General features: G+C 37.5%; 1 protein-coding gene across 1 annotated transcript; it reads left to right on the forward strand.

Annotated features, from left to right (window-relative positions):
* The first annotated feature begins 2,953 nt into the window (after positions 1-2,953).
* ITGA8 (integrin subunit alpha 8) lies at positions 2,954-115,395 on the forward strand. The gene is made up of 30 exons (XM_053950927.1): positions 2,954-3,138; positions 3,298-3,422; positions 14,021-14,121; positions 16,645-16,768; positions 18,200-18,261; positions 19,207-19,252; positions 20,211-20,336; positions 21,499-21,543; positions 22,095-22,138; positions 23,112-23,168; positions 23,351-23,403; positions 28,929-29,134; positions 31,307-31,498; positions 43,533-43,578; positions 45,542-45,649; positions 52,721-52,776; positions 53,297-53,451; positions 54,585-54,722; positions 55,194-55,261; positions 56,311-56,458; positions 63,601-63,693; positions 69,258-69,337; positions 72,351-72,431; positions 77,581-77,686; positions 79,501-79,659; positions 85,267-85,392; positions 88,096-88,209; positions 100,487-100,588; positions 109,920-110,042; positions 111,230-115,395. Exons 1-30 carry the CDS (start codon positions 2,954-2,956, stop codon positions 111,314-111,316), a joined length of 3,156 nt encoding a protein of 1,051 aa, XP_053806902.1. The 3' UTR covers positions 111,317-115,395.
* Positions 115,396-116,201: the final 806 nt, after the last annotated feature.

A 116,201-nucleotide genomic window follows, 5' to 3' on the forward strand; every position in this document is an offset into this window, starting at 1 on the left:
TAAAAGCTTATATGAGGCTTTGAAATACTTTTTCCTCTGCTAGCAGGTTCATTACTAAATAATAGCATAAATAACATTAAAGCTCTGATAATGGAGCCTCCTACAAAATATTAATATTTAAGTATTGCTGAGGCAAAACTTTCCATAGAAGATTAGACTCATCTTTTTTTAAGACTGGAAACACCATAATGACATACTAACATCACTACCTGCACATAATACCAGCTGTAGAATTTCACACCATGAATCTTAAATTTTTCTTCATAAATTACTTAATCCCACATCTGACCTTCCATTTATTCTGTAAGGTAGATAATGGTTTTTAGACTCTTGGCTAAATGTTTTTATAAAAGCTCTCTGTCCTGGCTCCAGTGTGATTCTAGAGCCTATTAAGACTTTTTAGTTAGATATTCAAAGGAGTTCATGTATCAGACCACAGGTATGCTAAAGTGCAAGCTCCAGTCTACCAACAACTGGGGGAGCTGCTTACCTCCTATGCAGTGCAGATCAGTGTGCACTTTAAACATTTCGAAAGTGCGATGAAAGCAAGATGTGAAATGAGCTTCTAGTGATCAGAACAGGTCCAGCTTGCTTAGGGAAGCACTAAAAATTCTTAGAAACATAAATAATGTTATTTTTGTTTATCTCTTTGAATTGATTTGGAATATCCTGCATGCATATGTCTCTATAGAGAGGGAAAAAAAAAGGAAAAGGGTAAGGGGGGGGGTGCTGCTATAGGTTAACACTTTGGGGGTAAAAGGATCTTGAAAGAGAGTTCCTACTTTTCATGCTGTCCTGCCTTCCTACAGGTTTTAGCACTGATAGCCATTTGAAGCACTTTTTTACTTTTTAAAATTTAGCTTAAAACAGCCAGGTCAGGTGGCATGTATTTCTAACTGAAAAGCAGGTACAAAGGGAGCACATGAGAACTGCTTGTGTTCTTGCTTATGGCTCTTCAGCTTCATTTGTGTGAACACTCACCTATCTCCAACTGTGCTAATTTTAACTGTTTTGAATGGATCAGTAAAAGTGGCTACAGCACCAGAATGTGCTGCATTCTTACTCCTGAGTGCCAGTGCTCTAGGCTGCAGTCTGAGCAGTTAACAGAGCCCCAGAAACTACATTTGTGACACTCAGCCTTAGAACTGATTGCTATGTTAAAAAGGAGCATTATTATCAGCATCATCATTATTTAGCATAAGGCAATACAAGTTCTAAATGCATTCAATTAAAACTGCATGAATTTTAAGAGTAGGTGTTAATCCTAAAGTCATTCAGAAGTACCTCACTTCTGAATTTATTACTGGTGCTTAATTTGTAAGAAATAATTTCTTAATTTCTTAATCTGTAAGAAATACTTGTACAATGTAAAATAATACAATAGTGTCAATGGTGATGTTCCACTAGCAAATAAATTTGGCATAAATAAGAGGCAAGCAGAATTAAGGGATATTACAAACCTGTGGGGACAGCTAAGGGTCACACAGTTAATGCTGGAAATAAACACACAGTTCTATTTTTGTGAAAAGGAATGTCAGTCTTATCTGAATAATCTTGCCATAAAGCACTTAAAATAAAACAAACACAAAAGTAAAGTAACCAGAACCTCACAACAAAACAAACTGCTCTCAACTGCTTTCATAGGTAGATCTAATATAGCATGTTTATAAATGGGTTCTCTATTCTTTTGATCTTTCTCTGATTCTGTTTGGACATATCTGCGTTATAAATGCTGGGAAACAATTCTTTTTCCATGTTGTTACCGAGCTGATTACATGGAAAATAAAATGTTTCTCCCTTTCTTTCTACCTTTGCGTTAGCCAGAAAAAAATATTAATAATATTGTCTCCTCAAGATGTGAATGTGATACCACACTTAGCTTCATAGGGGAAGGAAGCATTTCAGGCACCCAGGTTTTTCTATACATTTTTAACAAAACCAGTTAAAACTCTGTTGTGGAGCTTGCAGGGGCAGAACAGTTCAAGACAGGAGTTATATATCCCCGTCCTTTTTAATTACTTTTACGAAGAAATTACCAGAGGGGCTTTCTAAAACCACCGTTCCATTTATGTGCCACGTTCAATTGGTTATTTCTGTGGGAAAAGCGGCACGACACTTGCGCCGGCATGGAGCTGTGCTAAAGGCTCTCCTCTGCGCCAGTGCGAGGTGCCCCCTTCAGCTCATTAAAGCTCCGCGTAGCCACGCACTGACAGGGAACCTTTGAGAGCAACAGAGGAATCGCACCTTCTAACGTGTACTGAACTCTGTGCCCGGCTTTACATCTTTCTTTCCTGCGGTTTTATCGTGGCTGAGGTTCTTTGGTTTCTATTTAATAATGGCCATGCCGAGCAACCAAATAACAATCTGAGGGAAGTTTACATTTTTTCAATGCACTTCAGTTTCCTAAAAAAGGTTTTCAAGTATCAGGCTCTTCAGTTCAAACCCTTGTAAATTATGGAAGTCGAGAGAAATTCAACTCGAAACCACCAGCCCACGCTCCGGCATCTCCTCCCGTGAACACGACCGCCCCACGGCAGCCATCGGTAGCTGCCGGGTAGTCACGGGGTGTCCAGCTTAGCCGGCGTTTGTCGCAGATTCACCGGCGGAGCCTCCCGCCGCTCGGTTTCCGCAGGCGCGGCCCGGGGCGCAGCTCCGCCGGGCACCGCGGCGCGGGCAGCCCTGCCCCGGCGGCGGCCGCGCGCCGCCAGAGGGCGCCCGAGCGCGCCTCCCCCGGGGGGCGAGCGGGGCCGAGCCTCCCGCGCCGCCCCCCGCCCGCGCACGGCGGCTGCCGGACCGCACCTCTGCGCTCCGCTCCACACCGCTCCGCTCCGCACCTCTCCGCTCCGCACCGCACCTCTGCGCTCCGCTCCGCACCGCTCCGCTCCGCATCGCACGGCCGCCGCACAGCTGCGCTCCGCTGCGCCAGCGGGAGCCGGCCGCGGAGGCGGCGAGGATGCTGCCCCTCAGCCGCCGGCGGCCCCGCCGCTGGCAGCACCCGCTGCTCCTCCTGTCAGCGCTGCTCTGGGCGCCGGCGCTGGTGGCTTTCAACCTGGACGAAGAGAAGCTGACGGTGTACAGCGGGCCCCCGGGCAGCTACTTCGGGTACTCGGTGGACTTCTACATCCCCGACCCCAGCACGTGAGTGCCGCCGCCGGTGGTGGCGGGGCCGGGCCGCCCCCGGCCCGGGGAACGCTTTGGGAAGGCGGTGGGCGAACGGCGGCGTCGCGCCCGCGGGGTGACAGCGCCCATCGCCCGCCTGTCCCGATCGCCCCGGTGACCTCCCGGTGTGTTTCGCAGGGTCAGTGTCCTGGTGGGAGCTCCCAAAGCCAACACCACGCAGCCAGACATCGTGGAAGGAGGAGCGGTGTATTACTGCGCCTGGCCCGCAGCCCGGTGCAGGCAGATCCCCTTCGACAACACCAGTAAGTGCGCGGCTGTCCCGCGGCGCAGCGCTGTGTGTGCCGCGCTGCCGTGCCGGGTCCCTCTCGGCTCCTCCGCGATCCCTCTACTTGGGTCGCTTTGATCCGAGGATCTGCACTCGGATAGAAATCCCGCTCCTGGGAGTCTGAATGCATGTGCTCTGGCAGGGAAGGGTTTAATGGTCTCCAGAGAAATAACAGGATTGTGACCTCCACGATCAGGCGTTCATCTAAATAGATGCCTTTTTTTCTTCTTCTTCTTCTCTGCTGAAAGGTATTTGTGGCAGATGCCTGCTTTTGAAAATACTTTTGCATGTTCAGAAAGTAAAGCCCCAAAAGCCTTGTCTCACACTTCTCTGAACCATGGAAATAACCCGATTTCTAGTGTTTGCTGTTATTTTCAAGGAGGGGATTTCTGGCTGCATCTGAAGCTAGATGCAAACCGATTTAGGCACAATGTGCATAGATTATATCCACTTCCAAAATCCCAAGACAGATGTTTCTTATTTAATTAGAGGGAACACAAGCTTTAAACAATTCAAGCTGTTTATGTTTTCTGTTGTCTCTTTATAGGTTTTGAAAATAATTTAAACCTAGTGTTTGCAGAGACTTTAAAACTGATGCCTTTATTTAGGCAGACTTTGACAGTTTGACCGTTAAGCGAAAGTTATTATTCTTTAGGTTATATTTAACCTTAATATTTGTTTATTGAAATGTGAACACAATACATTTTTTTTTTCTGAAAGAAGAAGTTAAATTAGAAGAGCTCACTTAACTGTAGCAAATAAGCAGTGCAGTTCTTTACTCCTCCCAACTCCAGCCACCCACATCTTATTACTGTGTTAGTGTCTAGGAATACTGTTCAGGATGACTGTTCCATCATGCTGAGCATTCTTCAAAACAGAGTACATGGTAGTTCACGTGTGTGTGTTTGGTTACTAGGGCAGGTAAAACTATGTACAGCATCTGGTTAAATATATAAATGGAAATGTATATAGATAGTATGCATACATTATTTTGTGATATGTCCTGAGTGTACATATTTAAAATAAAACCAGGAAATAGAGGAAATATTAATGTATTTTCCATCTTATGGTTAGACAGTTCATGTAACAAAAGCGGAATGTATTATCTGTACAAAGTAATTTCAAGTTCGAATAAAAAACTTACAGACGAAATGAAAATTCCATCACATTTTTAAAGGGGAGTTTTGAAAAATTTATGAAAATTTAGTGATGAAACCTAGAAGGACATCTGACTTTCCTGTGGGAAAACTTGGAACAGCTCCATACTCTTTGCAGAGATGTCCTTTTGCAGATACTTTTGCAGGTATTTTGAATAAAGGCACAGACAAACTGGGGAGTAAGTATATCAATAAGGCTTTGGACTGCATCACACAACTATTCAGTTTGGAGTCTCCAAAGGGTGGTTCATTCAGTCTTTCTGAGCTGGTTGTGTCCTCTAGATAGAGTCCTGACTTGTAGACAGCTGAAGTTAAGCCAGAGAGCAGCTGTGGTGTAGGCGGAGGTGCACTGTCCCTGCTGGAGGGGTGGCAGCATAGGCAGGTTTAGCAGTGCTGTTCCTGGCTCTCTAGTTCCAGTCCCAAGGGCAGGAAATGTGTCATTTTGCACAATTCAGCAATGTCCTGGAAACAAGGACCCCAGGCAGGTTTGTATGGCTTGTACCACACCCTATTCTTCACTGCCAGCAACAGAAAGGCCATCTCCAATATGCTTTAGATGACTCCTTTTGCTGATTTCTGGATGTGTATTGCATGTCATTTTTTTTTCTCTTCCAAACCCATCATATACATTATTATCTTTTCCACTATTCCCCCAAGCAGACTAGTCCACATGAGCTCTGTCCTAGGTAAAACTATTTCAAACAGTCTGTCACACAAAGTTTCTTTTGAAGCCTTTAGCTATGTTATACCTACTTTGATGGACTTAGATAGTCCTTGGTAAATATGTGTTTTCAGTTCATGGTTTCTCTACCGGCATCTTGTACTCATTATGCCTTCTCCTACAATGTCACTCAGAAATGTTGCTATTTCCATTTTTAGTATTTGTTCTAATAAACAGAGAGAAGTCAGTCTGAATTGTCAAAGATCACACAAAAATTGATGATGATACTGGTAACTGACTCGGGAGCTTTTTCTTCTTTTTCCAGTGCCTTTACCACAAGATTATTCTTTCTTCCAAAACAGAAACACTCAAAAGTTGTTAGAAGTAAAGAAGTTCAGTGGTAGCAGCTTTAATATTGAAGATTAATGTTTCATGCCTTGTAGGAGATCTTTAAAAGTCTTGGAAAGCTTTGGGAATGTTTTCTGAAACAAAACAGAAGAACTACAGAGGCTGCTTCAGAGCTGGAAAATTTCATTTTGATGCATTTTTATGCAAAGCTTCAATTTTTCAATACTTTCTTATTGGCTCTAACTAAATAATATCTCTTTCAGTTAGATTAGCTAAGCAAAGCACAATAAAAAAAACTACTGAATAATTTGGAGCATTCTTAATTAAGTTCAGAAGTATCAACTTAATGGAACTGGAAAGAACTAGAAAGAAAGGCAGTGTGAACCAACAAGTGGATAAAGAATTTGCTAAATTGCCATTTTTCAGCCTCAAAAGTTCGATGGGGAGGACCTCTAAATTCTAACGAATTTGCAAAGTCAAGCAGACTCACATATACTATACCCAAAGTTCAATATGTGAAATTGCTTCAGGTCACAGAAACTATAATTTTCACTATCATGTAAAAATTCAAGAGATGAACAATGCCAAGAGGTTGAAAGACTGTGGCTTAAATTATGTATGAGCATGAGAACTCATGTCTTCTACCTCTGAGGACTGGATGCACAAATGAAGCTCAGCTATGCTGCATTCAATGCAAGTTCTGTTTTGCCCTTGAGGAGGGAACATACGGTGTGTGCACTGGCACTTTTACTGCCACAAACAAGTATCTTAAGTGGACTTCTAATTGGTAAGACTTATATGTAACTGCGCAGATTATTTCTGTTTCCACAAAAATAGTACACCTAATTTCAGGTGAGATTCCTTTGTTTGCAAATGCTTTCGTGTTATTTGTATTAATACTGTTACTGTCTCAGTCCTACTAAATGAAAACAGTGAAGACACTGACTAGTATTGTGTGGTGGCTTTAAGTCAAGTTTCTGGAAATTTTCAGATATCATGGTGTGAAGTTACTTTGTACTAATTTATAATTATGTGTTTTACAGTTACTGAGGTATTTAATGAATGGCAAGATATGCCTTGTTAACGAAAAAGGAACAAAATCCCTCTCCACCAACATTTAAGGCTTATTAAGAGGCAATGATGAACATGAACAGGCTCATGAATCAGGAAAGGGAAAGAAGAAAAAAGTAATCTGTTGAATTTCTAAACTCTTTACTGCCTTAGACAGAGGGGGCATTTGTTCAAGAAGTGATATGAGGGAACTAAGTAACTGACAGACACCTTAGTTAAGAACTTAGTCTTGCTTAGGTTAATTTTATGATGTTCAGTGGTGAGATAGGATGATTTCTGGTTCTGTAAAGGCTGTTTGGGTCAAGGGATTTGTTTGTTTGTTTATTTAGTTATGTGAGTAATATATTTTTATTTTTAAAATAACTGAAGTGTTATTAAAAAAAAATGTCATTCTATATCCTGAGCATAGGGAGCGCATGAGTGCCAGGCCTAACTGAATCTGACATCCTGACACTGGTGGGAGACAACTGCAGTGTTGTCCAGTGGATCAGGGATATGACACTGCAAGGGATGCACCCAGTCACTGGCAAGGTGCAGGTAACCTCCCTCTTACCACACAGACTGTGGCACTCAGTATTAATCTTTATTTTTTGGATCATGCAAGCTTCAAATGACAAAAGAAAAGTCTTTATGGTTTATGAAGCCCCGTTACTCTTTTTTATTTTTCCTCAGAGGCTGAGATCAGATGAGGGAGTAGACACTGTATTCCCAGTGAAAGATACAAAAAACAGTTTAAAAGATGCATGATTACTGTTAAGTGCCATGTTCAACCTGTCAAACACAGACTGGGCTCCTTACTACTAGCAGTGATACTCAACTACAAGACTACTGCTGAAATCTTCTCTGTGGCACTGTGTGTGTTAGAATGCCCAAGATGGTCTGAGTGCTATAGGCAGCTCCATAACCTGTGTTAATGTGGAAATGGATGTGGGCTAATCTACCCTGCTGAGAAGATGGCTTAATTGGAGTTAATTGAGGTGCAGGAGTATCTGCAGCCCATTTCAAAAAGCACATCACCTAACTGAAATTGCTGTAGAGGAAAGTTGTCCCAGATGGCTACTAATTTCTCAGGCCTCCTATCTCTGTTTTTCTTGGTAGCTAACCTAGAGATTTCCAAAGCAACGAGGTTATTTACTTGTAATAATTAATTCTGTTGATGAAATGGCATTCCTGACAAGCAACAGAGGGGCAAAGGAGGGAAGGAGGATGAAATTTTGTCATGTAGCATTTGAGCTGGCTCATCCATAAGCAAGTCATGTAACCGGACATTCCCATACGGGCTGGCCAGTGATATGGCCTGCAGCCAAGAAGGGGCTTTAGCAGGAACTCTCTGTGTTTCCTGCTGTTGATACAGAACTGACTCTGCAGTCCCGTGTTTGCACTTCTTTAAAGCTCCCTAAATCTGTGTGCCAGGGTCAAGGCTCTGGGAAGAAGCTCAAAGCGCTGCCCCTGAGAGCACAATGGGTGCTTTAACCTGCTCCATTGCAGCAGGGAACTGAGATAAAGTATAATGGAAGGGCTTTTAGTATCCCCTTACTCCAGGAAATATAGATTGAAGGGCAGTCACTCTTCTCCCTTGTTTCCCTACTTTGTGAAGTTGTCCGGTTGCATTGCAAGGTAACGCTGTGATACTCTGAAACTCAATGAGAGGACAAGGAAACAAGCATTGGCATCATATTAAAGGCTTGTGGTCTGTCTTTCCTCTCTTGCCTACACAAAGCTAACTTATTTTCAGTTTTTTCTGTATGAAATGGGTTTACAATGACTATTTTTGCCTTAACACTGAGGTAGTATTACCAAGTCCTTCTTTCAACTGTGTGCTCTTCCATTCAGCTGCCAGGAGAGGTAGCAGGAGAGCAATACCAAGAAAACTTTCTCCTCTCTTGATTAACTAAGCAGCTTCTGAACCATTCAAAGCATCTTGCAGCCAGAAGCAGACTTAAATACCCCCTAAAATGCACTGTTGCATTTGAAATCTGGTTAAAAGCTAATAGTTCAGATTCTGGAAACTCATTATTAAGGTCACTTTTAGTTATAATACTTTATAGGCTGCATCAAGTTCTTATATTTTAAATTAGGTCCTGAAAGCAGAATTTCAGATACCCCTTCCCTTAAATTTCCAGAACACACTGGGGTGTTTTCTTTGCTATCAGTTAACTCTACCAGTTTTACTAAAATAGGTTATATTTTTCTAAACTAGCTGGAAAAAAATCTGAACAGCCTCTGAAGAGGAGCAGGGAAGGGGGATGTAAATCAGTTCTGACTGAGCGTGCAGATGATAAAAAACATGAGCTAATCTGGCCAGCAGTTGAGTTGATTGTAACAGTACCTAGGTACTATATAAGGAGAAGATGTATTGTGGGACTTGAGAGCTATAGTTACATGAAAAAATCATTAGCTGTGGAGATAGTAAGATTCTGGGGAAAACTTAGAATCCTGTTATAAAATAGAATTTGCATCTCAAAAGAAATTGCTGAAAGAGAACTTTGTTGTACTTCTAAATGTTGACACATTTTAGTACAGTATGCCAGTAAGACCTTATCTGGAACTTCATGGTTCACTCGTTGCATTCTGATTTATAATAGACTCTCCTGAGTTTCTTTGGTAAGTCTCAGCCCTATCTAAAGAAAGGAAAAAATACTCTTAGCTATGTTAGTTCAAGCCCTGAGGTCTTAATTTGGTTTTGATCAGATTATATTTAGGGAGAAAAAATCCTACTGGGTTTGATGGTTTCTTTTTGGTTTTTTTTTGATTCATGGAATATCCAAGTAAAGCTCTCTAGATACAATCTATTAAATTAAAATGACTCATATGAATAGCAGCTAAGCTGCAGTAAAAACCAGATATAAAATAGATTGCTGCAGAACCAGATAAATCTAAATATAGAAGCAACTCTTCTCATCATGACACTGTTTTGCATATCCTTACTCTTCCTCAACACTTCGGAGTCCCTTTTTCCCCAGCATTAATTAAAAGCTATTGTTTGGCTTCATTCCCTAGATCATACCTAGTGTTCAGCTTTGCATTTGAATTCAGTCTGTCTGGTGAGGGTCTAATATCAATGACACTGTGAAAGTTATTAAGTTACCTTTGCTTTGTAATGGTCTCTCTCTCATCATTGGTCTCTTATGGTAGTGATTTGATGGTAGGATTGTCAATATTCCCTTGTTTCCCTCATTTCTAGAATATGGGAGCAAGTATGCCAGGACCCTTCCTTTTCCCTCTTCCCTTCTGTAAGCCAGAACACTAATGATGCAGCAGAGCTGCTTTCAGAGTTAACTGAGGTTGCTCAGAGCCTTTTGTAGCCAGCTTCTGAAATCACCCCAGAGGGGGAGAGCCACAGTCTCTCTGGTGTATCTCTTCCAGTGCTTAAGATTTATTAAGAAATTCCCTTGCTGCAGCTTGTGTCTTGTTGCCCCTCTTCCTTTTGCTGCATACTTCAAATGGGAGTTTGGCACTCTCTCCTCTCTACCTATTGAACAGTGGATGAAGCACAAATAGATCATCCTTTGCTTTCTCTTCTTTGCGCCAAACACCTGCAAATAGTGATGTCTCAAAAGTGTACACAACATTCCAAGTGTTATCTCCATGTCAGGGGTATTCACATTCCTTTACCTGTATAAATTTTTAGAGATATTTGTTTGTATTGAGTATTTTTAAATTATGAAAGATGCTGCATTTTTTACTTAAAGTTTTCAAGAACTGATTGAATCACACTAAGTAATTAACCAGTGTTTGCCCATACATCTCTTATGCAGGTATTAATTAGTATAAAAAATTTTGGTAAGGGAAATGTTTGATTCATGCCTATTAAGCTTTTTATGATGTGCTGACTTAGTGACTGAGAGGAGACCAATTCCCATAGAAAGCACCAAATTAATGTGTGTAAACGTTGAATTTGCACTAACACCTGCTCTAGACTCAGGCTTTAATTCCTACAAGTGAATCTGTGCTCTTGCTCTTAACATAGGTTTGCTTTTTGCTGTATGAACTCAAATTTTTTCTATTTGTCCAATTACTGTTTTGGCAAAGTAAGGGACTTTTTTTTTTCCATTTGGTAGCCCCTAGGTATCTCAACTAAAAAACTGGGTGAAGGAATGCCAGTTTTCATAATCATGTTTCTGTACCTCCAGAGCTGCTTCTGAAGCTGGATTGTAGGGCAGTACCATGTATAGGAGTCACGACTCCTGCAGTAGAAAATAAGGTGCTTTGGGTTTGCTGAAATGCAATTTAAGGATGTCTTCATATCTAAATTTATATTTATAAATCTCTCTCTGCTCTTTGCATACTCCTGGTTGTCTGGGCCTTAGTCTGCAGTACAGTCTTAGGCAGTATCATTATGAGTGACTCCAGAGCTGCGTCTCAAGCCAAATTTGCGAGTCATCCAGACTGTTGACCGTCTGGAACAGCTCCTGGGCTGGCTCTGAAGCAATCCAGCTGGTACTCAGGCACTCCTTGGACCTCTCCGTGGACTGGCTCAGGCGTTGTGTGCCCAGCCCAGCTGCTAGCTCGTACTCTTGCTGTCCTTGCACTAGTGTCATGTATCATGATACAAGATAGCCTGAACTCCTTCCTAAAAGGGGCCAGGCATTCTCCTCCAGAAAAGAAGATAATATGTGAATGCAACTTGAAGTCTCACCAAGTTTTTGCTCCTCACAAAAATACAGCTGTGGGTAAGGTACAGTATAGACTCAGCCTGTGGGCCTCAGATGGCCATAAATAGTATAAGGAGAGATATTTTCCTGTCATATAATGGTTTGTCAGGATACAGACATGCTACTTTTTGAAATGCTTAGATAATGCTGCTTTGAGGAATATACAATTTTTTTAATTTTTTTTTTTTTTTTACTGGGTGAATGAATAGTCTTTATCCAAGTCTAATCTAAGATGGTCATCCATGGCTATTTACAGTTGGTTTTATTTAAAAAAGGTACTTTAGGTACTTTTAGGACATGATTCTTCTGACCTTCTCAGAGTTTTGCTTTAGGAGGAAAAGAACTGGCTTAGGTCATGTCCTCACGTGTAAGTGGGTGACTAGCTCAGAAGTGGATAATTGCAGCAAGGCACAATAATGACAGCTTGTGTGTATTCAGACCAGTTAGTTGTGTATGTTGCTTCATTTTGCTAAAGTTACATGGAAAGCAGTAAATGTTTTATAGCATTCTGAAATACTGATTTGTTGTTACATACAAAAGACTAAACTGTATTTTAAGGCACAACCTCAGTAACTGGGAATATGACTCCACAGCTCTAACAAGGATGCTGAACAAAACTGATTAGAAAATTTCTATCAAAAGATATTTATCTAGGGAAAAAAAAACCCTATTTGTTAATTTGTGTTTTTGTGGTATTTTTCAAATTGCTTTATAATGAAAATCCCATGCCACATGATGAAGGATTCCTACTACACCATATGCCACTAAATGAAGTGAGATTGTGCATGTGTGTATGTACAGTTCTTGCAGATTTACTGGTAAATTCAGCTGTGGTTTGATAAATCCTGCAAATGGTTGTCCAAGTTTTAAAATTTAATTTCTTTTCAAATGTTCATATACTTTGCCAATAGACAGATATGTTGTTTTGATTGAAAATGTAAGCTCCTTTTAAGTTAGAATACTGACCACGATTATCCTCAGAGCCAGGCTAGCACTGGCAGCTGTGAGCTGGCCATGGCTGATTTTCAAGCTTCAAATGTTTTGTTTGTATCAAGACCCCATCCATCTGTGCACATTGATCATATTCAGATCTGCTGGAGCATTAAAAAAAGAAAAAAGAAACCTTTAAAGTCTGAAAAGGTCTGACTTCACTGGAAAAAATAATTGAAAGTAGTGCTGCCAACAACTAGGTAGGAGCTGGCAGCGCCTACCATGCGGTGTGTCAAATACACTGTCTCTCACATCCACACAAGCTTAGGCCTAACTTCAATTAAGTGCATTTTTAAAATTAATGTTTTAGAGTATTTTTAAATTATAATTCCTGAATTTTTAAGAGCTAAATATTCCTGAAATTTACCTCTCTAAGCATGAACTTCCACAGTAGCTGCTGTAATTGGCGCAGCACAGAAGCAAATACTTGCATGAAGATGTTTCCTTAGAGACTTTCAAGCTTTAAAAGATTCATTCCCATTCAACTTTCCTTCATGTTTATTAGGATAAAATACAGAGATAGAGTACCCTTGTTCTCCAAGTATGATGCATTTTTCATTCTAATTCAGTCTATAACATTTATGAGGTTACCATAAGCTGAAGTCAGTGGTGAGCTAACATCCTAAAAAACATTCAGGTATCTCCTGTATTCCTGCTGGGCAAATCCCAAGGAGTGTTGACTTTTGAAAATGGTGGCTGTATTTTTTCTCAGTTATTTAAAAAGTATGTAAATCCTTAGAATATGATCTGACACTACTTTTTTTTTAACATTCCAAGGTATACAGTATGTGGTTTTATTTTCACTTAGACTTAGAGTGACTAAAAAGGATTGATTCTTCTGAAATCCCTCCTGACAGGAACCAGAAACAAACGTAAGGGAATGCAGATACAAGGGGAGTAATGTCCTGCTTATGTATAAATTGAAAAGTTCATTAGGAATGACTGGTAAGGGAAGAGCATAGCTCATGAACATATGGGAAATCAGTATACTTCAGAGAACTGAGGGTGAAGGGAAGGGATGTCTGCTTTTTATTAAAACCTGAAATGCATTATAATTGGCCTGAGTCTTTGCCCAGATGGCTTCTCTTATGCTGACATCTGCAAGAGTGTATATAAAGCAACATTAGGAAGCTGTCTCTTGTGACAGTGTGTACACATGTAATTCTGTTAAAAACTAAGTCCTTTGCTATCTGTAGTGTTGGTCTTTGAATAAGCATGCTGAGAAATGTCATTTGTTTGACAAAATCTAATTATGGAACATGCTTTTTACATGGAAAGTTTCTACCACATCTGAGAAAACTTTTTAGGGCTTTTCACCTATTTTTGTAGATTTTTGTTAATTCTTCATCTTCTTCATTCCAAGTAAAGTTGGTTTCTTTTGTTTTTTTTTGTTTTTTTTTTTTTTTTTTTTGTTTTTTGTTTTGGTTTTTTTGTTTTTTGTTTGTTGTTTTTGTTTGTTTGTTTTCAGGGGAAACACAGCATTTCTTATTCCAGTCCTGTGTATTCTTTTCTAAAGCTTAAGTGTTATTATTCTGAATTTTCATGTGTGAATTTAAGCTGGTTTCTGCTGACCAGTGAAAAGGTTAAATGATAAAATGGGTTGGATGACAAGTGGATGCAATGTAACATATCCATTAATCTGTTCACTTGTGTTATCAATAAGCTGTCAACATAGTGCTTCTTTCTTTATCAGACAACAGGAAAATTAAAGTCAATGGCACCAGGGAACCTATTGAATTTAAGACAAATCAGTGGTTTGGGGCAACAGTCAAAGCTCATAAAGAGAAAGTTGTGGTAAGTCTTACGCATTTGATATTCATTTGGAAATAATGTTTCTTTTTCTCAAATTTATATGTTTAATAGCTTTCTATGTGTATATTATGGAAATAACTCTTTGATTATGCATGATTTATAAAACAGAGTATGTATATATTTCAAAAAAACAAAAGCAACCTATAAAACCAGGTTGAACTGATCAAGTGAAGATCAGTAGACTGATTCTGCTGCTGTGTGAAAACAGCAGAATGTCATATTGTTGTGGAAGTGAATGATATTTTTTAACGGATAATGGACATATTTCAGAGATACACAGGAACTGATAGCTGTCTGCTATAAAATGTTTGGTATTATGAAGATATCTCTGGATTGTTAAATACAGAATGTAGTGAAATTGCATGAATTTGAATTTAATGAAATGTTTTGAAAGCCAAGAACCTCTGTTGATGTTCAGTTAGGAAAACACTTATCTCTTGTGTCACATTTACATTGTTTCGAAGAGCTATGTGATAGTCATGGTGAAACAGCTGCAAAAAAAGCTGATAAAAACAGCTGATAAAAAAGCTCCAAATTAAGATGGCTATCAAAATGCAGTATGTGTTCTCCAGTTTCACTGAATGTTTTACCTATATTGATAGAGGCCCAGCAGTGGGCAGGTGTTTTTACTGCCTAGTAAAGTGCTGGTGATGCTGCTTATACACAAACCTTTTATATTTCAATTGCATTAAGGTTTACATTAAAAACAGTACTGAAGTAATTGTGATAAGAATAATTGGTTTGGTCATTAGTTTTACTAGTTTTTGCAATTACCAAACAAAAATTTACCTTGGGACTTGATTAAAACTTCCAATTACTACTTAAAAAGTAGTCCTAAGGGAGGAAGTATTGAAAGGAAATGTTTTCCATTTATATTGAATGTCTTGTAGTTAACATACAGAAAGATTTTGAAATGAAACTGGTAGCGAGTAAAACATCACCCTATTCTGTTACAGAGCTAAGTAAACATAAAAATTCTAAAAATTTCTAAAAATAGATGAACATTTTCATTTTCTGTACTCTACTAAACAATTCACAAATTGAAATAAAATACTTCTTTACCACCATTTGTGAAATCTTAATCAAGTGATTAGAAAAACTCATCTCCAACAGATGTGCTGACCAAACTTCATTTATTTGGGGTAGCTCTTCTTAGGTATAGTCAACACTTTTCAGGCAAAAAAATTGGACAGCAAAGCTTTTTCTGTTAAGCTTTGTAGGCTAAGAGAAAATGTCATCAAACTGTCAGGAACTTGTTTTTTAAGCTACAGATTTAATAGTAAACTGCATTAAGTCAATGTTTATGATTATATTGTTCTTGTTTCAATCCATTTGGCTTAATGTCAGATGTACCTAAAATCACTCCCCTGGGACACATACTCCTCTTTGCTGCACTCTGGTTTTGCTCTCTGTTTCAATATGCAAGGTTTCCTAGGCAGGGGTGTGTGAAGTGTCCCTGTTCCTTAAGCCATTGCTCCACAAGCTCTGGCTGGTGGTAAGCTGTGAGTAGCACTGTGGTTCATACAGCTGGTACTGATTGCAGAATGAAGGCCAATACAATATTATAAATAGTGGCAATACCTTGCCAGAGGTAGACAGGTTTGTAACTGAAAGAGTAGGACAAGACAGGACATGAATGAAGGATTTATTTGTGTCTTAGAGAGGCAAGGCTGCAGGGAGAGGTAGTGTCCTCATGCTCTCAGGCAATGAAAAGTTTTAGGGCACAGGGAACTGTGAGGAATGACTTGCAGACCTGAGAGCTTACTGTTCTTATTTTTCTAATTACCTGGATTACCTTCAAAAAAGATAATGCTTCTCTCTACACAAGTTGTGTGTCTTTTGTCTTTGTCATGTTTGTAACACCACTGCTGTAACATGGAAGATTAAATATCTAGCCAAAACTTCCTTAGCAAAAACCTATTCACTCAGCCTTTTGAATGGCTTGTAAGTGTATCCTGTCTATGAAGATTTGAACCAGGGGGTTATAAGGGGTTATTACCAGGCAGACACTCTGATGATTGTGATTGACCATATGACAACAACCTGGCAAATCTCCTGCTAAGTGGAGTCAGTTCTGCTGCTATGCCCATTATCTTAGGACATACCAGGACAGAACTGGGATTGCCTTCAGCCACACATATGTGATATGCATCTTAAATTATGGGATCAGCTCCTGTGCAATGAGTAGTAATAAAGCAAACATATTACTTGTGAAGCAGGCCTAGGGGGTATTTGTAACATGGCTTAAATGTGACTTGTAGTCCCTGACAGATTTCATTTGCCAAGGGCTATAAGTGAAACATCAGTGTGCTTTTCAAGTTATAATGAAATTACATGAAGCAGTGATCCTGCATTTTCTTCTGTCAATGTCTAGTTATCATTGCTATGTGAACAATACAGTACCAGAGAGAATCCTTGTACACAGCCTATTAAAAACTACATTTGCCAGTTGCAAGAGTGTATGAAAGTATGTGTGTTTTCTGTTTTGTGTTTCTGTTTTTATAGGCTTGTGCTCCTTTGTATCATTGGAGAACCCTTAAAGACAGCCCTGAGAAGGACCCTGTTGGCACCTGCTATGTAGCAATTCAGAACTTCAGTGCCTATGCTGAATATTCACCTTGTCGTAACAGTAAGTATTAATATGAACAGTCTTGTGTTGAAGGAATTGATTTTGCGCTGAATGTTTTTATTCTTTCAGTCTTCAGACCATTGAGTCTTGACTGAATGAAGGTTACTATATGATGTTATTGCATTGAATGAGGGTGTAAAGAAAAATAACATTAAACTATTGGATGCTTTATTGTATAATTAATTGAAAGAGGAGAAAATAAGTAAATTAAGTGTGTGCAGTTATAGTAATGAGCTATAATTGGTTCCATTTTTGTGGCTTTAAAACATAGCAAACAGATCTAGATAAGAACCAGACAGCATATTAAACCAATTATTCATACTTACGCTGAGTCTAAATGTCTCATCACAAGGTCATGATTTGAAGATCAGACGCTGCATAGAAACACACAAGCCTGTATCATCGCTCAGGCCAATATCATCCACAAGAGCTCAATTGTGAAGAACTTTCAGCATGGAAGAAAGCCATGCACATTAACACTGCTGTTCCACACTCTTTTCTGTGCTGTTCTGAGGATGTGGTAGCCATCTCTGGGCCTTGCTTCTTGGGGAATAGGGGAATATACCATATGTATATTTTGAACCAGGTTCAGCTACCTAGAAGTCTGCAGAAAATACTACATATTAGGTTATTATTAGTCATTCATCTTGTTCAGCATTCTATGCCTATTGTATAGGGCTTTAAGCAGAGTTCTGTTGTGTCTTCCTTTTAAATCCTTGTCTCTGCATGGACAGGCACAGAAAGAAGCTGAATCTGTCAGAAATGGTGACCTTAAGATCTGGTTTATGTCCTTACTGATATCTCACTCGGGCTTTGGCAAAGGCTTATGTCATTTGAAGAGAGAGTTCAAGTGGCCATTCCTACTCTCAGTGTCGCAATCCTGCAGTTTTCTGGCACTCTGGCACACATAGTATTGCCATAAGATGCAGGCCAACACACTTTACACAATTATATAAGGATCTGGAGAATAGAAATAGAAGTAGTAGAAGCAGGAAAGTTATTTTTCCATGTACCCATCCTGACCCTTACACTGTGTCAAGGTTTTTTGAGAACACCGTGGTAAACACTTATTTTTGCATTTATGTCAGATCAGACTGTGATGAGTATTCTACAATCTTGTTGAGATTTTTACTTTTTATCTCCAGCTAAATTAAAACTGAATCCTTGATAGTTGTTTCAGGAATCCTTTCTTGGCAGTGGGAGGAGAAAGTCCCAGGTAGCAGGTCGTATTTTTCAAAATGTTCACAAGGGACTGCATGATCAGGGTCTTGTAGAAGGTCTTGATTTGCTCTGCCTCTTCTAAAAAAGAATACATATTTTCACTTATATTGGCAGTATTACACTTCATAGCATTACAGCTCTAGAAGTATCTATGTTATCTTCCACATGCACTGTAAAATCAATAAAATGCTTTTACCTTCGTAATTGCAGGCAATGCAGATCCTGAAGGACAAGGCTTTTGTCAAGCAGGTTTCAGCTTAGATTTTTACAAGGTGAGATTCTGCTTCTGAAGTATTCTGACCAAGTGTCATTATGATATATCTGCAGTGTTGAAGTACTGTCTCAGTGATCATGAGTTTATCTCCATGCTGCTGGATATGGAAAGTTTTGTGAAGTTGTTGCAAGTTCTTTCCTCCTTTTCAAGCTTCAGACTTTGTTGTTTCATTAATAAAAAGAAATACTCAATCAGGACCTGCTTATCTCTTTGCAGCATTCCACTTTGTCTCAGTCTATCTTAACAGATAATTAGGCAAAAACTTCTATGTGCTTCTATCTCAGTCTGTCCCACTTAAAATGCTTTACTTGACTTTGAGGAAGCAGTGCAGCAGGCACCAACTAGTTTTAAAAAGTTAAAATAGCCTATATAAGGATGCTTTTGGTGGCAGACTAGTCATTGAGTAAAACCATTCTCATGTGGGGATGAAAGTACTTAAGGGAGAGAACTAGATTTTCTTAAATGCCAAGGGGGTCCAGTAACAATGTTGTGGGAGAAAGGATAAACCTTGCATGATTGTTTTTATCTGGGGCATTATTTACAGCACCAAGGCTTCAGGTAACTTTGACCATTGCCACTCTTTTGAGCGTTCTGCAACTGCATTGTATAATTCTCTCTAAAACATTACTGTTGTTTCATTGAATTTGAGCACCCTCTTTTCTGTTAGCTTTGTTTTGTTACGAATAAGCAGCAATTTTTGAAATGTTAGTGGTAAAATAAATGGCTTTCATTCAAGTGCGGATGCATAGGGTGATTTTAATTTTTTTTAACTGTGGATTTTCCTGCACATCCATGAACCTACATCCTTTCCTTGAACATGGCTATTCTCCTTTATCATGATTCTGATGTTATTTTGGTCATTTTAATTGCTTTTTTTCCCATGCATGCTTAATTTTGCTGTCTTCTTTTGTTGTGTAATTTAATTTAATTCTGCTTTTTGTAGAATGGAGACCTGATAGTAGGCGGGCCCGGTAGTTTTTATTGGCAAGGTATGTTCATCTGGCTGGTTAACTGGACCTAAGAAGCGAAACAGAAAGTATCGTTGTTCTAGATTTCCACTGTTCTGTTGGTTTAAGATAACCAGTCTCTGATTTTATTTTCAGCAAATGTAAATCTAAAGAATTGCTTAACAAGCAACTGAGCACAAAAATAAGCCATGAAAATCCAGGTTGTGGATTGTATAGGAAGTTAAACAAATGCAAATAACTGTTTTTATGTTGGTATTTTAATATATTTGTAATTTAATTAATAAGTTGGATTTTCCCCTAGAAATACTGCAGGTTTAAAAATTGCTAATATTTTTAGAGCAAATGTACTATTTAAAAAATGTTTGTTACTGTTCATTTTTGAACACAACCTTTTATAGATAAATACACAGATTTTAATTTCATTTGTGGCATCACTGTAGGTTCCAAGATGTAGTTTCTTGTGTAGATGAACCCTGAAGTTTTTTCTGTAAAGGATGAAGAGGTTATTTTTGTTTTAACCTGTTTTTACATGTATGATGTAGCTGATTCCCAGCCTCTACCTACCAGCTTGCCCACTGTCAGCCTCTTTGATGTGTGTTTTTGCATTTTTTTAAAGAAGATTTAATTTATTGTGATTATAGGAAATTCATAGCTTTGAATTCTCCATTGAGAAGTTGCTTTCATTGGTCTACTACATTTGTACAGTGCAGTGACTTTAGTTTGAATTAGTGGATTGAAATGGGTCTGAAGGTGTTTTTGTAATGGTTCAATAGGGATTCAGTGCCTTGATTTAATGATATATGTTTACTCTTGAGACTTCCAGGGTAATAATGGAGAAAGCTTGAGAGAAGTTATCTACTCTTTGCATCTGTGCAGTACTAGCGTCCTTTCTGCTCTGTTCTGGTGTTCTGCTAGCCCTGTTTTATAGAATCTGGCCCTCTCTTAGGTCCCTTTAATTTATGAAGCTGTTTGAATCCAGGTCAGGTAATCACTGCAAGTATTGCGGACATCATTGCAAATTATTCCTTCAAGGACATTCTGAGAAAACTGGCACGAGAGAAGCAAACAGGAGTGGCACCACCCTCATATGATGACAATTACATGGGTAAGCTGAGTTCTATATGAGTTAGCAATACATTCTAAAAGGCTGAGTCTTACATAAATATGAAAACAAGCCCTGCATTACTATTGTCCCTGTTGTGAGAGGATTTGAACATGCTTTGCCTTAAGCACAACAGCAAATCAGTAGTTTGCTGGTTACTTCAGCAAGATTACTAAACATTCTTAAAATTATGCACAGCAGCAAGGTTTGAAGGTTGAGATCTTAAATGGCTTGTTAGGGTTCTTATTATTTGATCTTAACTAATTAAGCAGAAATACAAAATTTTCCCATTTATGTATTTTTTCATTGCAGGATGATGGATTGAACTTAATGCAATCAAAGACAATTTCAATTTTTATTTGATAAATTCAAATTCAGTTCTGTGGTATTTTGTACAGTACTGCACTTATCCAAGTTAGTCTCACTGATATTTAAAATATACAATTGAAGTAAGCAATAATGAAAGTTAATTTGAAGATACTATATAATTAATAGAAGAAAAGGCTCCTTATGTACTTATTAGTACTGATCTCTAAGAATGTTCTTATATGTCTTTGCATGTAAGGCAGGTTTTTCTTCACACAGTTATAGAAAAGATTCAGTGGCATTTGAAGGCATGTCCTTGCACTGTTCCCCATAGATTTGAAATTAACGTCCCTGATGCGAGCCAGAAGTCTTTCTTTACTGTGACAGTAGTAACTATCTCACAGGTTTACTAAAGTTCCAGGAGGTGCATCTTTGGAAATCTGTTCTCCATATAAAGCTCAGACAGGACACTCACACATTACAGTACAATAAGACCTGAATTGTGTCAATAGCTATTAGGGCAAAACACCATAGTACTTGGGATTTTTTTTTTTTCAGATGAATTAGTAAGTAGTATTGATTTAGAAGCTCATTTTTGGAGAAGAGGAATCAATTTCTTATACATTCAAACCTACCGTTAATTTAGTCATAGTAGTGTGATAAAAAATTTTCCTTTTCTCCACACAGTTTTAGTATACTAATGTTAGAAAACTTGCATTCAGCAGATGCACTGAACATACAGATCTGATGGTCCTTGCATAATTTTTGAAAGAAATTGTTTATCAATGGTTTATCATTTGTTTATTGAATTGAAAGAATTGTTTCTTGGGTTGTTTTTTTTAAATTTATCTTTAAACAGGTTACTCAGTGGCAGCTGGGGAATTTACTGGGGATTCTGAACAAGGTAAGCACCTGTGTACGTGAATGAAAACCATATGGCCATGCACTTACTAAATTCCTTGTTTTGGGTCTCTACAGGGGAACATACCTATTATACATTTGAAACACTGGTGAGATTTAAGCTGTCTATACTCAGTGTTCTCAGAGACAATTATTTCCTCAGAGACAGTATAACAGAATTAAAGTAACACAAAACTTTGAATTCCTAATTCTTGTTCCATCAATACACAGCTGTCAGGTAGCAAGCTGAATTGTACCAAGAACTTTATTATACTGTGCTGTGCTAAGCAGCGCTAAACAGAAAGAAATCCATGGGTGGATGTACTCAAAAGTCAGAGTGTAATGATTTCTGCAAGTAAATGAACCAAATGAATGCTACAGTCTTATGAAATAATGGTTTGAAGTGATTTACAGGTCTTTCAGATACAGATCACAAATCAAAATCCTAAGGGATTTGACATATATATCAAGGATCTTTTAAGTGGTGTGGGATACATGTTGCATGCACAACTCAGATTGCAAAACCAGTTCACTGTTGATCATTTATCTTTTCAGAGCTGGTTGCTGGAGTCCCAAGGGGAGCACAGAACTTTGGCTATGTATGTACTGGACCTTCATTTTATAATTTTTATAGTGAGAAGACAATTAAGGTGTTTGTAAGGTTAAATGCTACATTATATTTTCTGTCTCTTTCATACAAAACTTTCAAATCAGGGGAAACTGCCACTGACTTTCACCCTCAGGCTTATCTGGCTGGGTTGAAATGCCTTTACTGGTTTGGGTTTTGAATGGTAAGCACTTTGTCCCTTCTGAAGTCTATTTTCACTGGGCAATCACAATTGCAATTACATGCTCTGAGTCTGACTAGTATCCCTATACCCACCGAGTGGTATCAGACCTAAGTTCACCCATAGGTTAGCATATTTTTGTGCAGTGCTGTGTCCACAGTGCAGAGGAGTCCAAGTTCAGATTATTCATACCCATTGTTTACTTTCAGTGCTGTAAGTGTATACATTGAAATCCAGATGCAAAGGTCATGATATGCAGTTAGAAGTGAAGGGAGAAAACAATACACATTTGTGAATACAGCTGTTAACTTGTGGACAAAAAGTTCCACAAGTAACCTGACTGGGAAAAGAGTTCACAGCCACAGACACATTCTCTAGTTTTGTGGACCCCAAATTCCTTATGTCTCTGGGACTTGTTTGTAGAGTTTTTAGGAAAAAGGTGTGTAGGTGTATATATATATATTCATATATCTGTGTACACTTCTCTATGTTTTAAGTTCATGTTTTCATGCCTAGTCACTGATTAGTTGATAGTCTGTGATTTGCTGGTGTTCAGTGTCCAGCAAGGAAGGAAAATACTTTTCCCTAATGTTTTTTTATGGGGAACCTGAGGGTCATGAAATCTTAGCCATTTGTTCAAGATCATATAGGATACCTGTGGTGAGACAGAAAAAGAACTGCCTTTTCTTGGACCATGTTTTAGTGTGTCAAATTCTTTTGCAGTGATGTCATGCTGTAGCATCTCCATGTGTGCTTGAAACTTTCCTTATTCTTCTGTTGCCAGGTCTCAATTATTAATTCTTCTGACTTGACCTTTATCCAGAACTTCACTGGTGAGCAGGTAATGTCAAGCAACTATGTGATGAAATATTATGTCTCTAGCACATCTGGTTTCTTTAATATAGTTTCAAGAATATATAAATTTTTTTGTAATAATGACCATGAAAACAAAGATGATTATCAGTAAAAAACTTTACATTTTATATCAAATATGAAAGCCTATCTGTTGTTTTTTATTTTCAGATGGCGTCCTATTTTGGGTACACAGTTGCAGTATCTGATGTTAACAATGATGGGTAGGTCACCAAATACATTCAGCTCCACTGAACATTAATAGAAGCAATGACTGATATTTGTTAAGGAATGTAGGTTTTCAGGTGCTTCATACCTCAAAATGCTTCTCTTGGCTTCTCTGCTTCTCTAATTTTAATTTTTCACATAGACTTTGTGCAGTCACAGTGGCATGAGTAGTTTGGGTGACTTTATCTTCCTGAATATTTATTAAAGCAGCGTGTCAGAGGATTGTCCAGAGTCCTAGGAAAGAGATCCAGGTAGAAAAACAGTGAATAAACAGCACAATCTACCACGGGGAAGAGATAGGTGAAAGTCAGAAGTTCATTCTATTCTCACATACAGGAAAATTTTCTCATCCATCGCTTCAATTCTCAATGTTAAAAGCCTTCTAATGTCATCAACTCTTCTTTCCTCATTCCAGCACCTGCTGGTTGGCCATCCATTTTTATCATCCTGAGGACCAGCAATTGTCTGTGTCCCATAGTTGTTACAGCAGGCATTGTGTGTGTCGGAGGGATGGTGATGCTCTGCTCCCAGGGTCACGATACTTCACGATACTTGGGGATCCCTAAGATACTTGGGGGTTTCAGGCTCTGTTGAACAAAACTCTTGTTAACTTTCAAGTCACGTAAAGTCTGATTAAATATTTTAGAAGAAGAGAACTTTAGTAAGAGAATATTTTAGTAGCTATCTAGCAAGGAGATAAAGATCCCTGAAACTCAGAGGCTTGGAAGTCTGCACAAAGATGAGCCAGGATGATATTTAGAGATGTAGTGTACTCTTGCTTATTGCAAAATGACTCAGATGTGTCTACATCATATTTTTTTCTTGTGATCATTTCTTATTAAGTGCTTAAGCATAGTGCATGAAATAATTTTTCTGGGCTAAGTAATTTCTTCTCATCACTGACTAGTGACCCTTTAAAGACTGAGTTTTACAAGAGAAGAGAAAAGTAACAAGGTGGTAAAGTGTTATTGCAGTTACAAAAAAAAAAAAAAGCCAGCAATAACAAAACAGAAGCTTCAGCAGTTTCCAAGGTGGCTTCATAGTACTCAAATCTTTCCAAGTTTCTGAGATAAAATTTTGTGATAGTGTCACAGCTTTTGAAAATTCTGGTTTTTATGGTATACAGAATCAGAAATAATTTAGTCCTCCTGATGTATTACAATTGTGAAAGGGTGGAGGAACATTCATCTAGGGTGCAACAGACATTCGTTAGGCTTTCAGGGGACTTATTATTTAACATCTCACTGAACCAAACTATTTCCTGTGCAGGTTATTTCCTGTTAACACTAGGATTACTTGGCAGGTCTTATATTTTCTGTGTACCTCTAAAACCTCAGTTTATGTCAATAATATAATCAAACTGCTGTTGAGGCCTGTGTGGTCTCCCAGACTATATCTTAAAAGAAATCTAAAGACTCTTCCTAAGATCCAAACATCCCACAGAAAACAAAACACAAAAAGCTCTACTTGATAAACATGTCTGATTAGATATGTAGTCTGTCTTTTCTGGTTTGCACATACAATCAATAGAAATATTTATCTGAAAGGAAGAGTAAAAGAGGGAAAAAAAGCAAAAGGGAAATTAACACTTCAAATTCACTTAAGCATTTTATTCACCTAAAGATGAGGAGTTAGTGGTGGCCTCATGAGTATGAGAAACCCAATTAAGTTATTTGCTGAAAAAAATAATACAAGATTATTAGGAATGGTGCTTTGCTGTAATAAGACTCATTATACAGCTCCAAGATTAGGCTCATCTTAGGAAAAAAAGTTCTGTAGATCTGGCCCAGCAGTTCTGTGGGTATCTCTAAGTGACTCATGCAGTTTTATCTGCACCACATCAGGACTGTAGGCAGAATAGGGAAATTAAGGATACTGTTTGAACTATCCCTTGAAATTGAAATTGCCCATTGCTAATAATGAGAAATCCACAATGAAACTTAATAAATCAAGTTTTGCCATCAACTTACAGGCTACATTCCTAGTAAAGGGAGAAAAAGAGAGTACTTTCAATTTAGGCTGAATCAGTCCAATAAAAATAGTGAAATAAACTGTTTACTGTTTTTTTTATTTGGCCTGTATCAAAGCTTTCCACAGTTATACTTTGACCTCTTGACATTTCCCATATTCCTGCTTTTTATTACTCTGCAGGATACAAAGGAATGGCACACAGTCTCAGCAGGTGGTCAGCTTTGTGCTTTTTAAAGTTTGTTTTTTTTTTTTAATCAGAAGGGAAGTAATACTGGCTGATTACTTTTCTGTTTTGGAGCAAAAATTAATATATAATTTATGTTAACTCTAACATCTTAGTGCAATCATGAAATCTAATGAATAGTTATTAAATTCTATATTATTGAGTTATTCTATTATTGAATTCCAGTTCAAAATACCACTGCACACTGAGCTGCATTTCATGGTCTAATATTACTGTCCAGGGGCTTTTGCTTTTATTTACTCATATGGCTTTTTGAAAGTAATCACATCAAACGGAATTTGACTCAGAACTCTCAATTTTGTAAATACAAACTCCTCCAATTTAAAAAGCCAATTGAAATGGCCAAAGGCAACATCCTCTTTCCCCAGCAAAATGCAAAATACTAAGTGCATAGGCACTTAGAACCCAACAAGTACACACACCCCCTGTACCCCCTTGACTGCTTGCTATCTAAATAATTAAGTTGTAGAAGCTGGGAGGTAGAACTGAGTATAAAGTATGGTAAACAGCAATTGTTTGCTTATTTTACCCACTTGAAGAGGAACCAGAAGAAAGTAAATGAGGATTAGAGAGAGTTGGGTAGCTGATAAGTCCTTCCTTTCTAGCTATAGAACACTGCTGTGACAGCACAAAAACCCCAAACTCTAATCCCAAACTTCTAATTCTAATTGCCTAAAGGAGAGTTCCCTCTTGCAGAGGACTTGCTGAAGCAGTGTGCTTTGACCTACAAAGCTCAACTCTGAATGAGAAGGGGGTAAATTTAAGAGGGTGAGGAAAGGAAGGCCTTGGTGAGGGCAATACATATGAATACCTGGAGGGGAGACAAACCAAGTGCTCTGGGTGTTCCAGGTGTCTCTGCTGCCATAAGCAGTTGAGAAATAGGTCAGTGTATTAGATGTCTGCCTTCCTTCCACCTGTCCCTCAGTACATCAGAAGATGAGCCATCTTAGCTACCAGATTCTGGTCCCTTCTCCCTGGACTGTTCATGCATTTTATACAGTCATTGTCATTTATTTTAGCAAAGTTGAAATTTTACCAGAAAAATAACACAGTACTGTGCACTTCTAGCTGGGATGCTGTGCTCCCTGTTCAACAAGCTCCAGCTTCTGTCTGCTTGCTTTCTGTATCACCTGGTGAATCTTGTGTTCAGGGTTAGGCTTCTTCTTAGAGAAGAGAGTCTGTGACTCTCTTGTCACCATTTTAGGCACTCTAGATATTGCTCTATGGACCAGGGTTTTAAAGGTATCTGAGTATCTATCTATTTTACATCAGTGTACTGGGAGCTTTCTGACTCTTAGTGATTTGGTTCTTTTTCACCTCTAAAAAAAAATCTTCCTTTAGTCTTAAAATAGCTCATTTGTAAAATGTTCAAGGGAGCCAAGCTCATTTTTATTTCATGGTTTCTACAGCACTTAACTCTATGGGGTCCCAGTGTACTGGGAATATCTAGAGTGTGAGGCACTGAAATAGTAATTGATGATAGTGCTACTGTGTAATGCTTTTAGTACATGGCATATGTAAAATAACTTATTTTTAAAAGAGCATTCATGATTTCTTTTTGTTGTTGCTATTGTTTCCTGGCAACCATTTCAGCTGATATTCTGTCCCAACCATAAACATCTTCCATTAGTAGAGAAAGACTTTTAATGTTTAGTGTGAAAGGAAAATCCTACCTTTGATGTCAAGTCAGCATCTGCTTCCTTCCTTTTCAGTTATTTATGCCATAGGGAAAAATCTAACATAAAGATAGGACAGCTGTACCAAACTGAACTGACATTTGGAATTGCATTTACCTTTATGGAAAGATACTGTAAAACTTAGTAGAAAAATAATGTTCCTAGAAGTATTTTGTCACAACTTATATAATGTGTAAGTTCTACAATGAAATTTTTTTTTTTCTAGATGAAATATTCTGTGCTAAATTCTATGGTGTGCATCTTAGAATCATAGTGTACATCTGTGGTAAAATAGTAGCTGAGCTACTGCTGAATCATACGGGGTTTTTTCTAGCAGGATAAGGAAAAGCATTGTAGTCCAATTTTGCTACTTAGTTTGCTAATAGATAAAGTCTCATATTGGAAATATGATGAATTGAGAATAGAAAGTTCCCTGTGAGTTTTACAAAGTTTGAAAAATTTTTCACATTAGAGCAAGAGAATATGTTTTCCAAATTAAATATTCTGGGATCAAGTAGTCCAAGTAATAGTTATTTGCGGTAACAGACTTCCTTAATACAGATGACCAATGTCCACTGAATATAATGCAAATTATTTTATTATATGGCCTTGAGTAACTTTCAGCAATTAATCTGATACTATCATTTCATATCTCAGAATAATCCATTAAGAATACTTCTGCTTTTTATGAGTCTGTCAATCACACTTGTTTTTATTCTTCACAGTTCATGAAAGGATCTTTTTATTCCCTCTAAATAAATGTTGGTAACATGTTTTGAAACATGACTACTTAGAACAACAACATGCAAAATATGCTTTGTCTGTGTTCTTTTACTGATTCTTCTTGGAGTAGTATAATGGACAGAAGGATTTTTTCCTCTAAGCTTCTTATTTTTATTATTTGATTATGTCCTTTCTCTTTAATGCTCAGTACAGAAAATTATATGAGCACTGCAACTACTTGTGGACCTAATATCGAACAGAAGTGTTTTCAGAAATAGAGCTTTGGCTTTGTCTCCCACTTTCTATTAGAAGAAGTGATGAGGCATTCTCTATTAATTGATGCTCTACTTGTGTTTCATGTATGTTACTCAAAAATCTGTTGTAAAGTGGCAGGGTTTTTTTCTTTTAGTCACTTACTGATGTATAATTTGCAAAAACTAGATTAAATACTAAAATTTGTCTCTCACTGGCACTGTCAGTAAAACAGATCTACATAATTTGTTCTAGTGACACAGATTCAGTCTTAGATTCCTGACTTTGGCATATCAATCACAAAGTGTAATTTTTCGGTGTCTATTGTGGGCCTGAATTGAAGTACAAGCAATTCTATTTAAACCTAGAAAGAAACATTTTGGCTGTGATGATGATCAGACACTGGAAGTAGTTGCCCAGAGAGCTTGTGGAGTCTCCATCCATGGAGATATTCAAAACTGAACTGACTATAGCTGTGGACAGCCTTCCCTAATTGACCATGCTTTGACCAAGTGTTTGGACTAGGACTCCAGAAGTGCCTTCTTACCTCAGTTAGTCTGGCTGTATGATAATGATCAGCTTCTTGTGTTGCAAATGTATAAACTGTGTTGTTTACACTCAGTCTCTCAGTGGCACTGTTTTTTGTTTGTTCCAGTTTAGATGATATCCTAGTCGGTGCCCCTCTTTTTATGGAGCGAGAATTTGAGAGCAAGCCTAAAGAAGTTGGGCAAGTTTATCTGTACCTGCAAGAAAGTGCATTTCTCTTCCAAGATGCACAAATTCTGACAGGCACTGAAGTGTTTGGTAGATTTGGCAGTGCAATCACACACCTTGGAGATCTCAATCAAGATGGATATAATGGTAATTTGTATGTAATGTAGTATATCTCTAACACTGAAATTACAAATGCCTAAGCAGCAAATATTGTGCCTGTGCTGTGCTGGAAAGGGATTTGTAACATATTTGAAATTCACGAGAATTTACCCTAATGCTAATGAAACTGATATTGAGACCCAAATCACGAAAAACTCACCGATAAGAGGGCAGTCATATTGACTACAGTGTGATTTTTTACTAAGTTTTAGTATGTGTTTTTGAATAAAAATACCTTTTGTTAACTATTATAACATTTAGGTACTTGGTTAAGATGTTTCATTTTTTTTTGAAAGCAGAGTTTTTCTCTCCTCAAATGCTTGGAAGAGTTTGATAATTCAATGAGGCTCAGTACATGGAGCATTTTGTCAACAATGAAAGAATTGGGCAAGTACAGAAGTACTGTTTTGGAGTCAGCCTTCCACTGGTACTTAAATACTAAAAAAACAGGTGCATAATGGGTTCTTTCAAATGCTTATAGCGCATGCACACAGCAAAATGTTCATGTAAGTTAACTGGCAGCCTACATTCAAGCAAACAGAACAACTAAACTAACTGCTTGATTACCTGAGAAAGCTGGGATACCTTGAGCACCTAGAGTTAGCCTCCTAGACATGATCAGTAGCATCTTGGTTTTCCCTGCATGCATTTCCTTACTTCTTATTTCCAGGATGTTAGGGATCTTCAAAGCAGGTATCTCTGCATCTAAAACACCAAGAAGTTTTTTCCTGGGAGGGCTGTTTTGCACAGTAGCCTTTGGAATAGCCATCCCACTAAGGAAAAATTAATGAACTAAGGAAAAATAATGAACTAAGGCAAAATTAATTACCTCAAGGGCTGTTTTTCACAATGCTCTAGCCACTAGATTCTAGGCCAATGTCCTCATTGTGTGGCTGCTGTGCAAGGGATCATTCCTGTCAGGAGTCATCAAATTGCACTGGGGTTCAGAGTGTACAAAATATGAATACCATCGTGTGGGTAGAAGCCATTGGATTGTGACTGCTGCAAGCACCCTCACTGACTTATCCTGGAATCCCACCATGGGAGTTCAGCACAGCTGAACCTCATGGTGGAGAATTCCTGTTTTCTACCTGTGAGCAGTAGCAGATACCCTCAGCTACTCTGGGCAGGCAGTGTTGGTCTCCCTTCTCTCCAGAATTCAGATGAGGTACGCAGAAGACATTTCTGCTTTTCTCTGTCACTGTATAAAGACTAAGAAGAGTATAGAGCCAGTCTTCTGCTTCATAACTGAATATGCCAGTCATAGAGCTTTGGTGCATTTCTGCCTTTAGAGTGAAGCTACAGAGTCCAGGCGCTCAATTCAAGTTTAATAAAGTCCAGCATCAACTCCTAGATGAGAGCCCAGAAATGAGAGCTATAGATACTTATCCTCTGTTGTTTCCTATTGGCTAGCTCAGCTAGAACAGCTGTTGGATCTCAATCTAGACAATATTGTCTCCACATCCCATGCACAGTAACAAAGAGCACTGTGACTTCTGCTTCTTGGATATGGCACCTCATTTTTAAGGATTGAACTGTTTAATTCCACAGTGCCTAAGACCTCCTGCAAAATTACTGACTCAGTACTATTCCTATTTCTCAATAAAATGATGAATTGTTATAGATGAAAACATGATATTCTGCTGTTCTCTTTTGCCTTCTAAAGCACTGGATGTTTGAGGGGGTGAAATTTTTTGTCTATGTAGGATATGTTATCTGGAAAAAGAAAATTAGTTTTATCTAACAGCTGCTCCTTACTAAAAGGTGATAGGGGAAATCACAGAAAATTTGTACCTGATTAAAAATACAAAAGTAGAAGCAGGCATTCATTAGATCTTGGTTTATTAAAGCTAATTAACTGCCCTGGAAATATGTAGAGGAATCCAATGTGGACTGGCTATTTAGTATAATTAAATATACTTTTCATAGGATTATTTTATATGCTTTTGTCATGAAAGTTTGACACAGAAGAAATACTGCTAACATTTTGTATATTTGCCTTTAAACTAGAATATATACAGAAGTAGAGAATGATGAAGTTCTTGCAGGTTTGTAGCTGAAGCAATTTGAGTCTATTTTCCTGCAAGGAGTTAATTTTTAATTGTGTCCATTCTTTTTATCATATTTTGTTTGTTTGTTTGTTTGTTTTTTGCATTGCAGACATTGCTATTGGTGCACCATTTGCAGGAGAAGACAGAAGAGGGAAAGTGCTCATTTACAATGGATACAGTAATGGGTTAAACCCTAACCCTTCCCAGGTTCTCAGTGGAGCCTGGGCCTCACAGTCCATGCCTTCGGGATTTGGCTTCACTCTAAGAGGAGACTCAGATGTAGACAAGAATGATTACCCAGGTAAGATTTTTGCATTAGAAAGGGAATTTCATACTTCCATTCTCTGGTAAATGCATCATGCCTAAACTGCCCCTTTTGGAAGGCAGAGGTCAGAATAAAGGATAGACATTTCTGGACAGTTCTAGTTTGCTTTCCTGAGAGTTAAAAACAGACAAAACAAATACTCCCTTTCCTGTCAAAAGACATGATCAGAAAGTCAAGAAAGGGCTTAAATAGTTGTATTAACATAAAACATGTGAAGTTTACAATGAAAACCTTAACCCTTTTCCCCCACTTTCAAAAATTGAATGGTCTCAGCTTATTGAACTTGTAAGGTCTCCTTCATCCTGGCATTCTTTCTTAATTAAAAACATGTTGCATTGCAGAAGAAGGGATTGGTTTGGTTGTGTTTCTAAGTTGTTTTTTTGCTGACCAAAGAGCCATTGAGCTATATATAGTTAATGGCTTTGATTGCATTACAAAACAGCAGAGAGAATGTAAATTGCTTAAAGCAGCTATTTTATTTGGGCATTCCCATCCCTTTTATGTTTTCATTTTGCTATATGGACTCTTCCTTTTTAGGTTAACTTTGATTCTTCCTAATGAGTTTACCTGACATGTATTCACATTTATCAAGTTTGTAACATTAATTTTTTCAGGGAAACATTTGTTTTTTAAAGAAAATTTTTCCTACCATCTAAGTAGTCTGAATGTAAGTGTGCTTTCATTTACTCTCTCTCTCATCTGGAAACAAATCTGTTCTGTTTCTTTTCATCACAATTCAGAAGCCTTAGTAAGGCTGTGTAGTAAAACATCATATTTTCTTACTGTGAAAGTTTCATCCACAGGAAACTCCTAACAGTCCATGCTTCCCTGACTTACTATGAAATCACTCTTGGTACCCTGGGTTATTTCAAGGCTAGAGTTCTTAAAGTCATACTATTTCAAAACTGAAAACTGTAATTTTTCAAAGGGACAAAAATAGGATCTTTTACCTTTCTGAGATGGATTGTAAAAACCTTGAAAGAGGTACCTTTCCAAAAGCAGAAGGCAATTTCTGGGAAGGGGTGTTTACAATAGAAATTACAGTTTTACAAACAGAAAAGCTGACTGCAAAGTAATAAAGTGAGGCTATCATGAGACTAAAGTAAGAAGATCTTTAGCATTTGAGAGAAGAAAGGGCTTTTAAACACTGTTGTGACTTTTTGCTTGCATATTGTTGATGTTGCTATTAATAGTCTTTCAATGTCCATGACTAATGAGGTTCTCTTGGACAACAGAGCACTTTATTAAAGTTTCAGCATTTAAACATTTCCTAAAGCACCCACGAGGCCCCCCAGCAAAACCAAAGGAAACAGGATATTGCATTCCTGGCATTTCTAAGATTGAAAAGATAGAGGGAAGGGAGAGATTCTTTGACTCACATAGAGAAGAAAGAGTAGAAGTCTCACTACTATATTAACATACTTTATGTGGAGCATCTTTTAAGCGAATTTGTGGAAACTTTGGGTGATGAGTCTTGATCTTTCTAAACGTGCACTGAGGAATTGTAGTATAATTGTGTGTTCTCTGTCTCTCATTGTGGCCTCCACCATGCATCCTACTCACAGGATTTCACATTGTGTTATCAGCTCACTATGCATTAGATCATTTGGTTTTATTACAGGAATTACCTTATTAAAAAATGAAAACAAACAAAAGAAACACCACCCTGCATTTACTGTAACTAGCTTTTCCCCCGGATGAGCAGTCCACAGCACTGGTGAAAATCTCTCAGAAAATGAGAAGAAAAACCCCTTACTATCAGTCAACCACCACTTCCTTAATTCATGAAGATTTGGAGCACCAAAACAGAGCTGTAAAAATAGTGCAAACATGGCACAATGCTAGCACAAAAATAGAGTGCCTTTCTATGGGAAAAGAGGAAAAAAAATAAAGGAAATAATATAGGGAAATGCAAGCCTAGGACAAACACACTAGGCAATGAAGTAAATAATCCTTCTCGTGTCAAAGAGCTTTTCTTCTTCACCTCCTGACGGAAACGCCTAAGGGCAACCCTTGTAAAAGGAGGAAACAAGGTACTGAAGTTGGAAGGATTAGGAAGGAAGTTTTATTTTAGAGAAATGGAGTCTGGCTGACTATAGAAGGTCTAGAAAATTAGCCTTTAATTCCACGCTTCCTAAACTGCTGTTTGTGCCTGTGATTCAAAGAGGGTTGTGAAAGATTAGGGGAAAAAAAAGCACCAAAATTTTAATTTAAGCTTTCTAGTGTGTATAATTTAAAAGCAACCGTTGTCTAAAAAGAAAAATGTAATAAAATCAGATTATTCTGACTTAACACTCTCAAAAGTTCTGTTCTCAGAAGTTCTGGACTGGGAGATGAGAGACAGCTGTAATGTCTGGCTGCAGATATAAACATATATTGCCACTGTCCAAGGTGAGATTCTCCAAGCACTTAGCTCTTCCATGGCTGGAGTTCAACTGTTCAAGACTGACCTGTATAGCTATAGGTGTGCTTGTATAATTTACTCAAGCACTTGTGCCTAACATTGTTCATGAGGCAGGCATATCCATGCTAGGAAATGGGAGTCTAAGACTTGGGAGTTACTTTGCCATTTCATTTCTAATGCACTGTATAGCATTTTCAGAGCTTTTAGAGGTTCAGGCCTTCTTTAAATCTGATCATAAGGTAATGTTTTTGGGAGCAGGTCATTGACCTAGAGGCCAGAAGATACCACCTGTTCATATCGCTTCTTATCACACACCACTGAGCTTCATCCTAGGATCGGTGTACTGACCCCAGCAGCCAGTGCTCTTTGATTACAAGCTGGGTAATACAGTTACTAAAAAGTGAGGGTGAACCACAGTCAAATTTTTCTCCCATTGGAAAAAGGTTAAATCCTCTCTTGGCTGGGAGTTCAATTCAGACTGAGATCTATGTATTAGCCTTCTGGAGAGGAGAGGCCATTTGGTACAGGGAGTAATGTCTTCCTCTCTTCATCCAAATGCCAGTATAAGTTCAGGAACAGAGAAGGAAATAGGGAGCAGATGAAAACTCCCTAGTACACAGAGCTCTTCAAATCCCTCAGCTGTCCTGCGGATGGAATGGTTTCTCTTTTCTCCTCTTCCTGCAACTCCTGGCTACCAAAGGGAGACAGTCTACCCCACCCCCATTTCTGGTCTTCTTTAGGAAAAGCAGAGAAAGAGAGTCTCTTGTCTCCCATGACCCCAGTTGTATAATAAATTTGGGAGAAAACTGATCATGGGCAGGTTTAATGGTGGAGTAGCAGAGCAGACAAGGAAGAACATAATACAGCCATACTGACAGAGATGAAAGATCTGTCTAGCACCATAGCATGTTTCCAACAGTGGCCAACAATAGATATCCTGGGAATTGTACAGGTGTTGTGATATTTCCCAGAATATTCACCCAGCATTAACCAACCAGAATACCAAGGTGGCCCTGAGTCAGAGATGGCACCGCCAAAATTAGTATCACTTGACAGACCTTTCTTCCATGAACTTGACCAATCAGCTGTAGAACTCATGCAGACTTTTGGCACATGTAGCATTTGTCAAGGGACCCCACTGCCTATCTGAAGGTTCTGTGAAGAAGTAATTCTCACTGTGTCCCATTCAAATCTCAAACTTTCCACTGGACAGTTTCTAGTTCTTATACTGAATAGACAGCGAACAGTTCTGCAGTCCAGTTATTTTACAGACTTCCGACATACTTACTCTATTAGCCACGTGTTGTAGCAATCCTATGGAAAGAATTCTAATATATTTAATTGTTCCTTGTGCAGTGGAGAATGACACACCCGTTCTGTTGTGCCAAATGATTATTCAGTCTTGCCACCACTGCTGCCTCTTTTCCTCTTCTTCATACATTTTTATGTGAAGAGCAGTTAGTAGTTTATGCCCTGTGTATGGGTAAAGTACTGTTTCTGATAAAGATTTTACTATTGACCTGGGTTTCATACTTAACCAACATAAAAAAAGAGCTGTATCTTTTCTACTGAGAAGAAAATCAGAATTAGTACTTGAAAAAACAATAATCCTAAATATTTTCTATTGCTATCAGTAATTGTATTTGTACAAGAAGATAAAGTGGACCAGGAAATGTGGTCTGGGCTTGAGGCTACATGGCACAGCACAGCTCACTATCATCAGATGAAATCACTGGAACAGGATGGCAGTACCCATATTCCCTTTTGTGAAAGGTCTTTGGCCCAGGCGATTCCCCAGACCTTTCTCAGCTGCTGTCTGGGGGAGTACTAACTTGCACACACTAAAATCACAGCTAATCTGTACTAACTACACAAAAATATGGACAGTACTTACACAGTGCTCAAGCTCATGCCCTGCCTTTATTGCACAAGCATAGGGTACAGACAGCTGAATAACTAACTAGTCAACATCTTACCTAAAAATGGAACTTTCTCTGGTAGGGTCAGCATGCAGACAGAACTGCTTTTCCTTCTTGTTAGCAGTTCTATCAGTGGAGTGACCATCTGTCTTCAGCTGTCCTGGCCCAGATGTTGTCACTGTAACAGTAACAGACCTCTCAGCATTGTGAAAATACAGAGACTTTTTCAACAGGGAAGACTGAGTTTTGTTACTAAGTACAACCTTTGGTTTACATCTCTGCAGCTTCCCAGGAGGGAATTCTGTAAATTGTGTCATACTTACAAATGCTCCAGATGTTATGTACCCAGAACTGTTCCTTTATCAGCACAGACAGGGGTGATAATATGGAAGTCTCTGCTTTGCAGGCTTGGAGGGAGTGGGAAACTTTCAACCCTGGGAAGCAGCAGAGGCAGAAAACGATGCTGATCATCCTAACAGCTGTGTCGCTCATGCAGCTGCCCTCTCTCTGCTTGTGTTCATCACCTGCCCCAAACCGAGGGCTCCTCCTCACCTAGCTGGATTGCAATGCCAAGCAGTGGTGATGGTGGTAATTAGTGGAGGGATGCTCCTTCCTCTCTTGTCATGTAAGAAGCGGTATCAAATTAAACTTTATAGTCCGATAAGACTAGTAAAAGGAAGCAGGTTAAGCATATCAGTCAGATAGATTGTGCCAAGCCATGATGTGCAGCTTTCCCAGTCTGCTGAGCATGACACTGACAACAAGCTTAATACCATACTTACCTGAAATACTCAGTATCTCTCCAGTACACAACATGTACCCAGTATTTGAAGGAAAAGACCAGTTAATCCACCTGAGGTACATCTACACTAGTAAATGAAATATGCTGTCTTTGGTTCTGAACTATCACTGAACACTCCTTTGCACACTATCAAACTCACTTTTTTGCCAAAATAGGGTCACTGCATGCTCGCTTTTGTAATCTAATAATTGGCATGGGCGAACTGTGTTAGGGCTATTTTAATGATACCACTGCATATAGTAAAAATACAGCATACAGGCACATTCTCTGCCTGTTTTACTAGCAGTGACATAATTGTAACATCTTTCAGCAGATGATCCATTTCACTGGAGTTTTCTGACAACTCATGTTCTAAGGTCATATTCAAAAGAGAAGATCTGATCTCACTTCTGCAATAGTGAACACTGGTTTAATGCCATTATTCTGGATTGACAGTCATAAAAAAAAAGTAAATGGGATTAAAGAAATAAGGGAGGTGATGAGATTGAAAAAATGTAAAAGATGGGCTTTTCCCATCAGTTTAAGTGTCAATACAGTGGTAGCTGGAATTCTGTGCAAGATTCTGTGCCAGGGTGATGACATGGCAAAGCAGCATTGTGCTGTGCCTGAGGCAATCCTAGTGAGGGCTGTAACACAATTTATATAACCATGGGATTCTCTGTAACAGCAGCTCTACAAGGTTTGCATGAAGATATTCTGAAATACCTGCCTCAGCACAATCTTCCTGCCTGTCTTCTGTGCTGGGACATCTGGGATGCATAATAACATCTTTCAAGGCAGCTCCCACTGTCCTATAAATCTGGGGCTTTTGGGGCCCCTTTGCTCCATCCTGAGCTTTATGTGTTATCAAGTCCTGGAGCAGGGAATGAAGCAAAGGCATGCATTTTGAATTATAGTTTATTTTATTTATAAATTTATTTGTCTTTTTCTATTAGCATGGTTCAATTTTCATAGGAACAAAAGAAATCCATTAATCTGTTTAATGAGAAAGAAATTTGTTTCTTTTGGCTTCTGGGCATCTGTTCAAAGCTGGCCCCTCTGAGTGCCTGGAGTCTGTGATTATCTAGATGATGATGCTGCACTTCCAGCTGGTTCATCTATCTGTACAGGGCTCAGACATTTGTAGGCTGTAAGGTTTCCACCCTCACATTTCAGCATATGTTCAGTCACTTGATGGCTGATTATAGCTGAGCAAATAGTTTATAATGAATAACTTACTCAACTCATTAAACTTGCTTTCTTCTTGTGGCATATCCTCCCGAAGACTGGGGTTTCTTTGAATGTGTCTCTGAATCAGGATGATTTAACCAGTTTCTGTTAACAGTGTGGGTAGATTCAGAAGAGTGCTTTGGATGAATTCACTATTCAAAGACTGTTGATTAGTTAATTGCTCAAATAAATTATGCACTATTGTCTCTGCTCCCTGCCTGTTTAGATGTTTGTGTAAGTCTTCCCTATTAACTTAAGAGAGTAATTCTGGAATCAGTGCCACTGAAACTTCATCTTCAAGGTATCCTACTTCAGCACAAACACAGCTGCTGGACTGTTCTTTTGGTTGTTCTTTATACTCAAGCCTTTGTCAGCACAGGGAAATGTATAAAGGCATCTTCATGCCTTGTTATTTTGGACTCAGTTATTATCTTAAGAATATCATAGTAGTTAGTTAGAATATCATAGTAGTTGCTATCAAACTACTTTAGAAACATTTTAAGAAGGAAAGCAGTGTAATAAGAAGACAAAATTTCCACAGAACTTCAGTAATCCAGTCTAATCTTAATAAAACATGAGTTTTTAATAGCTCCATCTGCTGAGTACATTAACTCAAACAGCAGGAAGAAAATCCTCAAATTTCTTTCTGAGAGGCAAGGGTTCTTCAGATTAATAATTTTTTCTGAGAATGGTAGGCATTGTGCCAACAATATTACAAATCGGAATCTAGTGATGATTAAATTATGAAGTTGGTTCAGGAGATTTGTGGAAGACAAACAAATTAAATCAATGAGAAGCTGCATCTGCTCTGGTAAGAGAGGACTGCTATGTGAGGGAGCCAGAACAATGGCTTGAGATCTTCCAGCAAATGCAGAAAAGCAGAAGTGCTTCTACCAGCTTATTATTTTTTCACATGAATAATCAGTCAAAAATTTAGTGACAAGCCAAGAATTATTGTGTACAAATATGTTGATTTTTGGGGAAATTATTATCTGTGTAATTCATAGCTACGCTTTTCTAAAATTCTTTACAATATTTTATGAAATCACAGTATTGTGCCCAATAAGAGTAAAGCAATTGATCCCAGTAAACAGTGTTTTACTTAAGTGATAAAGCATTAACTGTCCTCTTTGGGATTTTTTTGTAATATAATGAATAATATTGTTGTGTTGTGAAAGGGATTCATTCAGACAAAAGAGAAGCATTGATGTGAATTAGCTTAGATGTTACCTGTAACAGACCTCCTACCAGAATGTTTTAAAACCAGAGAAGGATTAAGGTAGCTGAGAATGATAGGATTGGATGAAAGTGACTCTGCTTTGAATGATGGCTGTTTGTAGTAATGAACTAAAATTCTTGAGTAAAGCTGGCTATGCTCGACAGGCCTGTGTCTTCTACTATAGTCAAGCCTGAACTGATGACCATTTAAAGCCATTTTTATTCTAGAATAAAATCCCTTTCCTACTGAGATTTGGGATTGTAATGCACACTGAAATCCTAGAAAACAAATAGAGATATGATCATGGGCCTTTTTGGCACCTGATCTGCCGAGGAAAATAAAAAAGCAAAGCAGCTCACAAAGATTCTTTTAGTAGAGTTTACAGTTAGGCAGTTTTCTCCCTTGTACAAAATTTCCATTAGCACCCATACTCAGAATATAACTGTTTTCCAGTCCCTTTTTATACTATACAATGAAACTGACAGAAGTTATGTTTAAAGCTGTCAGCAAATCATTGAGTCCCCAAAGTTAACACTTTCCTGCCTGTGTCCTGGTAGAGTTGCAGCAGGGAGGTGATTCAGCTGTTGTTTCATTTTTGGGTTTCTGACAAGTGAGGTGTTTGCCAGTTATGGAGTTGTTCACTGGTTGTTTTTCTTGGCCACTGTCCCCCGGGTACCGATATGAGACACCGTGTCTTGGCAATTTCTCTTGGGATTGCTGGACAGGTTTCCAATCAAGTGCAGAGTTCTGGACACGGTACATGTTCCTCCCTGCTCAGGCTCCCTGAGGCTGCATCTCTCGGAGAGAATGGGCATGACCTTTAAAAGTATGAGAGAATCAAAAAAATTTCGTGAGTTAATAAAATAATATTAAATGAGTCTTGTTGAGACTGGAAGTAGGACTTTGTTGATCTTCCTACTTCATTTGGTTGAAGGTTTAGTGAGCATTATGAAAAGTTTCTGCCCTTTCTCACACAGTGTTTCAGGTTTAGCACGGTCACATGGCAGAAAGTGCAAGTGAAGTCACAAGCTTACAAAATCCAGTGTCCCTTTCAGTACCATCATCTTAAATTTTTATGATAATTTTATCTCAGAAAATAGACTTCTTGCACCAGACAGCATCTTGCAACCTTTCTCTTCAGAGCTAAATAAATCTGAAGTATTTGAAAAAAGCATTAGGATTGTTTAACTTTGTGCAGTGCCCCTTGACTTCAGTTAAATATGTCCCAAAGACACTTGTTTCAGCATTAAGCTCTGTGAACTCCACCAGCTGGGACATTAATGCATACAACCCTCAAGTTGTGTTAAAAATGGAAATTAAAAATTCCTGTGGAGTCACTCTGTGCTTGTTTTCTTAATTTTTGCAGTGTGCTTGTGACTCCACTTATTCCTCAAAATGGCCCCATTTATTCCTCAAAAGCAATGAGGCAGAAGCACATGGGTGCTGATGCCAACCCTTCCTTACAGATCTTGGCTTGCCTGCAGGTGAGCAGCTGATAGAAAATCTTCTCAAACAGACAACGTAGGCAAAGTGGTAATTTAACTTAACCAATGAGGTCCCTCATCAACCCAGAAACATGAAATATGAGAAAAGAAGAATTGAAGAAGATTTTGTGATTCTTATAGTTTTTCGTCTTTGTTTTTATGTTTTTATCACACATTTTAATCTGAGCTTGAAAAAATCCCTCACTGATGCAAAGGAGTAATCATTGGCTTTTCTTCAGGCTCTCTTTGGAAGGGTTGTAAGGAGTTAAACTGTTTAACTGGTTTTTTTTAAGCTGGTTTCTTTTGCTCTGTAATTGCTTGTTAAAACCTTGTTGTTCAGCTAGTGACCTTTGCATCAGTGACATTGCATGTATAGCATTTACAAGAATTAATAAAGAAGACTTCTATTTTTAGAAGGAGAAAGTTGCCAAAATTCAGATAATTTAGACGTTTCATGCATTTTTTTCATAGAAATGATTAGTAACTTTTCTTCTACGGAACATTCAACAAATTCCAAACTTCTTCTTATAAAAGTGCTCTGATTGGATCTGTATTCAAACCTCATGCATTTGTATCAACATCAAAAATTATTTTTTCCAATTATGGGTATAGGAGTTGCGCACCACAAAGCAATGAAAGAAAGAAGATACAGATTTTTCTTTGCTTTCTCTTGTTCTGTTACTTTGTCTGTAGCAGAACAAGACAAAGCAAAGAAGAATCCCTAATTAATCTTCCAGTGAATGCTCTGTTTGAATATATAATCATTTTGTCCTTACACTAGATTGTAGAAATTACTACTGGCTATAAATATGGGTTGTTTTTTTTTTTTTTTTGCATATTCATTCTTCATTACACTTTCTCTACTCAGTAGTTTTCACTCATTCAAGCTCTTTGGATCAAGAATAAGCATGGCTTAGACCAGAAAACAAATGACATGTCAGAGTAAAAGAAAGAGCCTCCAAACAAGAGCAGGATGAGCACAGTCCTGGCTGCCCTCAAAGTAGTCTCAAATAGGGCTTTTGTGGTGGTGCCATGATTGAGGATCCTCATCCAATTTGCTGTGTCTCCAAACCTGGCTGAAGTGGCAATGAAGAAAGACTGCTCATGGAAAACCAGTCCTTTTTTGGTGGCTGAGGCCTGTATTTGCTCCTCTAGACCCATCACCCTCTGTCTTCAAATAAGCTGGGCTCTGTCCCAAAAAATCCCAGGATTTAACCATTAAGCAGATGTACAAAATCCTCTTTAATATTAAAGTGGGGATGCCAAGATAGAGGGTACCTTTGCACAGCAGTACATACTGAAATTGCATTCGCTCACACTAGTGAGGCCAGCTGTATCTAACAGACTCATTCTTCTCACCTTCAGATTCTAACAGGCTGCATTTTCTTAACTTTACCCAAGTTGTGTGTTTAACCTTCATTTTTTTAATGAAAGAGAGTATTATGAAATCATCACTAGGCCAAGATCTGAATAAGTCTTGGATATCTACCTGTTTTGTCTCTTACCCTGAAACCTTTTGAATTACCAAGTCTGGTATGAAGCAGTACATATCCTAAATCTGTTACAGAATTCACAAAAAGTGCCCAGCTGGGAGGAGCAGAACAGAAACCCTTTCCATCTTGTCTTCCACTTTCTGTTCATAACATAATGATTCTTTTTCCTTAAGAAACAAGAAACAGAAGAAACCCCATGAAACACAAAACTCACAAAAACCCCTTCAAACACAAGCAAAATAAAAATCAACAAAATATTAAATCTTATGGGGGGTTACTATGGCTGCCACTATAAGCGAGCTGCCAGGAAAAGTTCTGTTTGTGTGTGGTGCAGCCTTCATGATAATGGCTTTGTCTCAATTAGTTGTTTATTTAAGAGGAAAACATCTTTAGCTTTTGGTACTGTGGGCAAGTTGTCTATAAAAGCTGCTAAAGAATACGACATACAAATGTCCCAAAAAGGAGATTAAAACACTTATTTTCTTCTGCTATTTAAAGTATTCCTGACCCTGAAACATATTTCTGTAAGGCCAATGAAATTAGAAAAATGTAAATGTTGTACAAAAAGAGGATCAGACCCATAAACTGTCCGTGTCTGCTCCTATTAGGACATTAATTAATGGAATTCAGTGAAGGACTGGCTGTTGCCCATGTCAAGTATTTGTTTATACTTTTTTGTGAAATCTTGACCATCTGAAAGACAGAGGAGCACTAGAAAATACACTGCCAGCCCTGGACCCAACCCATCCAGATAATTAACATCAAAGCTTTGTATTTGCATCATGCTTGATGACTTCAAGGCTTCTTAAGCAAACCAGTGCTCAACTATAGAAGCAGCAAGTAAGGGTTTGTTTACAAGCCTAACTATTCATTTAATTAACTTATTTACATCAGTTTAGGTAGATGGAAAACTGTTGTAAGCCTTAGCACTTATTGCTACAAGGCTGGAAACATTAGAAACTGTCAGATCAGCCATCCTCTGACCTTGCATTGTATGTATTTGCACAGAGATGTAATGCCTAAATTAATGAACAAATTACTTAAAACACAAAGCAGGATGGAAGAATTGTCAGGAAGGAACACTATAAAGTTTCAACATGACTTACATGAAACTGGCAAGAAATTGTTTTGCAGCTCTTCATTTAATGGATAATTAGGATTTTGGAATAAAATACATCAAGTTTACTGGCATTTTTTCCCCTATAATACAAGTTGGAGAGAAGTGAGATTGTGGCATGGGTGACATTGTGTCAAATAGTTTAGCAGTTACTGGTTACAACTGAGACATTTATGACACCATCTCTGACATGTAAAATGTTTTCCTTCAGGTACACTTGTGAAGAAACTGCTTAGAAAGGAATTATTGTATTTATTTTATGTTACTGCAATGTAACATAATGTAAATAATCTAATTTATGATGGAAAAAAATGTGTGAGAGATTTCTGAATAGCTATTCTGAAACCATTTTGGTTTTTTCAGATTTAATTGTGGGTGCATTTGGAGCTGGAAAAGCAGTTGTTTACAGGTATGTGGTAAATACAATGGATTTGCTATTTCACAGCCTCGGTGGGCAATATTAAAATTAAAAAATGTCATATTCCTGTTTCCCTGTTGCAGTGTTTAAAAGGTGGTCATTAGAGATGATAAATTAAACATCTTTTGAGAAACAAATGGGGTTTTTTTCCCATGTTCAAAACCTGTGATTTTCAACAAAAATTTCCATGCTTAGGCTTAGCTCAAGCGGCTTCTGGAATGTTTGACTCTTTAGTTAATTTTAAATAAGAAATTTAAAAAGCATGGTGTTGCAAATTAATTTCTTTCCTGGGGAATTGGTGCTACTAAGAAATTTTAAAGTGACCAATCTTCAGAGATTGTGTATGTTAAGACATGAATCGTTTATTGAAAATAAAGACTGCTACTTTTAGCCTCAGTTTAAAATAATGCACAAGATCCCATTTTACAAAACAAAAAGTTGGTGCTGACTGTGGAGTTTCACTAAATGCACTTTTTGATTAGATATAAAATTTAAAGCTACCAAATAATAAACATTTACATAAAATCTGCTAATGCTCTCAGTCCAGCCATGCTGACAGCTCATTTCATGTAAATATTCACCATCCATCGCTACATGTAGTCATATTTCTGATTCCTGTCTGGCTTCTTGTTGTCTGTATTCCTAACGGCATCTGACTGAGAAAAGGCATGTTCTACTTCCCAACTGAATGTTTGTGACAGCGAAAGAATTTTGTAAAACAGGAATGTTTGCTCATCTCAGCTAACGCTGTAGGTGCAGTGAGAAGACCTGATTTTCCTTCTCGCTATGAAAGAATCATGCAAATACTTTGCAATGCCATGAGTGACTGCACAGGATGAAGCATTGAGGAATTAGATCCACTGTGTATTTCAATAACAATAAAATGTGTTCTATTTAATTTAATAAAGTGAATAGCGGGAGGCCATTTCCTGGCCAGAATGTATCAAATATGCAACTTGTCAAACTGTTGAAATAGAATTTTATTACTGAAATTTTCTAAGCAAAAAAAAAGTTTTCTCTTTTGCAAAAAAGTGAAGAGAGTAATTTTATTTTTTAATGTCTTGCTGAAGTAATATGAAGAAGTAATCACAAAAGCTCAGATATGGATTAAAATATCAGGAAAGTTAGAAAACTGTGATTATGTAAGTTACTGTAAATAGTATTGCTGTCTTAAAAAAACAGAATCTGGACACATACTTGTTATCATTTTTCTTCTAAACTGCTTGCAGTTATAGATTACCTTATCACTTACTAACAGCTTTGGAGGAATGGTTTCTGTCACCAGAACTGTATTTTCATGTACTCAGCACAATTTACTAGTGATTATTCCTGGTTTACAAAGTAAATTGTCTCCAAGAAATTTCAGACAGAGTTTACTTCATTATTGGCCCAAGGTAGTATACACCAACTTCTACTTTAACCAAATCATGCTTATTTTTTTAAGAGTCTTGAAACAGGCATAGTAAGTTGGAATATATCATTATTAATGGAGACAGTACAAAATAAATCTGCAAGATGGCCAAAGGGTTGTTTTAAAACCCAAAAGGCAAACTCTGTCCATTTGAGAAAACTCAGTGTGATGTAATGTGTCTGATGTGCCTCAGTCCTGGGACACATCAATTGCTTAAACATAGGGTACTGTTTCTGTGATGTGTTAACAAGAGGGTTTTTTTTTGTTTTTTTGTTTTGGTTTTGGTTTTGTTTTGTTTATTTGTTTGTTTTTGTTTTTGTTTGTTTTGTGGGTGGTTTTTTTTTGTGAATCTCAGTAGGATTCTGATGCAGAAAAAAATAAAAGGTTCTTTTGGCTATGAGCAGCTTTATAAAACTGTGTTCTCCCAAGTAACCCTACATATCTGGCTTCTTTGCAGCCAACTCAGTTCAGTGTTTTCTCTGCTGCAACTTAGGTACTAATGTGCTCCTTCTGAACGTGGTGAACCTTATTTCTGTCCCCCAGAGCCAGACCTGTTGTGACAGTGAATGCTCATCTTATTCTGAACCCCATGATTGTGAATCCAGACAATAAAACCTGTCAGCTCCCTGGCTCTCAGCTTTTGGTGGCCTGGTAAGTCCATGATTACTCAAAAAACGTCCATATCCTCTTTCTTGAATAACTTCCTAATCCTTAATTATATTGCGACTCTTTTGTTGAACATGTTCAAAGTTCAAAATGTTGAAACATGCTCTGAGCACAATAAAACCCCCCTACACAGAAAACTTTTTGGTATTTTCTAGTACTTAGTAGATTGCCTAACTAATTGTGGCAGGTAAAAGTTGAGTCCTTTGATACACAGATCAGTGATGCATAGGAGATGCTCAGTGTCTCCTGGGCAAGCTGCAAAGTTATATGCAATGTTTAGATGAATGAAACATGAAACAGCTAAAATGTACAAAACACATAAACAGTCATCTGTTTGTTGATAAAATGTAGCAGCGAAAGTGATGCAGAGCTGGTGGGCCCACCATTTTCTCTTGGAGAAAGAGAGATCTTAGTCCTTTGTGGAAGAGAGAAGATATCTGGCTGGCCATCCTGAGAGAAGTTCACAGGATGTTGTTTCTGGCTGTCTTTGGTCAGAGGAAAGTTTTTTTTAGCACATCACACAGGACAATGTTTCAACCATCCTTGAAAGAGAAACCCTTACCCACAGTAGCATTTAACTTTGAATAGGAAAAAAAAAAAAAAAACAACAAAACCCAACCAAACATTAAAAAAAACCTTGGAGCTAATTAAAGCAATTTAAGATCAGTTACAAGTACAAAATGCTTGCAGGGTATTTGGAGGTTATCTAATAGCAATAACACCACATAAAGGCACACTTACTTCACTAGAAAAAGTCACTTTGAAAGGACCCCAGGAACAGTTGACAAAAGAGGCTATTACAAATACATAAGATACTGTTTAAAAGTGGAAATCATAATAAATGAGGAAACTACAATCAAAACAGAGCATAAACATGTGCAAGTTGAATATAAAATGATAGTAAGTCTTGCCAGAGTGACTGTGAGGAACAGATTTCTAGGATGTAAAAACATTAGAAGCAGGAAGCCTGCCAGGACGTGGGCTGGACAAAAACAATATTAAGGTGTAAAGGAGGACTCCAGAAGATAACATGAATGCAGAAATTTCGCACTGCTTTTAAGCCAAAAATGGTGAGAGGATTTCCTCACATTAGAGACATTCTTTACAGGAGATGAGTCCTAAAAATCATCTCAAATACAAGATTCAGAGAAAGTCTTAAGAATTAATTGATAAATATGAACTGTAAAACATAATCATGAGAAGCAGTTCATTTAAGGGCCATGGAGGCTCTTAAAGGAACTAAACATTGATACACTTAAACCAATAAATATGTGGGATTCCAAAGCATCTGGGATGGGGTTGTCAAGAGATTTTCACTCTTGTGCTGTTCTTTTACACTTTATGGAACTTCTTATATTTTTTATCATGTTCCTCATTTCTACATCCAGGGTAGAAAATTGCCCATCTACAGAGCAATGTAGAAGGCACTTGGTGGAACTATGCATACCCAGAACTTTACAAAGCTTTGGCCTTTCTGGATTTTTTTTGATTCAATTATCTTTTGTTTTAATACTTGGTGTAAAAATAAACTTGAAATACAGACACTTGGCTGAAGCATGTTCATTGATCCAAATTATGTTGTTTCACAACTCCAGATTTTAAGACTTTTAAATAATGCTTAACGTCTTAATAGAAAATATTTTGGAACTTTAACAGTTAACAACAGGTATTGAAAGAAAAAAGATGGGTTTTTTTGCACAAGAGGAAAAACATCTCTCTTAAAATATATTCTTGCTCTGAGATATTGTTTAGAAAAGGAAGGAAGAAATGCATACTACTTTAACACATTTTTTTGTTTTATTTACTTCTCCACTGCAATAAGCTAAAAGAAGTTTGGTTCGTATCTACAAGAGCTTTAATAGGGGCATAATTTAACTTCTGTCTGCTTTATTCTAAAATAATGTTCCCTAAAGATTTAGTTCATGTTATGAAATGACTGAAGAACAGCTGCTATTTTCCTCACTGCAGTTTTATTCCTTAGTTGATATAAGCTTGTATTGTGCATATGAAAACAATTAGTAGGGAAACTCCAACAAGCAAAGAATTCCTCAGTCCCATGGGACAGATCTCTGTATCTCTTAGCCAGCTGTGCAACTTGTGTAAAACTCTACTGACTGACACTGCAAAATTAGAATGAAAGGAAACCTCCTACCAGAAAAGTTTTAGGAAGTGTGTGTGCATGAATAATGTGGATTATTGTAAGTTTCTCAGTATTAGGAAAATATTATTCCTGCCATGATATAAATTGCAAAGCTGAAGCAGCAGAGGAAACATGCAAAAAAGTCATTTTTATACACAGTTCAAGGAGAATTGTCCTGAACTTCTAGAAGCATATAATTCATTCTCTGCTGTGTGTAAAATGTGTCTGAGTTCCCAATACTAGCAAATCTGTAAGAAATTCTGCAACTTTGAAGGTATTTAAGAATATGGAAAATGCCTTTTTTTCCCCCTAAGTATGAAAAATGCAAGTTAATATCTGTAAAAAGAGGTAAATAAATTAAATATTTTCATTTTTCAAAACCACTTTCCACATCATGTGATTTATTGTGTTCAAGATTGGACTCTAGCTGTCAGGAGGCCTAATTTATCTATGCATTGGTATTTTTATTACCATTTGAGGTCTGATCATCCACTAGCTACCTCATGTATATGTTCTTAAATTGCGTCTACAAAGGTTTTTTACTCACCTCTCACTAATTTAAGGTGAATATTATTAATTCCATTTTGTAGAGGAGCAATAAGTGAGAGAAGTTACCTGACTTACCAAAAGTTGCTTAGAAGTGTCCAATCATGAGAAAAAGTCAATTTGTAGCGTATATTATATAATGTATTTTGTATATATATATATTTATATTTGTAGACTATATTTTTTATTTGTAAGTGCTTTCATGTTTGGATGTCTGATTTGAAATGTGCCTTGTAGGCTATCCACCTTCTGTAAAACCAGAAACTGATCTTCAAGTTCCTACTATCAAAAAATACTTTGAAAAAAAATGTAGTTCCTTTATCTACAAATTTCTAACTATTAAAGTAGTAATGAAACATTCATGATCTTGTGTCAGCTAGATTCAGTAAATGAGTCATTTCTACAAACACTTTAAAAAAAGCTGAATATAAATTCCTATCAAAGATATAAACACCCAAAATAATATTTCAACAGTTCATAGCTGCATAGATTAGACTGTGTTTTTACTTTTGTTCCTTTCTCCTGCTGGTATTTTCTTTTCTCATTGACCTAATTGAAAGAGGATGTGATTAGTGCCCCATGGATATGGACCTGGGGGGCCATTTTTGAGATGAATTTGTGTGAGTTTTTCCAAAGACTGTTGGCCAGCCTGACTCCATGGGTCGGATAGCAAAAGCCATGTGGCCAAAAGTCACAAGATGGATACCTCACTCCTCAGGGGTATTCAAAGAGGGGTAGGCAGGTGGTGTCACTTGCTACCAGCACAAATGAGTTGCTGTAGAGGAGAGCTCTGTCTCTGTGCCAGGTTTTAGCTTCAGTAGCCCTCGAGATACCCAAAGGGCACTCGCTTGTTTTATCTAGCAACCCACGTGCTTCTGCAGCCTGGCCATGCGAGGTAGCTTAGCCATGAGATGCCTTCAGCATTAAAACTCTGTGTTGGCCACTGGATTAGACTTTGCCATAACAAAATCTAAAAGCAGGGCAAGTTTTAGAGCATCATAATAGAAGTGTATTGACTTGCTTTTACATATTGTACTTCAAAAAGGAAACTATTTTTTTAAAGGTCGTTCATCAGTAAACAATAACAGCTTCTTCTCTTCTGTGGAGATTTGTGACCTTGCAGGTTGGGTATCAGCCTTACACAGAGTGGAAGCCCATAACATTAAAGCCCATAACATTAAAGCTTACATTGCCTTTCTGCAATTCTTATTCTGCATTATCCATTCTTTCTCTCCATGTGCAAACCTGGATGCTAAAGAAATTGTTAGTAATGACAAATGACATCTGGTAATGCCTTCCTTTTCACCTCCTGGAGTAAGTTTTCTATATTTTTTCAGCTGCTAGAGTAGACATACCAAAATAAGTTCTTTCTGGTACTAAGTGCAGTCTAGAAAATATTATACATGGGTAACTAACTTTTCCCCACTGCTGGTGATATTATTTTGTTAGGGTTGACTTTTGAAGAGGCTGCTCCCATCTGTGTCAAGAGTAGTTTTGAAGAAAGGAATATTTTCAAGTTTCTTGTCCTTGTAAAAATAATTTCTGCCCACCTGAAAAACAGGAAATTATTTTAAACAAACTGCTTTTTTGCCCTGAGATTGTCAGGAAAAGCTAGTGTGTTCAGTTTTAAAGCTTTCCCTCTATTTTGTAATTACATTCAAATACTATTCAAAGCATTATCTCATAGTGATGACAGACACAGCAGAATAAATGTGATGTGGGAATCTCTCTAGAGAGATTGATAGCACATAAAAAGTTTGTATGCATTACATTGATGGACTACTTCCCATTTTTTCCTTACTTGCTGAAGTTTTCTTCCTTTGATTGTTAATTGTGTTGTTTGGTTGATTGTCCCTACAAGCAAGCTCAAAAGCTCAGGTATTTTATTTCTTACTGTGCCTAGGAGTCAGATCTCAAATCTCTATAAATTCTTTAGACTCCTGTCCTCTTTTGTAGTCTGTCTTTCCATCTGCTTTTCTTTTTCTTGATGGTAAAACATCCCTCAACCTCTCCCCAGCATTTTCTTGTTGAAGTGATAAGCGAATCTAAATTCATCTAGGTTTGCAATTGAAATCTTTGATGTCTTTAGCACTATTTCTGAACTAAATAATAAATTCACAAATATGTGGTGGAATTCTGCTAAAACCATAGTCTTTCCTCTTGTGTGGTCAGAGTGTGGGAGATTATCCACTTCAGATTTTTGCTTTTTTGCTTTGCCACTCCCCTTTTGACATGCTCTGCCTGGAGTGAAAGGAGTAAATCTTGACTCTTACAGTAATATTTGAGAACATGACTTTAGTTATCAAATATGTATTATGAATTATTCTGTTCATTGCAGTAAATAAAGCATACACTGAAATTGTTCTGTTTAACGAGTAAAGCATTCCAAGCTGCATTTTTGAACACAACCTTTTTTCAAACATGAGAGGGCAAAATTTATATGACTCCTCCAAAGCAAGATAACTGAGTTTAATACAAGGGCAGCTCTTGAGTTTATGAGGCCTGTGACGTCTGGTGTCTAAATTGCATTCATGCAATTACACAAGATTTCCTCATTTTTATTTTGTCCTTGTGTATTTGGAAATAATTAATTCTTCCTGTATTGACTCATAATTGTAAAGAAGTGGGAATATGAAAAATTTGCACTTCCTACATAGACTGGAATGACTATTTGAAGGCTACAGTTTAGCAGAGATTAATGGCATTATGGCCTTCTTGTTTCTCAAGAAATAATGAAAGAATTTTCCATTAAGGTCATGAGAGTGACACATATGCCAGATGTGGCAGTTTCATCACATCTGCCAGAGGAAACAATCATGCAATTAGAATGGGATTACAGGTTGGTTTAAGGGTTGTGTTAGTGGTTTTGTATCCACTGCATGGGAACATTATTATACAGTATAACAGTAGTGAGGAGATCAATATCAGTGAATGATGCAATTTTTTTTTATTTAACTCAAGCTGATTTTAATGCTGAGCTACAATTTGTTGTCCATATACAAACCAAAACATTTTATGAAGCCATGAAAATTTTCTTTAAGAATGATTGGTAACCAGAGATACTTGAAAGAATCTTTCACCTGAGCAATTTTGTTACATTATACACGATTTCATTAGGAATTATGGTATGCAGAACTAAGTCTGTGTGGCAGATGACAGCAGAAATCAAAAATCAAGAACATCTTTCCAGTGACAGATTTCTTGTTTTGCCACTTGTCAGGGAAGTACACTCTGCTAATTGCATCAATGGGCATAATTAATACTATTTCTCATACCATCCAGAGTAATTCATGAAAACTTTTTCAAAATGCAATTCAGTTAAACATTTATAAAACTTGCATAGATTCCTTACAAAGTGAAACTTGTCTATAATCATTACTTTTTTTAGGGTTTTTAAAATCAATTTTTATGTAAGTTAAAAGTTCAGATTAGAAGGTATCAGCCAATACAACTATAAAAGGCTTCTCCTATCAGTTGTTGACTATAACTGCAAATATGTTTCCAGTCTTACACAGAAATATTTCTTATGGGAAAAGACTCTCCTATGGCTGAGGTGACATTTGTATAATTGTTACAGTTGTGATGTGAGTATTTCTAGGCTCAAAAGAGCTTGCTCTACATTCAGAACAGGCAAATTAAAAACAATTTAATTATGTTGTGTTGCTTTTTGTAGAATGCAATGCTTTAGCATACTAGATAAAGAACATGAATCACCAATTTCTCTGTGATTTGATTTAAGTCATGTAAGTGCCACTTTCTGCAAAATTTAGCAAATTACATGCAATACAATTTGGTTAGTCTGATGCCAGAAAAATTGAACAATTTAGGTTTTATATTTGGAATTAATTATAGACTGTTGAAATAATTAAAATCTTACAGTAATGCCAATGGAACACATTGGTATCCTGAGTGTTTTATTTTGCTGGAAAACAGCTTGAGCATTGACAACATGCTCTAAGATTTTTCTGATTTGAAAGTGATGAAAGGATTTCTGCAGACAGCCTCTTACAAAGGTGGTTTACTGAACTTCAGCATAAAAAATCCAGCTTTGGCAATAGTGTCAGAAGGGTCATCTCCATGGACTCTCTCAAGAACTTCTGGGATCAGAGAATCTTCTCCACACCTTTACCAGAAAGTATTCAGTATTCAGAATACTGAATATTCAGTATTCATATTCTGTGATTATTAGTGAAGCCTAGGAGACTTCTTGACGGAATTAGGGAATATCATAGGTAGCTAGATACAATCTTAGTTAACATCTTTTTAAGCAAATGAAAATAAAACTTAAAAGATATGACTTGGGAACTGCTGATTCCCAGATCAGTCCATTTTCTGCTAATAATGAATTACTTCTCCTTTTTTATATGTAGCTTTACTGTAAGAGTCTGCGCAGACTTTGAAGGTCAAAGTATTTCAGATGAGATAGGTAAGAAATGTTTTCTATTCCTGTAATTTACCCTAGTCCTGCTCCATGTCAGATGTATTTTTTTCCTACACTTCAAAAGACAATAGGAGTGAGATCCTCCTAAGGCAAGAAAACACAGTTTAAAAAAAAGTATTTACGTATATATATATAGCGGTGTGTGTGTGTAAACACAAACCTTTTATTACAAACTTAAAGGATTTTTGTTTCAATTTAAGTAATTTTCTAAATAAAAACAAGAATGTACCTTGCTGGAGAATGTTCTGTTTTAGGAAAATAATAAATTAAAGGGACAGAAGTCCTGTACACCTATGATCTGTCAATGAAATAAGAAAGCTTAAATTACATATCCTGCATAATTTAGGTCAAAACCTAGTGGGCTTTTAAACAGGCAGGTGCTTAAAGCATGGATTAGTTTTTCTTGGAAGACTTGCTTAGGTTCATTAATTATAATACAGAATTAATTCTTTACTGTTTTCTTTCTGTTAAATCAATAACTAATTTATTTATTTGTATCCTTTAGTGTTGAAAGGTGAATTGCAATTAGATTCATTGAAACAGAAAGGAGCTGTTAAGAGGACCCTGTTCTTTGATTACCATCAGTCACATCACTACTTCTCCCTTGTGATAGAAAAACAGAAACAACTCCATTGCCAGGACTTCCTTGTTTATCTCAGAGTAAGTTGTTTAAAATATTTTGGATTTTCATAATTGTTTCAGTAGTACCAGGGATTTAAAGATAATAATAAAAAGAAGTCACTGGAAAAGGAAGGGTAGTTTCCAAAATTACAGAAATGGGATACAAGATAGAGTTCATCTGTGTGTTCAGTATGTCCAGAGCATAATGCTACCTTGAAAAAATTCCCTATGCAAATCTTTTGTCAATATAAGTAGAAAAGAAAGACTGATTTTTGAAGAATGTAGAATTTTTCTGTGTAAATATACATTTATTTCACACTCTTATGGAAATTCTGATCAAATACTGCATCCTCTGATACAAAAATGCAAGATTGTTTCTGGTTTTGGTATGCCTTTTTTTTTTTAGTATTCACAGTGCAGTAATAAACAAATAATGTTAAATATCATGCCAATTCAGGTTCAAAAGATTTTAAAGGAGTCTTACCAGAACTATTGGCCTAAAATGCATACATTTTAAAAAATATTTTAAAGTTATTTTAAAATGTTTTTAGAAAAACTAGAACTATGGAATTGAAGTTGTAAAGGAGAAAGGATCAACACTTCCTCACTTGCAGGTGGGGTTACCTCATGCAATTGAAGTAGATTATTCCAAGTCTGATCCAAGAAATGCAGTGGGAGGTGAAATGGAGAAGTTTCAAGCACTATGTAAGGACATTTCTAGACAATAAAGGTGGTTGAATTTTACCATTGCTAATTCTTATAAATTCTTGGTTATGGTACAAACCAGCAATATTACCTCCACAAATCCACACATGCCCTACCTCTATTTCAAAAGGAAGGGGGGCAGTAGCTGATAGGAGTTGGTTCTGTGTGTCTCTCTTAAACAGCTTCATTTTAGGCTAATGCTTTGAAAAATTTCTGAGTCTACTCAGCTCAGCCAGCTTCTTCCAGATGTGGGGCTGTGGAGGCAATGTGTTCTGGGCATTCCAATTACTGGTGAGTCTCTTTGCTTTCCTAATGACACCACATGCAGCCAGAATTTGGCCACCATGTCTTTACCTTCAATAAAGACCACATCTTTACCTTCAGAAGTCTGAATCTGTTGTCTTATTATACCAACTGAAATAATCATAGTAAACTATTGGTTTTTATTATGTGATTATTACTCACAGGATGAAACAGAATTTAGAGATAAATTATCTCCCATCAATATAAACTTCAATTATAGTTTGGATGAGTCCAGTTTTGAAGATAGTTTGACTGTGAAGCCAATACTGAACTATTACCAGAAAAACTCACTAGCAGAGCAGGTATGAATTTTGTGTGTCACATTTTCTTTATATAAACTCGAAAGCATTTACAAATATTATGTGTGTCATCTTCCTTAAAAGAGAGTATCACAGCCAGAAATTACATGCCAGGGATTTAATGAATACAAAATGTAGATTGAATATAAAACTAGAACCAACAGACTTTTCAAGTATCTCCAAAACTCTTGTGCTCATAGTTTTGTTTGCCTTATAGAATATGTAAGCCAAGTTAGTGTGGGAAAGGGCCTGAAGATGATATTGTTCTGCTAAGGACATATTTGACCATCTGAATAGTCTCCAGCCTCTGACTACCATGTGAAAAGGAACTTATAGAAAGGAGAAAAAGATTCAATTCACTAAGGCAGTGGTAGTGGTATTTAAGACACTTAGGTTAGCAATATTTAATGAAGTGATTTGGACTTTGAGGCATGTACTAATTGTATTATATTTTTTTATTTTGCAATGGTACAGGCTTACATTCTGGTTGACTGTGGGGAGGACAACTTATGTATTCCTGACTTGCAACTTTCTGCAGTGCCGTAAGTTAAATAAAATACTACTTAAATAAATATAAATATAAATAATATATTAGTTAAATATTAACTAATATAATATAATATAATATAATATAATATAGTAATTATTACATTAGTTAATAATATATAAAGTTAAATATAAATATTATATTATGCCATATATTAAGAAGTCCAGACACTGCTAACTGTTGCAACAGAATGAAGTATATAGAACACACTTCTGTTGTTTACTGTAGCTAATCACTCTTACCTGATTTCCAGATTTTAATGTGTGCATCCATTTCAGCTATAAAACCAAGAAATGGAGAAATATACACTTGCAAACCACATTCATGATGTTTAATGGTTATCATAGAAAATATAGTTTGCAGGTGTTTCTTTGGTGTGGTTCTAGTTCTCTGAAAAGCAAGAGATTATACAAATTGATGTTCATAGGAGGTTTCAAGTTTTTTTTCCTTCAGTGTGCCAGTGACTTTGAACCTGGACACAATTCTCCTGAACTCAATACACGTGAAGTAAATTAATCTCAAAATAAAATTTTCAAACCTCCTGTGGAGGGAGAAATATGCCAAGCAGGACAAGTGGGGAATGTCTGAGAGTGACCTGACTCTCATCAGAATCAGTCTGTAGCTGTAAAACAAGGGCACAGTGCTGTTGCAGGTCTCAGGAGAATTTTTGTCATTGTTTGTATTACAATGGACATGAGGAGAAAGCTACCACCTTTGTGTCCACCAGAAAACAGTGCTGTTGAGACCCCTGTGGCAAGTGATTCCTCCACTAAATACTTCTTGCTGTTTAGAAAGTAGTCAGGCTCTGAAATTTTTCACCACTTAATTTCAAGTTTTGTGATAGTCCATTTTGGGCACCTCTTTTCTACCCAGGTACTGGTAAACTTTTTCACGCAGTCATTTTTTTAGAAAATACTATATTTTGTGTTCACAGAGTGTTTTCCAGAACAGATGCTCGGAGAGCAAAATGTCCTTCTGCTTTATTCATATGTAAATCCTAATTGTACATGTTTTAACTCCTGACAAGTAGTATGTTCTGTACAGGGATACAGATCAGCTAATAATTGGAGAAGAAAATTGTGTCATGCTCATAATAAATCCAAGGAATGATGGGGAAGGAGCCTATGAAGCTGAGCTACATATAAAGATTCCGCCTGAGGCAGACTACACTGGGGTTGAACGCAACAACAAGGTAAAGTAAAATCAAGATGTTAGTGATAATGAAGCAGAAAACTGAGAGCAAGGATAACCTACATAGGCTGTACCAGCTGAAAGCAGCACATAAAGAGCTTCCTTTCAGGAAGGGAGATTCCATCAACTCTCAGCTATCCTTGCTGGCACAGCCCAGGGTAAAGATAAGCCATGCCTCCCAAATGACGGGGGTCACCTCCAGATTGGGGTGACCCCGGGAGGTGGTAAAGTCTCTCCTCCAACCCAGGTCTTCAAAGAAAGACTCAGTAGTCTTCAGTCGTCCGGTCTCAAGGTAGTTTATTGCATGTTATCTCCAGGCACACATACTCCCTGACATTCTCTCTGACTCCTTCTCCTTCTGCATCTGACCCGTCTCTCTCCATCTCTGTCTCCATCTCCCCCGCCCAAGGGGCTGGTGCCATCTTTCATATCACACATTACGTATTAAATGTTTATAGTTTTTCCCCAATGTCTATCACCTATATTGAACAGTGACTTTCTACTCTAAACCAATCAGTGAGTGCCATCATCACCAAGAACATGGAGGATAGGAAGGAGAAAGAAGGAGGACAGGGCACACCCAAATCCCTCCATCTTAGAACTTCTGACCCCCATGTAAAAACTCAGACCCCTCTGTACAAGGCTAAAACCCCCCTGTACAGCACTCCAAAATCCTTCCTTTCACTTTGTGACTACTTGTATTATAATATCTAAAATTTTGTGATTTCTTGTTCTTCCTGCAAGGTTGGTAAATTGTTCTATGGATCAAATTCAAAACCACAGGGGTTTCCGACTGCCTGCCAGGGTCTCAGATGCTTCTGACCTGGGCCCGGAACATCCAAGAGTGTCTGAGAGACATCTTGGGTTCCGACACCCAAAAATGGGAAGGACAGGACCATTCTGTTCAGACCCAGCTCAGGTTCAGCTCCTTGCCATTAACTTATTTATAATGACACAAATAATGTCACATTTCTTCTAGGAATAGAAGTATTCACATAATTCAGATTCTGAACCAGTAAACAATATCAGTAGGAGAAAGTAATACTGCCAAATTCCCTTAGTGCTTCCAACCTGGGATCCAATGGTCCCAACTCCCAGGCAGAGTTAATGAGCCCTGCTGATCCCCTTGAACATTGCAGTCTCCTCTCACAGCACACCAGTGTTTCACCATTATTAAGGGTGTCCCAGACTCCAATATCCTGAATAGTTGGATATTAATTGCAGTATAAGCTTGACAAAGTTGCTTTCCCTTGTTGTCAATTCTTTTATGTTAAGAATGGACCAAAAATGCAATTAAAGTGAAATGTGCCAGTGTTCACGGAAGGACTAATGTTGACTGAAGTCCTGCTGAGCTGTACTGAACATGCAGTGTTTTTCCTTTTTGACTCTGTTTTTTTTTAAGAGCAAAGATGAAACACTATCCTGCAAACAAGCAGAGTGTTCATGTATTCTGTGCTGGACAGCAAGTCTGAATTGCCTCATCTGCACATATATCTCCCAGGCTGTTGCAACATGAGCCTGCTTTTTTCTGTTAGTGCCTGGAATGTTCAAAAGGGCCTCAAGGGTGAGAGTGGGAGAAAGCAAGTTAATTTCCTTTCTGTAGGCAAATGTTTTTAAGGAAGTTGAAAGTAACTTACAAGGTATTTCCTTATTCTCTTTCTGTCAGTGACTTTATTAATGGGCTTCTAACCTAGTTTGAAAAAAAATTACAAGAAGAAGCAATACTGTCATCAGAGATGATAAAAATTCTCTGCAACCTCACATCTCAGAAGCATATCTTAAAGACACCAGCCTTTTCCTACCGCCTGTTCCTTTTGTTGTCTTAGCAAAGCCTCTGGTTTTTTGGACTGTAATCTACAAAACTAAAGTTTGCTTTAATATGCTACAAATGGTTCCCTTTTTCCTTCGTTCCTCTTTAGAAATCTTTCTCTGTTCTTTTGGTTGTTACCAAGGTGTCAAAGAAGGCACTAATTCCAAAACCCAAGCATGTATTAGCATTTGTATTATTTGTATTATCTGAAGGACCTGGGGGTGGGAGTAGACAAGAGGCTGGACATAAGTTGTCAATGTGCACTCCCAGCCCAGAAAGTCAAATGTGTCCTGGGCTGCATCTGCCTTCCAGTACCTGAAGGGAGACTAAAAGAAAAACAGAGAGAGATTTCTTACACTAACATGTTGTGACAGGACAAGGGAGAATAAATTCAAACTGAAAGAAGGTAGGTTTAGATTAGATACTAAGAAAATTTCTTGGCTGTGAGGATGGTGAGGCACTGGAACAGGTTGTCCAGGGAAGCTATAAATGCCCCATCCCTTGAAATGTTTAAGGCCTGGTTGGATGGAGCAACCTGGTCTAGTGGAAGGTGACCTGTCCACAACAGGGAGGGGGGTGGAACTGGGTGATTGTTAAGATCCCTTCCAATCCAAACCATTCTGTGGTTTGGACCAGAGAGAAATCATTCCGAGCTTTTTATGATTTTAGGAAAAAATTAGTTTTATAGTGCCAACACAATAGGCTCATGGAGAAAGGAAGGAAATAATACATGGGAGATCCTGGTGCTTTGGAAGAATAAAGAGAAGCTAGAATGGGTTGAAAATGAGTTTTAAAGTTAGAATACTTTTTCTTTTGAAGACAAAATTTTAAAAACCCAGGAAACACAATACAACTACTTTATTCTTTTCAGATTTTGGGGAAGATAAAAATGCCTTTCTGACAAATCCAATTCTGAATCCTTGTAGATTTATAAAAAACTGCCTTCCTTTTCTCCACATTTACTTAGCTCACTCCCACACATAATTTATTTCATATTCTTTGCTTTTTATACTTCAATCAAAAAGATGTCATCATGTTCTTTCTGAGAAGGATCAAAACATTAGTCCTACTTGCTACATAATTTTTAGTGCCTTCCTTTCTGCATTTCAAGGACCATTTTTACAAGGATTACAAATGGCACTGAAAGTAAGTTTATTCTTCCTATTGATTTTAAATGGTAAATGTATATTTCTTTAAACTATGTTTTTTGCAATATTATGGTTCCATTAAGTAAACTAAAATATTAACTTCTATGTGCATTTGGGAAAAAATGATACTGTAAATTTCTTCTAAAATTTTCTAAATGTAGATTCTTCTGTTACCAGGATGACCAAATTCTTAGGGGTCATAGTATCAATAAGTGAGTATAAATGAGAGGGACTCAATTCATTCAACTTATAGGGCTTTGAGCAATTTGAACTGACAAGATAACAGAAGAAATTATCACACTGGATGCAGTAAACACTGAGGTAATATGGAAAAAAGGTCTGCAGGCACTTTTTGAAGCATGGACTAGAGGTGAGAATTCCAGTTTTCATGTCAGTTGCAGCGGAGTCAGCATTTCAGTTCTTATTTTTATGTTTGTGTTGCATCCTGACAATGGGGCTCCTGAAATTGCTCCTGAAATATAAACCAATTTAATGCAAACCAATTTCAGCAGACAGGTAGATTTTTGGTAGAGCCTATTGCAATCATGATCTTAAAGCTCTGCCTCTAGGATTGCATTTCCTCTTGGTTGCATCCATGTTTACAGTCCTCTGTGTAGCTGTTTTTCTCCAAAGTGCAGAGTTCCTGGTATTAAGGCAGAGATAAGATTCTCTTCAGAGCCAACAAATCAGGTAGACTAAGATGAGAATAAATGAAATGGAATCAGCTGAATAAATCACTTGATAAATTTCTGATGGAACTGAAATATCTGTAGAATCAAATAATTAAATTACACTGTCATAATTTCAAATTGACTGTATTCATAGAGGACATTTGTCTATTGTGGGGCTATTCTGGATTTAGTCTAACTCATAAACACACATTAAGTGCTTAATAGAGAAACACCTTAAGTAGCTCCTGTCCAGCCCTGCTTTTTTTTCTTTATTTAATGTTAACAATGTATTGTGTTATTCTATATCATTTGAATTACACTTAGAAGCTGATGATGTCAAAAACTTAACTGAAGATTCACTTGCCTTCTACCTTCTCCCTTCAGCTTTATGCAAGATAGTGTTTGACCTACCTCAGTTGGCATTATCTTCTTATCTCTGATCTGACTTCGTAGAATATCGCACACAGACTGTGCAACTGCATAAAAGATGAACAACATTTTGTAGAAATGTGATCATATGCACGTGGAGAGGCAAGTGAATATGTGTGATCTTAAAGTTTGAGGTCAGGGACATTATTTTGGAGCTTCATTGATTCCTGCAGATGCTGACACTTCCTTCAGTCAAAAGCTGAGGATTGAAATAGAATGACTTTAAATTAAATCAAGTGTGTTTTTCACCAGTTGTATTGTGGAAACACTTAGAAGGTTCAGAAACCAGGTAAATAAGAAAATTACCACAGCTTCACTAGTTCCTTGAAACCTATTGTCTTGCAGTAACTGTTCATATGCAGTAGGTGTGAATTTACTGAAATTAGCTGCAATTAAAAAAGTATAACCACTTATATTACCTCATATTTCCAACACTAGATCCAGAGACAATATATACTGATGTATGGTACATTTTTACACTACAACACTCACTAACACGACTGTGTGTTTGAACCCCCAGCCATTGCCTGAATACTGTGCACTAACCCTTTGCTCCATTATAGAGCTGCCCATATTGAACAGCTCAATCCTGCCTTAGTAGCAAAAGCTGGGACTCAAATTCTTATGGAATAATTACTAAATCAGGCAAATACAAAGCATTAACAGATATTTGTTACACACCAAAAACATTACATATTTTGGCAGAACTGCCTCTGCTCAGGCTGGAAACTGCAGAGTGGTGAAGATCACATCCAGTCAGGTATTGTACTGGATAAGCTCTGAGCCATTTCCCCCATGCCTTTCTGAGCTAAAGCATGGCACTCTTAAAATGAGAAAAAGACCTGGAACATTCTTGTCTTATATGGAAATTCTTTGACTAAGTACATTGTGGCTGGCTAGATGAGATGTGATTTGAGCTTGGTGAAGGCAAAGATTACTCTTCATTCATCAACTAGATACATACATATACATCAACTAGAAGATGGTACCTAATCCATCCCCTTCTCCTCAGAAAATAAAATTGGAAGGTGAAAGAGGAAGTTTTTTACTTGCCAGCCTGTTGCATTTAACTGTTGTGTCATCAATTAGTAATTCATCACTACACCACAAAAAAGTTTCAAGTTTGTAGGCTGCCTGGATTACTTAAAGCATCCAATTACTTTCTAGTTAAAATGCACCCTGGGAGCACACGTGATAATTGTTGGGGTTTTACTTCTGCTCAAGACTGCCAAAAATCCATGTTTTGCTGCAGAAATGTGAATTGATACCAATGGCAGGTAGAAGGGCTTTGTGGCAAACCCTTCCATCTGGCTGAGTTATATGTGAATGAACTGATACTGACAACAGTAAGTGTACAAGTCTCAGCTCTTACTAGCTTCCTGCCTGGTTTTAATTTTCCTGTTTTGTATTTAACCACCTCAAAAAAGGTGATCAGTGGGAAAACAAAGATGGTAAATCTCATTATGGAAGGATTCTACCACAGTTGACCCTTTGTCACATCTTCTACTGCACAAATTAACTTTTGTGATGCTGGTCAGAAAAATTCTGCACCATTAATCATTTTTAGTCTAGGAACATAGCCTCCAGATTGCAGAAGAGCTACTTGAAAAATTCCTCTATTTTTTCAGCTTTTGAGGGAAAAAACCAAGTGTGGTACGGGCTGATTTACTTTGTGCTGGTCTATCATACAGCATCTTTAAAGAAACTGCCAAATATCTAATACAAATGAGTATTTATTTCTAACTTTTAGACCTCAATTTCAACCCCTCTCCCCCAACAAAAGCAAAACTATAAACCCACACAGCAAGATCAAATAGACAATTTTCCAGACACATTTAATTCCAACTGTGTTAACACTCTCTTTTCTCCCATGCGTTGGTTCCCACCTCTAATTAACCAGCTGGAAAGAGTGTAAAAATGCTTCCCTCCCAACCCTAGAGAGGATTGGGAAGGCTATTAGTGCCCTGGACAAGCTGTGTGACAAACTTTGTTTCCTCCAAGCAAACTGTAAAAATGTCAGCGTACAATGAGGTGTGTGCTGAGGGCATGCTTCACATGGGCTCTGCTTAGGACATGCCCTGTCTTTTCTTTTAATCTCAGGAAGTTACGAGGACAGCATGTCCATGCTGGCTTTTACAGATAGGACAAATTGGTACAGAGATTTCCCAGGTCTTTTTATATAAAGGACATGAACTCATTCACACTGCTTCATCTGTGAGAATCACAAATGAGCAGAAAGGTAATGCAACTTGCTGCATCCTGCTTTTACAAAGCTGGTTTACTTCTGCACATACAGAAATACACATACATGGAAATGCCTTCATTTACTGAAGATGTCAGAGAGGAAAACAGAAAAAAACCAACACATTTTATTGCAAACCCCTCACATTTTATTGCTTTGCTTTATTCTGTGTCTCCTAGCTTGCACTATTTTATAGCTGTACCTCCTTTTGTAGAGTTGTTTTGTTTACAGATGATGTTACTAGTGATAAAGATTGCTATAAATAACAAAAACCTTTATATCTGATAATGTGAAAGTCTATCTCCTTTGCTGCTAATTTATAAACACACATAGCATGTGTTTATAAACCTAACATAAAACAGGTTATGCTTTTACAGAAGTATTTAACATTCTAAGTATTTTACCACAGATTGGAAAACAAAGATCTAGAATTGATCCATACTCAAGTTTTGCCAATGTCAGAAATTCATTATAGAGATTTCTTGTGATGGATAACACTGTAATTACTGTGAGACCTATTCTCACTTAATTTTGTCTACTCTTTGTTCATCTGTTGAGTCGTTATGGCTATAGGAACGATTCACAACAACAGAGCAGTATGGTAAAACTAGACATAGAGTGATCTCATCATGATTCTTAAGGTACTGGGAAACTATCCTGTTTGTTTTTCCCTGGCATTAGTTTTCCTCCACTGTCTGACAATAACCAACTAAATGTTTTGATAGTGCTCTAAGCAGGTGTCTGAAATCAAAAGAAAGGTCACAGTCAAAAAGGCATCACTTTCCCAACTGGATACATTTCACTGTGATCTCTGACCTCTATATTGGTGTCCTTTTGTTGCAGGCACTGCGTGTGTTGAGCTGTGATTACAAGATGGAAAATGAAACTAGAATGGTGGTTTGTGATCTTGGGAACCCCATGGTGGCTGGCTCAAATGTAAGGGAAAACCAGTTGCATTTACTGATTTTTATCTAATTGAATTTTAAAGGGGAGCAAATGGAAATTTATTCAATTACCAGAATGTGTCCCAATAAGCAGCACATAAACCAAATTATTTACCTGGACAAGAAATTGTTGGTGTAATAAGAGGTAGAACTGTGCTTCTGAAAAAGTAACAATTTGTTTTTCTAAAAGATTAATTATGCTACAACTTGGGGTTTATGTCACTCAAAGAAAGTAAGAGTTATCACTATCATTTCATTAGAAGTTGCACTAGTATAATGAGAATTCCAATCTGTAATGTGACGAGTTTATTTTTCCCTTTTAGTATCCTCTATACTTAAAATATATAGATATATGTATAGTAAATGACAACTTCGTCAGCCTGATTGTCATCTTGAGTGCATAAAGGTTGTCTTACCAGTTTATATCACAATTTATATCAAGTAAAGCATGTTTGGAATAAACACTTGCTTTAAATTTATTATTTTAATTCTAAAGATTCTTCTAAGACAGCCTCTTATAAATCATAGTGCACATTAGATGGAATGATGGTAGCCTTGTTTTTGGACAAAAGCAGAACTGTATAATAACTGATGATGGACACTAGATTAGGATAAAAAATAGGTTTGGAGTTTAAAAATTCCACAATTGTCATTCTTTGTCCCTATGTCATGATAAAACAACCCAGGAAATCCCAGAAGTGTTAAATCCAGGAATGTTCAGCTATGGATGCTCTTGCAGAGGAATTTATTGTTTCTCATAAATTCTTTAGTTCTATGAATATTTAACTAAAAGAAAATAATCCAAATATTGATACTTAGATTAAAAAACTGTCCTAATAAAAACAAAGCAGTCAACAGCATAAACATATATCAGGAATAAATAACAGTTTTTAATTGAAAACTACTGCTGTTTGAATTTCGTATTGGACCTATGGCTTTGCAAAAAAACCAAAGCAAATTTCTTTAGTATTTTCAAAATACCTGCTAAATTAAGGTTTATCCTATGGAAGATCAATATTTCAATCTTCAGCCTCTCTATAGAGGGGGGCTTTCCTGGTCTCTTTTAATCTTGAAACAGTTCATGTCTGACCCTTGGTAGAAGAACCAAATGGGTCATATAATTGGAGATTGGGACTAGAATAAGTTTCTTTGGATCTTTGGGATAGCCTCGGATCAGCCATACAACTTTAGAAAGTGAGTGAGGGCAGGTGTCTCATAGAGTCATCTGTTTGCATGGCCACAGGCAGTCCCAGAGATTCTTTGGGACTACAGGGAGGTGGAACCACTGAAAATTGAACTCTAGGTGATGGACCTCCTGGGAAGAGGAATCTTCCTGGTAAGGATCCTTCTACATTGAACTACTTTGAACTAGAAGTCTGAAGAGATTACTATAAACATTTTCTGGGAAGGACATAGACAAGAAGGCCAAAAGATTTTGTAGGTTTTGTTTTATTCTACTTAATGAAAATCCTAAAAAGTAAAAGTAATCGAAAACATTTCTGAGGAATGGAATTTTCATAATGGTGTGATGGGATGCAATGACTGGCCAAAGCATGAGACAAATTCCAATTCAAGGCAAATAATTTCTTGTATTGAGAAGACAGCAGTTTTACTTATCTGCTTAGTAGTTTTCTGGTTAGTGTCAAGGCAGAAGCAAATTCTCAAGATACAGACAGAAGTGGACAAGAATATTGTGGGTGATTGGGATGCAGTGGAGTTGGGCAAGAGAGCAAGGGCTGGAAGAGAAAAGGAAGACCAAGCACAAGAGACACTGACTTGTATACCAAGAAAGAAATCTTTGTAGTTTGCATATTCCCATAAGCCATGGAAAGGTCAGAGTGTAGAGGTGTTAGACTACAGACCTTATTACTCCTCCCTTTGAATCCAAAGCCCTGTTTCCACATCGTCTCTCACCCAAAATGCTGGGACTAGCAGTGTGAAGACTTCAGGAATGCCATTGGGTGGCCACTAAAACATTGCTACTCTCTCCTGTCTCTTTATAAGTTTTCATAGCATAACTAATCTTTGTTTTCTTCAGAATCAACTCTAGGAGTGCTCTAAGTGCCATTACCAGATACTCCTGAGACAACTACTTCATAAAGAGAGAAGTAGCAGAATAAAGGAGCAGGGTTCATAAGGTATTCAAGGGTTAATTATGTAACTTTTGTTATAAAGTTACATATTTGTTACTTTATAACAAAATAATCCAGCCCTTTAAAATTGAGGGGTAGGAAGGTAGAGCATTGTAAAGCCAGATGGCAATATTGTTTGATTAGAGTAAGTGAAATCTTAAATCCTAAATTTATCTTCGAAGCCAGGTCTCCTGGAAGCTCAGTAAAGGTGAAAGGACATGTGTTTTTTCAGTCCAGACATATTTGTGATGGCAAATGCACTTCCAAAAGCAAAATATCAGCCCTTTGTACAAATTGCATAAATCTCAAAGGTTGCTCTGATCCATTTCCAGTTTTGCAAAACAATTCTGCTCTGGCAGGAGATCAGTTATTCTCAAAATACTCAGTCAGAAAGGGACTCTTTGTGGAAATTTTGAGTGGGAAGGAAGGGTTAGGTCAAAATTGAACATTCCTAAAACTCCTTAACTATTGAGTCACCTTGATGACTTGCCAGCACCCTGAAATCCTAAAATTCTTGAGCTCTTGAAGATCAACTTCTGAGTATGAGTGTTATGTTGGGATTTTGTAATACAATCCATGGGATATTACTGCAGCAGACTCCAAGGTTATCTGACACCTCACATCTTCAAAATGCATTATGTCATCTGTATCCTTTAAATTGTTTACTGGCCACAAAAAAAATACTTCACCTTTTCATTAATATCTTTGAAGTATAAAAAAAAAAAACAATGAAAGAGTAAAAATGAATATAAAAAGAATTGGTAAGGAAAACCTCAATGCCAAATGGCCCAGAATGCAAACTAAACGTCTGATGACATCTCACTGGCAAAGATTGCTCAACATACTTGTTTATGACACTGAAATGGATCAGACTGACAAGCTTCCTAATGCCTGTTCAGTGGCATTAGCAAGTGAGAAAATTCTAGTAGAAAAATCTGGAAGTTTATAGAAATTAATAGAAATAAGGTTAGAAGACTGGAGGCTTGGAAGATCTTGCCTATTTCGTTGTATGTACCAAATAGATTTTTCAAGAGCATCAGGTTTTATCTTTCTTTAGCACTATAAGACACTTTAAAAAAGCCACACCTCTGTCTTCCAGCATACTTCTAAATCCTGTCAAACGTAATAGGTCAAAACTTACTAGTAATAGCAGAAATATCATGTATTTCAAAGATACATGATGTTACAAACATGGAAATAATGCAATTTTAACTAAACTTACTTCACTTTTAAAATTTTAAATAAAAATAAACTATTCTGATAAAATTTATGTCCTACTAAAATAAGTTATATGTTCAAGCAAGTTAAACTCTTTGGCCTCAGTGGGTTTTCAGCAAGGGCATGTGAGCATCCTTGCCCCATTATTAGTAGCAATGTCAAGGGTTACTTGACATTAACAAAGTCATATGACTATACAAAGACAACATCTGCAACTTGTTAGAGTTGTACAGTAGGAGTGTGTTTCACTATTAAAATAGAGGGTTAAGCCTCAGGGGTGTAATAGATCATCAGAACTGCAGTTCATGCCTGCTCTGTCTGATGAAAATTTTATCTTTGGTTCATCAAATCTTTTTTCTGCTATAAGTGGAAACAAATTTATTTAGACTGGTTAGTAAAAACAATAAAAGAAATGGTGAGTTTAATATCTGGAAATTTTTCTCTAAAAGACAAAAATCATTATAATTTTAAAGGTGAATGGAATATCATTAGAGTTACTAATACCATCTCCAAAATGTGAGCTTAAAATTAAAAAATGCTTATATCTTCATTCCAAGTCATCTATGCAACTTTTGAGTAATTTAATAAGCACTGTCTTTTCATCTGAAAGATTTTGCTTCAAAAAGGAGAGATCTACTGTAACTATGACATTGAGATAATCACAATTCAAAGATTTGAACTCACCATTCCATTTATGATGACAGTATTGGTTCAGCATGAGTCAGCTGAAAGTAGTTGAAAATGTTAGGTAAGTTTTGTTCCAGTGTTGGATTGTGTTGCACCACTGCAAATGAAGAAATATGAGAATTGAGTGAAAAAAATTGGTGGGCAAAAGGAATTGCTTAAACATATGAAATAACGTCCACAGAGGAAAATTCCTTGTCTTCAATGATGTTGAATTTAATTCCCTACACTGGTGTGTCCTGTCCTCTTGTTAGCAAGGTTTCCTGAAATATTCTAAGGAAATTATGCCAAACAGACAACCTTTCTTTTCTTTCTGGCCTACCCCCACCCCCCAGTCTAGTCAGACATTGGCAGAAACAAGGGAATGATGTCCTCATTTCCTGATGCCTTTTGATGAATTTCTCACGAAGATTGTTTCTCCACATGGAGAATATATCTGTGTGTTACCATCCTTTTAAAAAATGGAATTACAATGTGCATGTTATCCTGCAAAAAATTCTGCCATCAGGCCAGATGGAAGTTAGAGAGGGAGTGAGAAGTTGTAGGAATTGCAAAATAAACATTTTGAAATAACCAGATTTGAAACGTGCAGTTGAAATAATTAAAAACAATAATTTAAACATTGCAGTAGAATTTAATTAATTTAACATTGAGGGCAGATGGCATCTCCTGTTACTCACCTGCCACTTACACACTGGGGCGGTAAATATGTCCAACGAGAGACTTACAGAGACCCCATCATGGGCTATTGTATATTCCTTCTCTAGTTAGCCCTTCTCTCTTCTGAATAAACTTGATCTGCTTATCCCTGCTCTTCTTGCAAAGCAAATGGAAATTGTCAAAGGGAGGAAGCCAGGTCTGCTTAAACACAAGGCAGCATCAGTGGAAGCACTTACCTCCTTTAGTTTTGGGAGCTGTGTGTTTTACTCTCTCCTCTGGTCACTCACTCCAAGTTGTGGCAAATTGAACTGCAAATATAATTTTGAAGCTGTATTCTGCTTAACAGAACTGCAATGGAAAAAGAAAATCAAACTGAAAGTAAATTAAACTGCTGCTAATTTAGCCTCAGGTGCTCAGTCAGCCCCACAACACCTAAAGCAGGCAGTGCAGAGCTGCCAGGTGCAGAGACAATGCAGGGAGCAAGAAGCCCTGCAGACCTGGACAGGGGCGTGCATGGATGGAGGCAGGGATGAGAGCTGCCAGACAACTGTTGTTTTCTTTTGGCTTGGCTTGGCAAAGCAAAGACTGTCTGGATGAAGAAGGGCCCACTGCTGAGTTCTTGGGAGTGTGCTTCTCTAGTCCTCTGATCTTCCCTCTCTCCAGCCAAGTTTTCCATCTGGTGACATACAGAGGCAGGAGGGTATTTTTTCCTGAGAACAACTAGATGATGTTATTTCATACTAATTTTGAAAAGCAACAGTATCCAGTATAAGTCTGTGAAAAGCCATGTTGAACAGTACTGCTTTATTGATCTGGAGAGATCAACTGTTTCTAGTAACCTGTTGTTTTGTTTCTTTCTCAGTTCTCTACAGGCATTCGATTTTCTGTTCAGCATTTTGAAAATTCAGATTTCAGCATCAATTTTGAGCTGCAAATAAAAAGGTTAGATATTTTATCAAGAGCATGGTTAATTAAATTATTAATTCCTATTGGCATATGAAGTTTATTATATAATAAGGTTCCTTTTGAGTATCAGTAATTATTACAGGGGCTTTCCAATGGTAGTTTATGTCAGGAGGGTTTTTGAAGTTGGAGCCTCATTAGCTGTTAGGAAAATCAGTCTTATTTCTTTAAAATTCAGGTTATTCAGGTATTTCTTTAAAATTCAGGTTAACTGATTTTTTTTAAGCATCCTCTGCAGATTTGCCAAATTTGAACTTTATTTTGTATTTCAGAAGTAATAAACGGTAATCACTTTATAACAAAGGTGAATATGTACAAACATATCATGCTCTGAATTAAACCAGACGTGTTTCTTCTTCACAAAAATTTAGGAAATAAAAGGAAAGCAGTTAAAATCTGCTCAGCAGATTTACTGGCATGGAGAGAACTGTTTCAGTTTGATGCAGGTGAACCTTTGTAATTTTTCCATTTGATTCCTCCCCATTTGTGGGCCTCACATATTAATACTGTAGAATCTTGCGTTTTATACTGAGCAGTACTTCTTGCACAGAGACAGAAAAGCACAGAGTGAGCTGGGTTAGGATAACAGCAAAAACAAACCTGGGACTTTTTCAGTAGGTGGAAGGGCTTTTGCTCCATCTGTCCTCATCAAATACGCACTGGAGTTCTGTATGGGGCCCTCTCTGCCCCACACGCAGAGATCTAATTGCTAATGTCTGGCCTTTAATGAGGGCCTTGATCATGTTCATTATGGTAAATAACTGAGACATCTGAAATGTTTAAGTCATGTCTCCATAATGTAACCCTTGAAAGGAAAAGACATGCAGAAACTCAGGAAGGGCACAGCAATGCCACAGAAGTGCATTAGGCGCTTGGTCAGGCCTCAGCCAAGGATCATTTTTGCACCCCTCACTACAATCTGGCTGGGGATCATGCAAGCCTGGACATGAGCTCCTCTGGAAAGAGACACAACATTTACCTTGTAGGTCCCCTGTCCGTGCCACTTTTCATTTCTTAATGCAAGCAATAGTTTAAAATGCTTATCCACAGCTCATGTCAGTACCCTTTTCATGCTGTGAAATTGGGGAGGTTGAGAGCTTTCTGGGTAGTTAAATCTGTCTAGGTAATAAGAGTTGAATGTAGGTAACGGATTTTAAAAAGTGGCAAGAATTTCCTGAGGAATAAGTCTGAACTTCAGGAGACAACAACATCTCACGCTTCCTCCATGAGTGTGACTCACTAAAATGTAAAGGAAAGAAATGTCTTGGGCTACAATCTGGTATGAAAATGCCGAAGAGCACACAGCTATTTAAAAAACAACAAAAAAGGAGACAGTAAAGAGTAAGATTTCTTGCATAGGGAATGCACCCTACAGTTGAAACTCACTGCTTTGTACATTCATTCACAAACAGCAGGACAGTTTGTGTGTTTCTATGTTCTTAGTGAACAGGCAAAAGAATCCTAAACCAAAAAGGGAACAGAACTCTGTGAGGCAAAAAGAGGAAATTGCCTGGATGGAAGTAAGAATGCATCTGAATTTGAGTCCTACTTTAATTTATTCAAAAGAGAGGATTTTCATTTGCTTCAAAACATCAAGTGGAAAATAAGTATTTTGGTTTGCAAAACTGAAGTTCATTACTTATAAGAAACAAGCAAGAGGCTGAGTAGTGTCTTGAAATCTGATTCCTTTCCTTATGAGGATGTTGCTATGCAATTATGTACCCCTTAGAGAGAGAGATGTCTTGGCACTTCTATTTAAACTATTTTCTTCTCTAAAAAATGCCATAAAGCATAAACAAGGTTTGACTACCAGATATGTATGATCAAAATCTGTATTTCAACTCTATGGAAAGTAGGAAAAATACACAAATTGGAGAGCAGCTTATTCTAACAAAGTAGTGGTATAGTAATTCTTACACTTTAAACAATTTTTGTACATTTATACTCAAAACAATGGCTATAGAGGATTACATAAATGTTCAAATAATGTTTGATGGAAATCTGCATTAGTTTACAAACAAATTAGAGCTGCTCTTAATTTTAGCAATCTGTAACCAGAAAGCCTGGATCAAAGCAGTGTTGCTCTTTATTCCTCAGGAGTCAGTCACTGGGAATGCTGACCTCCTCTGAATGTTTCCAGTTGACTGATGCTACCCAGATGTGATAACAGCAAACTGGGACAGCAATAGAAACTTGGTGTGCATGGAGCAAGGAAGACCACACTTGATTGAAAAGAAAAAATCCAAATTTAGTGTCATTAATCTCATAATTAAATAAATTCTAAGTCTGTAATTACTTCACTGTCTTCATGAATGTGAACCTGCAAAACTTTCTTTATAGGTATGGGCTATAATCACCAGAGTAGCCTTTTGAAGTAAGAGAAACTACCTTTATTACTAAGGATTTGCAATCAGAGTGAGAGAGAAAAGACAATCTAGAGTGAGAGCTCTAGATTTTTAACACAGAGATCTGCTTTCACTACTAAGTGGTTTTAAAAATGTAAACACTCTGGATACGGGAGGGAAGAAAATAAGACAATGAAAGAAACAGTTGATCTTGATTCTTTTTCCCCAAAGACTCAGTCATGCAAAAGGCACAAGTTTGGAGAGTCATAAAAATAAATTTTATTCTAACAAAGCCTGTCTTGTTCATTAACACCGCCTTCCTCCACAGTATGAAACAAACTTCTATTCTATTAAGATAGTCTTATCTATACAGATAACCAAGTTGTGCAAGATATTCTGAGCCAAATAAATTTGTATCATCTTATTCATCATCACAGGATTCTATAAAGGAAGCTTGAGTTGAAGATATTAAATATGTGATGAGCTCAAATAATATCCAGCTTAAATACTAGAATCCTACAAGACTGAAGAGTGCCAGTAGGAATCCCATTTTGTAATATGCCCAGTGGATCTTGTGTGTTGAGTGATACAATAATCTAGAGTTCTGATATAAAACCTTTATTAATACTTGTACGTATTTTCTCCAGTTCTAACAAGATAAATCCCACCAGCAACTTAGTAAACCTCCATATCAACATCAGTGCTGTGGCTCAAGTACAGATCAGAGGGTAAGTATTCAACTATTTCAACTCATTATGATAACTACTTTTTTACAGAATCTTTCTGCATATGATAATCCCATGTACTGAATCTTTTTGGCCTTATCCATCTAGGATGCCTGGGTCTCACCCCTGCAAGCCTTGCAGGCTAGAGCTACTACAGACTTATTGAGTGTCTGCAAAGACAGCAACCTAAAGAATCTCACATTGTAGTAACACTAGTTAGAGCAAACATTTTATTTGGGCATTCAAATTGTGCATGGATGTTACTAATATAAAATGTCTGCTCATATGTGTAGGTCTTCTTGTGCAACCACTTGGACACTTAATGCTGAATACCAAACAGAATCTGCTGCTTTTATGGCTGGAAATGTGAAACACATTATGGCAAGACATGTACAAATAGAGAGCAGAGTGAGGCCTTTGGAGAAAGGAATGAGTAAGAAAAGAGTTATGATAAATTGTTCACTGACACAAAGTATACCAAAACTAAACAAGCACAGTATATAATCAAAGATGATCATTTCTATCTCTGTTTTCATAGCTTCGTTTTGGAAATTATAAAATGCAATTAGGTGATAGTTGCCAGCTGAACATGAGCCAGCACTGTGCCTATGTGGCCAAGAAGGCCAGTGGCATCCTGGCTTGTATCAGACATAGTGTGGCCAGCAGGCATTGATCAGCCTTCTGTACTTGGCACTGGTGAGGCCATACCTTGAATACTGGGATCATTTTTGCACCCCTCACTACAAGAAGGGCACTGAGGTACTGGAGCAAGTCCAGCAAAGAGCAGTAAAGCTGGTGAAGGGCCTGGAGCAGCTGAGGGAGCTGGAGATGTTCAGCCTGGAGAAAAGGAGGCTCAGGAAGACCTTATTGCTCTCTACAAATAAATGAAAGGAGGTTGTAGTGTGGTGGGAATCAGTCTCCTCTCTCAGATAACAAGTGACAGGACAAAATGAAATGGCCTCTAGTGGCAGCAGGGGAGATTCAGTTTAGATATTAGGAAAATCTTCTTCACAGAAGGAAGAGGCTACTCAGGGTAGTGGTGCAATCACTATCCTGGGAGATACTGAAAAGACATGTAAATCTAGCACGAAGGGACATGATTTAATAAAGAACTTGACAGTACTAGTTTTATGGTTAGACTCCATGATCTTTAAGGCATTTTCCAACCTAAATGATTCTAAGATTTTATAAGAATATTAGAGTGCCCTGTAAAATCTTGAAACTAGACTCCTATTCTGGCATCCTGGAGGAAGTCAGGAGGATGTCTTTTTAAAGCAAATAATTGCCTCAAATGCTTTTTGTCTGGGATATTAGATTTCCTACATCTCCTTTTATGAAACTACAGCTCAAAAAAACCCTTAACCACAATCAGCTCTGCAAGGGTTGAACAGGAGCTACAAGGCCCAGATTCACTTCCACAGACAGGCCATGAGGCTTGACTGATGCAAGAGGGGTAGAGATCTCTTGTGTGATGCACCTCAAGGGGCTGCTTTAGATGTAAACAAATAAAAATATATTTATTTATTTATTTTTAATTTATAAAAATGTATTTATTGTTGTCACTTCCAAGACAATATGACAACCTAGTGCTAGCATTAAGTCAAATAATTTTGCAGATCACAGAGAACATATTTTCTGCTCTAATATTCAATCTGTCTGCTCTAATCTGGTCTAATATTCAGTCTAAATCTGAGAGATTTTAAAAGGATTTTTTTTCATCATATTTTGTAATTGTATTCCAGGTTAAGACCCTAAAACTAGTCAGGTGGAAAAAAAAAAAGCTGGCAGTCAAAGACTGTGTGGATATATGTTAATTATTTTATTTCTGAAAAGGAGCACTTGAAATACAACATGTTTAATAAGATCAGAAGTGAGACTATTACTTCATTTTCTGTAGTTAGTGGTGATCTAAGGAAATGAGCTGAATAGAAAGAGAGGTGAAAAATACAAAAGATGTAATACAGAAGTAGAGGCTGAGGAAAAAAGAATCAAAGGTGCTATTTAATGGGCTACAGATGTGTGAGAAAGTGTTGGGAGCCAGCGGCTGCCAGGTGTTGCCATGGGTGAGCACCCAGGCTAAGGACTGTCTGGAGATTCGGACTGGAACAGTTGTGGTTAGATACACAGGACTTCCCAGTAAGGGTTGCTTCCACTGCGGTGGATTCTATTGGTTTTTTTGTGAAGTCTCTCCTCTCTTTAATAAAAAAGTCATACAAACTTTTTATTCTTTGCAGACTGTTTGGAAACTTTGTCTCCATCATGCTTTTTCTGTGCCATAGTGTGTTCCTTTCAATGAAACGTTCTGTAACATGTAAATAGACCAAAAAATGACCACAAAATCCTCAGTTCTTACAGGCTTGGTGATAAGTGGAAAAAGTTGCTTGAATTGCTGCCTGCAGTTCTGAGAAACAGGTTATTAAATACAGAGGAATTACTTAATTGAATGACTTCCAGTTTCTTTCCTCTTAAGTATTTTAGTTTCCTTATTAGCTCTAGCATTCTCAACTGCTTGGTTGACAGGTTTTGCTAATTGCTCAGAGATGGTAAAACATGCATTGCCAAGGGAATTGCTCACTATTTCCTAGAAAAAAATAAAAGAGAGACTCTGTCCACATTTGGACTGGAAAATACCTTGCAGTAGTTTCTTTACTTCTCTTCTGAGAATTGCACGGAGTGGAACTGAATGCACCACACATTTTACTGAGGAAAAGTAAGTATTTATGAAATTGTGCATATGCATACATGAAGATATACTTGCACAGTGGAACCATGCAAATACTTCTGTGAGAAAGGAAGAAATCTTCCTCTTTAAAAGAAAATTAACATCACTCCTTAGATAGTTCAATAAGCAGTTGCTTTGATAACTAAGATTTGATTATTCTGCTTACCTTTCTTCATCTATAAAAATGTGGGAGTTTTAGTATTGTCATTGTTATCTCCCACTGCTGAAAAAGCACCAGAGGAATTCAGGAAGGAAGTAATTTGGATTGAGAGGATTTGGAGCTAGCAGAATTTTTATTGTCTATCTCCATATAAGTCTTTTTTGTGGGCCATACTTCGTTTATCTTATTTTTCAGCACTCTTGTTTCATTATAATTATCACCTAAAAATCTAGGAAAAATCCTTGTCTAATAAATCATTCAAATGTTAAAAATATTCTCAATTAAATACAAAATAAAATAGTGAAAAGAGCAGATTTGTTTCTCATTTGACCTAATTTTGCTACTTTCATGTCAATAGCAGAAGTCCTCAAAATAACTGTAAATTCTGTTAAAATAAATGTTCTTATATATGCTACAATAATTTTAATTTAATGTCTAAATTTTTACTTTGCATTTTGTAATTCTGTGGATAAGAATACTTCCCTGGCAGTGCAATACAAAACATTGAGTTTTGAAGGCTCATGTCTTCTTCTTTTTGTCTGTACAGTTTCTGATTTGCAGGTTTTTTGTGGTAGATTAAGGGTCTATGTGTCTTGGCTTTTGTAACAACACTCTGATGTTCCTATTCTCCCAAAGCAATCAATAATTAAAATTCTTATTGGAAACATGATGATATGTGAAACTTAGGTTAAGTATGTAATCAGAAATTACTTTTTTAATGAATATGTTGAGTTTCTTTTATTATTAGGGTTGGCTTGTGAATTTATCTTCTGGCATGCAAACTGCTGGCATTTTGAAGTCTGAGGAGTATTAAGAGTTAGCAGGATACTCCCAAATACAACAAATTTCACAAAGAGTTGTACTTCAGCTGGATGGCATTAAGCTGTTCTCTGGGATTTCTTGAGAAGCTGTATACTGTAGAAAATTTTCATTCATTGTATATGACATAAGAGCTGTAATCAAGAACAGTTTGTTCCTTACAATAGTATTTTTTCAGCATTTGCAACAAAACCATCCAATCTTTTCTTCAAGGGGCAATCTACAGCAGGGCCACTGCGAAGTGTTTAACATCAGTGCCTAGAAGTCCATTATGGTATTCAAATTTTACACTCTAAAAAATTTAATGGTTGTTTTTTAACAGTTTTCTGTTAGCAAAACTCCAGCTTTGGCAGAACCAACAGTGAAATTTTACGGATTTTCTTTCAGCTAAAGACTCCATAAACCAGCAAAACTGAGTGAGAGTTGACCCTGGCAAAGAAAGGGTAATACCATTTTAGCACCAAGAGCTGCATGCAGTACTTGTAGGTGACAGATGTCTGTGGCAGAACTGACCTACCATGCTAAAAGAAATTCTTGGGATCTGATTTCCCAGCTTCTGAACACCTGAGTGAGGTTTAGTTGGCATCTGAATGGGACTGGTACAATGAAATTCCAGTTTTTATGGGAAATAAAATATTTGTGATTCAAATAAAAATGTTAACAGAAGACTACTTTCTTAAGGTCAGATAGAGAAGAAAAGGAAAAATAAAAAAGCAGCTGGAAGGATGTCAAATATTAAGTCACAGTTTTCTTTGTTTATGTTTTATTTATGTGTTGCAAGTTGCAACAGTGTTCCAGGGAATGCTTTAACTGCCACTTCGTTTGCAAAGCAGTTGGAAAGCCTGGAGCACTCTTTTAGAGTCTAGTCCTGAATTCTGTTTCTCAGTACGCCAATTCCCATTATGACTTTATGGAAGTCACAATATCTCTGTTTCCCATCTGTAAGATGAGAAAGGCTACTTTGCAAAGTTTTTTAAAGGAATAATAACAGATGTTATAGAAATTGACAATCAGAACAGTTAATATCTAAAAACGTATTCTAGGGAAGACAGATGCATCACATTAAACATCTACAGGCTTTAAATGGAAACAGAAAAATACATTTATTTACTTTTGTGGATAATGTATTCAGGTATCTCATCAGTGAGAATGATAAAAATGCCCAACAGATTGGATTCCTCTCTCCAAACAGAGCTACACCCTGGACTGTCAGGAAAGGACAGTCCATCACAGGAAGTATGACACTAAATGCGCACCCTCAGTCATTTGCAAGGATTGGGTAGTATGTTATAGAGGCATTGTAGCATTCACTGCACCTAATTCTAATTAATGTGCCCAAACAACAAGCCTTTGAGGGCTCAGGTTTTTAAAGTGGTCATCATTTTGTTCTAAAACTAATGCAATTAGTCGCTGGTAACAGTTACTGTTTTAACCTGTTTTGTTTATTACAGAGTGTCTCACCCCCCAACAATTATTTTGCCACTTCACAACTGGGAGCCCAAAGATGAACCTACAAAAGAAGAAGAAGTTGGTCCTTTAGTAGAACACATCTATGAGGTAAAAATTATATATGTTGCCAGAGGACCTCACACTGCCCCCACTGAATTCCTGATGAATTTGGCTTATTGTCTTTATCTGTAGCTAGATAAAGCCACAAATGTAAATACTCTGACTTCAGCACATGACCCAAATTTAATCTGGGAATTCACAACCCCATTATCTGTTCATGTGAGTGAAGGGGATATTAGTTTATGCTAGGAGTCTGTCTTAGATATTTAAGGGATTTATAAACATTTTGGGTGTTTGACAAGAATTAAAAACAGTGCTTAAAAGTTCCTTATAATCAATGTCAAGTATCTTCTCATTAGAAGCTGTACATGCTGTGCACTGGAAAAAATGTTTTCTTTGACATTTAGCTAACTGAATAAAATAATGTAGACATACATGTTATTTGTTACCTCAGGAAACACTCTATTGAAAACAACTCTTACTGTTTGAAGTACACATATTTTTACCTTGTATTTTTGTTGGTTTTTTCCTATGGATGATTCGTCAATTAAAAGAGTTCAGCTTAGAAAAAGGGCATTGAGTGAACTACATGGAATAGAAGCCATCCTTAGAATCTGATGGATGGCCTTTATTCTGGAGGGTAAAACGGGGGGCTTCACATATGGTTATAATTCACAAACTAGCACTCAAGAAAATATAAGCAACTGAGCTTAATCAGCAGTGTAAGATTACAATTTGCATGACATAGTAAAGTATAGTGAATACAACTGTAAAATACAAATTATCTTTTGTGAATTCCCCATCTTAACACATTTCTCTAAACTGAAAAATACTTCAAATCATCCTGTCTCAAGCATTTGGGTTGTTTGTGAAACTGTATTTGTGTCATCAAATATATTAAAATAATTACAGTGATTAGTTACAATTACTAAGGAAACCACTTACATGGTTTATATCAGCAAAGCATACAGAAGACCAAGCAATCTCCCAGAAGATACAAGACTGAAAGAAAGAGCTTTTTATTTAGTTGTAATCAAAGGTCATCAGTCACAAAAATCTTGCAAATTTTAAAAAAAAAGGAGGTTCTCACATCTCTAGGAACTTTGTGTAAAGATCCATGGTTTTCAGCTTCTTTACCTCTCCAAGCCCAGTGACAACACATGTCCAGACTCCTGTAGTCATCAGTTATTTTCAAACTGTAAACTGATATAAGGAAACTATTTTAATAGCCTATATTTCTAAACTTTTATTATTTCTATCTTTGCTCATTTCCCCCAGAAAAGAATAATGTCCTGGGATATTAATTTAAGAAAACTGATTCCTTTACTTCTTTTGAGAAAATCTAGATTGAGAATGTTGAAAATATAGTTCTTAACCAAAGAAGCTAGTTTAAGTTCTGCTCTACCTTCTATTCTTGTGCCCTGAAATGTAGTTCTTTTGTATTCTGAAGTTTTGGCTACTATTTTCAAGTATGATCTGTTAAGGCTCATTGTTTATATTTCTATGGGGTTCATTTGCTAGTGTGTTTTGTGTTGGGATTTTTTTTACACTTTTTTAGATAATTTCAACTCTTCATATGTAGGAAAAAATGGGAAAGGTAATTGGTTTCTTGAATACACACTCAGACAGAAAAGACTGTTCTCTCAGATTTGCCATTGGTTTTGTGACTAATGTGGAGATGTTCTTCTCTCCTACCTTCCACAGATTCTCCATCAATAAAGTGGTATTAATAATCTGTAATAATCTTCCCTAAATACTCTAAGGCTGTGTCCACTAAGAATTTGAAAATACCTGAGGGGTGGTTGCAATGTTTTTTGTTGTTTTTACTGCCTTGGAAAGTACTGATCGTATTTCTTCAACAGCTGCACAATATAGGACCAAGTGCCATCAACAATACAATTCTCCATGTTGGTTGGCCTCTGTCCAGTAGAGAGGAATTTCTTCTTTATATTCTTCACATTCAGACACATGGACCATTGCATTGTCAAACAAGCTCTCCTATTAATACAATGCAAATAAAGGTAAGTGTTTTATTTCCGTCCCTTTCTGCATTTTGATTGGATTTTTTTGCCTACACTGCACAATGAATGGAACTTTCTTGGGAATTTAACTTTCTTGGGAATTTTTAACAGTCCAAGATAATTTTCCTGGGTAAGAAGCAAGATATAGATAGTCTATAACATTTCTAATTTGAGTGTTGTGTTTCTTGGTACATATTTGGTTTCTGTACTCTTTATGTGAGGAGAAGGGTGTGCTCAACCCCGCTGTCAATGCCACCAACAGAGATGTTAAAAGGGCCCTGTCTCAATACTGCCACTGAGGAGCAACACACGTCACTGGTCTCCAACTGAACATTAAGCCATTGACCGCAATTCCTTGAGTGTGATCACACAGCCCATTCATTATCCCCTGAGTGCTCTGTCAGATCCATGTCTTTCCAGCACAGAGACCAGGATGTCATCTGTGACTGTGGCAGATATTTTGCCTAGGTGCAAGTAGATGATGTCAGTTGTCCTTATCCACCAACACTGAGACCCCACCATAGAAGGCCACCAAATCTGTCAGGCACAGTTTGCCTTTAGTGAAGCCGTATTGGCTGTCACAAATCACCTCCTCATTTTCTGTGTGCCTTAGCACAGTTTCCGGGAAGATCTGCCCCATGATTGGGCTGGGCACAGAAGTGAGACTGACTGGTCTGTAGTTCTGCAGGTTTTCCTTTTTCACCTTTTTTAGAAATGGAGGTTATGTTTCCCCTTTTCCAGTCAGTGAGAAGTTCACCAGACTGCCACAACTTCTCAGATACGGATAGTGGCTTAGTCAGTTCATTTGCCAGTTCCCTCAGGTCCCATGGATGATCTCATCAAGTCTCATGGAGAAGTGCACTTTCAGATTCAGAGCAGGCAGTTCTTCATTCTCCCTTCTGTGATTTGGGCAGTGTGCCTGGAGCATTTACCAGTGAAGACTGAGGGAAGAAAGTCACTGAGTACCTCCTGCGTAACCAGGTCTCCTATTTTCTTCTGGAGCTAACTTATATTTTCCCTCACCTACCTTTGGGTATCCATAGAAGCTTTTTGTATTGTTTTTAACATCCCTAGCTGCATTTAATTCTCTTAGGGCTTTAGCTTTCCTAACCTGATCCCTGGCTGCTTGGACAATTTCCTGTTTTAAGATCTATGTTTGTGATGGCAGATCCCCTCAAAAGAGCTTGGTTTGGCTTGAAGTCACAAGATTAAGCAAAACACAGCTCTACAAATTATCCCATCAAAAACAAGATATCCAATTTATTAAGCATGACTGATTCCAGACATTTCTGGAATAAACAACAACACTTCTCAAGTTTAAGCAGTAGCCTGTTAAACATCTTTCAGGGAGAGCTGCATTCCAAGTGCTAAAAATGCTCTGCATCTTTTGCATACCAGAATGGGTTTGAGTTCAGTATATTCAATGAAAGGGGAGACAACTTTCTACTGATGAGGAGTGTTCACAGCCTAAGGAGTTACAAGTCAAGTCTTTAGCTTGAAAAGACAGAACTACAATATATACTTAAAATAGTAAAGAAAAATTGATGTCTACCAAATACAGTATGGCTAGAGTTTTGTGTTTCACCCAGGAAACCGAAGAGGAGTTGGAATTCCACCCTTTTATTTAGTTCTTTAAAGAAAGAAAAAGCAAATGAGTGATAGGAAACAGAAGACGGAAAATGTCTGTCCAGTTTATACCCAAAGCACAGCAAGATTTGAGACAGGGAATTTTTTCTACATATCTTTTCTACCTAATTTTTCACCTCTTTTTCAAAAGTGGTGAGGAGGAAGAAGCTAAGGTGCTGCATTTGCACTTGCAAGCCTAGCTTCTCAAAGTCACTGATCAGATCACAGATCACAGTCACTGGTCAGCAAGCATGTGAAAATCAGTTCAGCATTCTCCCACCCTAGCCACTGTGTTCTGTTTAAGGTTGAATTAAGCTGGGTAGAATACTACCACAATTCTTACTGACATTTTCAAGCAATGTATATTTTTTAATTTAATTTATTTTTTAAGGAGTTTGCTCTTCCTTCTCCTACTTGATAATGATTGCATCTGTTACATTAAAAAGACTAAATTCTTGTGAAGCTTGTGAGAAATTTTCCTGTAATAATGATCCATTTGTTGTGGCAGAATATGGCTTTAGATGCACAGTTCTTATGGCAAGAAATTAAATATCCTTTCCTTATTTCAGTTTTTCAAAGCATTGAACAGTATGAATACACAAATCAGGTTTCAAATATGTCATGCTTATCTATTGCTTCAGATGGCAAGAGGACACAGAGACAGGCTTCTTCAAGTTTCGCATAAACAACGGGATGCTTAGCTCAAATTTCCAAATAAGGCTAAGGGCATTAAATGCCTGACTTCTCTTGGATATCTGAACTTATCTCTCCTAGGGCACTGAGGCGTTTCCCCTTTGAAATTACTCAGATTGTTCTGTTTCAATCAAAGCAGTATATTCCTCTCCACTGCTGAATTTCTTGTCTTGTAAAAAAGTTCTATCTGAGCTTTGTTGTCTAGTCCACAAAGATAAGTCACACCTATGCACACATGGGGAGACTTTTGTTTAGGAACTTTTCTGTAGCTTATCTTTCTATGAAGACAGTGAAGGATGTGAAAGGATAATAAAATTATGAATCTTGAAAAAGGTGTAAAAAGGAGTAAAAGTACTCAACAAAGATATGGAATGAATTTCAATGCAGAAGAACTCAGAACTCAGTACATTAAGGACATTCAGAACTCAGGACACTTCAGTCTGGAAAAAGAGGTGACTATGCACAAATATGATCCTCAAAATGAGTAGTGGCAGGAAGAGTGTGGGTGTGGATTGACTGTTCTCTGCCTCTTCCTGCACAGGCACTGGAACATCTAATGAAGCCTGGAGAGCCAGATTCAAAACAAGCAAAAGGAAATGACTGTTCATGGTGGCAAGTCTCAGGCGTCTAGAATTTGTGGCCAAAGGGAAGTAGTCAGGGTTAAAGTTTACATGATTCTAAGAGGAAAGTAAACAAATTCTCAAAAGAGAAGTCCAGTGAAGATTAGCAAATTAACACAAACATTATATAGATAATGAAGTCCCTGATCTGAAAACATTCAGAAGCTGAAAGTTATTAGGAGAGTATTGTGTATGCCTGCCCCATTCTTACTTCCTTCTTACTCTTCCTAAAGGCAGCTGTGGTGAGAAAAGGGCTCAGTTAGATTGCCTTCTGGCTTGAGACAAAGTCCTGATGAGTTGTTTTTTCTCCCAGACTGATGGCAAAAAGCATTTTTAAGAAGCCTGTACCTATAAATACCACTGTGGTAGAATATACAGACACACATGGCGCATTCTCAATAGCTGAGCACTGCAGTACCATGAGCGAGGCATCTGTCAGGGAAGCAGTGAAATAACAACAAAAGTCCACCACATGTATAAGGTGCATCCACCAACATGAGTGGCAGGAGCTAACCTCTTCCAGAGGCATTGTCTCCTCATGCTGCAAAACTGCTACTACTGTGTTTAGGGCCTGGTCTTGGGACAAAGTAATACCATCCTATGCATTGCTTTTGAATGGTCACCAACCCCTCTTGTGTAATTTTGTGCATAATCTAGTAATATAATAGATTTATATTATATAACATATAATATATATTGTATTTTATATATATATATATATATGTATAATGTAGTATAATATAATGTATGTAAAATAATGTGTATAATCTTTGTATAAAAAAGTCCTCTTCCAGAGCATTTCTGATGGAGTTAGAAATGCAGCAAAGGCTATTGCCTGGTTAGAAAACGAGAAAAGTGAAATGAGAAGTGGGAAGCTGGAGAGGTCTGGAACTTGATCAAAGTAATAATGCTCAGGAGAAGAAAGCAGTACAGTTTTCCATGGTGGGGAAACTGAGACAGTCCACTGTCGTTAAAGGGAGGGAGTGATCCTCTACGATACTGTGCTAAATACATGGCATATAAAATAGCAACAGAGACAGATTATACAGTTGAGCAATTCCATGTGACCAGGTCAAGAAGGATAAAATAATATCTTTAACCTGGACATCTGGGCCACTGGACAAATTATGCTTTTAAATGGTTGCAGGAGACACATGTGTCTTAACCGCAGAGGGTTGTTTTCAAACCTTTGCTGTAACAAATTACTAAGGTGCTAACACTCTAGGATCTATGAAAAAAGAAAAATGTGAATATGAAAATCCTCTGGTATTCAAAGGGATCTACATATATATCCATGTGATCATATATCGAGGGCTCTTTTGCAGGCACATTAGTATATTGTGGGGTTTTTTTAATTTGTCATCATTAAAGAAGTCTATATGCTGGTGAAAGAATTCTGGAAGGAGAATTTGCACATTACCACATTGAGAGAGAGAGATTTACTAGCTACTTACGTGTTCCCTTATTGCAAATAGACAGTGCTAACCTCATGAAGCAACAGAAAAAAGGAAAAAAAGAGGATTTTTTTTTTTATGGGTTTTCATTTGTTAATGAATTACAATATCTTTCACTTTGTAGGATGCTTTTGACTGAAGATCTCAGACAATGTCAAATGTTTATGTTCTATTTATAGCATTACAATTTTAATCAGATATATTACACCAATTTTCCAAATCTAGTACTACACAGCACTAGTGTGTGGAAGGTTTTGTGTGTTCATAGCTATTCTCTTTCAACATTTATTACAATTACAAGCATATTACAATTAACAACATTATTATAATTACAAACATTTTCTTTAGGAATTTCTTTAAGATATTTTGTGTTCAGAGGTTAAAGGAACTGACAAGAAGGATCTGATGTAGCACTTTATAATCTGATGTCCTTAAGGAATAGCTTTGGCTATATTCAGTTGAGTTCCTGTTGAGTTATTACTGTAAACTTCCATGTATATTTTATTGTGATTTTACATGATTAGATTGTCATTAATTAAAATTTATCTTTCCTACTGTAGCAGTTGGCTCCAGGAGTTATTTGAGGCTTCATAAAAAAAGCCATAAATGCCCGGTATAGAAATTAAAGACAAACTGCCAACAAAAAGTAGTTTTTAATTGGAGAACAAAAATCTGTAAATATAAAGCTGAAACGAATACATTTTTATGTGAGATTTAAAATGAAGAAGCTGTTGCATTATACAGAGTTGAGCTGTTACCAAAACAAGTCTGTAGCATATTTTTTATATGATCAAAAATTTTGTTGTTTGAAGTCAGACTTCCTTTTTTTTCTAAAATTGGTAAAATCATTGTATTTTATTAGGCGGATTCTGATCTGAACTAATGACTAAACTACTGTGCAACAACTCTGAATTTATCGTGTTATATATATCAGTATTTGCCCCCGAGAGTCTAACAAAATTAAGTAAAGCAACAAAAGTGACACCAGTAAAAAGTGGAAAAAAATGTTGGCTTCTGTAATTCCTATATCTGTGCAATATTTTGCTGTGCTATTACTCATCATGCTCCTAGTTGAAGATAAAGTATTCTCATGATTGTGCTGTCCAATTGAAAAAACAGGGTTAATCAAAAATTCAAGACCTCTGAGACAGGAACAAATCTGTTAGAATATTTGCATGCATATGACATTACCATTCTCATTTCTCTCTTTGCAGTTTACTGTTCCAGAAGACACTCCTGAACTTGCTGCTTTTTTATATAACTCCACAATTTCTCATTACATCAGGAGAAGGGATGTTGCAGTGGCAGAACCTCACAGGAAAAACTCTGCAAAAATATTGGTGAGCTATCTAAAAGCTGTATACTGGGACCGTGCAGGGAAAGGTGGGACTCTACAATACCACAGGCAAGGCAAATGGGACAGGTCGCTGTATTTTTAACAATCCAGACAATGCTGGAGCAAAAGTTCTGATGAGACAGTCTGGTACCTGAGTATTTGGACTTGGCTGTATTTCCAGAAGTTTTTTCCACTCCTGCGTTCAAAGTGCCATCCTTAGCATACTTCAGCCCTGTAGGTGTCACCTGCCTTTGCCTACAGGCAGTGTGTGAACACGGTGACCTTGAGATGAGTCAAGGGATTCACAGTCAGTGCTTTCCATCTATTTTTATGAACCTTGGGCAGAGTTTCTTTTATGCTGTCCAGTCTCTTATTAAGCTCTTTACTGCAAACTCATTCTTGAATTCCTTGACCTCAATAGAATTTGGAAGCAAAGAACCTCACCAACTTAAGTGTTCTGGACTAAGAGAATAATTATTGCTTCTGAAAGTTAATTTGGCAATTTTTATAACAGGAAGAAGATAGAATCTGAAAGTAATGAAAACTGTAATGTTATTAAGAACAAAATCAGAGTTTAACCCATTTTAAGCAATAATCACTTTCGCCAGCCCAATACCCTAGGAAGAATCCAATTCCACTGGGTCTGAAGGAAAAATGCAGGACTTTCAAAGGCATACCAGTCAATATCACAGAACACTTAATCCATTCTTCAGTGATATCTTAATTTTCAGTCATCTTTCTGAGTTACTAAGCTCATAGGCTGCCAACATAAAAATGACTGCAGCAACTGGAAGTGGTTAACAAAGTTCTGAAGTATGCACTGTGTTTGCAACTTAAAATATGAAGCAGGGACTTTTCAGCTGCTTGATGTAGATGGATCAAACATATTTAGTGGGGTACTCAGTAATATGAAATTGGCACTTTGATGAGCATTCTTCTAGTAAAATATGCTTTTGATTAGCACAAATTAGGATGGGATTGGGTGCAGTGCTTACCCTGGATATAAAGAAAGACTTTTCCAAGGTGAGCATAGAAAAGCAATGTCATTGTTTCAGTTAGAAGGTATCACAATACTAATGCCTTCAGCATTAGTTACTGCTGAGGCATATTTTTTTTTATTTTATTTGACACATTGGAAGTATACATGGAAAATTAATGTTTCTATGGAAAAGACTGATTGGCCAATCTTTGTTCAAAATTGTCTTTTTTTTTTTAGAAATTTTAAGTTATTTTCATTTTCATCAAAGTGTCTTCCCAGAGAGACAAAATGTTCTGAGAACCTCTTATTCTATTTATACTGTTGATTAAATATTTGATTTCGTTTCCATTAGTTCCAATGTTATGTTCTGAAAATCACTGCAGGCTAAATGCATTATTAAGAAAAACAGAAATATGTGTTCAGGTCCTAAAATGTCAGCCAAAAATAGATTTTTTTGCATCCTAATGATTTGTTTTGCTAATGTGTGTTTTTGACCACTATGATTAATGAAAACAAGTCTTCTCCTTCCTGCAAAATAAATAAATCTGTTTGGAGGATGTTTAAAGCCAAATAAATAGATACTTTTGCAAGTTCCAGGGTTTACAGTTTCATTTTCAGTCAGATATAGAAAGCAGCAATTAAGCATACAGCTTCTGCTTATCCTCTAATAAGACAGAGATTTGTGAGGAAAGCTGTCTATGAAGATACAGGATTCCTTAAGGGTGTTTTCAGATCTGTTCCATGCATCATCATCCCATTTCCTGAAGACTGGGTATTGGTAGTGCATTTTCACTCTCAGTAGGGAATATACTTACTTTTGAAAACTTAGCTTTGCTTTTGAGGTCACAAGGCCTTCTGTCATGGGAGGGATTCTCTGCTTTGCTTTAAAAAGAGGAATCAATTAAAACCACAGCCTTCCCCTGAGTCAAACAAAATTTTTCAGATAAAAAAACCATTTGTATATACAAATTTTTTTATTTTTTCCACAAACATTTAATCATTTTTTATGAGATCATTTTTCCTTTTTATGCCCTAAACAACCACATAATTCCTGTGGTTACCCCATGAGACTCTGTTCATTCCCTTCAGTGGCTTCCAGTCAGCTTTTAACCTTTAGTGTGACATTCTTCTGGCAGACTTCAGGAGTATATAGTTTGGAGTTGCAAGGCTTGGCTTTTGCTTTCAGCCTTGTGTATGAGCCAGAATCACTGCTCATCAGGAACGTTTCATGGACAATAAGTTTCAAGTAAAGCAGCTAATGAATCTCAGCAAATGTTCTGGCTGCTATGATGTAAATATTAGTGGGAAAACCAGGAGAGTTAGAAAAGGGGAAACTTTTAGCAATACAAATAAACACTTAATGCATAGAGAACAGGAAAAAAAATGTTGAAATCATAAAATGATTGATAGGTGAGGAAAAAGCACATGCTTCAAAGGATTGGTAAGTGCCTGAACATTTTTTAAGAGTTCTTCTAAGCAGACACGGTTGAAAATTATTACTTTTATTTTCTTTACTATAGGTAGGTGTTTATATTCATGGGTGATTCAAAAAGAATCTGCTCCTTGGTTTAGAGTTATCACAATGACTCATGTATATTAGATGGAATTACTGATTTCAGACTATTTAGCTCTTTAAGGAAAAGTTGGTTTGTTTTTGCTTATTTATAGCATTCAAAAATTATTTTGTTTTCAAAGCATAAGTATGACTTCCCTTTATTTTTTGCTCAGAACTGTACAAATGTGAAGTGTGTCTTAATTGCGTGCACTGTGGGACAGCTGGAAAGAGGAAAGAGTGCGGCACTAAAGATCAGGTCCCGGCTCTGGGCACAAACATTCCTGGAGGTAATGCACACAAGCATCTGTTTCTATACACATATAAAAATATAGTTTATTTGAGCAGATATTTAAAAATAAAAATTATTAAATTAAGTGGGGCAAAAGTAAATACTTTTTGTTAACAACATTCTTTGAAGATAACATCTCACTGGTTTGTGTCCAGGTTTTTTGGATGCTGCTTACTTTTCTTTTTCTTCCTATCACTCATTCTCAAATTTATGTCCTGAACCCTACTTAAAGTTTCAAAGATTACTTTTAAGTACCTTTCCTCATTTTGTTTCTGCTTTCCTGGACTGACCCAAATGTTCTGCATTTATAACCCCTTTCCCAATGGAAGGTTTTTCTTGGAGCCAAACAGTGTATCATGTACACTATGTCCAGATTAAAAATTCATTGTTATTCATTCTCTATTAATCTAGGGAAGAGTAGTATGCACCAAGCTCATATGATACATGACACTCATGTAGTGACAGTCTGTCTTACTACTAAAAGAAGGGACAGAGTGAATGATGGAAAAAAATAAAACTTCTCTTTGCAAATTCTTGTGTTTCCAACTTCTGCTCTCAGGACTCTATTCACACTGCATAAGGGGACCTGTTGGAGTGAGTGCAGAGAAGGGCCACAAAGATTACTAGAAGAATAAAACACTTCTGTGAGAAAAGGCTGAGAGATCTGGGGTTGTTCAGCCTGGAGAAGAGAAGGCTACAGGAAGAGATTTTAGCACCTTCCAGTACCTAAAGGGGTCTTCTGAGAAAGATGGGAACAAATCTTTTAGCAGGGCATGTTGCAATAGGACAAGGGGTAATGGTTTTCAACTAAAGGAGGATCTATTAGATTACATGTGAGAAAGAAGTGTTTCAAAATGAGGGTGGTGAAATGCTGGAACAGGTTGCCCAGAGAGGTGGCAGATGCCTCATCCCTGGAAACATTCAAGGCCAGATTGGGCTCTTGAGCAGCTTGGACTAATTGAAGATGTCCAGGCTTATGGCAGATGACTTTTAAAGTTCTCTTCCAATCCAAATTATTCTATGATTTTGTAAGGCAGAGGGATTTTACTGTGAGCTGTTACCTCACAGCTGGCTGTGAGGTATTTACTATGCAGTTGTCATACCTTTAACACTGGAAAATACCCTAAGAAATTTATAATTCCATTTGCTGTTTTTAAGAAATACATGCATCTCCTGTCTTGATCAAGCTGATTTATTAATGGCTTCTTTCCCAAGGAATTTAGAATTCCCCAGTCTTTTTGTCTGGAATGTAAGAATCTCCCTTTGTTCCCTATAGCTCTAGGAGAAGAATTCTTTATGTTCAAGGGACCTCTTACCCTAGCAAGAAAAGAATTGAGGATCTTCAATTTACAACTTTAAATTAATCTCCTTATGCCTTTGAAGTCAATTTCTCCTTTCCCTCAAATATGGAAGTAGACAGAAGAAATTAATCCTCACTTGCTTTCCTGGAGAAATGAGAGCAGATAGGATAATATTTCCAGAAAGCTGAATGCCAGCTCAGTAGCTAACCAAATCCATAATGGGTGCAAGCTTCTGGGAGGTCATTGGTCTCTCTTGGTGTACAGGACTATGGCAATGGTTACTTGAAAGGATGACTTGAAAGGTTTCTCTACCTATCTGTCAGGAGGCCAGGTCACATACTGTGTTTCTTCTCCAAAAGCTGCTATAGGACCACTGTGACTGAAGAGCACTTAAGTTCTGTCCTCACTGGCCTTGCTTGAAGAAAAAATATTTCTGTCTCCCTCAGTAATAAAGGACATCCTTTCAGATACTAAGTGAACTAATTCCTGATTTGTCAGTGCATTTTCTTTCTATGAGCAATCAACCCCAAGAAACTTTCATATCCTTTCTTCAGTTCCATTAATACAAATGAAATGCTTTTAAGAGGAAGCATATTTTAAAGATGTTAGGTATGTCTAGATGCTGTAGACTGGATGTACCTCATTTAGGTTTGCTGAGTGAGTCATCTGCTAGTGCAAAAAAAAAAAGGCAAGGTCTGGTTCAAATTTAAGCCCAAAAGCATGACAGCTTGGATATCTCTTTCAAATCTGGGAATCTGCATGGGCATAGTTTGGTGCAAGCTTTTGCAAAGGATAGAAAGTACCAGTATGTAAGCATTACTACAGCTATAGAAGAAACATATCTATTGGGAAATAGAATGGGCATTTGATTCCATTTTTTTTCCAATTCCATTAAGAGACTGCTGGACAAGCCCACACAGGCTAATCCCTGTTAAGTTCAGGTAAGAACTTCACTGCACTGGTTCTCTGTTCCTAACACACAGAGACAGGCAGAGATACTATCCTTGACTGGAACAATGTGTGACAATTTTGAGCACTGCAGTGGGCAAGCAGTAACACAGAGGATCTTCATCTTTTTCTTCACCAAGCAGAAGATAAAGCTCCCTTAGCTACCTTCCTTACTGGGAGCTGAGCCTGATGTACTCCAGATCCAGTCAAGTCTTTCTCATCATTCTGCTGGTGAAATATAATTAACTCTGTAAGGGCCAAAAATAAGGTCTTGTGAAAAAATCCTGTGCACAGGTCTTCAGATGAAATTTCTAGGCTATTTACAACTATTTTAGTGGAAATTAGCCTCATTAGTATTTTCCTAAGTCTAGTTTGTATATATCAAGAAATATCTGTAAGAGATTAAAGTTAAAAAAAATAATGAGAAGCAGTTTCTCTGAGTTTTTTTGGCTGTGACAGAAGATGTGTAACAATTGAAATAAACTAGTTACAGAAGACACAAAATCTCCTTTTTTTTCGATAATGCTTAGTAAAACCAGAATCTTTTTCTGGGACGTAACCTTAGTTAGCCTGACTTAGGTTCAGAACAAATATAACTGCATGAAATTCAGTGGCACATTTAATGCAAGAGCAGTGGAACTCATTTTATGAAATTTTAGCAATCTGAAAGTTAGATGCCAAAGCTGGTTGCTATCTCTGTAGACAGTGACAAGACAGAAAGGTATCTTCAGAGGATGCATTATCCAGCTGGTTTGAAACATCTCTCCCTCTGATCTGGATGGGGAGAAAGGCCTTGGGACATGGGTGTGTGCAGACACATCAGGCAATGCCAGTGCTGAAATCCCTTTAGCTCCTCCTTGCTCCTTAATAAATCCTGCTTCCTTTGCCAGCACCTCCCTTCACTCAGTGAGCTCCAGGCAGGGATGGAGTGTTATACCAGCTTGTGGCAGGGACAAGGGTGAGCCATCCTGTAGATGCACTGGGTGGAAAGACCTAGTGGAAAACACTCTTACCATATTACTCTACTGGCCTTACATACCCTTGCTATTAAACAAGACTTTTTATGGGCTGTGATTTTACCTTTTCCCTGTAAACATTTCTGTGTCCTTTGAATAGTAATTTGCAAGTCTTGTTAAGAATCAGAAAAACTCCACTCAAAGCAACAGATTTTTTTCCTAAGTAGGAATAGGTAGTACCCAGAGAACTGTTGCATCATCCCATTTATGTCTAATTAGCTGCCAGAATAACATGATCCCTATTTCACATGCAAAGTTGAAGACAATAAATAGTGTCCTAGGGTCTGGTTGTCTTCCTTCAACTCATCTCAAAACAGATCCCTTTTTCACAGCCCCTTTTAAAATTAACAGTTACACAACAGTCACCATAAAAGACTGTAGAACATAATTATTTTCCTTAAAAGGGTATAATCTGCTCTTAGTAAGTCTGCAACCGTTGTTAACTAGGCTGAAATATGTAGAGTCAAACTGAGGATTAAAATGCAATTAAAATAATCAGGATGAGATGATTGTGAACAAGGAAGGACTGTTCAAGGGCCAGACTGAACCCCACTGTCATGCTTTTGTAAAAAGACTTAGGATAAAAGTCTCCAGAGAAGCATTGCATTTTATGTAAAAGTTAATGTAAAAGTTTTCATATGCCAAAGAAATCAGAACAGTGGTGACATACAACATTCCTCAACTGTGTTATAATCTAAATGAAGACATGATGATTTGCAGAAGAAAATGTTTGTGCTCATTAAAGCCAAGAACACAGTGTCAGGATGTTTTTTCTTCTTATAGATATGCTAATGCAAACCTGAGAAGGATTTTATAGGAAGTGATTGATTTATGCTAGTATGAAATAATTAATATTTTTCATTGAAGTTATATGGGCAAACATGTGTATTTTGTTGCCACAAATGAACTGTCATGTATTGAGTGACTCCTTCCTCTTCCACTTAGTTTAACTGACAACAGCTGACCCTTTTGTCTCTTGACAGTTGTAACCTGTAACCTTAAAACCCAAACTCCCATAACAAATAACAGTTAAATGACGTGCAGTGATTAGACATGTTTGAATAAATAAAGCAGCCCAAATTTCCCAACCAGCCAACAAAGACAGAGCCAGACATTGTGCAAAGGCCAAGAAGAATCACATACTTTTTTGGATTAACTTCAAAGTCTGGCTGTAAATATGAACTCTCTAGTAAAGCTGACTTTCGGATTCAGACTTGCTGATCAGGGAAATGATAGCCTGATTCATTCAAAACAGAAACAACCTTACATGGTTACGTTACGTTGGGTTCTGATGGGGCTCCATTATGTCCCCATTTGTGTAGTCGTATTTCTGAGTCATCTGAGGGACACCCAATGGGATCTGGCCCAGTATTCTTTGCATATATGGGTACTTTTTAGTGTAAGATTCAGAGTTGGCTTGTAAAACATCTGTTTTGAAAATGCATTTCTAAGTGGTGAATCTGTATAATCTGTCTGATTTGTAACAACCTTCAGTCTCCAAGCTCTTTGGAACTTATAACATTGTGGGATATGGAACTCAGCGCATTCTTAGCTACTGTTTCGTCCTGTACTGAAAATTTCTCATAATGATACAAATCTCCTTCTGGGAGAGCTAGGGGAGGCAGCAATGTACAAAACCACAGAGGGTGTGTAAGGTTCCCAAGAAGTTTGAAGTTTATTGTATTTTCTTTTTAATGTTACTGAATATAATTGTATTGTTTCTCTCTTTACTTTTTGACAGTCCCAGATATGTGAATTTGTCACTCCTGATCTCACGAACTTTAATAGTTAGAAGGGAGAAAAATCTAGTTTTAATCAGAAAAAGTTGAAAAGCAAGAGAAACACCAATATATTTGGATGCTCTCTTTGTATCCAAAGTCATATTTTGGCTTCTCTGTTAAATTCTCATAATTACAATGTTTCTGAATGCGCACTGATCCTGTTTCTTTTTAGATGCCTAAAAATGGAAATAGATGCTTGACATATTAACAGTGATGTATGCTGCAACACTCTTATCTTAACTGCCTGACTGGTATCCAAAACCTGAAGCTAATATGTCAGATCTTTGTTCAACACATGGAGAAAATGAGATACCTCAGACAAAGTTACTTATATTAGCCATCAGGTTGGTGCATGAGGGCTATTCCTTATCAGGAGGATAGGCACCCAAATAAGTATTTAGCAGAAATATGTCCACCCTCTCTGAATAAAGAATCTAAAAAATTGTTTAGAAGGCTCCTATAGAATTAGATGAAAGACTTGAAGAGGACTTGGTTTATTCCATATTAATTGCCAGAAGCAAGAGCTGGCAGTCCGATGATTAGAGAATTCAGGACTGGAAGACACAAATTCAATTCAAACTCAGCTTGAGAGGCCCCACATCCCTGTTTTATAAAATGATGGTGTTCCCTTCTGCTGAAGCTGCACCAAGGATATAAAAAGAAATTGAGAGGTCTGAAAGGGTATAGAAAAAGAGGAAGACCATGATGTAATACCATGTTTGTTTGGACCATCAACTACAAGTTGTCCCAGTCCTGACATCCTCTCACCTTTGCCTTCATTGCCTGGAACCTGGAGCTGTCACCACAGTTAGAGTGCACCTTCCAATGAGAAATTCTGTTGAGAATCTCTGTATTTTATTACTGATGAACTCAGAGCCTCTTTAGTGTGGTAGAAGTTCTCTAGGCAAGGTAATAACAAAAGGAGGAAGTCATCAACAACATTTTCAGTTGCATCAAAACACTGTTGTTATTTGAAAAAACAAAATTAGTAAAACCCAAAGCTTTGGTTGTGGCCAAAAGTACTACATTATACTGGATTTGATTGTTTATGTGCAATGAAAGCTAGAAAGAAAGAGACATTTGCATGGGGCTGAACTAACTGGGAGTCTTTTGGGTATGGGCTAGTTTTGTTGTCATTCATTTTTATTTAAAAACAATGTTAACAAGAGCAGAACATATCTTGATGTGCTACAGTATAGGTAATGTTAGGTATATGAAGAAATAAACATCTTAGATTGATAACCATTATAATCTGTATATTGAAGTCTTCTGGAATCACAACAAAATAGCTGTCTCTATTATAAGTTAAAATTTGCTGTCAAAATGAATGTAAAAAATACAATATGTGAAGTCTAAGAATATAATGATAAAGAGAAGGATGTGTTGATTTTCAGAGTATTGTCTTTGGTCACAGCTTTATTTAGGTGGAGATATCCTCTCGCTACAAATAGCACAAATACTTTTTACCATGTGTACAGAGTCACATATAAATTTTTAAGCAAATTATTAAGAAGAAGTAGTTGTATGAGCTCTACTCTTAGCATTTACTTAAGCTACTTTATTGGCAGCAGTTCAGGTTTTGGGAGGTATTGGTCAAAGAAACAAGCTAATGAATTCCCAAAGCATGTATTTAAAAGGTATTGCTTTCCCTCCTGTCTTTAAATTGTGCCAGACTCCAGCAGATACAAAGGGAAACAAAGTTTAATCAAGCAGGGGCTATACTGTTGTAACAGCACTGAACTCCGCGTGCAGAAGTCATACGTTCTTGGGGTGAAAATACCTCCACAGCATGCAGCTTGCCACAGGGGAAGTATGTGCATTTCAGCTAAGGAGACTTCACTGGGCTACATCTAAGCAGAAAAAAAAAAAGCATTTCCAAGAGCCTGAACAATTCTTCATAGAGGCAATGAAGCAGAGTCATTCTGGGGACTCCCTCCAGTAGCTGAACTCTTCAAACCTGCAGAACAGCAATGATCTGCCAGTCTTCAAGCTGATAAAGATTTTGTTCCACCTACTCTCAGTATAGCTCCCTGGGATCCAGATCTGTCCCTGCATTTCAGTGTGTTCTCTGACCAGGATGCCCACATGCCTAAGAGATGGTTTGGGGAGGGGGGGTTAGCAGGTCTATTCTTGAGCTTCCTGCAGAAAGCACCAGCATTCCACTGGAGCCTGGAGAACTGTCTTTCAAATTGTCAAAGATTTTCCATCAGTTCTCACATTATTCTGGTCTCATTTGTATGTAGGAAAACACTGCACTGAATATTTATTGAGAACACTTTCCTTTATTTCTGGCTTCTCTTTTGTCTTGCAACTTTTAAAGAAAACAAAGGCTTCAGTTCAAAAATCTATTTGTGAAACAAAAGCATGTAGAGAGAGAGAAGCTTTAATAAATACATCATCAGGATCTGCCACCCAGGCACCACAGGGGATGGCCATGTTTTGCCTGCTTCCCAGAATATTGCAAACTACTACCTCAGCAACAAGCACAAGATCAGGTTCTGCTTGTTCTAACACAAGGGGAACCACAAAAGACCAGTGTAGTTAGGGCTGGACTCTCTACTGTTGGTCATTAAGCACTGACACAAATACCAGATTCTTTCTTCTCCTTCCTCTGAGCCAAGACTAAGTCCTCAGCTTGAATTTCAAACCACAAGTCCTGCAGCTTCCAGTAAATACTGAATATTTAAACATGTGCTATTTAAAAAATGATATGGTAAAGAAATGCTGTTTCTTACAATTGGCTTGAGAATTATAAAAAAGGCTGTAGGAAAGACAGCTGCTTGTATCTCAAAGGTGTTAGTACAAGAATCCTGTTTGCAACCAGTGTTGACCACAGTCATTGTTTTCAAGTCCTTTGCCACAAACACATAATTCTGTAAATGCAGGAAAATATTTTCTAGTCTTTTATAGTCTCCATTCCTGTATTCCAGCATTTCCAGGAGCCTAATCAAGGGTTGAGGCGAGTTGATAGCTGTGGTCACAACCCAAGCTTATTAACCCGAGCCAAGCATTAATCCACAGGAAGTACCCTCCTCTGATGTTCTTGTTGCTGATATAAGCTGAAAATGAAATAAGCCATGTATAGTAGGTGAAAGGTTTTATTTTTCCATTAGTGCTGTTTCCTTTATAGGAGGCTTCAAGAGAGCTAATGCCTTTACTGTACTTTAGCCAATCCAGCTGAATGTCTAATGTCTACTTCTTCAATAACATATTCTGCTCTCTCCATTACAGATTACGTTTATAAATCATATAATCATATGATTTATATCCAGAATCCTGCTTGATATTAATTGCTTAGGATTGAAAATATAAGTCTTTTTTTCTGAATGCACACCCACAGAAACATGCTGAGATTTTGTGTGAGAAGGAATCTAGAGCTGAAGAATAAAATATGAAAAATGTCTTGAGTCTGGAAATGGAAAATAATTAATGTGATAAGGAAAAGTTATTTTTCTGAATATCACCTCATAGATGTTCTGCACCATGAATGTTTATAAAACTACTTATTTACCAAGCTTAATTTTTCAAACACTATTGATAGAAATAGATAGATATTGATAGTTCCTTTTGGAATAGTTTTCCATTTGATGCTGTCTTTCCCATTTGATGCTTAGATATCTCTATCTAAGCAGCTGATTTGACTATGCCTGTGTAGTTCTTTGAGACAGATTTTTTAGTATTGTTCTTTCCTAGTATAGGCCCCAAGGAGAGGTTGAATTTTCTGATAATAACCATTCAGCTGCTCTCAATATTTTAAAATAACAAAATTATGGCATAGCCAAATTAGTTCCAGAAGGCAATAAATGTGCTGGCTTTTTATCACCCTCACATATTTGCAGAGAAAATTAGTTTTTTAAAAGGAGACTGAATGGACAAGGCAAATACCAGAACTACAACCCTGGAGCTCAGGAGAACACCCTTTACAGGATCTGTTTGGAAGAAGTCCATGGGAGATTATCCTGAAAAAAAAGAGAAGTCCAGAAGAACTACTGATTCTCCAGGATCATCATCCTTTAAGCTCAAGAACTGTCCATCCTGACAAGTGGAGTTTTACCATCTTGGTACAATCCAGACATACAAAAATGGTGATAGGTTAAAGGTCAGACTCAATCATCTTGGAGGTCTTCTCCAATCTTTATGATTCTATGATTCTGTGAAACATAAAAGAGGTGGAAGCAGAGTCAGTTGACCCAGGGCAGGGGTTGGATAAGGAATGTAGAGAGTGTCTGAGAATGCAGGGACAGAGTTTGGAAAGTAGAAGCCCACCAGCACCTAAGCCTAGCAAGGGATTTAAAGGGCATTAAGGAGGCTTCTATAAGAATATCAGCAGCCAAAAGAAGACTGAGGAAAATATGGATCTTCTCCTGAATGCAACATAGAAAAGGCTGAGTTACCCAAGGCCTCCCTCCATCACTTTTGTCTTTACTGGGAAAATCTGCATACAGTAAACCAAGATCTCTGCAACCAGAGAGGAAACTTGCAGCTATCAACATTTATCTTCAGCAGAGAGATGTAAGGATAAGGGAACATTTTAACAAAATGGACATACAGAAGTCCAAAAAACCTGATGGAATACACATAGAAGTCCTGAGGGAGGGCAATGAGAATATGAGACTTTTCTCAATTATCTTTGAAAGTTCATGTTGACTGGGGAGAGTTCCTGAAAACTGCAAGAAAGCAAATGGTAACACTTGTCTTCAAGGAGGATTCAGAGAACTATAGGTCAGTCAGCCTTATTTCAATCCTTGAGAAGGTGATGGAGAAAAAAATGTGGAAGCCATTTGCAAACATCTCAAGGACAGGAAGATGATTGGAAGCTGTCAGTGTGGATTTACAAAAGGGATATCATGCTTTATCATGACCTGATGGCCTGATAATTTGCAGATGGAAATGAAGTGGCAGGAGTGGTTGATATAGCTGTTGTTTGTACTGCCCTTCAGAAGAACCTCAACAGGCTGGAGAAGTGAGTTGGCAGGAATTTCATAAATTTTGACAAAGGGAAATGCAAAGTGCTGTACCACAAGAGGAATAATCCTTTGTGCCAGTACATAGGATCATTTCAACTAACCAGGAAGGTTCTAGCAAAGGATCTTGGAGTACTGTGGGATGCAGAGTTCAAGATGAGCCCACTGTGTGTGCCATTGCAGAAAAGAAAGTCAACAACCTCTTGGGCTGCATTAGGAAGAGCGCTGCCAGCAGGCCAAGGGAATTGATTCTTCCTCTGTACTCAGCACTGATAAAACAGATCTGGAGTTCAGTCCTGGGCTCCCTGAGACAAGTGAGTCGTGGATATACTGGAGCAAGTCCAGCTAAAAGCCACAATGATGATTAAGGGCTTGGAGCATTCGATATACCAAGAGAGGCTGAAAGAGACGGCAATGTTCAGTCTGGAGAAGAGAAAGCTCAAGAGGAATCTCATCAGCATGTGCAAATATCTGACTGGAGGGAGTAAAGAACACACTGCAGGGTCTTCTCAATATCAAGGAACAGGGAGAAAGCACAAATTGAAATACAGGAAATTCCATTTCAACATTAAAAAAAAACCCTTTTTTACTTGGAGGGTAGTAAAAACTGGAATAGGTTGCTTCTTGAGATTGTGGAGTTTCCTTTCTTGGAGATATTCAAACCCTAACTGGACATGGTTGTGAGCATACTGCTCTAGTTGATTCTACTGTGCCTGTACTTGGAGGAAACAAACTCCAAATATGCTCTTCAACCACAGCAGTTCTGTGAAAACTTTGGTTTGGGCCATGGTCATTCAAATGCATCCACGTTGGCTCCCAGGCTTATATTATGCTTATTTCAGGTCATTTTCACAAACAAACCCTTTTCCATCTGTGAAGGAGAGATATAGTAGCCCAGTTTATTAAGGTGTCTTTTCACCTCAGTCTTGGCTCAACAAAAGAGCTGAAAAAGGAAAAGCAGTTCTTTGAGATGGTTTATGCTTTTGATGCAACAGGAACCGACAGAGAAAAACTGAGGAAAAGATGTTGAACAATCACACAGGACCCAATTCTTGTCAGTGGAGGAGAACTCCTAAATGTGTGAGAAATAGAAGGAATGAGAAGGTTTTGCAGAAGGGGATTCAGGAGGTGACACTGGTGTTCCAAATGTGCTGGACTGAAAAAGCTGGTGACAAAAGGAAAGACTGCTTTACTTACAAAGCTCTCTCTTTGTGTAAATCATCAGCCAAACATTGTGTTGAAATCTGATAATCATATTTCATAAAGGATTAAGACAGGTAGTAAAAATAGGATGATAATAATAGTAATAGAGAAAAAGGATATAACAGTCATAACTCCTAGCCCTCTGAATTGCATTGACCATATTAGCATTTAACAATCTAATTCTTCTCAGAGAATATTGAAGCACTTTCAAAGAAGATCCATATCACTACCCCAGATTTACATGGGAAGGGATATACAAGATGAGTTGCACGTAGTGTCACCCAGAAAATCAATTGCACATTTTGTCTGCACATCTTTGGGTTTGTTGAAATACTTAATGACAGCTATATAAATATTTTACTAGGTGGCCAGTTAAACAATGGCTATTGTACATTCCTCTCACATTGATACAACTTAGTAAACAAGCAAGGTGAGTAGGATTTCTGAGCTCTACTGCAGTAGGAAATCAATCACGTTCTAAGTGTAGCTTGGTCTAGGTGCCTGCCTTGGTAGAGGAGTTGGACTAGCTGATCTCCAGAGGGCCCTTCCAACCCAAACTATTCTGTGATTCTGTGTAAGTGAAGTTCAAAGATGGTTGTTCCTTCTATTGTTTGATGGGAAGGCACAGCCATTTCTTTGATGTTATCAGGAAATTCTACCAACCTGGTGTCAACATAGGCCTGTGAATGTTCTCAATATACCCATACTGGCTGTTGAGCTTGGTCAGCAGAGGTGAGGGTTTAAAACATAGACACCCCATAAACTTCACCCATGCTTTTAACTCACCACTTTCAGAGAGAAAAATGAGAAACAACTGTATGTATTTTTCTGCATACCTAACCCTTCTTCCCCATTTTCAACATGTGGCCTTTGTACTCCAGCTTTATGCTGTATTTATCTCATGGACACATACAGGTCTCAATTCCTGCACTCTTCACCAGAAGAAACCATCTGACTTATGAAATCAGTGCTCTGGAGTTTTTTTTTGTCTGCTTATCTTTCATAATGCTTTTAAAAATAAACATGGGTTTTAATAATTTCTTTTTTTTTCTATCATTTCAGAGAAAGAATGATCTCTACAGTCTTTCTTCCAATGTTTCCTTTGAAGTTAAGAGCATGCCATATAAAGTGCAACCAGCAAAGCTCCCTGAGGGAAGCATAGCAGTAAGTAACTGAAAATTATATATTTGTGTGAAGCACATGTATTTGGTCACTCTGATCACAGCTGTGAAAGTTCTTATAGATGAAAATATTGAGATTGGTCTTTCCTGTTTTTCTAGTGTAAATTCCTGAAGTAATACCTAAAGGAAATAACTTCATTGCTTTCTGTGGAAGTTGATGATACATGATTCTTATTACATTTTAAAATAATTTCTTGCTGAACTAATGTGCAGAATGTTTTATTGCAATTCGGATGGATTTTGCACCCAAAAGAAAACAGAACTGTGAAAGCGAGTATCTAGTTACTTTGTCTGGGGTAAAAAAAATCCGGAGGAAATTTTATGCAAAATCCAGAATCATGTTTCTGTCAGGTTTAGAGAGCTCACTCTTCTCCCAGTCAGCAGTTCTCTCACACAAGCTTGTGTACTGTCTACAGCAACTTCTCTCTATCTGTGTTAAGCTTCTTTGATACCCTGATTTTCAGGAAGTTCTGTATGCCTTTCTAGGATTGCTACCTCACAGCACATCAAGTGTAAAGATACAAATTTACTTGGTAATCCTTACAGAAGTGATAGATAGATAGATAGATAGATAGATAGATAGATAGATAGATGCTAAAGTACTTGCCTTATTTGTAGACCAAGATTTGTATGGCTCTGGACTACTATATGAAAAATTAATTTTGGAGGCATAAATTTGATGTAATTGTTTGCTGGTGCCAAAGGATTGGGTTTGGGGAGCACTTTAAAGTAATTTGTTTCTTATGTTGTCTAATACCATGGTTAAAATTCACTCTATTTTGTCATTACTGATAAAGATAAGTAAAATATGAGGGTAAAAATTGATTCTAGTATAAGAGTAGTCGGAAATTTTAAGGCTTAATGTTCTCATCTTTATAAAGATTCATCAGTTACAGTCCTTCTTTTAAAAGGTAAGCTCAGTTCAAACTTTGCCAAGTTGAATTGTGGTGGAAATACATCATATCAATCTGTAGGAATAGGGACAGAATACTTTCTTACTTAGAAAAGCAACAGAATAATGCACTTTAGAGCTTACTTTGAGTATATTTTAAAGTATGCAGGTTATAAAGTTTTGTTTTATACATACACAGATTGAATGTTTGATTGATACTTGCTCTGGGAAGACCCAAGGTAAAATCTTGGTTCTGTGTGCACAGTGATTTCTAACCTCCATCATCAGTAGAACCATGACTTCACTAGAGAGGATTGGTGCTTAGTGCAGTATTCATCCAGAAAGGTTCAAAGGCACCAAGCTGACAGATATACTCGGGCTCTTTTTATTTTCTTGCAGCATGTGTTCTGTACCAGAAACACATGTGCAGAATTCTGTTGATAGTGGGGCCTTCATCTGAACTGTAGTGCTTTAGCCCAGGTGATAGCCTGCTGTTCTCAACAAGTGTCAGATGATCTACCAAATGATCAGATAAGCATTTCATTCTCTTACTCCAGCCAGTATAAAGCTTGTTATTTGCAGCAGATGATTTACAGCAAAATGCCTGTAATGGCAACTGTAAAATGTTGAAAAATGATAACGCTTTTATGTCGTTTCATATCTGGACATGGCAGTGGATGCTTGCCAGCTCTACAGCTTGATGTGTTATATGCACCAGTTCTTTGATGTTCCACTTGCAAGAAGAAATATTTCCTTGAAGTTGGGCAAAGCTTAATATTTTTGCTCCTTCTGAAAAAGATCACTAGTTGTGTTTTAAAAGCTTCCAAAGATTCCTTTCAACGTTTATGATTTTCCTTTACACAATGAAAGGATGGAAGTGGAAGAAAGATTTAAATATTTTTAAAATCAAATTTCAAAAGTATGTATCTAATAATCAGCTAGCACTTTAAAGTTTATATAAAGAAGATAATATATTTTAAAGAATAGAGCATATGTCCTTCATTTACTTCTTATAGGGCTGAATTCCAATTAGGCAGGCTGATACTTAGTTTTAATGGCATGAATAATCCCATACACATCAGTAACCTACAGAGCCACGTAGTCCTATTTGTAGCTCTAAGGACTTTATAATCATGGAATATAGGTCTTGGACACATACATCTTGAAGACAGGGTCATGATACAAAGGTGTGGGAAACATTAGGTAAATGTAAGAAAACCTGGATCTTTTATAGTAAAACATTAGACTGAAAATGCATCAAACAGAAAATTAGCATGGAGCTTAAACCAGAATCCACTGACATCTATAATAGTATTTCCATTAATTTTGATAGCCTTAGAATTGCAACCATATATTATACAACTGGTTGAACTTCCTTGCTAACAGCTATTTGATTCAAGAGAAAATTTTCATTTTTTGGCTACAAGTATTATTGTGATAAATAATACTGTCTTACTTGGTGAATTTCATGTTCAACATGAAAGTACTTTTTATTGCAAAAAGTACAAAGTTAGAATAAGCAGAAATTTGCTTTATTTTAATTTATTATTCTTGTGCCAGTTTGGTAGTTTAATAAAATATGGTTGCTTTTCTTAAATATTTGATAGGATTTTTTTGCTGTGGATGCCTTTAATCTAAACTGTTTGACCAGTGTCCTCTAGTGAGTAACATTGGTTTCAGACTAAGACCTATAACTTATTTTAGTTATTACATGGTGATCGTACTTTAAACAAGCTTATATTCCTCATGAAATATATTTGCATAAATATTTGTAATGTGTAATCATAAATTTGACTTCAAGCTCGAGGGAGTTTTTACATTCTATTTTGAGCATTTTTTGAGAACGTATAAGAGTGTTATGCTGTAATGTTGGATGGGGACATGGAGAAGTACAAAAGAATTCCTGTTTCTCAGCCTCTGTAAAGTAAAATTTCTGAAGACTAAAGGAAGGTTATCATGGACAGCAAAAACAGTAGCACTAGAATAATTAATTTAGTTGCTGTTTCTTAAAGTAGCAGAATAAATTATGGAGAAGTTATTTTTATTTTTTTTGAAGTGTGTCTTTTAAAGAACCAGGGAGAAAAAAATTACTTTGTGAGAATCCCACTGGGATGCACTGAAATCTGACCAGAGATGCTGGACGTTTGCACCAGTCAAACCTAACTCCCATCTATACACAAGGAAGTGCCAATGAAGCAGCAGATTACTTCATGTGCTTCTCTCTGCTTTGTGCTCCCTTGCAGAGGAATCAAAAACTATTTTGAAGACACTAAAATCAGAAGCAAAATCCAAACTGGATGAAATACAGTGGCAAAAACCCTAATAATTATTTTATATACTTACAGTGAGCTTAAGTATGGCACATTTTTAAAAAGGCACAAATTAAAACCCTCCCCAGAAGAACACTTTCATAAGCAACAAATTACTTTCATGGAACCACAAAAGGCATTATGAAGTTAAGACTGTCTGACAGCATCTGTGCTAAGACCAGTGTGGATTTTATTTCCAATAGCAAACAAAGGCTCTGTCTATAACTCTTGGGTCGACTTCACCCTCATCTCAGTGCCGGAGGCAGATGGCATTCTCTGGCCATCTTTGGATACCAAAGGTGTGAGATGTTCACTCTCATCCCAGTGTCAGAAGTCAGATGGCTCCTCTCAAATCTTTTGAGATGTGCTTTTCACCCACCTAACAGAGAAGCAAGCATTGTTTTCAGTGTTCAGCCTAAAGTCTTGTCCTGAACAGAGGGGGAAGCTAACACACATCTAAAGTACAGTGTCAACATGCAACACTTGTGTAAAAAACCCACTTCATATTGGCCACCTTAGATGGAAACATTCCCTGGCTCTGATCCTGCAGTACTAAACAGAAATCCAAGCTGAAAATACAAACTTGTTTTAAATCAAAATCACATGTAAAACTATTGTGGACAGCATGGGGTGAAGTGAGAGTCTTCTGTAAAAATGGTGAAACGAGGCAGACAAAACTGAAGGAATGTTTTGTTTCTGTCTTCCCCTCCAGCTTCTGCCTCAGCTCTGTGGGTGTTCAGGACTTGCAGTGTCAAACTGTTCACAAGGAATTGCAGTAGTAGCCTTGCAAGGCTTTGTGTAGAGTATAAAGGGGGCCAGCCCAGGGGCATTATATCCTACTGGTAATGCACACAGGCAGGAGTGAGACTGATGCCTACATATAATCCCCTGCTCAGGAAATAAATTTCAAGTACTTAGCAGAACCATCCCCTTGCTTTTAAAACCAAAGACAAAGAAGAATTCATGGGAAAAGGGTGTGGGTTCGACAGGATGGTTTCAAGATTTTAGCAGGCAAATATTTTGTTAGCATTGGCTGCGCTCAGGCTAAAGGAGAAGGGTAGTGTGCCAGCTTTGCACCAGTGTCTGCTTGATACAGGATAGACCTAATTTCTGCTGTCTGTTTTGCTCATTGCTGATAATCTAAGGATTATGAATATGATACCCTGCTCTTCTATAAGATTATAGTTTCTTGTTTATGTTTCAACATTTGTCAAGCTCCAGCTGAGCTACTGAAATTAAACCATAAGTTGTACTTGATGGTCTGTAAAAGCAGAAGGACAGAAGGAGGAAGGGAGAAATGATTCTGAACACAGACAGCACAAGCAAGGCTGAGTGCTACTACACCACTCATAATTGTTTAGCATCTTCAGAAAGAGCCACATGTCCTTGTCTAGATCCATGCTGATAGGTGCTCTGTAGATATCAGAATAAGAGCTACCTTGTGTTACTGTTTTCATAGCCTAAGAGGAAAGAAAACACAGCACACAAATACAGCAAATATCTAGAACTGGCACATAAAAGAAGGCATGGAAAGGCAACATGTGTACTTGTAGTTGCATACACTACTGTCAAAACCTAATGAAATCTACCATCCCTAATGAAATAATCTGTTTGCACTGATTTCAGGAGGATATCAAACATGCTTTGAAATCTGGATTGACCCTACCTAATTTTGAACAATGAATTGGCACACATTAATAGTCTAGTTGCTGTTCTGCTCCTGTGCAATCATATGCTGCCCTATGGGCTATTCAGACCTAAACACCACATAGCAGCTTACTTCACCCCTGTCTCAGCACCTGTGGTGCTGAAGTAGCTACCTTAGATTGGGTTAAACTGGACTTGGTGCCTAAGGAACCAAATGTGGTTCAATCAAATACTATCTGAAGAAATTTGTAAACCAAAATTTCTTCCTACTCCAAGAGGTACTTGCCCACTCAGATAATTTCCATATTCAGGATGTAAAATTTCAGTAGACTGTTGTCATGGTCTAGGAATGGTACTCTCCAGTTTATTCTCCCACTGTGACTTTCTAAACCATGCACCACTTGCATGCTTCCCTGCTTTCCCTCCCTCTCACCCTGCAATAGGATGGGAATAAGAATTGAAGGTACAAAATGTGAAGATCACAAGTTGAGATAAGAATAATTTATAGGAAACAGCAATAAGATAAGAAAAATAACAGTAACAGCAACAATACTAATGACAGAGGGTACAAGAAAGGAAAGACTGACAGGGAAGCTCCCTAACAATAGACAATACCCAACACTCCCTCTGCCAGGCTTACTCAACTGGGAGGAACTTCGAAGAGACTCCCTTGTGCAGCCTCAGGTAATAATGTGAGCTGTTATAGAGTAACCTCCAGGTCCTGGCCATGCCCCCTTCAGGCTGCTCCAAAAATTAACCCTTTCCTGGCCAGACCCAGGAGACTGTCCACCTATCAAGCTGTCCATACCTGGCCAGCAGCTTGTCAGAATCTTTTTGTTCTCTTTAATGATGTTCTACAATCCACTGTAAATCAGCAATGCTGGCTTCCATTTCCTCGTGTATTTTTCTCAGTCATGTTATGCTACCTAGGAATTTGGCTGAAGCTATCAGTAGCAGAAATGGCAAAATAAATTCTTTGCATGTAAAGGGTTCTTCCCTGTAGTTTGGTCTTGCTGTAAAATGGAGTCAGTCATTTCATTGAACTTGAGACAACAGAAAGCACTGCTTGCCTTTTATTTTTTCTTCTGTTTTACAAATATTTTTAAGATGGTTTTGGTAAGTAGTCTTTCACATCAGTGCTCCAGATTCATAGCAACGTGCTCAGGCAAGTGATGGTGTTACGAATAGAAACCGTAGTGAAGCTCAAATCTTAGATGATTAAGATATGCAATCTGTATGTTGACAGTGTCAGGTCCTTTCCAAACAATAATTAAAATTTGTAACTTCATGTATGTAGTACCTCAGAGTTTGCCAACACAGGAAGGAAGTGCACATTGTGAATGAGTTGGAGTTTTTTGAATCAGTCCATTTTTGCTGTCTTGGGGCCCATGAATTTTCATCAGCACTTCCCAACTCTTGTGCTGTATGTGATCAGGCTTGCTTTAGGGCAGCGTTCATGATTTTCTAGCAGTAGAATGGAGATGCTTTCTTCCTTGGGCAGCTGAGCCTATTGTTTTCTGCAGGCTTCAAGCAGCCCCTTGTAACTGCATCCTTTCTGTTTTCCCTGGTCAGTTAACCTTTTACTTGAATTCATCTTTTTCCTTAATTGGCTTTTCTTGGGAAGAATCTGTGCAGACAGTTCAGAATGACCCTTCTCTCATTTTCTCTGCCGTTGCATTTTAATGCCACTCTGAGACACAAGCAGAGCCATTGAAGAACATTTTATCCTTACTAAATGAGCTCTGCTCTAGCTGAATCTAATGATGCAGAGAGCCTATGAATTTTTGCAGTGGTTAAGAAGCAACCCAAAGAGGAGGCTGGCAAAGGAATGGTCTTCCTTTGCTGGCAGAGGCATGGTTGATCACTTGATCAGACCATCAGTATATCTGTTGGGACATAAGTGTGACATTTCAGGGGTTGTTTTATCAATGCTGTTTTCCTTAAAGTAATTCTTTCTTGCTTTAATTTGCTCTCATACCTATTGTTTGTAGATGTTTGTTCTGGTTTGAAAGCAAAACCAGTGAGAGACTCCAAGTCAGAAATACAATTTACTGGGAAAAGGGAAAACAAAAGACAAAAATACACACAATGATACAAAAGGAAGACCACTGGCAAAGTCAGAATACAACCTGACACCCGCTTTGGCCAGCGTGCTGGTAGCAGTCCAAATTGGAGTGGCTGCAGTCCTCTTGGAGTGGCAGATGTGGTTGCTGTGTCTTCTTGGAAACCTGTGGAAAGGCTGCCTTTCTGTCTAGAAATTCCTGGATTTATCCAGGTGGGAATGCCTAGCTTCTCCCCCTGGGCGGAGCATCTCACAATGGGCTGATGTTATTTTGAGTCACAAGGTGTGTTCTTAATCACCTGTTAAACAGAACTGGCTCTTGGAGAGTGTTATCTCTGAGTCACGTGGCAAGACATTGATGGGCCTATTAACAGGAGATAAGGAAAACTGTCCAGATGCAACTGCTACTCAGATGGTAATAGGAAACATCTTGGTGCTCAGTCTTGGACAATGTTATATTTTTGAAATATTGCAGACTTTTGACTATTTAAAGCTGCTCCAAAGATGTATATTATCTGTGTTTGTTAGATCAACGATGGTATGGCCAGCACTGCAAGTACTTCATCTTCAGAGCCAATGTTAAAGTGCAAACACCAGGACTGGGCAGTGTCTTGGAATTTTCTGTGTAACCCTCAGTGTAAGCTTTGGGAGAAAGCAAGTGGTTTCCTACATAGAAAGTTTGTCCCTACATTTTGTTTCCTGGTGAGGGATACTATAAAAAATACATGCATTAGTAGAGCTCACCAGACTGCTATCTCTGTAAGAGCTGTGTCAGAGTAGGGAGCAGCTGGCTGCACAGATGAAGTAAGTGAAAATTACTATGCAAAAGTGTCTTCCAGTTAAGCCTGACAGTAGCTGGAAGACAGATCTACTGGTGCTTTCAGAAGGAAAAATCTATGAAAGAATGCTGATCACAAGAAAAAGTGAGAGAAGAAAGGACTGGATGGTGCAGAAAGGATTAAATGATTAAATTTGTCATCTTCAAGGAGAGAAATGAGAGGCACAGGAATGGAAACAGTTTTGAGCTGAACTACAGAGTTGTGCCCATTCTTAAAAGTTAGGTGCTGTTCCTTCAACGAACAAATTAGAAATTAGTATTTTGTTAAATTTCTAGTGCATCAGTCACTAAGGTAATAAAGGAAAAAAAAACATAGAAAATTTACTATGAGTGTGGCTTAGGGACTGGACCATAGCCAAGAAACTTATTAAAAAGAGTAGATTTCCTAGCTGTACCTTAAGTACGGAAGAGTAATATCATTTGAGAGTTTGTGTCTTCAGTTTCTTTGCAAACTGAGTTCATCATGTCATAAAGCAAATAACTTCCATCTGTCACATACTTGTCCTAAGGGAGACTAGGAGCAGATGACAGAGGTCTAAGAGAAAACCCAGAGAGAAATCACTTCCTAGGCTAACAACAAAGGGAAAAATTAGAGAAAATAAACTTAAGACTGAGGGGATATATTTGTGTCAGAAGAGCTAAGGAAAGCCCAAACTCATTCCTTCCCACCTGGTAGTAGCAGGGACTGAGCAAATATTCAGTGAGACTGATGAGGATCCTTCCAAGCAGAGCCTGAGAGCATACAATACATTTTGTACAAGGTATGGAAAGGAGAGTATGGAGGAGAGTGTGGATGTCCCCAGAAGGAGAAATACAAAAGGGTTATTACTACTCTTTGTCCACATGAAGGTCTAAAGAGAGAAGTTTGCCAAGTCAGTTAAAACCTCTGATAACTCAAGATAACTCTGTTGCTTTGTAGAGCCTCAGACAATGAGAGAGCGCATTTCACGCTTGTTTCCCGTGTAGGTAATAGTCTGTATGCTTGGCTTCTCTTAAAGAAGATAACATCATACTGTGTGTTAGGCTTTATCACAAGGACAATACATGCTGCTTGAGTTTCATTTTTGGACTACTTAGCTGAAATGCAAATCATCGGAAAAAATGTATGCTGGAATGTCAGCAGAAATTAAAATAAGAAAAATGTTGCTGGCATCTACTGTGGTTTGAATTAAGAGTTTGGGCCAAAGTCAAGCATTGCTTGGGAGTAATTCAGTGCAGTTCAGTGGCCTAAGCTATACCAGCATATGAGCAGAACTTTGCTTCTTGAATATTCGTGGAGCATCTGCATAGAAGGGGATTTTTTTGCCACTCTGTATTATGGGAAAATTATTTATATGTCTGATATGACAAGACTTTTATATATGTGTGAATTCCATTTCTAGTAATTATCATGAACAAATGGAAAGGAAATTACAACAAATCAAGTCAACATGGGAAAATTTCAGTAAATGTGTATTTCTAATCTGCAAAATGCTGTTGAAATCAATGCTTCTAACCTCTATTCTACTGGCAGACTTGCTTTACTTGCTTCATTTTTGTTCATTAAATGTATTCCTTTCATTGCAGATCAGAACATCTGTCATTTGGTCCACCCCAAATGTCTCCTTTGAGATCCCTTTATGGGTTATAATACTAGCCATACTTCTTGGACTACTAGTACTAGCTCTGCTGACCCTAGCTTTATGGAAGGTATGTTCCATTATTGCTGTTACTGTTGCCTAAAAAAAAACCCCGAAAATATTGGAAGATTCTAACAGATAAAAAAGAGAGTACACGTGTCTTTTTTTGGTTTAGCATTTCTGACATGCTAATGTCATTGACCTTTTTGTAGGGAACTTGTTTTCAAAGTCCTCCTTTATTACTGAATCCTGGTCAAAAATGGTAGAGTTTGGCTCCATTTCCCAAGACCTATTTCAGGATGTTTAGGTTCAAAAAGAAGTTACTCTAAGTTTGTTTTCTCTGAATAATTCAGGAATTTCCAGTTTTTGTCAGCATGGAACAACACTCCTAGTTCTCAGAATTAATTTTTAGAAGATTTCCTTTTATATAAATATATCATATATTTTGTTTTTTAAAGTTTTCTATTGTTGTGTTGGTTGTTACACTCCCTTCAAAAGTTTTAAGACAATTTACTGGAAACTGCTGCATTACAGGGAGCCAGTGTAGCTTTTGTCCATGCTCTCAGTTCACATTAAAAATAAGATTGAAATAATTCCTTACATTAGGATATGGTGTATCTGTCTTTAGCTGCCTAAAGGTTATGGTTAGGTGTACAGCCTATGCTAACTTCCCAACTTCATCTGGTCAGGTAGCAGCAGCAAAAAGTTATGTCTAAACATGCAAGGAGGAGAAAAATTACCTTTTGGTGGTACCTTGCTTTAATCATTTTTGAACTTTCAACCTTTCAACTAAAAGAGTGAATTTTAGGCAGTTTAAGTAAGGTGGGAAGATTCTCATCTTTAGCGATCTTTAGACTAGGTCACAGCACTGTCCTGTGGACATTTCCCAACACATATTACACTTCTCTTATGATTACTGCTTGTCAGTCTAAACCTCTTTTCTGAATGAGTGCATTGCTGAACTGAGAGGAGCAGATTTCTCATTAGCATCAGTCCATACCAGCATTCAGGCCAACTTTACATCTCCTGCAAAGACATCTATCATATAATTTGCATTTTTAAAGCTGTGCTTTGGAACTTGATGCCTTGCTTCTAAAACTTTCATAGGGATAGAAATAAAATGTCTTCACAGTCTCTCAGCCTGCCATATATTGTGCTCAACATTTCAGGTTGCCTGAGTGAACAATCAAACTGCAGCTGAGTCTTCCTGTGGTTGTCTTACCATGACATCTTTGTTTCTGTTGATTTTTTCTGCAGTGTGGCTTCTTTGACAGAGCTAGACCTCCTCAAGATGACATGACTGACAGGCAACAGCTGACAAATAACAAGACTACTGATGCATAAAGGAAGAGAGTGACAGTTCAAGTCAGAATCCTGCCTGAGAGACTAGAAACACGATGAGGATTAAATGAAAGATTCTTTCCAACCAGTCTTCCTTTGTACCTGCAAGTGACATGGTGTCAATCTGATCTATGCAATGTTCTGAGAACATGCCACATGATGGCCATCCTTGCCAAAGAAAGTAATTTATCACTGCCTTATAAACATATTTTCCACTGAACAGAATGTTTATCCCATATTCCAGTCAGTCTACGTTTCAGCAGATGCTTCTGAGCACGTGTGGTATACTGAGATGCTTCCAGAACAAGCCCAAATCTCTCAAGGAGAGAATGCCTTCATTGCTGTATTGTCTAGAAGATGAAGCAGGACAAACCTTCTGAATGCTACTGTATCATGCAGAGTACCTTTGAAACCTCCCTAAGAACTTCTATGAAATTATGGCTCAGGGAGACAGGTAATATATCAGTACTGTGAAAGTACTTCTGAAACACAAAGGTAGTCTATAAATAACTTTATAGATGGGGCACAATTATTTATTTTTTCACATTTTTGGAATAAGTATCTGATATAATCATCAACATAGATTTTGAGAGAAGGAAAAAATAATAGAAATCACGTACTTACTTTGCATGTAAATAAAAGAGTAAACACATTGTACCCCAGAACAAAACCTCCTTGGCTACGAGGTGTTTTGCAAAGCAGAAGATTTATGGAACACTTTACAAGATGAGACATATGATAAACAAGTTGTATCTCTTTCAGCCCAGAGCTGGCAGTATCACACCCAGATAACTAAATCCATGCACAGTATAGAGCAGGGATGAGTTACCCTGTCCTTGTTTTGCTGATGGCTGGCAGCTGTACACTGACACAGGATACAGACATTTCTGAAACACTGTTTTAAATAATCACAGCCACACTGGTGATACTGAAAAGGCTTGGTGGGTTTGGGGCTGGGGCAAAATTTCATGGCCTTTGCCCTGTTACTTTTTTGAAACCCCCTCTTAAAATGGAACAGCTACTGCCATAATTTTTCACCTAAAGTAATCTTTGCCTTTTTCATTTTTCAATCTACAAGCTGGCAGCATCTTAAAAGTAATGCTTTTGGCAAAGTTTAGGGCTTAATAATTTTTTTTTTAAGTCTTGCAGGAAAGGGTGACTGGATTTCTATTTATGCAGAAAAATAGGATGCCAGCCAGCTAAGCGTGAACAAAAAGAAAGAAAGAGATTTTGAGGTAAAAAGTAAAAATATACACTTAGTATTTTTTTTTTTCTGGGTTTAGGATTCCAAAGAAGGGATGTTTCATTCTTTCCTTCTATCAGCAAATGGTCTTTATCTCAGAAGGGGCTCTAAGCCCTAATCTGTACAAATTTTTATGTGAAAGCTTGAGTCTTTCAGTGCTGCCTGTGAGTGCAGAATATTGTGGAAATTTCATGAGGGATTGTTCATTTTATGAAACATACACACCACTTGCCTTCTCCTGAATTCCTTTTCTTTCTAATCCATCTCAGCTTCTGAACTGGTAAATGGCCTCATCCATTCTGCCACTTTTTGGCTCCTTTTAAACAACTGGCCTTCTGCTTTCTAATACTACAAGATAGGCATAGTTACGAGACATTGTCAGTTCTGCCAGTCTGACACGAGATTTTACAGATTTATCATTTCTTGTATGCAGACTAACCTGGGAAATCCAAGCAGGAGCTGTGTTACGGCTTCATATCTAAGACAAATTTGCAAGAAGACCTTTATGGAGTCTTTAACTTATCAGATACAGTGTGCTCACAAGAGTTACAGAGAGAAGGAGACATGTGCCCCTGAATGCACATTGTGTGAAGCCCCTGTGTGCTTCACACAAGCAAGCACCTCTGTTTCCTAGGAATGAGGTGCCCTGATGACTTCCCAGTCCCCCAGAAAACCATTAACAGACTCCTTTCCCCAGATGGTTTTGAGCTGATCCCTTGCAAATTTGAGACATCAGCTGATAAATACCATCACAAAGCAAGCCTGTCCCATATTTGCACACCTGTATCCCATACATTCCAGGCAAAATCACCCTTCCATGAAGAAAAAAAGTGAGCTTCCAGCTTTTGTAAATATTTAATTGTTGTGTGTAGCAGCTTCAGAAATAATATCAGCAGCTCATTGTAATCACATCATCTGCACAACTCTGATGAAATAGCACCATAAGGAAATACTGAACATAGGACTTTTGTATGTGCAATACTTTATAATACTTATATACCTGAAGCATGTTTACACTGGCATTTGTGGTTGTTTTTTTAACTTTTGAATATACTGATAACGATTACAATAAAGGAAAAAAGGAATGGGGGGAAAAAAAGTAAAACAAACACCGTGATGTTCAGTATTTCTTGCAATGTGTTTCAATCCTACATTGCTCTGAGGATGGGACTAGGTGACCTAATATGTTCTTTGCAGTTGTAACTTCTACAGTTCACTTTTGAGAAATTACTCTCCATTTTAATGATGGGCAAAACATGTTCAGATACTAAATTTAAACAAAAAAAGAACTTCAGTGACTGTTGGGCCTGGCTGGAATCCATTGGCTGCAGCTGTGTAATGTCACTGGAAACCAAATTAGAGGCACATGATCTGACAAACAGTTACTTTGAGCAATACTTTGTTTTATATTTCTACATCCTTGTAGATTAAACTTCCCCCCTGGAAATGTCTGGAGTTGTGTGTTGTCAAGGACTGTAGTCTATTCCCAGCATTTGTGGATAGTTTTGGCTGCAAATTGCAAACAGCTTTGTGAAGATTTCTGGGTTTCAGTGCTTGCCAAGAGTGTTTATTCCCTGGGTTATTGCATCCTGGATGTGGACACTAGCAGGCAGTTGACATAATCTTTCCCCCCAGTGTAATAGTACTGTGCTACATGATAACCTCTGCCACATCCCTACATGACTGACCTTTTGTTGCAGTGATGTCAGCTTTGTAATGAGTTACTAAATGCAGCTTTCTGTAAAAGTAATTCAGCCTTATTCTTCCCAATGTTTGTGGTGAGCTGCTAATTGCAGAGAACATGGGAGGAGTCCAGAGAGCAGGAAAAACAGAAGATTATTTTAAAAATTAGTCTATTAAAACTCTTTATCACTATGACCACCACAGCAGTCTAGTAAACAGAGAGACATTCATCTTTTATTTCACATGCTTCTTGCTGAATTTGAGAAAGGCTGTCCAGTTATTTTATCCTTGCGGAAGACTGTATCATATTTTCTGTTTCATGAAAATTTCAGAATTTACATACCAGGGATGAGTATATTTGAATATGTTTTCCCTTACGGATTTAATCTTTAAAGATATTTAGCAAATACTATTTTAGTTTAAGCACAGGTTATTTTTTTTCTTGTCACCATTCTGTAACTCATTTTGAGTTTTTCCTGTTTCTCACAGCTTTTATAGGTTTCCCACATTAGACAAATCTTGAAAACAACACTGATTTTCTCTATGTTTTAGCTGTGAACTTTCCATCCGTTAGCATGAAGGATCTTCTGGTAGGCATACCTTATATTAACTAAACAGCCTTTTCGGAACCAACTAAACACCTAGAAATATGCAGGGGAAAGAAAGCCCCAGCCAGCCATGGCCTATGGTACTCCACTGCAGCAAGCCTTTTTAATGAAATACCATCTGACACACTGCCTTTAGGAACTGTTTATGAGTGAGTGTTTTATTTATGATTGTTGGCAAAGATCCATATTAAAATGTAGCATAATGGCAGTGCCTCTTAACAATAAAAAGTCTTGAATTCAGCTCATGCAGGCACCATGATGTGACACAGCAGGAATGCTTTTAATATTGAAGGACTGTTCTTGTTTTGCCTGTGTGTTGTATTGGAGAGGCACTTAGCTATTCAAGATGCTACCCTACTGTACACAGTGACTTTTAGAAAAGAATAGAAGTAATTGTTCAACTTGCTTTTCACATGGTTTTGTTTGTTTTCAGCACGTTATTCTACTTCACCAATGCACTACATTTCATTTGGTTGTGTATTGTTCTTTGTTCCAGTGAGGGATTATAAAGCAGACTTCAGGAACTCTTTCCAAAACTGGACTGTATCAGACAGTATTACTTTTCCAGAAGTCACTCAGGATAACAGCAGCAGAGCAGAATTCAGGATCCTGTGTGAAATGGTCAGTGCATTATAGGGGCTAGCTTACTTTTCAGGAGTTTACCCAAGTTCACATTCAGAGTCATATTAACAAAACATCACCCTTAGATTCTCTGTTTCTCCTGTCAAGGAGGGCCAGGGTGTGCCCTGTTTGTCATTGCTGCAGAAGCCAAACACCAAGCAATTCTCACAGGAAAGTTGCGGAGAGAAGGGCATGTTTTAAACTTGCACAAGACAAATGTATAGCAACCAAACCAAGTGTATGGCAAGAGCACAAACACCATCTCTCTTGTGATGTTCTCCTGGTCATGAAGGTTAACATTTTCCCTGCTAAAGCACTCTGCCCATTTATCACAGACCTGCAGCACCAGAAAATAATCTCTGAAGCTGCAAAAAGTTTCAAAAAAGTTTCCATAGATTTCATATTCTTTGTAGAAATTTTACATTATGTATTTATATGATAGTTCTTGGCTCTTCAGATAGCCTTACTGATTTTTTTTTTTTGTTGATCTTTAATGTTTTAATAGTATCTGAGAAAAAATAAGTCATCATAGTAAGACCTGATAAAGAAAATAGATCTAAACTAACAGTGATGTCTCACAGGAGACCCAGGCTTATATCTGGGTTAATTATTTCCCATTTTAGGCTTGGAAGAGGCATGAGGAGATAGATCAGGTGGAGAGTGTTCTGGCTTTGTTGTAACAAATATTCCCATGCCAGCTAATGTGAAAACCAAAACATTTTGTTTTAAAAAA

Source organism: Vidua chalybeata, chromosome 1 (assembly GCF_026979565.1).
Source record: "Vidua chalybeata isolate OUT-0048 chromosome 1, bVidCha1 merged haplotype, whole genome shotgun sequence".
Lineage (NCBI taxonomy): Eukaryota > Metazoa > Chordata > Aves > Passeriformes > Viduidae > Vidua > Vidua chalybeata.

Coding starts and splice junctions, on each gene's coding strand:
- ITGA8 (XM_053950927.1), top strand. CDS start 2,954: ATGCTGCCCCTCAGCCGCCGGCGGCCCCGCCGCTGGCAGCACCCGCTG. Junction 54,723..55,193: donor AAAACTCACTAGCAGAGCAG/GTATGAATTTTG, acceptor GCAATGGTACAG/GCTTACATTCTGGTTGACTG. Junction 77,687..79,500: donor TAGTAGAACACATCTATGAG/GTAAAAATTATA, acceptor TTTCTTCAACAG/CTGCACAATATAGGACCAAG.